This window comes from Ambystoma mexicanum, chromosome 1p (genome assembly GCF_040938575.1).
Source record: "Ambystoma mexicanum isolate Mex_15411 chromosome 1p, UKY_AmexF1_1, whole genome shotgun sequence".
Taxonomy (NCBI): Eukaryota; Metazoa; Chordata; class Amphibia; order Caudata; family Ambystomatidae; genus Ambystoma; species Ambystoma mexicanum.
In genome coordinates, this window is record NC_090921.1 from 1,448,140,795 (window position 1) to 1,448,284,973 (window position 144,179).

The following is a 144,179-nucleotide window of genomic DNA, read 5'->3' on the forward strand; positions in this document are numbered from 1 at the left end:
CACCGGTGTCCCGATGAAAACGGTACCTCACATGTGTGGGTGCACCTACCTGGCCACCAAGGGGAAAGCCTAAAACACAAGTAACCCCAAGTCTGTTTTCAGAGCGAAATCTCAGACATTCTGCCGACCGGCACAACGTACAGATATGGCCCTCGGGTGTCCAAGCCACCGAGGAAAACAGGGAACCCCATGCATTTCCAAAAAGAGGACACCCGTGGGAATCCGCAGAGGTATGTTTTGCGCACATCGCCCCAGAATTCTTTACCCAGACAGCCCCGCAAAGTCCGAAATGTCGGGAAAAAAACGCGTTTTCCGCACATTTCATTCGACGCACCCATCGAAACACGCCCCCAACAACACATGGCCTACCGTCACACGTTCCCACAGGTGTCCCAATGAAAACAGTACCTCACATGTGTGGGTGCACCTACCTGGCCGCCAAGGGGAAAGCCTAAAACACAAGTAACCCCAAGTCTGTTTTCAGAGCGAAATCTCAGACATTCTGCCGACCGGCACAACGTACAGATATGGGCCTCGGGTGTCCAAGCCACCGAGGAAAACAGGGAACCCCATGCATTTCCGAAAAGAGGACACCCGTAGGAATCTGCAGAGGTATGATTTGCGCACATTGCCCCAGATTTTATTACCCAGACAGCCCCGCAAAGTCCGAAATGTCAGGAAAAAAATTCTTTTTCCGCACATTTCGCTCGACGCAACCATCGAAACACGCCCCCAACAACACATGGCCTACCGTCACACGTTAACACAGGTGTCCCGATGAAAACAGTACCTCACATGTGTGGGTGCACCTACATGGCTGCCAAGGGGAAAGCCTAAAACACAAGTAACCCCAAGTCTGTTTTCAGAGCGAAATCTCAGACATTCTGCCGACCGGCACAACCTACAGATATGGGCCTCGGGTGTCCAAGCCACCAAGGAAAACGGGGAACCCCATACATTTCCGAAAAGAGGACACCTGTGGGAATACGCAGAGGTATGATTTGCGCACATCGCCCCAGAATTTATTACCCAGACAGCCCTGCAAAGTCCGAAATGTGGGGAAAAAAATGCTTTTTCCGCACATTTCGCTAGACGCACCCATTGAAACACGCCCCCAACAACACATGGCCTACCGTCACGCGTTCCCACAGGTGTCCCGATGAAAACGGTACCTCACATGTGTGGGTGCACCTACCTGGCGGCCAAGGGGAAAGCCTAAAACACAAGTAACCCCAATCTCTGTTTTCATGGCGAAATCTCAGACATTCTGCCGACCGGCACAACGTACAGATATGGGCCTCGGCTGTCCAAGCCACCGAGGAAAACAGGGAAACCCATGCATTTCCGAAAAGAGGACACCCGTGGGAATCCGCAGAGGTATGATTTGCACACATCGCCCCAGAATTTTTTACCCAGACAGCCCCGCAAAGTCCGAAATGTCGGGAAAAAAACACTTTTTCCGCACATTTCGCTCGACGCACCCATCAAAACACGCCCCCAACAACACATGGCCTACTGTCACGCGTTCCCACAGGTGTCCTGATGAAAATGGTACCTCACATGTGTGGGTGCACCTACCTGGCCGCCAAGGGGAAAGCCTAAAACACAAATAACCGCAAGTCTGTTTTCAGAGCGAAATCTCAGACATTCTGCCGACCGGCACAACGTACAGATATGGGCCTTGGGTGTCCAAGCCACCAAGGAAAACGGGGAACCCCATGCATTTCCGAAAAGAGGACACCCGTGGGAATCCGCAGAGGTATGATTTGCGCACATCGCTCCAGAATTTATTACCCAGACAGCCCTGCAAATTCCGAAATGTGGGGAAAAAAACGCTTTTTCCGCACATTTTGCTCGACGCACCCATCGAAACACGCCCCCAACAACACATGGCCTACCGTCACGCGTTCCCACAGGTGTCCCGATGAAAACGGTACCTCACATGTGTGGGTGCACCTACCTGGTGGCCAAGGGGAAAGCCTAAAACACAAGTAACCCCAATCTCTGTTTTCATGGCGAAATCTCAGACATTCTGCCGACCGGCACAAAGTACAGATATGGGCCTCGGGTGTCCAAGCCACCAAAGAAAACAGAGAACCCCATGCATTTCCGAAAAGAGGACACCCGTGGGAATCCACAGAGGTATGATTTGCGCACATCGCCCCAGAATTTATTACCCAGACAGCCCTGCAAAGTCCGAAATGTGGGGAAAAAAACGCTTTTTCCGCACATTTCGCTTGACGCACCCATGGAAACACGCCCCAACAAGACATGGCCTACCGTCACGCATTCCCACAGGTGTCCCGATGAAAATGGTACCTCACATGTGTGGGTGGACCTACCTGGCCGCCAAGGGGAAAGCCTAAAACACAAGTAACCCCAAGTCTGTTTTCAGAGCGAAATCTCAGACATTCTGCCGACCGGCACAACGTACAGATATGGGCCTCGGCTGTCCAAGCCACCGAGGAAAACAGGGAACCCCATGCATTTCCGAAAAGAGGACACCCATGGGAATCCGCAGAGGTATGATTTGCGCACATCGCCCCAGAATTTATTACCCAGACAGCCCTGCAAAGTCCGAAATGTGGGGAAAAAAATGCTTTTTCCGCACATTTCGCTAGACGCACCCATTGAAACATGCCCCCAACAACACATGGCCTACCGTCACGCGTTCCCACAGGTGTCCCGATGAAAACGGTACCTCACATGTGTGGGTGCACCTACCTGGCCACCAAGGGGAAAGCCTAAAACACAAGTAACCCCAAGTCTGTTTTCAGAGCAAAATCTCAGACATTCTGCCGACCGGCACAACGTACAGATATGGCCCTCGGGTGTCCAAGCCACCGAGGAAAACAGGGAACCCCATGCATTTCCGAAAAGAGGACACCCGTGGGAATCCGCAGAGGTATGATTTGCGCACATCGCCCAAGAATTTTTTACCCAGACAGTCCCGCAAAGTCCAAAATGTCGGGAAAAAAACGCGTTTTCCGCACATTTCAATCGACGCACCCATCGAAACACGCCCCCAACAACACATGGCCTATCGTCACACATTCCCACAGGTGTCCCGATGAAAACGGTACCTCACATGTGTGGGTGCACCTACCTGACCGCCAAGGGGAAAGCCTAAAACACAAGTAACCCCAAGTCTGTTTTCAGAGCGAAATCTCAAACATTCTGCCGACCGGCACAACGTACAGATATGGGCCTCGGGTGTCCAAGCCACCGAGGAAAACAGGGAACCCCATGCATTTCCGAAAAGAGGACACCCGTAGGAATCTGCAGAGGTATGATTTGCGCACATCGCCCCAGATTTTATTACCCAGACAGCCCTGCAAAGACCGAAAAGTCGGGAGAAAAACGCTTTTTCCGCACATTTCGCTAGACGCACCCATCGAAACACGCCCCCAACAACACATGGCCTACCGTCACGTGTTTCCACAGGTGTCCCGATGAAAACGGTACCTCACATGTGTGGGTGCACCTACCTGGCCACCAAGGGGAAAGCCTAAAACACAAGTAACCCCAAGTCTGTTTTCATGGCGAAATCTCAGACATTCTGCCGACCGGCACAACGTATAGATATGGGCCTCGGGTGTCCAAGCCACCGAGGAAAACAGGGAAACCCATGCATTTCCGAAAAAAGGACACCCGTGGGAATCCGCAGAGGTATGATTTGCGCACATTGCCCCAGAATTTTTTCCCCAGACAGCCCCGCAAAGTCCGAAATGTCGGGAAAAAAACACTTTTTCCGCACATTTTCTCGACGCACCCATCGAAACATGCCCCCAACAACAAATGGCCTACCGTCACGCGTTCCCACAGGTGTTCCGATGAAAACTGGCCACCAAGGGGAAAGCCTAAAACACAAGTAACCCCAGGTCTGTTTTCAGAGCGAAATCTCAGACATTCTGCCGACTGGCACAGCGTACAGATATGGGCCTCGGGTGTCCAAGCCACCAAGGAAAACGGTGAACCCCATGCATTTCCGAAAAGAGGACACCCGTCGGAATCCGAAGAGGTATGATTTGCGCACATCGCCCCAGAATTTATTACCCAGACAGCCCTGCAAAGTCCGAAATGTGGGGAAAAAATGCTTTTTCCACACATTTTGCTCGACACACCCATCGAAACACGCCCACAACAACACATGGCCTACCTTCACACGTTCCCACAGGTGTCCCGATGAAAACGGTACCTCACATGTGTGGGTGCACCTACCTGGCCGCCAAGGGGAAAGCTTAAAACACAAGTAACCCCAAGTCTGTTTTCAGAGCGAAATCTCAGACATTCTGCCGACCGGCACAACGTACAGATATGGCCCTCGGGTGTCCAAGCCACCGAGGAAAACAGGGAACCCCATGCATTTCCGAAAAGAGGACACCCGTGGGAATCCGCAGAGGTATGATTTGCGCACATCGCCCAAGAATTTTTTACCCAGACAGCCCCGCAAAGTCCAAAATGTCGGGAAAAAAATGCGTTTTCCGCACATTTCAATCGACGCACCCATCGAAACACGCCCCCAACAACACATGGCCTATCGTCACACATTCCCACAGGTGTCCAGATGAAAACGGTACCTCACATGTGTGGGTGCACCTACCTGACCGCCAAGGGGAAAGCCTAAAACACAAGTAACCCCAAGTCTGTTTTCAGAGCGAAATCTCAGACATTCTGCCGACCGGCACAACGTACAGATATGGGCCTCGGGTGTCCAAGCCACCGAGGAAAACAGGGAACCCCATGCATTTCCGAAAAGAGGACACCCGTAGGAATCTGCAGAGGTATGATTTGCGCACATCGCCCCAGATTTTATTACCCAGACAGCCCTGCAAAAACCGAAAAGTCGGGAGAAAAACGCTTTTTCCGCACATTTCACTTGACGCACCCATCGAAACATGCCCCCAACAACACATGGCCTACCGTCCCGCGTTCCCACAGGTGTCCCGATGAAAACGGTACCTCACATGCGTGGGTGCACCAACCTGGCGCCCAAGGGGAAAGCCTAAAACACAAGTAACCCCAAGTCTGTTTTCAGAGCGAAATCTCAGACATTCTGCCGACCGGCACAACGTACAGATATGGCCCTCGGGTGTCCAAGCCACCGAGGAAAACAGGGAACCCCATGCATTTCCGAACAGAGGACACCCGTGGGAATCCGCAGAGGTATGATTTGCGCACATCGCCCAAGAATTTTTTACCCAGACAGCCCCGCAAAGTCCAAAATGTCGGGAAAAAAATGCGTTTTCCGCACATTTCAATCGACGCACCCATCGAAACACGCCCCCAACAACACATGGCCTATCGTCACACATTCCCACAGGTGTCCAGATGAAAACGGTACCTCACATGTGTGGGTGCACCTACCTGACCGCCAAGGGGAAAGCCTAAAACACAAGTAACCCCAAGTCTGTTTTCAGAGCGAAATCTCAGACATTCTGCCGACCGGCACAACGTACAGATATGGGCCTCGGGTGTCCAAGCCACCGAGGAAAACAGGGAACCCCATGCATTTCCGAAAAGAGGACACCCGTAGGAATCTGCAGAGGTATGATTTGCGCACATCGCCCCAGATTTTATTACCCAGACAGCCCTGCAAAAACCGAAAAGTCGGGAGAAAAACGCTTTTTCCGCACATTTCACTTGACGCACCCATCGAAACATGCCCCCAACAACACATGGCCTACCGTACCGCGTTCCCACAGGTGTCCCGATGAAAACGGTACCTCACATGCGTGGGTGCACCAACCTGGCGCCCAAGGGGAAAGCCTAAAACACAAGTAACCCCAAGTCTGTTTTCAGAGCGAAATCTCAGACATTCTGCCGACCGGCACAACCTACAGATATGGGCCTCGGGTGTCCAAGCCACCAAGGAAAACGGGGAACCCCATGCATTTCAGAAAAGAGGACACCCGTGGGAATCCGCAGAGGTATGATTTGCGCACATCGCCCCAGAATTTATTACCCAGACAGCCCTGCAAAGTCCGAAATGTGGGGAAAAAAATGCTTTTTCCGCACATTTCGCTAGACGCACCCATCGAAACACGCCCCCAACAACACATGGCCTACCGTCACGTGTTTCCACTGGTGTCCCGATGAAAACGGTACCTCACATGTGTGGGTGCACCTACCTGGCCACCAAGGGGAAAGCCTAAAACACAAGTAACCCCAAGTCTGTTTTCCGAGCGAAATCTCAGACATTCTGCCGACCGGCACAACGTACAGATATGGCCCTCGGGTGTCCAAGCCAACGAGGAAAACAGGGAACCCGATGCATTTCCGGAAAGAGGACACCCGTGGGAATCCGCAGAGGTATGATTTGCGCACATCGCCCCAGAATTTATTACCCAGACAGCCCTGCAAAGTCCGAAATGTCGGGAAAAAAACACTTTTTCCGCACATTTCGCTAGACGCACCCATCGAAACACGCCACCAACAACACATGGCCTACCATCACGTGTTTCCACAGGTGTCCCGATGAAAACGGTACCTCACATGTGTGGGTGCACCTACCTGGCCACCAAGGGGAAAGCCTAAAACACAAGTAACCCCAAGTCTGTTTTCATGGCGAAATCTCAGACATTCTGCCGACCGGCACAACGTATAGATATGGGCCTCGGGTGTCCAAGCCACCGAAGAAAACAGGGAAACCCATGCATTTCCGAAAAAAGGACACCCGTGGGAATCCGCATAGGTATGATTTGCGCACATCGCCCCAGAATTTTTTCCCCAGACAGCCCCGCAAAGTCCGAAATGTCAGGAAAAAAACACTTTTTCCGCACATTTTCTCGACGCACCCATCGAAACATGCCCCCAACAACAAATGGCCTACCGTCACGCATTCCCACAGGTGTTCCGATGAAAACTGGCCGCCAAGGGGAAAGTCTAAAACACAAGTAACCCCAGGTCTGTTTTCAGAGCGAAATCTCAGACATTCTGCCGACTGGCACAGCGTACAGATATGGGCCTCGGGTGTCCAAGACACCAAGGAAAACGGTGAACCCCATGCATTTCCGAAAAGAGGACACCCGTCGGAATCCGAAGAGGTATGATTTGCGCACATCGCCCCAGAATTTATTACCCAGACAGCCCTGCAAAGTCCGAAATGTGGGGAAAAAATGCTTTTTCCACACATTTTGCTCGACACACCCATCGAAACACGCCCACAACAACACATGGCCTACCTTCACACGTTCCCACAGGTGTCCCGATGAAAACGGTACCTCACATGTGTGGGTGCACCTACCTGGCCGCCAAGGGGAAAGCCTAAAACACAAGTAACCCCAAGTCTGTTTTCAGAGGGAAATCTCAGACATTCTGCCGACCGGCACAGCGTACAGATATGGGCCTCGGGTGTTCAAGCCACTAAGGAAAACGGTGAACCCCATGCATTTCCGAAAAGAGGACACCCGTGGGAATCCGCAGAGGTATGATTTGCGCACATCGCCCCAGAATTTATTACCCAGACAGCCCTGCAAAGTCCAAAATGTGGGGAAAAAATGCTTTTTCCACATATTTCGCTCGACGCACCCATGGAAACACGCCCACAACAACACATGGCCTACCTTCCCACGTTCCCACAGGTGTCCCGATGAAAACGGTACCTCACATGTGTGGGTGCACCTACCTGGCCGCTAAGAGGAAAGCCTAAAACACAAGTAACCCCAAGTCTGTTTTCAGAGGGAAATCTCAGACATTCTGCTGACCGGCACAACGTACAGATATGGCCCTCGGGTGTCCAAGCCACCAAGGAAAACAGGGAACCCCATGCATTTCGAAAAGAAGACACCCGTGGGAATCCGCAGAGGTATGATTAGCACACATCGCCCCAGAATTTACTACCCAGACACCCCCGCAAAGTCCAAAATGTGGGGAAAAAAACACATTTTCCGCACATTTCGCTCGATGCCCCCATCGGAACAAGCCCCCAACAACACATGGCCTACTGTCACGCATTCCCACAGGTGTCCCGATGAAAACGGTACCTCACATGTGTGGGTGCACCTACCTGGTGCCAAGGGGAAAGCCTAAAACACTGCTATCCCCCCAAAGGGTTTGGGGAGGCAACCGACAGATTTAGGCCTGGGGTGCTTCAGCCACCAAGGAAAACAGGAACCCCCATGCATTTCCGAAAAGAGGACACCCGTGGGAATCCGCAGAGGTACGATTTGCGCACATCGCCCCAGAATTTATTACCCAGACACCCACGCAAAGTCCGAAATGTGGGGAAAAAAACGCATTTTCCGCACATTTCGCTCGGCGCACCCATGGAAACACGCCCCCAACAACACATGGCCTACCGTCCCGCGTTCCCACAGGTGTCCTGATGAAAACGGTACCTCACATGCGTGGGTGCACCTACCTGGCTGGCAAGGGGCAAGCCGAAAACGCAAGCAACCCCCAGCCTGTTTGCAGAGGGGAATCTCAGCCATTCTGCCGACCGGCACAACATACAGATATGGGCCTCGGGTGTCCAAGCCAACGAGGAAAACAGGGAACCCTATGCATTTCCGAAAAGAGGACACCCGTGGGAAACCACAGAGGTATGATTTACGCACATCGCCCCAGAATTTATTACCCAGACACCCACGCAAACGACTTTGCGCGGGTGTCTGGGTAATAAATTCTGTGGTGGGGGGGAGAGGGCCACCACAAAAGGTGGGGCAGGACCCCCAATAGATGGGGCAGTAGGGTTTGGGCACCCTGGGGGCAGATTGCCACACTAATGTGGCCATCTGCACCAAGCGAAGTTGGGTAAACAAAAAAAATAATACAAATTCATAGGCTACTTTTTAGGGGGGCTGAGGGGCACCCTAAATTGGCAGCGAATGATGTACTGCAACGGGGGGTGGCCCTCAGTCCCCCCACCCCAAATGGAGAGCCCCACCTCATGCAACCCTCCCTGGGGGCTGATATTTGCTCCTAGGAAGGGGCATCTGACCCCAGGGAGGGATCCAAGAGGTGGGGCCCCCCCTATCTGCCGCCACCCCACCTCCATTTTTTTTTACATTTCCTTGGAGCAGATGGTCAGCCATCTGCCCCGGGGTTCACATGCATGTGCCCCCATGCTTTGGGGGCCTGGAGGGGGAGAGAACTGCTTACTTGAAGCAGCCCCCTCCCCCCCACCTCACAAACGGATCCATGGTGGTCTAGTGGGTTGCTGGTCACGGAACGAGCGCCCTGCGCCCGATCCGTGACCAGCAATGCCTCATATGTGGTGTCCTTGGAAAGGGGAAAAAGTCCCCTTTCCAGGGACACCACTTTTTGATCAATCCCTGGTGGTCCAGTGGGCCGCAGGGCCCCAAACCCCCTCCCCTTGATTTTTTTTTTATTTTTTATTTTTTTATTTTCACCCCTGGGGGCAGTGATTATCTGCCCCCAGGGGTATCTGGCGCTGTGGCCCCATGCCTTGGGGCCACTGGGGGAGGGAGGCCGCTTACCTAGTAAGCACTCCCCCCTCCCCCTGCGTCTCAAATGGATCTGCGTTGATCCACTGGCATTGCTGCCTGCGGATCGCGCGCCCTGCGCCCGATCCGCGGGCAGCAATGCCTCATATGTGGTGTCCTTGGAAAATCAGAAAGTCCCCTTTCCAGGGACACCACTTTTGTTCCATCCCTGGTGGTCCAGTGGGCCCCAGGGCCCCAAACCCCCTCCCACCTCCCTCCATCCCTCAAATTTTTTTTATTTTTTTATTTTTTTATTTCACCCCTGGGGGCAGTGATCATCTGCCCCCAGGGGTCCCTGGCGCTGTGGCCCCATGCTTTGGGGCCACGGGGGAAGGGGGCCGCTTACCTAGTAAGCAGCCCCCCACGTCACAAACGGATCTTCATTTGATCCCTGACGTTGCTGCCCGCGGATCGAGGCACCCTGCGCCCGATCCGCGGGCAGCAATGCCACACAATCGGTATCGTTGGAAAGGGGAGAATCTCCCCTTTCCAACGATACCCGCCTCGATCACCGGCTTGAAATACAGCCGGAGATCGAGGCTGACAAAGAAGGGAACTCGCCTTCTTTATCCACCGCAGCAGCCGAAAATGGCTGCTTCAGTGGATTTACTTTCAGTTTCACGCCGACGTGCTTTGCTGGGATCGCTCAAAACAAGGTGCCGAAAAGGACAAGCTATCTCGTCCTTGGCACTGCGTGTGCACTGTCAAGGACGAGATACCTCGCCCTTGGCAATTAAAGGGTTAAAATATAGAGCACAAAGGTGGCTTTAGAATTGTGCAGGAAAGATGAAAATTGGACATACATAAATAGTTATAGTTTTGAAATAATTTGTTGAATTAGAAAAACAAATAGAGATTTGAATTCAGCAGAAAATATCGATTGTATGCACAGAAACATGATACTTTAAAATGTATGACTTTTGCATAATATGGATATTACAGTAACTCAATCACATGTGAATTGGCAGAAACATACATCATATATTTGGATTCATAATATTCTTAAGAATCTGAATACATATATATATATATATAGTGGCTGTGGCCGTGTAGTTATGGTTAAGTTGCTGTTTCCATAGGAAGAGCACTTTTTGGGCGACTTATAACTCCAAAAAAAATATATGGCCCACTCTGAATTTTCTTGCAAAGTTTGCTGAGGTTTGGTCCAGGGGGGGTAAAGTTATAGCGGGGTCCAAAAACTCATTTTTTCCCATAGACTGAGAAAAACTTTGCGCATGGCTACAGATGAAACCGTTGGACGAATTTTCACCAAATTTGCGACAGGAGCAGCAGTTTTGGTCCGAAAGTGTGCTTTTGCAAATTTGATGAAAATCCGTCCAGTAGTTTTTTTTTAAACCATCAAAAAGTAGGTCTAAAAAAATTAGTAATATCTATGTCCGCTCCGCGGACACACTTCCCTGTTCGCTCCACGGGCAGGACACCGATTGGGTAATCGGGTGCATCATGTCCGCGGACATGTGAAGCGTTTGGTCATTGGATGGTGAAGGACATCAAGTGCGTCAGATTGTTCCAATGCGTCCGCCATCTTTGATCCGTGTTTTGGTGTCTGCAGACATCGCTGCGAAAACATATAAAAAAAACACAACATTGCACTTGTTAAACTTATCAAATACTGTCTGGGGAGGTGAGGGTTGATGAGGATGGGATGGGATGTGGCAGCAAGAAGCAAAAAAGTGGTGTTTTTTTGTCACAAAAGTCATACGGTATATTTGGAGGTAGGGTGGGCAACTGTCCCGTAATTTGCAGGATGGTCCCGCAATGGGCACGTGTGTTGCGCAGTTTGCCGAGTGGCTCTGCGGGACGCGGGTTGTCCCGACTTGCTCTGTTCGAGAACAATTTGTGATCTAACAGAGTAAGTTAGGAGTCACAATTAGTGATGATGGGGGTTGGGGCCGAGCGGGGAGGGGATCATATACTTACATTTTCCGCGAATGGGAATAACAGTGGCTGGCAAGTGACAGCTAATCTGTAAATAGGAGTCCTATTGTATTGCATTGCAACCGCAGCAACTAACGTGACATGCTTGCAGGCCGGTCATATCAGTAGTTTCAGGTGCAATGCATTGATTCTGCCAGGTGAATGACTTCGTGACGTCATCACCACCTTTTGTCCCGCAAAGGGATGTGACAAAGTTGCCCACCCTATTTGGAGGTATTCCTCAATATATTGTGCATAAAATACCGGTGAAGGAGTAATGTGTCTGTGTTAAAATGTATGTAAAATAATATTGGAGTCAGATTGGTGCCCTGTAGACTTTGGCATCTGAGGCAGCCACCTGCAGTGTTTGATGGAAACAGCGGCCGTGCACGTGTATGACATTACGAGTTCTGATGGGTGCGTTGAGCCGTGTTGTTGCAAAGTGAGAATGTATTTAGATTCTGAGTGAAGGTCAGCAACTTAGATTTTTTTGGTTGCAAGCTAAGGGAGCCCACGCATGGGACAGAAAGTAGAGGGGTCAATTGTTTTTTGACCTTGAGAGAAAGGGATTTTTTCATGAAGAGTCAGTGAGAGGAGGTTTGTAATAAAGAACATTTGATAAGGTTATGCATTCCAAAAGTGTGTACGGAACATGTGAATTCAGTTCATGAAGATTCATTGATGCTAGCGGATTGAGCATTACGGACTGATTTTCGCAAATACAATGGAGACGGTGAATATTATGTAAGTTTGCTTTTGATGACTGTATACCGGAACGAGGTTTTACCTATTATTATCTGAAGATTAATTTTGGCAATGTAACTCAAGTACTATTTTTCTGTGTGGTTGTCTTTTTTATGTGGTTATGGGAAGTGCAAAATGTAGTCGTATGTCCACTATAACTAGATTCACCCAGGTTCAACGCTAATATTTCTTTCAAATGTCATGTATGGAATTGTGTATCAGTTTCTAGGTTCTTTTTGAATTTTTGAGATTGTTTGATGTGTGTGCTAATCGTTAGTTTAAACTCTATGCCGAATTAAGAAAATTATACATATATTGCAATAAAGTGTAATAAAGGTCGGGTATTGATACATATTTTCTGTTATGTTTTCCAAATAGCTACATGCTGCCTTACTGCAATTGCCATGGATTCCAGATGCCAACTGGTGGGATCTTCATTCGTCAGGTGCACATAGTCATGAATGGGTGGATTACTGTAACTGTTTTGTGGGACGATCGGCCAGGGCCCATGTGTCCGTACGCTGCACTAGCGATTAGGAGTAACATAACATCTTTTATGGTGGTCTAGGCGTGAGTTGATTCCGGCCCCCCTCGAATTCACTATGGGACCCAAGCGGTTCCTTCATCAAAAACGAACACTTTGTGTATGGAAAAAGAAAAATGTGTGTCTCACAATTAACATTTTCGATCATGAGCAAAGAAATAAATTTGCAATTTGATTGAATATGGGAACAGTCGGATGTTCTCGGAGAGTTTATTGTGAAATAAAAGTACTTTACAAATTGTATACTGTTATTGTTTTCTTTTAAAGAGCGGTTTAGCAATTTGAATTGTGATGTGGTATGTTGTTAGTGGCTGTATGTTGATTTTTGTGTTCTGCGTCATGTCATGTAGGTGGTTATGGGTGCATTTGGCTAAACTGAAGAGGAATGTCACCGAAAAAGGTGTTCATTATCACTAGGGTTGGTTATGTGAGGGTCAGGGGCAGGGCATATGATTTAGTGACGTCCGCCCAGTTTACCTTAGGCCGATGCAGCAATGGTTAATAATAGCACAAGATGGACGTGCCCTGTTGCTGGTTTCGTACGTTTCTCAAAGAGGAGAAATGCTGTAAGCTGAGTGCAAATGTTTGCGATAAATCAACGTATGTACAAAAATACATGGTAAAACCCTCGGGACAATAATATTTTGTGAGCATTCCACTTGTGAAACATATGCAATAATGTTTGGGGAGGTGAGTGGTGATGATCATGGTTGTAATATTTCAGACGTAATTTCGAATGACTTTACAAAGTTTGTCGGAATTTTGTACACAGCTTATATGACAAATGATTTGTGTATTTTTTTGACAGTTTTGAAAAAATAAAGCGTGGGTGGATTTACAGCAAATTTGCGTAAGTCTCATTGGCAAGGATCAAGAAGCATGTTTTTTTTTCATGCCTGAGGGGTAGGCTGTAGTCATGGGCAGTGGCCCGAATGTCGGGGTCATGGTATAAGGTCATGATCTGGACAATGTGGCTACTGGCCATTACCAGAAGGGACAAAACATAGTATTAAAGTGGTCATGTGCACCTGGGACTGGCTTTGTCATAAAGTTATTCGCAATTAGGATAGATTTGAAAGGGAAGAAAAAATGTGCTTATGTTAATATGGTTAGAGGATTTTTTTTTACTTTTTTGGAGGCTGCCATGGAAAGGGAAGATGGGCCCTGTATGGAACTGGTTCTTTCCCTTTCCATGGTGGCCATCTTGGAAAAGGATTTTATTTCTAAACCGGGACACCGCGTCCCGATATAGGACGGGAAATCCTATTTTTTAGTAGCACGGGTTACCGCTTTGGAAACCTAGGCTGGTAATGGCGTTCATTCCCCATTTTAGGGGCTGAAATGGGGGGTAATGGTCCAGAGACCTTGTTATCCACCCTCGCACAAACGCTACAATATTCACATTACTATAACAAAAAATGCTAAGGGAAATGTTGGAAAATCTTATTGCGTCTATGTATTTTACAGAGAAATACAAAGTAGATGGAGTCTATGCGTTTTTTTTTTACTTCTATTTTTTAACTGTGAAAGGTGGTTCCTAAAGGAACATTTATTTTGTTTTTGGATGGATTTTCTTTGGCATGAGAGCTAAGAACGAAAGGTGGGGACAGAAATGAGGGAAGAGGCACCAAACACTAATATGGAGGGGCAAATGGAAAAGGGGGAAATGTTGTGTGTGTGTTATTTCTAAGGTACGGGGTAGTAGGGTGGCCAAGTGTCCCCGATGTCGCGGGATTGTCCTGCAATTAGGAACTCCGTCCTGTGGTTTGCAGAGTGGCTGTGCGGGAGATAGGTTGTCCCGACTTGCATCGGACAACCTGCCTCCAGCACAGCCACTCTGCAAACTCAAGTGGCCATCTGCTCAGCACGGGGCTGCCGCCTGCTGCTTTCTTTCTCTGGGCACCTCTGCAGCCCTGGCTCCTATAGAGCCGACAGGTCGAGCTGTAATGCTCGGACACCTGCCTTAATTTACATGCTAATGCTTTGTTCCTGGGGTTGTGATGGTCATGTTTTCAGTTAAAAAACGTGACCATCACCTCCCCAGGACAAAGCATTTGTATTTAAATTAAGCCAGGAATTGAGAGCCATTAAAAAAAAAAATCAAAAAGAGCCGGCCCAAACGTGAATGAAGTGACGTCATCACCGCCTTGTGGCCAAGTGTCCCGCAACAAACTATCAAAGAGTTGGCCAGCCTAGGGGGCAGTGTTTCTCATGGTGCTTGATTACAGAAGTGGTGGTGTCTCTTGGGGAGGAGGGATGGTGTTAGCTGATGTCATTTTAACGTAAATAGCCATTTTCCCAAAAGTATGTACTATGTACTAGATTGTTAATGGAAGAGTACCAATAGGTGTTGGAGCTGTGCATGGGAAATGTTGAAGTCGGAAGTTCCTACATCAGTAGAAAATGTAGTTCCAAACTGTCCATGAAGTGCAGATGTTATTGTGAAGTGCGTATGGGTTCTCGGGACACGTCATCATGCTGTGCACAAGCATATGGTCATGTGCCATTCTCCGGAAGGTGTGCAATGAAGTCAGATGTTCGTAGACATTATGGTTAAGTTGCGCTACTAAAAATCTATGAAATTCAGTAAAAAAACGTTGTTAAAGGGATGTCATGGTTAAGTTGTGCTACTAAAAACCTATGAAATTCAGTAAAAAAACTTTGTTAAAGGGACGTTATAGTTCAAAGTAAAACCGAAAACCCCCTGAAATTCACTAGTTATGGTAAGCTAAGGAACCATAACTCGCGCCACCACCGTACATTGCTAAGACTAACACCCAGGACATCAAAGATGACATCACAAATGTCATTGATGCCATCACTGATGACATCACATGTTCATTTACTTTTCATGAAAGTCTGTACAAGGGATTCATATTATAATATTGACAAAAAAGGGTCAAGGATCATTGGAATAAATATTATGAGCTATGTAGTGCATTGTGCAATGCATTGATATAAATAGCATTCTATTATCAAGTTCTTTATAGTACAGTAAGCTACTCATGTATAATCATAAGCATTGTGTGCAGTATACATGATGGAAGTGCAATATTCATAATCTTCCCTTGTTGAATAGTGAAATGATAAATGGTTTCTTATTAGAGTTTTGCGTACTGTGGTACATGTAATAAGTTTCTAATAAAACCGACCTACTACATAATTTCATTATTACATATAAAACGCAAAGACAGAACAATACATACAAATATGAGTATATAAAGGGAAAGTGAAGTATGCAAAAAAGCAGCAGTAGAAACAGAAAGCGTTCATAACCTAACTGATTATCTTTATGCACAGAAATGCTTGTGCTGCTTCAAATCTAATACTTCCCTATGTATAACTATCACATGATCTGACTGCACTCTAAAGAAAGTAATGCAAATACAAATATGACCATATCCCGAGAAAGTACAGCAATAAAAAAACAGCAACACAATAAGAAGGTGTTGATAACCTTACTGATTGTCTTCATACACAGAAAGTATTGCTGTCTTTCAAGTGTGTATTTTCCTTATGTATATGTTTCATATGCTGTAAGTGAATTATTGTAAGAACATATTAGAAGTATAAGTGTACAAATATAGTACTTTTTGAATTTTTTGTTCCTAACTATTACTGGCCAAGCTATATCACTAAAGGAAAAAAGAGCGAGTCAGACATGTGATGTCATCAGTGATGTCATCAATGACATTTGTGATGTCATCTTTGATGTCTGGGTGTTAGTCTTAGCAATGCAAGGTGGTGGCGAGAGTTATGGTTGCTTAGCATACCATAACTAGCGAATTTCATGGGTTTTACGGTTTTACTTTGAACCATAACGTCCCTTTAACAAAGTTTTTTTTACTAAATATATATATATATATTACACAGCCACAGTAGTGGCTGTGTATTTATGGTTAAATTGCTAATCCCATAGGAAGAGGACTTTTTGGACGGCTTATAACTCCACTCCCTCTGGACGAATCCTCACCAAACTTTGGTGAGGTTTGGTCCAGGGGGGGGCAAAGTTATAGGGGACGTCCCAAAACTTCTTTGTTTCCCATAGACTGAATGGGGAAAAAATTTCCTCACACCTACAGCCCAAACCGCTGGACAGATTTTCACCAAATTTGCGGCAAGTGCAGCGGCTTGGTCCCAAAAGCGTGCTTCTGTAAATTTGGTGAAAATATATCCAGTAGTTTTTTCAAAAACGACCAAAAAGTAAGTCACAAAAAATGTGTGATATCTATGTCCGCTCCGCTGACACATTTCCCTGTTCGCTCTGCGGACATTGTCCTGATTGGCTAATCAGCTCGCGTCATGCCTGCGGGCATGCAACATGTTTGTTGATTGGATGGCAAAGAGCGTGACATGTGTCAGATTTTTGGAAGCGCCCGTCATCTTCGATCTGTGGACATCCACGGACAGTGTGGTGACAAATGGTGGCGAAATACAACTTTGGCAAGTGTGTTGGTATGTAAGAGCATTTGGGGAGGGTGGGGGAGTAAGAGATGGGTCAATATTGTATTTATTTATGTGGCAGGCACCCCTGTTTTGTTCGTTTTATCCACGGACAGCTGCGCTGTCCGGGATGTTCGTACTTAGTCAAAATCAGGATGTCCTAAGGACACTATTCCTGTCCGTAGTGTCCGCAGGAAATTTGAAACTGTTCTAAGAACAGGCGCAGTGTCCGGAATGTCCGCAATTATCCAAAATGGAGGCTTCCTAAGAACACTGTTCCTGTCCGTAGTGTCTGCGGGCAAGTTGAAACTGTTCTAAGAAAATGCACGGTGACCGGGATGTCCGTAAGCAATCAAAATGGAGGTGTCCTAAGGACAGTATAACTGTCCGTGCTGTACGCAAGCAAAATAAAACTGTTCTTAGGACATGTTAGGTGTCCGCAGACATAAAAAATGCCCATACTGCATAGTTAAAATGTTTGATTCTATATCTATGGGTGTGATATGCTGCGGTGGTTGTGGCCAGGGCCTAGAGTCTTGGGTGCATGGCCGAAGGTCATGCTGTGGTGGTTGTGGCCAGGGCCTAGAGTCTTGGGTGCCAAAGGCTATGCACCCAAGACCGAAGTTATACGCACCGAAGTTATAAGATACCATGGGTGTGATATGCAGCGGTGGTTGTGGCCAGGACCTACAGTGTTGGGTGCATGGCCAAAGGCCATGACCAAAGTTATATGCACCGAAGTTATAAGCCACCCTGGGTGGCTTATAACTTTGCTCTCTCTGGATGAATTCTCACCAAACTTTGCAAAAAGTGTGATATGGGTGTTCCCATATAGACAGTTAAAATGTTTGATTCTGTGGGTGTGATCTATGGGAATGATATGCTGCGGTGGTTGTGGGCAGGGCCTAGAGTCTTGGGTGCATGGCCGAAGCACCCAAGACTCTAGGCCCTGGCCACTACCACTGCAGCATATTATACCCATAGATCACATCCATAGAATTGAATATCTATCAAATATTTGCAAATCTACAGTTTATATACTGTTTGATTTGTATAGTTTGAATGTGTAGTTTTGGCTACGTCATGTCATTAAGATTGTACAGTTTGGTAACAAGCACTGCAGTATAACATATTATGGAAGTAAACATTATGCATTGTGGTGTACGGTTACATGTTTGCTTCAATGGTTGTGTTATGGAGCAGTATTTATGCGCTGTACTTATTATAATATACTTACTGTTTGGTTTGGTAACTGGTGCACATATATGCTTTGTCAATTCCTGCTATAAAAGAAAAGATCATGTTAGTGTTGGTAGTTTATAAGGACTTATTACATTGCAAAATAGACATTTCAGCTTTTTTTCTACCCTCATATTTAGTAGTTTACAAACCAGTGTACTGTGCAATTTGCTCAGTTTCTGTGTTTGTTGTTAAATCAATGGGTCTCTGGAAAAGAAAAAATCCATGTTGGATTTAAAAAAACCTTATTTTTTGTTTTGGTACAGTACATTTATTTTTGTTTTTTCAGTGTTTACTTGTTGTTTCTGGCTAATGTTGACTTGTTGAAGATAGTTAGATACTTGTTGAATTGTAACTGATTATAATTTTTATTTATATTCTCAAGCTGTTAATCTATCCGTTTGGTTGTTGCAAAATCTTGGGGTAGTTAGATACCTGTTGGCATATTCTAACTGTTTATTTCTTCTTATAATTAAGTGTTATTGTTTTATCTGTTTGGTTGTTGCAGATTATTGGGATAGTTAGATACCTGTTGGTGTATTCTAACTGTTTGTTTCTTGTTATAATTTAGTGGTATTGCTTTATATGTTTGGTTGTTGTAGAATCTTGGGGCAGTTAGATACCTGTTGGCATATTCTAACTGTTTGTTTCTTCTTATAATTAAGTGGTATTGATGTATCTGTTTGGTTGTTGCAGAATACATGCCGTGTAGTGACCTGCATTGGTTGTGGTTCCTGCATGGTAGATTATACATATGGTTGTGAAGGTTTTCTTACCAAGTGATACTTGACCATGTGTATATCCAGTCAGCTTGCAGTTGTTTTTAGTACCATTTGCATTGTAACGTAGAAGCATTAGTATTATGTATTTACTATATGTGTTTGTATTAGTAAGATGGAGCGATTATCTGAATTGCAGGTAGTACATAATCTGCCATGGTTTGCATTTTGTACAAGTTGCTGAAATGGAACTGATTCACAGTTAGGTATGGATACATACACAAAACGTTAATTAGGGATTAGGGATTTGTTCATATTGCATGTTATTGCACAGAGTGCATGTATGTTTCCACATATATGAAATCTGGAAGATTTCATTCATAGGTATGTTTTTGTTTTCCAGTACTTGTAGCAAGTACATTATAAATTCTTGTGGATCTTCTTGTGAGTTTATAGTGAATTTCACCGTTCCAGCACAGTAGTGCAATTCTTGTTTTATTCCATGAACACTATAAGTGTTGTCAGGATTGTTTGTTGCGTTTCTATGAAGGACTAACATTTGCAAACACAATTGGTCTGTACTGTATAAGTAAATGTTGTCAACAATTGGTGGCAATTGAAATAGCATATTGATTGCTACATTTGCATAGCAACTTACACCAGTTATATTTGAAAATTTGAATGGACCAGATAGTTATGTGTCCAAGTCATTTTTTCGGAGTGTGTGTTGCTTCTTTAAGAATTATCTGAGTTACTTTGAGTAATAGGTTCTTATTTGGTAGTGGTAATTGATGAAGTATTAGCTTCTTTTATTCTCTTTGGAGGATTTGCACTGAGATCCTGTCGCATTTCTGTTTGAATTAGTTTTCATTTAGAATGTTTTCCTTTTTGTGGAACAGGATATGTTTTTAGATAGGGGGTGTATAGTGAACGTAGTCTATGTTATTCTAAAATGCAAGGAATATCAGCGTTTACTTTACTTGCCTCAAAGTTGATTAGAAATAGACCATCAAGTGAATTTAAGCTTGATAGTGCTACGTAGCTCATGCCTTCTTTAAGGACTGTGTTTCCAATATCTATCAATGCTTTATCTAGGGTAAGACCTTGTGATTTGTGAAAGGTAACTGCGTATGCTAGAGTTAGAAAAAATTGTTCTCTACGTACATACATGTCTTTGAAGAGAAGGAATCGAGCTGTTGAGTGCCCTACCCTTTTAACTTCTGAAAGTTTGTCAAAGAAAATATTGATAAACTGAATGTTGTTGTCACATGGGTATGTTTGAAAGCCAACAACTGTACCCAGTGCTCCATTAACTAGTCTTTGCTCCACGTCAAGGTTACGTTTAAGCATTACTCTACAGTTTAAAGATAATTTCAATATTTTCTCCAAACCAGCTGTGTTGGAGATAGACTTTTCTAAGGCATTTAGTCTTGTTGTGGCTTGTTGACACATGGGTAGTGTCATACCATGTACGTCCAGTTTGTCTGTGGAGGAAATTTCAATTATTGGTTGCATTTCTTTTTTCAACATTGTTTCATTGAATTTGGAACAGTTTGCAAGAGTTGGCATCAAGGACATACAATTAACATTTTTATGTGCTAATTTTTCCATGACATCAGTAGCACATGAGTTATGGCCATAAAGTGCATGGATGTGCCAGGTTTTTAATATTGCTTGTGCTTCTTGAGATAGTACACCAACACTAATACTTTTTAAAATGTTGGTGGCGTAGGTGAAGTCTGCACACTGGCGCATGTTTTCTGTTAATTCTCTGTATTGGAAATGTTGCCAAAGGTTGACATTTCCTATGCTGCCAACAGTTTTATGGCAGAGTTTGTGTCTTAAGGTTTTCAAAAATAAGTTCACCTTTCACTGGTGTCAATTGAAGAAGATCTCCGAAAACAATAATGTGTTTTCTTTCAAAGAGGTCTTTGTAGTTTGTTTTGAGTACTTCTTGTAATCTGAGGTGAATCAAATCCAACATTAGGTTGGAGACCATGCTCACTTCATCTATTAGTAGCATATTCATTGTTTTTAACACTCTGTGTAGTTCCATTGCAGCTTCTGTAGAAAGTGTGTAATATTCTAATTTGTTTTGGTGTTCTACTGTAAGGAGTAGTAATCGGTGTAAAGTGGCACTGCTTATGTTGTAGGCAGCTAAACCTGTGGGGGCAGTTACAACAGCTGACAGTTTGTTGTTTGTCAATTGTTGAAGGAACTTGCTGATGATTTTGATGAAGAATGTTTTGCCTGACCCAGCTCATGTTGTACACCATGTGCAATCTCTTTTGTTACTTCTTGAAAAATGCTACCCTGCTCATTGTTCAGTTTTGATTGTAGTACAGTTAAGTCTTCTGTATCTTCACAGTGGCACATGGTGTTTTCTACTTCTGTCATAGCTAATTCTGCCTCATTTGCTATTAGTGGCTGTCACAGAAGGTTGACTACTGTCGTGAGTGTCCTTATCTAGTTGGGCCTGGAGATCTTCTTCATGTTGCTGTTCATTGTGCAACATGTTTTGTACTGTGTAAAGTTTACATCGGTTATAGTGCTTTCATTTGCTTTGAAAGGTCTTCATAGGAGTCATAGTTATCTAGTGTCTGTTCTTCTTTTCTCCATGGTTTAAAGAGTTTTAGCAGGGACATGTAATATAGTTCTTTATGTTGAGGAGTTTTTAATGACAATTTGATATGATTAATTAAACTTGGTTTGGTAAGTTTTACTAAGCTGCCTTCACAATTTGACCTTTTTTTTCATCAGGTTTTATATTATTTTTGTTTGTGAAGTTTTGGGCTATGTGGTATAGACACATGGTTTCCAAAGTGGTACTTCTGTTTGGGTAGTATGTGTCTAGTAGATTGTTTTTCCAAATGTCTTGGTTGTTGGGATCATTTTTGGCTATTGTTTCTATGTCGTTCTATGATTTGAGAACTCTTTCTAGATTTAGCAGGACCAAGAATTAGCCATACTATATTTTCAAATATTCCATACAAAGCAGTACCGTTTAAATGATCTGTAGCTTCATAGCAGCCACATTCTCTATGGGAGAACATTTTTATGCCCAAGCTGTATAATATCTGAGACAGTGTTTTGTCTGATGATAGGTCATTTCAGAGGTCTAGAAGCTCTGTTTTTTCTGCTTTGGTTAAGTAGGCTGTAACATATCGTGCAACTGCAGTGGAAATGTCTGCAATGTTCTGCAGATCTATGTTTGCATTCCATAATAGAGCATTGATTGCATTGTAATCATCGATATATTTTGCTTCTTCCGTTCTTTTTATGTAATATGTGTTTTTAGATGTTTTACCTTTAACACTATGGTCCTCATTCCGAGTTTGGAGGTAATCATAGTGCTATTTGCGCCATGACTACCTCCAAAACCGGTACCGAGTCCGCCCTGGTTCAATGGGGACTTACCGGTCTATTCCGACCTTTGCGGGACGGGTAAGTCCCCATTGAAAAAGCCATTGCCCATTCACATTTCAGCCCCCATAGGGCTCAATGGGAAGGTGCTAATAATGGTACCGCAAATTGCGGTACCGTTATTAGCTCTCAAGTCCCTTAATGGGCCCCGTCCATAACGCCTGATAAAACAGGAAGGGACCCGCTAAGGGACCTCAGAATAGGGCACAAAGGGATTACTGGCACCGATGTCCTTAACTGTGCCCGGTATCCCTTTGCGCCCAACTCGGAATGAGGGCCTATGTCTAACTGAAGACATGAAGTTGTTTACTTCACCTGTTTCATTTGGTGTAGTATTTCCCTTTGTTTTTGTATTTGCTACGACAATATTTGCCACATTTGTATCTTTGAAATTGTACAATGTGTGCATGAAGATCACTATTTGTGGCTTATGATGGAATTTCACAAGTGACATATTTTTCGATAAACTGTAAAACAGTGGCATCACTGCCTTGACCAAATTTAAGAGCATTTTTAATCCATAAAAGCATGTGGATATGTGGTGCTCCTCTGGCTTGGTATTCTTTTCTCCAAAAGAAGTGTTGCACTTCTCCGAGGGAAGGAACAGTTTTATTACAAATAAAGTGTAGCATAGCAATGAAGCGATGATGGAAATATCTTAAAACCTTAACAGGATCTAGAGGGCAAAGTTCTCCAGGTGTTAGTATATATATGTTTGTTTTGTTTTTGTTTGATTGTTTGATATGTGTAGGAAATCAAGTAAATCTTCCCATGCATATTCTGCACAACTTAATGTAACAAACTAAGTGGGTGGGCCAAGGTTTCTTATCATACAACGTACATCTCTGTGATGTCGGAACCAGTACTCTTTAGTAAAACGCATGTTTGCTAACTGATTTGTAATGCTTGATTGTAAAACCTCATCTTTTTCTTGCACTTTTTGTAGTAATTGCGTAGCGGGCATATTTTGAAAGTGGGTTCCTGATTTTAATGTGTGTGCAACTCTGTAACATAGAGTTGCTAGTTAACTTTCAAAGAGTAGGTGGAATATGTATTCCACATTTTGTCTAAATCTGGGATCTTCAGAATACATTCGTAACGAGTAGTATTCTGATGCTGTTATCTGAATAGATCTATCCTCCTACCTTCCTCCTTTGCCAGTAGGAAAGAGTAGAGGAAAAGCACGTGCTTCTATACTTTTTTCCCATATGCTGATTAGTGATCCTTTGGTTTGTCGCATTTGGTACGTTTCTAGTGCATCATCTATGGTGTCATTAGAGTGTAATGGATGAATTGTATAATGTTCTAAAATATTCAATAGTGTAGCAGGATCTAGAAGTTCAAATTGACCAGTTTCTGGTGACTCTTGAATTATTTCAGTTGTTTCCCTTAAGTTATCTTCAATATTTATTTCTTTGTAGTATTCATTATTGTCTTTTAGATATTGCAAGGCTTGTCTAACTTTATGTAAGTCTACGAGTTGTTGCCACATTTTTTCGTTTTTTGTAGTTACACCATTTACTAAGACAATTAAAGATTGCTCTACTGGACATTGCACTACCAGAGTGTGCACATTTTCTTTTAGATCTAATGGTAAATACACTACTTTGCCACAAAAGCCTTTCACCAATTCAGAGGGAGGTAATTTTGCTGTTTTTGGTTGAAGGCGTATTATTACTTGAAATGGTGCACTGTTTCAATTATGATGCTCTCATATAAATTGAGTTGTTGTAGGGGTTTTGGTAGTGGGAATAATACGAAATTATTTGTGATAGCATGTGAAGGAGTTTGATTGTTGTCAAGTTTTGTAGTGCAATAGCTGCAAAGTATTAAGGGGTCAGTTATTTCGTATTTGTTTTCCGCTATACGGTAGAGAGATAATTCAAAGCATTTAGAATCTTCATTGTTTTCTATTTTGTATGTTACGTCTATAGTTTTTGTGGTACTTTTATAAAAAGTTCTGCGGCAACACACACACACATGGTTTGGTAATTCAGCGGATGTACTTTTAAATTTGAGTATTTCTTTTTTGTATGTGTGTAGTAGAAGATTGCCATCTGTACAATTGTTGCTACTCTGTTGTACAGCTACTGTATTTTGTAAGTGGCTTTCAGTTCCAAAATATTTTTTCTGGATATGCTCTATTTCTTCCAGTAGGTCTTTGGCTGTACCATGTAGAAGATTGTTATTTAAATTGGCTAGTGCTAAAGCAGGACTTTTAACATAGTAGAGTTTATAGACTAGATTTCTTATAGTTGAATGATATGTTGATATCATTTTGATATGATGGAAGGTGCTTTTAAAAATAGGTCCTGAAATGCAGGCCAATGAATGTCCTTGTAGTCCTGTGTATTTGCGCACTGGACAGGTATCCATATTTTGCAGCAGTTTCATTTTGATTTTGTCTTTGCCTTTCACATATTGATTGAAGAACTGGCGCAAAGATTTGAAAGGTTTTTTGGCAATGTTACACATTGACGTGCATGGCCATTTGTATACTGGACGTTCTCGTTCAGTCGAATGGAGAGTTGATACTGAGTTTTCTGGGGATATTTTTGTAAGCAGTATTTCTTGTTGCATTATGGTATTATTAAGTTTTTCATAACCTCGTCCACTGGTATGTATGGCAATTGTGTTTGTTTGATTTTGTTTGTATGCTTCTTCATTAAAATATGGTTCTTTGCTCGTGGTGTGACTCCATTCACTTCGACAGATATTTAAAAAGTTATTTTTGTTGACATTCCGTTTATTGAGAAGTCTTTTTTTAATTTAGTAGTTAGTTTTGTTAGTGGTTTCATTCTGTTTAACACTAAAATAAATAACTTTCTTTGAGAAGGATTGCACTGTCTATCAAACTTCTAAGATTTATTTTCTACGGTAGGTTTTAAGGGTTGTGCATGATTTGTCTCCTGTTTTTATAAGATTCTGAAGGACTCTGTGGTGGAACATTTTTTCTAAAATTCTTTTTTTGGTATGGTTACTTGTCACTATATCAAGACTTGTAGGAGCAGTTTTAGCAGTAGTGGTAGCTGCATTCTTGTTAATCATTTTCTGTTTTCTTTTATATTTTGATAGAGGAGGCAACGTTTCTGTATTGGAAGATTGTTTTGTTTTGCTAAATGAATGCATTAGCTATTTTGTTTGAACTTTTTGTATAAACTGTGCTAGAGATGGATGTTTATTTTGCACACTTTTATTTTCATTTGCTCTATTTCTGCGTTGCTTTCTACGGACTTGCTTTCTAGTAGGCATTTTGTGGGGTCTGTTGAAACAAAAAAAGAAGGTATGTGTTGGGCTGTTGTGCAATGTATGTGTGCTGTATGCATGAGTGTCTGAGTATGATGGTAAATATGTATGTGGTGGTGTGTAATTGTGCATTGGGAAGCTACAATTAGTTGGGAAGGCTATTCTTCTATTTGTGCGTTACTATACTGCGGTTCAGATGACAGTAGAAAGTGAGCTAGTGGTGAGGAGAAGCACTAATAGTAAATCTAATGGTATAGAATTAAAACAGTTCTTTGTTTTGTAATACTAACATTCTAGGGGCTAAGTTATGTTCTTTGTGTTCTGAAAAACGGGGATTTGTGTGTCATTCTGCCTGCTAATCCCTGTTTAATAAATGGTAATTTGTGGGCAGAATGGTGCACAAATCTTTGTTTTTTTGGTGCACAAATTACATGAATCAACCGCACAACATAAAGGTAAGTATAGCAATTAAACTGAAAGGGAGAAGGAGAGTAGTACAGTAGAACTGAGATAGAGAGGGAGGGGTGGGGAAGAGGAGGAGGAGGGAAACGGATGGGGTGAAGGGTGAGAATGGGGGAGAGGGGAAAGGGGAGGGAGATGATCAAGGAGATAATGCAAGGGGGAAGGGGGAAAAAGGGGGTGAGGGGTTTCATGGCAGGGAATGGAGAAGGAGAGATTTGAGGGAACTCTGGAATGAGGAAAAGGAAGAAATAGAGGAGAGTGAGAGAGGTAAAGAGTTCCAGTGCAGGGGGGGCTAGGAGATGGAAGGAGCAGAAAGGGATGTGGCACAAGGGGAAGGAGAACAGTGAAAAGGAAGTGGTCAGCAGAGCGAGGGAGTGGGAGGGAGTGTAGAAAGAGAGGAGGGAGGAGAGATAAGGGGAGCAAGACCGTGGAGAGATTTAAAGACTGAGCAGAGACATTAAGGTTGTATTATACTTACTCTTTTTTTGTGGAATTAGCAGGTTTCTTTGGAGTTGTTGTTTGTAGTTCAGATGCTGCTGTTTTCCATGAGAGTGGTCTTCGTCTTCATTGCAATTGTAAAAGAGATAAGTTAGTAATTTTGTGTGTTTGTAGCACTGATGTTAATTGAGACATTGATTTTTACGTTTTGTAGTAGTTTTCTTGTTTGATATCTGAACATAGTGTATGCATGAAGTTTCATTTGACTATGTGCAGCACTTATATTTTATTCACAATATTTTTAGTTCAACATGCTATGCAAATGAGTAGAATGTTAACTGTATGAAACTCACTTCGTTTTTTAAAGCTGTGTCATAGGATGTTAGGAGAAAGAAGAAATAATGATGTATTTTGCATTTTTTATAAGGTAAATGGCAGAAACTGTATAGAAAAGCATGGAATGTATGCATTTGTATGCATTTGTGAAGGTGTGGGTAATAACGCACAAGGATGTGATTTACAGGTAGTAGTGTTATTGCAGCAGGGAGCTTTTCAATGATAGTATCTATGTGTGTGAGTGTATGAGGATGCATGACCTTTTACTGGCTGTGTTTAATTTTATAATACACTACTGTTTTTCCACAATTATATTGTTATTTCTCCTATCTTCTAATATTATCATTTTTTAGATAGGTGTGTGTGTAAAAAAAATAGATAGCAGACAGGTTTGGAAGTGACAGCTGATTATAGTAGATGGGAAAAATGACGGTAAATTCATTTTAAAGGCTATACAGGTTAAGTGGTAGTTAATCTGTTTATATGCATTTATAACAGTTCTACATGTTATGTGCAGAAAATATGCATACCTGTAGTTTGTATTCATGCATGTGCATATGCATGCAGCTCCAAGTAGAAATCTTGGAGACTTGTAGAGTAGTTTTTGTAGTATGTGCTTTCCAATGATATGAGACTTGTACTCAGAGTGATCAACAGTACATTTGAAGTGCTGAACTCTGATGATGGAGTTAGATGTAGAGGTCTTGGATGTGATTGGTGGATGGTTGTGTGACTGCTTAGCTGTATCCAATGAGGGAATGGCACAGAGAGTGAAGTGGAAAGGGTAGAAGGGCTGTCTAAGAGTTATGCGGTCCATGGACACCACGGCTGTCCGCGGACAGGGCCTGCCACATCCGGGGTTTTCCAGCAAATCCAGCATGGAAAGGGGACTGTAGGGATCAGCCAATCAGATGTTGTGGATTTGTGTTGAAAAAGGCTGTGTGTAGTGAACATGGCAGAGGTGGAGAAAGTTAGGGTGTTGGTGCTTGGAGATATGTTTGTGCATGGTTTACAGTAGTATGCTCAATGAAGGCATGTGGCAAACAATGGTGATGTTAAAGGAGTGGTATGGAGCACTGTGCCTGATTGCAATGTGCAGGGAATTGTACAAGTTTGTGAAGATATGGGTAGGATGAACAGTCCCCATGTGGTAGTTTTGCACTATGGTGCTTTCCATTTAGGCTATGTCAGTGCCCCTACTTTGTTGGCAGATTTGGAACACTTGGTTCAAACAGTAATGAACATCCTTCCAAATTCCAAAGTCATTTTTTCTGGATTACTACCTAAGGCAATATGGGACAATAGTTCTGTTTTTTTGTCCTCAGCAAAACATTGCTAGGTGTGCAATCAACTGAGGCATGTGTGCTTTCATGTTTAGAGCTGGTATTTTTCTGTAATAATGAGAATATTGATTCCAGTAATGGTGTTTATTTTAAAGAAGATGGCATTTCCTTATCTTTTTTGGGAAATGCTATGCTGTTTTGGAATGTAAGGGTTGCTTTGGAGAAGGTTATGTGAAGATTTTAGTAGTAAAGTAAGAAGAAAAAAAAAAATACAAAATAACAGGTGTTTGTCAATCATCTGCAAAAAAACAAAAAATACGGCTCCTTTCAGAGTCAACCTCAAAGGGGAAATTGGTACACTATTTCAATTTACATTCACCATGCTCAGTTTTTGTTACGCTCACCTGGACCCCACAGGGGTGTCGATCGGACCCGGACAGCTGTGGTCTCCTTTAACGTGATGCGTAGTGCAGAGATGATTGTCTGGACTGGCCCGCCTAGTCTTGTCTCCTGGATCCGAAGAAGTATTTTCCTGCAAGTGGAGACAGGGATTAACCACCTGTGGGTTTTAGTGATGGCCTCCCAACTGTTCTCGCTCTCCCCCACTAATCACCTCCGATATCCCCTTAGTAAGCTCACCTTATGTTCGTAATAGAGGAGCTCTCCATCCTTCGTGTCCAGTTACTTCACTGGTTTGAAGGGGTTGGGAGAGTTCCGGTAAGTATTGACTCTGAAGTCCCTGGCGGGATTGGTAAGTATCAAGTTCAAAGAGTTCAATGTGCCTGATGTTCACTCTTGTCCCCTTCCTTCCTTAATTTGCAACTGAGTTTGTGGGAAGAAGGTCTTGTAGTATGCTGCTGGCGTTCAGGTAAGAGTCTGTGTTACCCAATGCTATCCAGTAACCATTGCATGCGTTAACGTGTTGTTTTTCTCCCTCTTTACAGATGTGGCATATGAAAATGTGGAGAGTTATGGAATAATACCGCCGGTGGTAAATCAGGTAAGTCTATGGTGGTAAGAGGTTGTATTTGTTGATTCCCTTGGCTCACCTTTTTTTTTCTTATGTCCCCTAGGTGCCGGATTACGGCGAAGAAATGATGGAGACAGTGCCGGATCGAAAGATGCTGTGAGAACTAGTGATTATGGCGCAGTGCTGGAGCTGGCGAAGCGACGTGTGCAGGACTGATGTACTTTCCAGGTCCGGAGATGAAATGGTTCCGGAATTAGGTGAGGAATTTGAAATAAGTTTGTTTTCTAACCTTGTCCTTTTCTTCTTCTTTATTCTAGGAGCTTCAGATTCGAGGCGGGCGTGGCAGAAGACTGGATGCTGGCTGCAGGCACGCGGGCGTGGCAGAAGACTGGATGCTGGCTGCAGGCATGGTGAGCGTCACGCTGCTGGATGCAGAATAACGCAAAGCATGTGCTGCTGTTCGGGTGTGGTTTAAATAGCCTCCAAAGTAGTTCCAGGTAAGAATTTCCCTAGAGCCACGCCCGAGTAAAAAATAGTCCCTGTAACAAAATAGTCCCATCCAGGACTCATATAGGCTTGGACTCTTTTGCAGCATGGTCTGCATCAGGTAAGTAAAGTCTATGAGCCTGGCGCCTATGGTGCCAGGACTGATTTCTATGATGGGCCTGGCGCCTAAGGCGCCAGGACTGAACCCAGACAGCCCCTAGCCGGGGCTGCTGAGGTTTAAACAAATGTCTGGAAACCTGCTCCCGGAGCTGAGGGCCTTGGTCCTGATGCCCGGGGGTGGGCAGCATTACAGCTTTTCAATATGTCCGCAGACATGGCGGTAGTCCGCAGACAGCGCGTATTACATACAGGGATTTTGGGGTGGAGAAGCACGCAAATGAGAATGAGTAGAGCAAGAGATTGGTCAGGAAAATTTACTGGGTGTGTTGTGTAAGGAGAGAGTTTGTCAGAAAGTCTTTTTCCTGAGAGAAGAACAGTTAGCTATAGCTGTGTGTTTCAGAAAACAGATTATCTGGATGTTGGGAGACTCATGGATACATTGGTTGGAGGTGCATGCAGAACGCTGTGGAGTAGCTGCAGATCTTGGATTCCCTCGTGTGGAAATGCACTGGCATGGAGTGCGTGAAATGAAGTCGTTGGACTTGGTACCTCTCTGTGCTAGTTTGGAGACAGAGCTTCATCCAGACATAATTGTAATTCATTAAGCTCGGCAAGCGGACCTCTACGCTTGTCGGGCGTGGTCGTTTCCCGAATCAGGCTCTATGTGGCTTTTATCAGCAACTCCTACCACCTTCTTGGGTGGTTTTGTAGGGCACTCCCGTAGAAAGTGTCCTGAGATTCCACAGTACAGACACAACTGCATCTGTCGTCTTCTTTCTCTTTCCTTTTGAGTTAAGAGTCCTTTAACCCCCCGATCTGCATAGGTTCAGATGCATCTGTTCCTTTGGGGGCAACGTTGGGTTTAACCAATACCCGGTTCTCAAACTTAGCTCGATCAGTCTTTCGGTTCTGAAGTCGGTGGTCTAGCTGGACCACTAAGACCATAAATTCTGTGCAATCCTGAGGTGGGTTCACAACTTGAGCCAAGACAATTTTGAGTTCTCCCCGAAGTCCACGATGAAACAATGTAATTTGTTTTTCCTCCGGCCACCCGGTTTCCACCACCAACCTATTGAAGGTTGCAATATAGGTTAGCAGATCCTGGTTACCTTGTCGTAAGGATAAAAGTTTGTTGTCCAGGGCTTGACCCTGTGAGTGTCTGGTGAATAGTTTTTCCATGCTACTCTTGAAAACCCTGAAAATCCCGGAGACGAGGATCATCCTGGTTGACTAATGGAATAGACCAATCCGCTGCGCTGCCACTAAGATATGACAATACAAAGGCTACTTTGGCTTGGTCATTTGGAAAGGCTCCCGGTCTGCATAAAAAGTGCAAGCGGCATTGGTTCATAAGCACGGCGAACCTTTTGGGGTCCCCAGCAAAGCGTTCGGGTGGAGCTAACAGAATATTTCCTGGTAAAACCACTTGCACAGGATTGCTTGATGAAACAGGGGTTGGGTTTCCCCCATATCCAAGTAGGGGCATTTGCCCAGCTTGGTTTTGCAGTAGTTGCCTAGCCAGATCATCTGTGTGCTCCTTTGAAACAATCAGTTATCTCCTGAGGGCATTAGTCTCTTGGCGAGCGGCATGTACTTCCGCCCTAAGTTCCCCCAATAATTGGGCCAGTTGGTCAGTTTCCAAGGTATCCATAACACCCGGGTGGGTATTTGTAGAGAGGCTTTGCGTTCTGTTACGCTCACCTGGATCCCACAGGGATGTCGATCAGACCCAGGCAGCTGTGGTCTCCTTCAACGTGATGCGTAGTGCAGAGATGACTGTCTGGACTGTCTGCTGAACCCGAAGAAATATTTTCCTGCAAGTGGAGACAGGGATTAACCACCTGTGGGTTTTAGTGATGGCCTCCCAACTGTTCTCGCTCTCCCCCACTAATCACCTCCGATATCCCCTTAGTAACCTCACCTTATGTTCATAAAAGATAAGCTCTCCATCCTTCGTGTCCAGTTACTTCACTGGTTTGAAGGCATTGGGAGAGTTCCGGTAAGTATTGACTCTGAAGTCCCTGGCGGGATTGGTAAGTATCAAGTTCAAAGAGTTCAATGTGCCGGATGTTCACTCTTGTCCCCTTCCTTCCTAAATTTGCAACTGAGTTCGTGAGAAGAAGGTCTTGTAGTATGCTGCTGGCGTTCAGGTAAGAGTCTGTGTTACCCAATGCTGTCCAGTAACCATTGCATGCGTTAACGTGTTGTTTTTCTCCCTCTTTACAGATGTGGCATATGAAAATGTGGAGAGTTATGGAATAATACCGCCGGTGGTAAATCAGGTAAGTCTATGGTGGTAAGAGGTTGTATTTGTTGATTCCCTTGGCTCACCTTGTTTTTTCTTATGTCCCCTAGGTGCCGGATTACGGCGAAGAAATGATGGAGACAGTGCTGGACCGAAAGATGCTGTGAGAACTGGTGATTATGGCGCAGTGCTGGAGCTGGCGAAGCGACGTGTGCAGGACTGATGTACTTTCCAGGTCCGGAGATGAAATGGTTCCGGAATTAGGTGAGGAATTTGAAATAAGTTTGTTTTCTAACCTTGTCCTTTTCTTCTTCTTTATTCTAGGAGCTTCAGATTCGAGGCGGGCGTGGCAGAAGACTGGATGCTGGCTGCAGGCACGCGGGCGTGGCAGAAGACTGGATGCTGGCTGCAGGCATGGTGAGCGTCACGCTGCTGGATGCAGAATAACGCAAAGCACGTGCTGCTGTTCGGGTGTGGTTTAAATAGCCTCCAAAGTAGTTCCAGGTAAGAAGTTCCCTAGAGCCACGCCCGAGTAAAAAATAGTCCCTGTAACAAAATAGTCCCATCCAGGCCTCATATAGGCTTGGACTCTTTTGCAGCATGGTCTGCATCAGGTAAGTAAAGTCTATGAGCCTGGCGCCTATGGTGCCAGGACTGATTTCTATGATGGGCCTGGCGCCTAAGGCGCCAGGACTGAACCCAGACAGCCCCTAGCCGGGGCTGCTGAGGTTTAAACAAATGTCTGGAAACCTGCTCCCGGAGCTGAGGGCCTTGGTCCTGATGCCCGGGGGTGGGCAGCATTACAGCTTTTCAATATGTCCGCGGACATGGCGGTAGTCCGCAGACAGCGCGTATTACATACAGGGATTTTGGGGTGGAGAAGCACACAAATGAGAATGAGTAGAGCAAGAGATTGGTCAGGAAAATTTACTGGGTGTGTTGTGTAAGGAGAGAGTTTGTCAGAAAGTCTTTATCCTGAGAGAAGAACAGTTAGCTATGGCTGTGTGTTTCAGAAAACAGATTATCTGGATGTTGGGAGACTCATGGATACATTGGTTGGAGGTGCATGCAGAACGCTGTGGAGTAGCTGCAGATCTTGGATTCCCTCATGTGGAAATGCACTGGCATGGAGTGCGTGAAATGAAGTCGTTGGACTTGGTACCTCTCTGTGCTAGTTTGGAGACAGAGCTTCATCCAGACATAATTGTAATTCATTGTGGAGGGAATAGTTTAGGACATGTGTCAGGAATTTCTTTGCAATTTGCGATGAAAGAAGGACTTGGGAAGGTCATGGACATGTTTCCAAATTCCCAAGTACTTTTTTCTCATATTGCACAGAGACAAATGTGGCTGTGTTCTTCTTCATTTGGGCCACAAATGGAGAAAGCGAGGCAGAATGTTAATAAGGCTGTTTGTGCCTTTGTGAGAGATGGTGGCATGTCCTCTTTCCACAATGAAAATATTCTGTTTCATAGCACATACATTTTTCGCAGAGATGGAGTTCATCTTACTTATGCTGGTAATCAGATTTTTCTGAGAAATGTACAAAATGCATTGCGACCTTTTGTGGAATTACAGCCATCCATTTTGTAGTAGGTGTTGACTATTTAAATTTTTCAAACACAAAAAAACACTGCCAAAAGGCTTTTTTTCAGAGCCACCACTTCCTCCCACAGAAAAGTGCAATGGTTTTGATAGGGCAGCACCCCAATATTTTAGATGTCCACGGACTCCTAAAAAAATGTAAAGGGCCCTGCTCCATTTATTTGTCACTTCTATTTTTAGACTGTGAAAGGTGTCTCTGTAAAGAGCCTATTTTTTTGTATTTTTGTTGTTTTATATATTTTGTAATGTTTTTTTACACACTAGGAGAGGGGGGAAAGGAGGGTAAGAGGGGGACACCAACCACGGGCATAAGAAAAGACAGGTGGAGAGAGGAAGATGTAAGGTGGGTCTTACTTAGGTAGAGGGTAGGTCTTCTCGTGCTCCTTGACCGCAGTCTCGAAAGCACTTCAAAGTCTCTCCCCCCTGCAGAGTACTGCGTCGCAGTACATACACAAAACTGTGACCTTCGAAAGGTAAAGGTCATCAGCATCATGGATGGCCTGTGAAGCAGCTGGAGGGATGCGATGTCCCACAGGAGTGTCTCGTGTGGTGACAGGAGCAGAAACGGAGGATGTGGTAGAGGAACTCAACCTACTACGTTCATCACAAGGTACAACCTTGCGAACTGCCACACCATGGAACAACCTTCAGGTGTCGCTTCATCAATGTCGTACCAAAGCTGTATGAACCAGGCCTCCCACGACTCAGCACCATATTGCACCGGTTGCAGATGACCTTGTTCGCACATGCTTTTGGTACGTCACCTTGAATGGTAAATAACCACCACACCCAAGACTCACAGCGAGTGCTGGTAGTAGGGACTTCGACTACCTCATCTTCGTCATCCTCTTCATCCTCCTCCTCTACATCCTCATGCCTGTCCCCCTCTTCAGGCCCTTGGGGAGGTGGTGGTGGTGGATGGGGTGGGGATCGTGCTCAGACAGATGTTACACCAGCTGCAAGTATCGATGCCATCAGGTAGGATGGAAAGCAGCAGCAAGAGCAGCAAAATCTGGAAGATTACCAGCAAAGTAGACAATACTCTGTCAGATAGCCAGAAGCACAATGGGGATGAGCTCTGGGGTGTGGCCTTTTATAGGGGTGCAGATGCGCGCTCTGCGGACAGCCGCGCTGTTCGTGGACAGACCGAACATCCAAAAAAGGCTCAAAAAGTCCCAAAAAGTATGTACAAAGTCAGGGTCATTGTCTGGGACATGTGCTATGGTGAACTTTTACTATAAACTACTTTGGATTACCTGAAAAAGTACTTTTAAAACGTTCAGGGACCCAGACAGGAACCGCAATTCAGGACACACGCTCAGCGTGGGTGTGGTCACATGATGACGTCGTGAACACGTCCGCAAAGGGAACAGTGTCCGCAGGACACCAAATGTACAGGAACGGCTGTGCGCATGCGCGGGTGTTCTACAGACAGTGTTTGGGTCTTGAAACTATTTAAAAGTGCGACACAAGTGAGATGGACAGTTACAGACAGGCGCAATGTTCGTAGGACTTATGGGTGTGGTGCGCATGTGCGTAGATGTTTTACAGGCAGTACGGACAGGCATAGTGTCCTTAGGACACATCAATTTTGGTTAATTGCAGACATTCAGGACAATGATTGTGTTCTGAGAACAGTTCCATCTTGCTTGTGGACAGTACGGACCGGTATAGTGTCCTAAGGACACCTCCATTTTGGTTAATTACGGACAACCCGGACACCGCATATGTTCTTAGAACAGTTTCAATCTGCATGCGGACATTACGGACAGGCATAGTGTCCTTAGGACACCTCCATTTTGGTTTATTGCAGACATTCAGGACACTGAATGTGTTCTGAGAACAGTTCCATCTTGCTTGCGGACAGTACGGACCGGTATAGTGTCCTAAGGACACCTCCATTTTGGTTAATTACGGACATTCAGGGCACCAAATGTGTTCTGAGAACAGTTCCATCTTGCTTGCGGACAGTACGGACCGGTATAGTGTCCTTAGGACACCTCCATTTTGTTTAATTACGGACAACCCGGACACCGTGCATGTTCTTAGAACAGTTTCCACCTGCCTGTGGACATTACGGACAGGCATATTGTCCTTAGGACACCCCCATTTTGGTTAATTATGGTCATTCCGGAAACCCGAGCTGTCCGCGGACATCTTAACTGCCTTTTTAAAAAAATAGACACAAAGAAATGAATTAAAACACATCTAATATTCTATTATATATATATGTAAAGGGGGTAATTCATAGCAATTCGCGCACAAGTGGCGCAGGCGGCTGGCGCACAGTGTGTGCGTGCGAATCTCTGCGTCAGCCGCGTGCGCTAAAATCAATTTCCGCACACAGCGTATTCATGGATTTTAGCTACCAAAACCAGCCGTGGCGCACAGTGGCGCAACGACCCTGCAGCAGCACTAGTTACACCCCCAAGAACGCCCCTCGGGCAGGGAAAAGCCATCAAAATCCCCAATCCAGTGCAAAGGGCTGTGCTAACCCTGTACCAGCACAGCAAGCGGGGAACGTGTATTACTGGGGTTCGCGGGAAGTTTCACACGCGATATGCCCTGTGCGAGTGGGGTACGTGTTTTACTGGGGTTCGCGGGAAGTTTCACACACAATTGGAGCAGGGTACGTGTATTTCGGGGGTGCGCAGGAAGTTTCACACGCGATTGGCCCTGTGCGAGTGGGGTACGTGTATTACTGGGGTTTGTGGGAAGTTTCACACGAGATTGGAGCAGGGTACGTGTATTTCAGAGGTGCGCTGGAAGTTTCACACGCGATTGGCCCTGTGTGAGTGGGGTACGTGTATTACTGGGGTTCGCAGGAAGTTTCACATGCAATTGGAGCAGGGTAAGTGTATTTTGGGGGTGCGCGGGAAGTTTCACACGCGATTGGCCGTGTGCGAGTGGGGTACGTGTATTACTGGGGTTCGCGGGAAGTTTCACACGCGATTGGAGCAGGGTACGTGTATTTCGGGGGTGCGCAGGAAGTTTCACACGTGATTGGCCCTGTGCGAGTGGGGTATGTGTATTACTGTGGTTCGCGGGAAGTTTCACACGCGATTGGAGCAGGGTACGTGTATTTCGGGGTGTGCGGGAAGGTTCACATGCGATTGGCACTGTGTGAGTGGGGTACATGTATTTCGGGGGTTCGCGGGAAGTCACATACGCGATTGGAGCCGGGTACGTGTATTCCTGAGGTGCGCTGGAAGTTTCACACGCGATTTTGCTGTCAGAGTGGGGTACGTGTATTTCGGGGGTGCGCTGGAAGTTTCACACGCGATTGGCCCTGTGCGAGTGGGGTACGGTATTACTGGGGTTTGCGGGAAGTTTCACACGCGAAAGGGCCTGCGTGAGTGGGGTATGTGTATTATTGGGGTTCGAGGGAAGTCTCACTCGCGATTGGAGCAGAGTATGTGTATTTCGGAGGTGCGCAGGAAGTTTCACACGCGATTGGCCCTGTGCGAGTGGGGTACGTGTATAACTGGGATTCGCGGGAAGTCTCACACGTGATTGGAGCCGGGTACGTGTATTCCTGGGGTGCGCGCGAAGTTTCACACGCGATTTTGCTGTCGGAGCGGGGTACGTGAATTTCAGGGGTACGCGGGGAGTCCTACACGTGAATTAGCAGTGTGGGTCCTCCCAGGTGTTCCCTCTACACCCTCCACGGCCCCTGCAGGCAGCCCACACCACAGGGGACTACCCTGCACCCCTGGTCATGTCCCGCAGGCAGCCCATCCACCATGGGCATGCCCCCCAGCCAAGCCGCATGTCACCTTGCACTACTGATCACCAACTCATGTCCCCTTGCACCCCCACCCCCCAGCACTGAGGGGCACCTGCCAGCAGGCCCCCACTCATGTCCCACTCATGTCCCCCTGCACCCCGATCCCCCAGCACTGAGGGGCACCTGCCAGCAGGCCCCCACTCATGTCCCACTCATGTCCCCCCTGCACCCCCACCCCCCAGCACTGAGGGGCACCTGCCAGCAGGCCCCCACTCATGTCCCCCTGCACCCCCACCCCCCAGCACTGTGGGGCACCTGCCAGCAGGCCCCCACTCATGTCCCACTCATGTCCCCCAGCACCCCCCAGCACTGAGGGGCACCTGCCAGCAGGCCCACACTCATGTCCCCTTGCACCCCACCCCAGCACTGAGGGGCACCTGCAAGCAGGCCCACACTCATGTGCCACTCATGTCCCCCTGCACCCCCACCCCCCAGCACTGAGGGGCACCTGCCAGCCGGCCCCCACTCATGTCCCCTTGCACCCCCACGCACTGAGAGGCACCTGCCAGCAAGCCCCTACTCATGTCCCCCTGCACTCCCAACCCCCAGCACGGAGGGGCACCAGCCAGCAGGCCCCCACTCATGTACCCTTGCACCCCCACCCCCCAGCACTGAGGGGAATCTGCCAGCAGGCCCACACTCATGTCCCACTCATGTCCCCCTGCACCCCCACCCCCCAGCACTCTGGGGCACCTGCCAGCAGTCCCCCACTCATGGCCCACTCATGTTCCCCTGCACCTCCACCCCCCAGCACTGAGGGGCACCTGCCAGCAGGCCCCCACTCATGTCCCCCTGCACCCCCTCCCCCCAGCAGTAAAATGCTGATCTCATGACACAAACCAAAAGTCAACTATGTACATCAACACATGTCCGTCACACACATACACTGGTTGGCATTGCTTGTGTAAACCCACATTTTCACATGCATCAACCCAATGAGCGAATCCCACACATGGAACTAAAAAATGAAAATGTATTATGTACAAAAAATGTAAATGTAAATGTTCAAAAATGAATTGAAAGCATACCAAAATATGAAACATGAAATGAAAAGCATGTGAAAAAGATGATTGAATGAAAATGATAACCAATCCAAAAAAATTAGAAAGAAAAACAGTCCAAAGTCACCCTCCAACAACGCAAATCCAAAGGAAATGTAAAAAAAAAATCCCCATTGCTTCATGTTCATAATAAAAAAAAAAGAGAAATCAATCCATAGTCCAACTATTTACAATCCATTGTCCGGAAAAAATAAATCCATTGCTCCATGTCCATAATGCAAAAAAAATAAAATAAATTAATACATGATGAAACTATATACAATCCATTGTCCAAGGATGTAAAGGGTCCATGATCCCAACCAAACAAATGAAACCTACCTAACAAACTACCTAAAAATATAACTATATACAAATTTGTGTGGCATTGTCCATTGACCACAAATAAAAGGAAAACGAAAAGGAAACCTAACTCTAAAAACTATTTACAAGGGCAGCGGGCTAGTCCGACAGCTCACTTTTGGATGTCCCGGGCCAGGGCATCATCAAACTCCTGCTCAATGTCCTGGAGGCGGTCCTCTTCCATGGCCCCGAGGGTTCGCAGGGACGACGACATGTTCTCCTCCAACTCCCTGCGAATTGCCTCGAAGCACTCGGCCCGCCTCAGTGCCCTCCGCATGGAGTTCTCCGCCTTGACCATCGTGAGCCGTGCCCCCACGGAAGACACTTCCAGTCCTGGGTCCTCCTGCCCTCTGTCCGGTGCCTGCCCCTCCGATGTCGAAGGCCCCGAGCCATGATGGCTCCCACCTTGTTGCTGCTGCTGCTGTGCCTCTGCCTGTGCCCTGGCTCTTGCTGCCTGCACATCCTCCTCCGGCTGGGGTGCAGTTGTTAAGGTGGTCACCCCTGCCAGACGTCCGACTCCCGACTGTGGCAGGGATGTGTCCTCCACCAGCCTGGCCGCAGGGTCAGAGGCAGCTCCACAGGGTACCCAGGTGATACATGGGTGGGAAGATGGCATGGAGAACGACTGGCGCATAGGGGGTTCAGGTGAGGAGGGGGTCGCAAGGAGGTCCAGCACACGGAGGAATCCAGCACTGGTGACCCGTCCCAGCAGGTCAACACGGTCAAAGAGGCACACAAGATGACGTGCAGTCTCTTCACAAAAAAACTGCACGTCACCTCGCATGCCCCGTTGACGCAACGCTATCCCGGCCAGGACAGGCTCAACACGGTCCCGGATAGCCACGTCCACAGGGAGAGGAAGGCCAGTTGGTGTGTGCTCATCCCCTCCCTGAAAACGGGTCTGGACGTAGGCATCCCTGCTGGTGCCAGATGGTGCAGTGACAGGATCAGGGACAGGATTGCACACAGGCAACTCCGCAGCAGCCTGTGCTGCCTCCTGTCCCTGGTCCTGCACTGCACCACTAGCACCCGTGGAATCCCTACCTCCAGACCCCGTGTGTGTCCCTTCCATGGCCTCCTCCTCCTCCAAACCCCCCACCAACCTGGTCGTCCTTCTTCGGACCCTGTGAGGTCTCAGCTGCCCCTTCTGCTGCCGAGGAGTCCACCTCTTGGACCTACCCTCGGAAGCTGCTGCCTGGGATGTGGCACCAGACTCCTCACTCCCCGACGATATGACAATCTGGGAGGGGAGCCGGGCCTTGCGTCTCCGGCTGGCGGGACGATCCCTGCCGCTGTGCTCCACACCACCCTCTCCTCCCTCTTCTTCAGTTGATGCTGCAGACAGGGAGAGATAAAACACAGGCATCAAGTCACTGTACAATGGACTGATACACACATGACAGTTGCACATGAGTGGCAATGTTTAACTTCAGACACGGCATCACACTCCATGAGACACATGTCATTTTAACTCACACACATGAACATTTCAACAGCAATATTGCATCAGGCAGCACCATCCATACACATACAACAGCATGAACAGCCAATGGTGAGCCTGACATCACATGAAACACAAGTAGTGCACTAGACATGCACACACGCCACCACACTTACCTGCATGTCTACATCTCCTCCAACTGTTGGAGTGATGAGATCGCCATACATGTCACATCTGCCATTCATCCTTCTACATATCAGTGTCACGTGCATCCATGTTGCATCACAGTTGCACACTTGTCAGATACACATACATGCACATGTACACAGTGCAGATACATGCATTATGAACCACCATCCATGCCACAACCATGCCAATGTACATACACAGAAATTCAAACATGTGGGCTCCCACACCTGCATTTGCCCAGCATGCTTACCAACACATACACCATCAATGTGTCTCACAACTGAGAGGACTCACATCTGGCAGCCTCATGCCCATGTTCATACACATCCCTACATGGCCCTACATAAACACATGTGCAACCTGCACATTACTGGCACACCACGACACGCACAGCGTACTATCAACATGCATGTACACTTACCGCTCGACTCCAGACGGGTCTGCCCCTCAAGGATCTGGATGTAGAGCGCTGGGCATATGCGTTCCAGGACCCGCATTTGATGGTTCAACAGCTGGCCCGGCACCCCTTGGCATTCGCTGCCTTAGCGACGCGCCGGGCCTTGTTGAGGGTCCTGGACCTGAAGTCCTCCCAGCACTTCTTGACATTATGTAAGTCGCGGACTGCCACCCCCTCCGCGTTGATGGCAGTCACGATGTACATCCAGATCCTGGTCTGTCCTTCATTGTCGGCACGCAAACTTCCAAAGAGGGCATCATACTGCCCCAGGACTTGCTCCACCAGGACACCAACTTCGGTGGCAGTGAAGCTGGTGGCCCTCTCCCTCTCTGGCTGGGGGTTGCCAGTGCTGCCAGATGGTGTTGTGCTGGACATGGCAACCCCAGAGGCAGGAGTGGGTGGGCAACTGGGTCCTGGGGCTGGGCTGTGGAGCAATGGAATCCCAATCGGGAGTCTTCGGTTCCAGCAGGGGTGGTCACAGCAACTACACCCCTGGCTGACGTACAGGCAGTAAATGGCAGGGCACGTGGGCAGTAGGCAGTCAGGCAGCAGCAGATGGCAGGTGGGAGCGTGCTCGGGCTCTGGGGGGCAGTAATTCGGCCTTCTGGGCAGGAGCGTGGTCTTCCGTGTGTTTTCGCGTGGACAGCTTGATACGGAGTGATTTGGCATGTGAAATAATTGCACGTCAGCGTGTAATTCGAGGAAAGGGCCTTAGCGCGTAAGTGAGTCAGCACACGCACGTGATTTCATTGGACCAAAGGCCCTTAGCGCGTAAGCATGTAAGTTATATTACGCGCGCGGGCGTTTCCCTCATAGCACGTGATGACAGAGCACACATGGAAAAACTGCACGTCCGAGAGTCATTGCGTGTAATTGGAGGAAAGCAGCCACGTACACGCGTAAATGACGTGTACGTGTGGGCCGGTTTAAAAGCTACGTGTAGGACGCCATTTCCTTGTACGTGCTTTTCGTGGAGAGCGAGTGGGTGAAATCTGTACTTCTTGTCGGTTCACACTCGATTACTTCACAGCGTTTCTAGTTCGTACTCCCTGTTACCTCTGACTGGTGATTCTGCCCCTACTGACCAGAGCGGCGTAAGCCACTCTGGCTCTGCTCCACCTTTAAAGAAGAGGAAGAAGGGTGCTCTGGCACGACAGGCTGAGACCCCAGACATGGCTACACACTCCGGTAACTCAAGGAAGCCTAGCTTTAATGATCCAGAACTTGATGCACTTGTGGCCTATGTGTCAGCACATAGCCGCGAAATGGTGGTGACTGCAGGGTGCAAGACCACACCTGGTCAACGTAGGGCACACTGGCAGACCATCCCGGACCGCATAAGTGCCGTTGGATTTGTGAGGCGCACAGCTGATGATTGCTACAAGCGGTGGAATGACCTGAAACGCAGAGCAAAGAACAAGCTGGCCTCAAATCATGCCGCTACTCTGCTGACTGGCGGTGGGTCTCCACAAGAGGACAATGAACTCACTGAACATGAGTCTGTTGCCTGGGCCTTTGTCACAGAGGAACAGATCCAAGGTGTGGGAGAACTACCTGATTATGATGCATTGTCCGGTGAGTGCCCATGCATGTGTGTGTAATGCATAGGTATGTTGTTTGGGTGACGGGTTCTGATTGAGTGCCAGCTGAGGGTGTGTGTATCTGAGTGGTATGGGTCACCCATGTGCTTCATCCAAAACATTCAGCGGCTTTGGATTTGGGTCTGACAGTATCCCTTCTGCCCACAGTAGTAATGTAGCGCAACATTACGGCAGTTGCCCTTGAAGTGGCATCTTGCAACAACATTGTTTGTATTTTACAGTGTTCGTTCAGGCTGATTGTTTCAATTCTCCCACTTTTGCTATGCATTCCTCAGCCCTATTGTAACATTTGTGACATGCTTCTGTCATTGATGAACCCCACATTGGCCCACATGTGTTACCTTGTTAGGTGAATGATTTGACCATTCAGGCTGATTGAGTATTGGCCTGATCTCATAAATTATTGGGGCCTGTTTGAATGTGGAACATGATAGTTTTTTCGTGTCATGTTGAAGCGCACAACCATTGATGTGTACATCGGCCTGCAATCACTGTATATTTGTATACTGGATGTGTTGCAGTGTGTGGCACATGCCTATTTTGTCACACTATGTAGCATTTTTCATCTCATCATGTCCATCTCACATGGATGGCTGACAGTATTCATTCACTTACATATGGATGTACTTGTGGAATGTACCATGGCTATTGTACATGCCATCTGTGTGATGGCATGAGTCATGTATGTGTATTGGACATGCCACTCACAGGCCAATGTGTGATGGCAGTGCTACCCAGCATGCAGCAAATGTGTTGCTCTTCCATCTTGGTGTCATCAGTGTCTGCCTTTTGCCTCCCCTTCCAACACAGTGACAGTGCATGCATGGGAGGGTTATAGTCATATGGGACATGTGTAAATCATGTACTGGTTCTGTAGCTTGTCAGGCCTATTTGTGTGCTATGGTGCTAATGCCTGTTTCCATTTTTTGTCTTTCATGTTTTTGCAGGGGATGACACACTTGATGCTGTTGAGGTTGAGGAGATGGTGCAGACCCAGGAGGGATCTCAGGCACGACCGGGCACCAGTGGGGGATGTGTTGTGGTGGTGGGTGAAAACCCAATCTTGCTGCAGACCATTCTGTCCAGGGGTGTCTCTAGGTGCACCTCCCCAGACCTCTATTCAGGTGCTGTTTCGGATGAGGAGACCTATGTGCCGTCGCAGGTAAGTGTTTCTGGCAGGGATTCTGTTCTGTCCAACCCACCTGCACCAGGGGTAGAACCCTCTATGGGGATGTCAGTGTTGGTAAGTCTGCCTTTGGCGGTTCCGGATGCAGGGTCACACTCCACAACATCTGATCCTGTTCCTGGGCCAGCTGATCAGAGGGGGAATGCAGTCCTGCAGCCTCAGGCAGTGCCGGCACAGCAAGGCGCAGATCGCCTTGCCCCAAACAGGTGTGGTGCCCGCCGACGCGGTGACCATACACCACCAGACAATATCGTATGGGAACAATCCATGTGCAGTATGGCAACCCAACAGGCAGCATCAGTTGAGATGATGGCTCAAGCAATGGAGAGGGTGGCCACTTCCATTGTCCCCCCTGAAAGGCAGATGGAGCAACTACAGCAGGCAACAGACTCCATTTGCCAATCACACAGGGAGGACATGTTGGCATCCAACAGGGACAGACCGGCGGCACTGGAGACTCTACGCCAATCGATATCAATAGAGTCCCAGCGCTACAGGGAAGCCCTGAGGGTAGAACTCCATCACCCCAGGGAGACTCTTGTTGACCTTGAGGCTTCCACTAACTTGAGGACAGAACAGCAGTTGGAGCAGCTCACACATTCACTCTCAGCTGAGATGCAGGCAACTCGGGAGGAGATCCGGGCATCACGTCAGGTGGTGCGTGGGGATCTCCGCACTATGACCTTCCACACCCGCATGCTTGCTGCCATGGAAGACCATACCAGGGCTTTACGTGGGCTGCCTCCCATAGCACCACCACCTCCTCTGGCAGCAGCAGAGGGTGATGAGAGCGACAGCAGCAGTACTCCCACATTGGCATAGCCGTGCAGGCCATGAGCCCATGGAGGTGTTTTTTTTTTCCCAACATTCACACATGTGGCTGTTGGTGCGCACCCTGTCCTCGGACCTCCTGGGTGGCCTCGCCCCAACCCCGGCCCCCACATGGCCATTTTTGATTTTTGATTTTCGATTTTTTTTTTACAGTGTGTTGCCTTGTGTGGCTCCTGTGGGCATCCACTGTATTCCGGCTGGGCACATGCAGGCTTGTCCTGAGTTTGGGTTAGATGCTTGGGTTCATGAGACACACACCCCTCCTGCTTCCCATTTCCATGGGCATGCAAAGGGTGTGCCCAAGTGACAGTGACTTACACAGTGACGTTGTACTCCCATGAGCTGTGTGGGCAGTATGTAGTTAATACTGTGTATACATTCCTAGTGGATATTGTTGTTGTATTGTACACTGCATGGTGTATTGATATGTGCTTGTGCATCCATGTCTTCCTCCTAATTTACAGGTTCATTCCTCATGTCTTCACAAGGCCGTCTACTTTGGAGATGGAGTTCATGTTGTAAGCAGTGCACTTACACATTTGCGTGGCAGCAGCACTGTACAGTTGGAAGTGGTTGATGTGCTGGCATAATCAGGTTGTAAGACTACCACTACTTTAACTTAGTACTGTCATGTTTATGCTATGTTTGAGGTTGTGTAGCTGCATTGTATTGTTGGTAAGTATTTGGGCATGTGTGTTGTTAGTTCTACATTACTGGGAGCATATTGTGTGTGGCCAGTTTCCATTAGGGACACTGTACTTTGTGACACTTGTGTCATGTTTTGGGGATTGCGTTGTTTGCTCTCACATAGCATGACATGCCATGTTGTGTTGGGTGGCGGTGCTGGGGAGGGGTTGGGTGACATGGCACTGTTGTCATGTTGTATTTTGCAAGGGGGTAATGAATTTAGCAGCATAGAAGTGTGTCTTTTGATGACACAGCATTGGTGTTTTTTTTTTTTTAGTTAGGGATGCACACAATGTAACACTTCCAGGTGACCAATCTCAGGCTGATATGGTTGTGACAGTTGACTGACCCTTATGTCATCATCATTGATTGTCAGTTGGTATGTGCCAGGGCTGTGTGCACTCCACAGGGGTGTGATTTTAGGTGAAGTAATTAGTCACCAGCTGTGTACGTGCTGCCTCACCCCGTGCCCTTTCCCCTCCCATGCATATCAGCCGTGCATGTGGTTGGGGATGTGGGGGCACCACCATGTCCACGGGCAGGCCCTGGCGTGTTGCAACGTTGTGCAGGACACATGCTGCCACTATGATCCTGCACACTACTGGGGGAGCGTATAACAGCTGCCCGCCAGAACGGTCAAGGGAGCGAAAAGTACTTGCACCATCCTCCAGAATGTTCTCATTTTGGAACAAAGACATCCCAACACTGCAAAAAAGAATATATGCCTTTGTTGACAAGACATCCTGCCTGCATCTTGTTGAGGACAGAAGACATTGGAGCAGGTCCATAGTGCCCTAGCTGGTACATGCGGAAAACATCAACTTTGGAAATGGAAAGAGCTGAATTAGTGCCTTCAGCAATTCCTTCACTGCACTCTGCAAATGTATTGCACTAACATACCCCAAATACAGTCCTCCACAATGCACCACAATGACATCTGGTTCGTTAAAAACAGCCATATGTTTACAATGTGCAAATACACCTTTCATATTTTGCCCAGGCACACCACAACACAAATCCTCCACTTCCTCCAATCCAAGGTTGGCAGAAATGCCACATATTTCTGTTACCTCTGCAAATTAATCATAAAACAATCTCCCACCAACCACCCACTAAGTCTCTTCATCCCTGCAATCACAGCCATCTTCACTACACACAGCAATGAAAAAACTATTACCCTCTCTTCCTATAAAGCTGTCAACAATATCAGGCCTCACGAGTTGGAACTCTTAAACTGGAGCACCTAAAAAAAAAAGGAGGAAAGGCAGAATAAAGTCAGAATAAGGGCACAGAAAGGAAAAAGGGGCAGTGCCGAGACCGACAGGGGGGAATACTGGGCAAAATGCTGGAAAGTAGCGGAAAAGGCAAGCGTACTAACGAGTAACGTTATCAAAAGCCACCTTAGCAAAGCACTGAAGGGGCAGGGCCACAGTGCTGATAAGGACAGCAGAACAAAAAGACTAGACATGGCCCGGAGAATGTGAAGGAGCGCTAATGGCTGCTCCGCCATCAGTTCCAAACCTTCTAGGAACCTCTGTTCATGCAAAAGCGTAATCAGAACACCTGATCGCCTAGTCCCCACAGTCCCTTTTCCATGCCAGACATCCTGAAAAGACCTGGATGTTACACGTCCTGTTTGTGGACATCGTAACAGCCCTTTTCCCTTTTCCACTTCACTCTTTGCAGTACTTCCTCATTGGCTAATGTTAAGAAGTCACACACCCATCCACCAATCACATCCAAGTACTCTACATCTAACTCTGTCCTCTTAGTTCAACACTTCAGAGTTACTGTTCAACACTCAGATTACAGGTCTCCTGTTATTCCCAAGCACCTGCATCAAAAACTACCGTAAATCTCTCCAAGATTTCTACTTGCAGATTCATCCACATCTGCATCTATCAACACAAAGTACAAGTATGCAATATTTTTGAAATTACATTTCCAACTCTTTTACAAATACATATCAACCGGGTTCTTACCACTTACCCTCCATTAACCTACTCAATAATCATACTCTTGTTTGTCCCACTTCCTGACATCAAATGGCACTAACAATGATGTGTAGTTGCAAACTTTTCTTTTATTGAAGATTTTCATAACACTTTCAAAACACATATTTGCAATGTCAGCAGCACTCTCTGTGTCTTTTTTTTATTAAATAAAAGAAAACCACATGAGAAACATTTCCAGAGCATGTTTAAGTGCCAGATCCTGAGTGAAACTTCAATCTATTACCAAGACATGCATGGTTGCCCATATCACCCATTCTAATGTACAAACTGTTATTTTCTTCTATCATTCTGTCACTTTTAAAACCACTTCTCCCACTAACAAAGCTGCACTAAAACTCCCAGAAAGGCATGTACATGGAATAAAAAATGGCAAAATCCAATGTGCTTAAGACTATTAATTTCAGCACCATTTCAGGTAAAACAAATAAATACATGTGTACATTTACAACAGTGCTGTGTTTAATTTTTAATAAATAAATTAAACGAAATGGAAATGGTTTCTCCAACATATTGCAATAGCACTCATGGTGCGCAATTTCATTAACTTTCCCACACATGCATACTTGCTACCTAACATTCTCCTTTCTAATCTGTACATGCTTATTGGCTTCTCGGTTTTCTCTGCATACTGGGACTTGCAGTGCATCATTTCTAATACAAATAGTGCAACAGCACCTCCCACACTTTCAAAACTCCAGCCCCGTAGGGCATAGTTATCAAAGTACCACTGTCCCCATTACCAGTGCTGCCAGAGCTCCCATGGCCACATTCCCATACAGTGCTATGAAACTCCACAGAAATAGAGACTAACATTTTCCACCACCTGACTTTCCAGGCCAACATGACTTGTAATGTCCTAGTGACAGTGGGAAGCTAGCTGCAAAACAATTTTTAGGAATCTGGTGGAAACCCATCCGCAGCAATGGCAGTGGTACAACCATACTCATAATCACATCCAATGTTGCTAACTCTTCTCCCCAACAACTCCTCCTACATTACAAAATTATGACTCCTTGTACTACAATTACTTTGCCATTACCATACATACCCGCTCATTTTCTTTTTTCCCAATTGCAGTGAAGAACAACCTCCTGAAAGACAACAGCCTCTCTCCTCGAAGACAACAACCTAAAGAAAACTACTCTTCACATCCTACAAAGTGCCCTAGTGTAGTAGTATTGTTTCTGTTACTCATACAGTACAGTGTAGCCATATACTAGCCTTCCTTCAAAATTCTTTCCAAACCAACAACATTTACTTCACTCTTATTCATTGCACCTCAACAGGTACACTCTTTGTATTCTAATCTGAACACCAATATCATAACACCCACTATTATCATCAAAACACCGTAATATCCTTACTTATTCATTCCCACTACACTATCTCATGCAATAACCCAAGCCCTTCACACATTTACAAGCCTTTCACACATTTACACACACAGCTCCTCTTACAACCTTCCCAACCAAAACTAACAGCCCATTGCACCATCACACAGCCCACTATTTATTTCTGCCCTCATATTCACACACTCATTTACAATGCATGCAAATACATTCCACAACTTTCAAATCCACACTTTCTTTTTTTCTCCAACAGACAGAACAAAATGCCTAGTAAAAACCAACTCTGTTGGAAGAAATAGAGCAGATAAAACTAAAAGCATGCAAAATACTTATTCACCTCTAGCAGAATGTATAGCAACTATTAAAACAAAATTGCTAATACTGTCAATCAACAAAAACTGAAGCAGCTAGCAGTAAAAAAACGAGTGCCCCTCTTCTAAAAAGGTAAAATAAAAACAAATGTATAAAAAAGAATAAAACTACTAATAGCGCTAGCACTACATCTACCATGTTAACGCAGCCACAGTTAAGTATTCAAAAAAAGTATTATATAAGAAATGTCCACCGTAATGTACTTCAAAATCTTGTAAAAACAGCCAAAAATTCACACTCAACCCTAACAAAATTACTGCGCAAGACTAATCCTGGAAGCTCTCATTGACAGCGCAATGCTCCTCAAAAGAAAATTGTTTATATTCATTTTAACCAGAATGAAACCACTAACAAAATGAATCAGTAAACTACAAAAAGTACTTCTAAACATGCGCAGTGTCAACACAGATACCTTTGCGAACATCTGTGCAGGTGAATGGATCCACTCCTTAATTGACAGCACAATGTTCCTCAAAAGAAAATTGTTTATATTCATTTTAACCAGAATGAAAGCACTATCAAAATGAATCAGTAAACTACAAAATGTACTTCTAAACATGTGCAGTGTCAGCATAGATATCTTTGCGAACATCTGTGCAGGTGAATAATAATAATTAATTAATTATTTTTATTTTTATATAGCACTATGAACCCTCCGGCATCTGAGGGCTGCTTATTTCCCACAGTGTACGGTGCTCATTTATCGACCTCGGAAGGATAAAAGGCTGAGTTTGGCAAAGCTGGGATTCGAACCTGCATGGGCAGGCTCTGCACGGATGTCAGAGCGAATGGATTCACACAAGCAGCACAGAACCATATTTCAATGAAGAGGCATATAAACAAGAGCAGAAAACCCAATTGCCATACATAGTAGTGGCTAAGGGTATGAAATGGTAGACAACTCCATTATGGTGCTAGAAACACTCATTGAAAACATTTCCCCAACAAACACAATCAACTGTTCATCCCACCGAACCGATCCGTGCAGTCTACAAATGGCCCTGCACCTCAATGTGCAACATAAGGAAGCAGTCCTTCATATGTTTATGCAATTCGTCAATCACTATATGAAAGTAAAAGAGAAAATTAACATTTTCCTACATGGCACAGCCAAAGAACTAGACCACACCCAAAGTAAATATGTTGGAAGTGAAGATCACTTAGAAAATGTAGTAACTTTAGAGAAGAGTAGCGAAAACCTTACAAATGCCAATCTTCTAATAAACTTGTACAAAAGAAATAGCAAAGTTCAAAAGCACAGCTGATGAAGTACCCAACCAAGTATGTGTGTGTTGTGTGTTGTCACAGAAGTATTTATAAAAAGACCAACAAAACTGTAGGTATACATTACCAAAATAGAAGACAATGAGGAATCCCAATGGTTAGAATTAGCTATATATCTTATAAAAGAAAACAAATACAAAATAACTAACCAATAAATTCTTTTCATGTACTGCAATACAAAGCTTTATAATTACCAAATGCCTTCACCGGCTGTCACTAATAACTTGGAAATATTCCCACTTTCAAAACATCTCCAACAGAGTAATTTGTATGAGAGCTTTATAATCCAAACAGTACACCCATTTCAAGCTATAATACACCTTCAACTCAAAACAGCCAAGTTGCCTCCTTCTCAATTACTTAGAAAATGTAGAAACTCTGGGAGTGCAACAGCCAACAGATCCATCTTTGATTATCCTAGTGAATAGTAAACCAACAAAAGACAAAAGATTTGGCAACAACTAGTAGACTTATAATATCGTAAAGAGAACAATGAGAATTACAAAGATATAAACATTGAACAAAACTTAAGGCAAACTACCAAAATAATTCAGGATTCCTCACCAGCTGGCCAATTTGAACTTGTAGAACCTATTACTGCATCCCATATTTTAGACCAGTATACAATTCACCCACTACACTCCAAAGACACCATAGACGAGGCACTAGAAACATAACAAATGCATCAAGACAAAGGATTTCCAATCAGCATATGGGAAATAAAGTGTAGAAGCACAAGTCTGTTCCCTACTCTTTACTACAGGAAAAGGGCAAAGATATGATGAAAGATGCACACAAATAACAGCATCAGAATACCACGCTTTATGAATGTATTATGAAGACCCCAGATTCAGACAAAATGTTGAATACATATTCCACCTCCTGTTCGAAAGCGAACTAGCAACTCTATGTTACGGAGTTGCACACACCTTGTAAACAGGTTCCAGTTTTGTAAACATGTGTGCTACCCAACTACTTCAAAAGATAAAAGACAAAGATAAAGTTTACAGTCAAGCATCACAAATCTCTTGTCAAACATGCGTGGTACAAAGGAATACTGGTTGCAACATCACGCTGATGTACAGTGTATGCTAAGGAAACCTGGCCCACCCACATGGTTTGTCACTTTAAGTTATATATTATATGCATCGCAGGACTTGCACGACTTTCTACGCATAGCAAACCAAAACAAAGAAGGGCTAGACATAAAAACACTATGAGAACTCTGCGCTCTTGACTCTGTGAATGTATCAAGATACTTTCAACACCGCTTTATTGACATGCTGCACTTCATCCGTGATAATAAATATTCCTGCCCTTGGAGAAGTATAACACTTCTTTTGGAGAAAAAAATATCAATCCAGAGCAGCACCACACATCCAAATGTTGTTGTGGATAAAATATGCTCCTAAATTTGGTCATGACAGTGATACCACTGTTTTGCAGTTATTCACAAATATATAACCTGTGACATCCCTTCGGAAACCACACATAGTGAACTACAAACACAAATTTTACACTTCCAAAACCTTAAGTGTAGCAAATACTGCCAACGCAGATATAGAAACAAAGGTAAATACTTTACCAAACACCGCTTCGGTTTCCGTAGACCAGTTTCAGTAAAATTACAAGTAAACAGCTTCATGTCTTCTGTTAGACACAGTGTGAAAGGCGAATCACCTAAAAACATATACTGCATTAAAAGAAATGAAGCTTCAAAGTACATCAATGATTACAAATCAATAATTGCCCTCTTGTAGAATGCAAGCATAGATATGCAATGGGGGTCATTACGACCCAGGCGTTAACCATGGCGCTATTAGCGCCATGGTTGATGCTGGTATTTTACTGATTGCGCCATGGTGGATGGCGGAATTACCGCCCCATTCCAAGGTTGGCGGGGCTGTAATTCCCCATTCACCATTGGCCCTTCCCCATTCCCATTTTTGCCCCCATAGGGTAAAACCAGCTGTTAATGAAGGGAACCTGCAAAGGGACCTCGTAATAAGGCGGTAAGGGGTTAACGCCGCCGCCACCTTTTACGGCACCGTTAACCCCTTACCGACTGTTTCATAATTAGGCCCAATATATTGCAGACATTTCCACTGCTGCTGCAAGATATGTCACAGCCTACCTAACCAAAGCTGAGAAAACAGACCAAAAGGATCTCTGGGATGACATATCATCTGACAGAAAACTGTCACAAAAATGGTACAGCTTTGGCATAAAAATGCTCTCCCATTAAGAATGTGGATGCTATGAAGCTGCAGACGTTTGAACAGGCACAGCCTTATATGGCAAACCTGAACACATAATGTGGCTAAACCTTGTCCTACTGCATCAAGAAAAATAGTGCTGAAATCATACCAAGACATAGGGGGGTCATTATGAGTTTGGAGGCAGCCATGGTGCTGTTAGCATCCGGATTCTCATAATGGGGACTTACCGGGTCATTCCAACCTTGGAGGACCCGGTAAATCCCCATTCTGAAAACCATTCCCCATTCCCATTCGAGCCCCCATTTTCCAACACAACTGGTGTAAATTGCTATGCAAATGTGGCAAACAATCTTCTGTTCCAATTGCCACCAATTGCTCAAAACATGTACTTGAACGGGTAAGACCAGTTGTGTTTCCAAATGGTTATACTTAATAGAAATGCCACAAATAATCCTGACAACACTTATGTCTCAGGAATAAGGCAAGAATTGGACTACTGTGCAGGAATGGTAACATTCACCCTAAACACACAAGAAGATCCACAGGCATTTCTAATGTACTTACTGCAAGTACCAAAAAGCAAAAATATACCTATAAATGAAATCTTCCAGATTTCATACACGTGGAAACATACATGCACTCTCTGCAACCATGTTGCACAAGATCAGGTCCCTAATGAACGATTTGTGTATGTATCTATACCTAATTGTGAATCTGTTCCATTTTATCAGCTGATGCAAAATGCAAATCATGACATATTATGGGCTGTTTGCAATTCAGACAATCGTTCCACCTTACACATTCAACTCACGTAGCCAATATGTAATAGTAATGCTTTTAAGATGCAACGCAGATACTATAAAAAAAACTACAAGCTTACTAGCTTCACACATGGACAAGTATCTCTTGGCAAGAAAACCTTGACAACAGTAGGCATAATATACCACATTGGTGCCACAACCACTACAGGTCACTATACTGTTTGCATTAATAAAATATGTGGTCTGAATGCAATGACACTTCCATTACTCTAAAACATAGATTACCAGAAAATCTAACAAATGCCTACTTAATATTCCTAAAACCTAAATTTAGTCACTGACCTGTAACTATAGTAGGTTAGTGTACTTTAGACACCAACAGGTATCTAACAGCTTCAAAATATGCCCTTCAGAACTGTAAAACTATAAACAGTTACAGTACACCAACTGGTATCTAACTACATTCATGGTGCTACAACATTGTTTTTGAAATGGAAAACAGTTTCAATATGCCAACAGATGTAAATTTAGTACTTTTTTGATAATGCTATATAGATTTTTCCCCAATGACTCAATGATTATGCAAACCGAAGCAACATCTGTGCAAAACACACACTAATGTTGTTTCACCCTTAGGACTTAGAATGCACTGATTATGAGGGTCTATAAAGTTTAGTCACTAACCTGTAAAACTATCAACAGTTAGAAAACGCCATCTGGTATCTAACTGCTGCCATACTACACCAATGCTAATTTTGAATGGCAAAATATCTAGAATACACCAACAGGAATAAGTGCTTCAAAACATACCCTTCAATACTGTAAGACTATCAACAGTTATAATATGCCAACTAGTATCAACTGCAGCATATTACTCCAATACTACTTTTCAATACCAAAATAGCTAGAATACACCAACACGACTCAAAGTGCTGAAAAACATACCCTTCAAAACTATGAAACTATCAACAGTTAGAATATGACAACTGGTATCTAACTGCACCCATCATACTGCAATATTAGTTTTCAATAGTAAAATAGTTATAATCCACCAACAGAAATCAAACTGCTTCAAAGAAATTCCCTACAGAACTATAAAAGTATCAATGGTTAGAATGCACCAACTAGTATCTAACTACATCTGCAGTAATGCAATGCTCCTTTTCAAACAGTTTAAATATGCCAACAGATATCCAAATACTTCAAAATTCCTTCAAATAAAAGAGAACACCAGCACTGTCAAAAAGCAAATCACTTACACCATTACAATTATTCCTGCTGCAACACTGCTTCTAACAACAAAAACACTTATTTGTGCACCTTAAACATTCCTTTAAGTACTGCATACTTCAAGCAAACATAGTGTGACATGTAACGTCAAATAAATGTACCAGGGTTTTTATTATTCCTACATGGACTTTCTTCTCCCAAACACCCAATCATTATGCAAACAAAAACAACAACTGTACAAAACACACAGTAATGTTGTTTGAAGCATAGTACTTGGAATGTACTAATTATGAAGGTCTAAAATGTACATTAATGTGTGAGATTGTATGCAATGCGACATTGTGAACTATCCTACCTAACATATTATGTTATGTTTTTTTCACAGAGAAAGAAGCAAAGATTGCTCCTGCATTACCATGTACAACACTGTCAACCTGTACCCCCAATGGTATAGCAATCATAAGTAGCTATGCAAAAAGGTGGGTACCACATGACTTAATCTGCTTGTTTCAGGTAATTAGAAAATATATACCACAACCATGGTTCTTTAAGCAATTCTTTGTGGAGCTGACTGAAGAGGGGTCCAGAGACACCTGGACCAAAATAACAGCAATGCAAAAAGCAAGATATGCATCATCTAGCTAAGCAGTCGCTCACAAACTGTACCCCGAATGGGGTTACTGCAGACTTTAATAAATAATAACAGAGTTATTAAATCCAAAAAGCAAAAAGTAGTGATTCTTAGAGGTAATGGGTTCATTCAAAATTAAACACCACAATCCTTAGCATGATTAATTCACAATGTATCAAAAAAACTGTGATTGTTTATTCTTAAATCGGAGGCCAGCATTCACACACGTTTATATATAGGGGCTTCATTGCCAATGCATTTCAGAGTAGACATACTCCTTCTTCAGGGCAAAGCCCTATAGTAACTACTGTTTTACAACACAACAATTGCATCATCAAAGTCAGAAATGTTTGAAGGAAACACAAATAAGAGTGTATTAAAAAAGCAAAAAACAAAACATGTAATAGAAAATGTAACCACAATTTGCAAGTTAATAAAAGGGTTAGAATGTTCAAAATGTTACCTCAATCACAATTTCGTGGTATGTGACTGGCCATACTGTGTTAATACTCACATGTACGCTGTAAAAAATTGATTAAAGGCATGTAAGTAATGTGTCCCCCTCACTGGTATACTGTGTCTATTTTTACTTCTACCTGCCTGTGCAGCATTCCGCCCTTTCCTCTGTGCTTCATACAATCCATACTGCTGTGAAAGACATGCTGTAATGTGTGTTTGGTTAGTGGCGTTACCAACAGTTAAAGGGACAGCGTCCGGAATGCTACAAGTAAAAGCATATGGCTAGTGTAAATTGGATGTTGTCAACTGATACATACATCTATGTTGTGTACTAAAATCCTCTTACCCGCTGTCGTCGCCAAGCGTGTTGAAGTCAAGTGAACATGCGTACGTGCACGTTGGAGTAATAAAAGCTTGGTAAATATGGAGACCAGATGCCATTGCTGGGCACGCCCATAGGCGTTTCCAAGCAAAATGGTGTCTATCTGGCGGAATCCAATGTGAGAGCTGCCTGTTGTGAAGCTCGTGTTGCAGAGATGTAAATATCTGTAATCTGTACTATGATGCTCATCTAGAGAGCAAATGTATTCAAACCAGGAAACTCTAGGTGGTGATGTTGCAAAGCTTATGTAAAAAGATGAAAACAAAGAGTGTGTCACTAGGCAACTGAAATAGATGCCACGGCACACAGCTCTCAGCGTCTCATGTCCCAACCTGCTTATGTAAGCAAATTGGGACGTGTCAATGTGCCAAGTGGTAAACTTGCTTGTGCTGGAAAAAATGAAATCTCTAAGCAAACTGCATTCTAGGAAAACTTTTAAAGTCAATGGGCCTCATTATAATTATGGCGATACTACGAGCTGTGCTCGCGGGTGCCAGTCAGCCGCGAGCACAGCATGTCAGGTGCACCAGCAATGTTGCAAATGGTGCCAGTGCATCCGACGTCCCCATTCCCATTGATCCCTATGGGGCTCAAATGGGAATGGGGATGTACTGGGCCTGGCACCTGCAAAAGGGCAATTACTGGGTCCGGCCGGGCTGGAATAGCCCGGTAATTGCCCATTTGCGGTTGCCGGACCAAGATGGGAGTTTGGAGGTAGCCTTGCCGGTTTCACCGGCAAGGCTACCTCCATCCTCGTAATGAGACCCAATGCCACATTAGAACAGGCACGACTGCCACCAGTATTCATTTGTTTCCAGCGCCTAGAAAAGGGAAATTACCAGTCATTATGACCTTGCGGGACCCGGTAATTGCCCTTTTCTGGACGCCGGAAAAAATTCTTCCCCATTCCCATTCGAGCCCAGTAGGGTTCAATGGGAATGGGGAAGGTGGTACTGTCATGTACTGCTCTTGGGTGCCAGTACGGCCACCAGCTCAGACCTGGTGGCTGCAAAGGCACCCGTGAGCAGAACTCTTAGTTTGCTGGTACGGTAACAATGGTACCAGCAAGCTTACCGGTACCGTTGTTACTGTACCGGCAAACTCGTAGTGAGGCCCAATGTGTGCTAATAAGCTGGCATCATAATCTTGTCTAAATATATCCAGAGATGAATATGTGTACGGAGGCATGAGTTCCTAAAAAAACTGTACTAATCCTCACTAGTGGTATTATTCTCTCAAATGCACTATAAACAATTTGTATAGAATGGATATTACTGAAACAACCCTCTTTGGCTGTGCTAATAGATGACAACTCCATTGCGGACTCTACAAAAATGAAGCAATAAATGTCACAGTTCGTATACACATAAATACATGGGTGTCCATGCTGTTAAATCATCTGGTATTAAAAACGCATAGGCATGATGCATAGAGCATTACATGCACATGTCAAACCGTCTGTAAGGCTGCTCCATGACTTCTGGTTTGCTTAGAGGCCCAATTGATGGTCTCCAGGAACAAGAGGATTCCTTTGTTCCTAGACTCTCACTCAGGTTGCTTGGTTGGCACCTAAAGGTGATCCTTCACCTGCAGTGAACAGGGTCGTTGTTTCAGTACAGCCAGCAGTGAGGCATTGGCCCATCAGAAGGCAACCTCACTGTTCCCTGGGGATGGTTAGTGGACAGAGCTATCATTCTGCCTCATGTCTTCACATTTATGGCAGAGGACTTTGGAATGATATGCGCTCATAACAGATGTCCGGAATCTTACCCTTCTTCGCTTTATTGTCCAAAAATGTATTAAAATGCCACTGGGGATTGGTCCAAAGCAAGTCTAATGTAAGAGTTCCAATTCCGGTTGCTGTATTAAGTGTTCTTTTCTTTATGATATAACATCCATAGTACCTTGCCTGCAGGAAATGGGGGAGACAGGAAAAAGGAACAGAGCTCTAAAAGATACCAAGAAGATAGGAGCCCTTGCTACGCCTATTCACACACTCTGGCTAATCTAACTCTACTCTTTTCTCATTCCTGCTGACTTCAAAGGGACTCCAGTGGTGAGAAGCCGTGTGTTAGGGTGGATTTGTCATAACAGTGTCGGCCCTTGAAGCACGGTTCCCAGAAGAAGCAAGCAAGCCTCTCTCAGTACACATCATTCTCAATGTTTCAGATTTTGAAGCATTCAAGGTTATATTGGTAATTGTTTCCATACTTATAAATAGTTCTATGGCCTTTACAGTTACTTACTACTAAGGTCACTTATGTGTCCTGGGCAGGGGTAATCTGAAATGCCTTCACCAGTGTGCAACACTGGGTACCTTCAGTTCAATCCGACCACTGTGCACCATTTTCTTAAGATGGATTTCTGAACTCTGACCTGGTGGGCAGAGGTTCAGAAGGCCAGCCTAGTTGCTTGGAACAGGGTAAACTTCTGGACAAGCCAGACCAATCAAGGTAGCATTGACAGCAGCCAAGACTAAGGGCCTCATTACACGGACGGCGGTAAGGATTAACGGTCACCGTTAATGGTACCGGTGACCGTTAGCACTTACCGACTTACTACGAGGTCCCTTTGTGGGTTGGAGACTTTAACGCCTGCTTTTTGCAGGCATTAAAAACCAACCCGCAAAGAGACCAGGGAGCTAATTACGGTACCGCAATTTGCGGTGCCGTAATTAGCACCTTCCCCATTCCCATTATGCCCTATGGGGCAAAAATGGGAATGGGGAAGGGCAATGGGGGAAGGGGGAATTACTGCCCCACCAACCTTGGAATAGGGCGGTAATTCCCCTTTCCTCCAAGGCGGTGCCGGTATTTTACCAGCATGGACCAAGGTGCTAATAGCACCTTGGTCCACCGCCGTCCGTGTAATGAGGCCCTAGGTCTCAGGAGGGGTGAGGGTGACTGAAAGCCCACAATGAGCACACACAGTAAAGTACACCACAAATCACTCTCAGTCTAAAGTACACCACAAATCACTCTCAGTCAGGTGTGTATATATTAAAAATACATGTACATTTATTCAAGGCCATTGAGCTCCAACACAAAGCAATTATCAACTGTAATACTTTGAACCAATACAACACTACTATAACACATATGTATAATACCAACTGGCCTAAAGGATTAGTACACAGAATGGATCCACAACCCAAATGGAAAGGGAGCAAGCAGTGCAAATAGACTTCAGGCAGTTCTTCATCAAACAATCCCTAACTGAGAAGCAGTCCAGTTCCTGCAAAGAGTGGAGCTTAATGTTCAAAAGTACGTTCAAGTGCTGGTGCAAGCGATAGTGCAGAAGGGTGAAAACTTGCAGGGGCTGTAGCAGCTCAGGAAGGTGGGTGAGGTGATGAAGAACAGGTTTACACTATTCGTGGACGGTCTCCCCAAGAGTGCCGAAGGGGTTCCGGGAGTTGGGAATGGGACCGTAGCACAGGCTACCTGAGGAAAGGCGAGTGGCCCTCAGGGGACACTTTTGTGTAAAAATGGATGGATGTGCTTTGGGCCACTGGTAAGGGTTGTAAGTATTTACTGACTGCCGGCGCACTCCGGGCCAAACTTTGGCAGTCGAGTCCACTTCGGTTACAGGTTCAAATGCGGCAGTTGTGCAGCTTTCCGGCTTTCAGCGCCAAAGTCACAGAGATAATTCTGTGGCAGGACAATGATGGTTTCTCTGCTCTTAGCGATGGGATCAGGCCAGTTTGACTGCAGCAGGTTTCAGGGCACAGATGGGCAAAACAGCAAAGCACCTGCGAAGTTCGTCACCACGGCTGGGTGACATGGTGACCGTGTGTACTCCGGTTCGGGCGCTCTCTTTATTCCAGACCTGGGAATGCCAAGTGTACAAGAATCGGGGTGAGAATGCCGTGAATACAGAGCTTGCGATCTACCAAGTTTCAAGTGTTAACTCGAAACAGCTGTGGTTTCAGAGAAAAGGTACTGTGCAAGCTGATAAGTCCACTGGATGGCCCAAGAACACTTCTGAGGATTACTTGCAGATTAAAATGAAGGTGCCATGATAAATTAATCCCACTAATCATATGGGTCAAAGCGCCTTTGCAGACCTTCTGGTTTGATCAGATGCAGAGGGGTCCAGTGGGACAACAGCGGCTTCAGGGTGCCAAACCTTCCAGTGGGTCACCAGCGGTTCCTCAACTAGGCTTTTTAGTTTCAGGTTACTTGGGTCCTATCCTTGGATCAGTGAGAACTCAAGAGATCAACCTGGTTTGGGTGATTGAGCCTTCTCTTATCCAGAATCTCCTTTGTGCCAAAATGAAGAGGACCCAATGGGAGATCTGCTCACAAACAGGCACAGCAGACGTGGACCAATCATGGAACCCGGTGGTCCCCGTCATTCACAGCACACCAGATTCTCTGGCACCCAGGATGTGTATTGGAACTAGACAGTCCAGCCCACATCTTGCAGGCACACACACAAGGTATGCAGAAGCCCGCAAAAGCTTTACGTTTCACGGGATAATGCATGACCAAATAAGGACTGACCCGGTCTGCTTGACCTGGGGAAGGCAAAGGAGCAAGATGGCCAAAGAACATGACAAAGAACCTCGTGGCATGGCCATTTTGGAGCCAGGCCATCTTCCTGTGCCAATCGCGGTAAACGCAGTTTGCATGGCAAGAAATGATTAAAAGTAAACAAAAAGATAAGCTGCCACAAGCCCTTTCCAATGTACATCTGCACTTTTCCTAAAAAGTCCTTTTAGGGCCTTTGGAAATGAAAAGAAAGACCCAAGTGCACTGTATGGTACATTGTGCACATGTAACATGTTGCAGAAAAGTTGCAACATTGGAAAAGAGAATTGGGAAACAAAGTCACCCAGTACTGACTGTCTTCAAGGGCATGCCAGTTTCCCCAAAGGAAGTGAGCGAAAGGCCAGTGGAGACTATGGTGTTTAAACATCAGCAAAACGTTGGCAAGTACAGAACTGGAGGGAAAATTGCACATAAATGGAAATCTTTCCTAACAATGGCCTCCTCATTATTGTACAGCTGGAATTCAAAGTGTTTGACTCTAGAACTGAGGTGTGTCAAGAACTTGTCCATGCTTTCGCCCACATCTTGTGCCATGGTGTGAAACACATGTCTTTCATAATCAACGTTTCTGTTGTTGCAAAATGTTCTTTTTGATATTTTCTTGAGGTCTTCATATTTATATTCCACATCCTCTGGTAGTTTGAAGATGATGTCCCATATCTCAGAGCCAGCCGTGACAGTCAGCAGACAAATGATGTATTTGATTGCTTGCAAACCCACTGTGTCTAAGTAGGCATCAAATTCTTTCATCCACGTGGTCCACCTCAGACCTAGACTGGTGGTGTCTATGGTGTCAAATGGCATGATCGACAGTACCGGGAATACATCTCTCCCTTTTTAAACAAGACGGGGAGCCAGTACGGCCTGGTTGTGGCTTTGCACTGGGTCCGACACGGTGCTGCGTCATGTTGAGGCACTTGACCCTTGTTGACTACCTCAACATGTGGTTCTGTGTCTTGATTACTTTCAGGGATGGTGTGGTCGGGGATGTGGTGGGCTGGTGTGGTTTAACATGATGCCATGTGATCTCTCACTCTCCCCCATGTATCCCTGGGCCTTTGTAGTCCTCACATACTGCTTGTGCTACAGGGCAGTGGTAATGATGCTTTCTTGTCCCTCTGGGCCCACACTCACCACCTTTTCTTAACACTGAGTGGGCCTCGTGGGTGCTGGATGCACTTCCTCTTCCCTTCGGGAGGCTGCTCGCAGATAGGGACTCAATTCAGCCCCTCCCTGTTCTCCTGAGCCGGTGGGGAGTGGGGTTGCTCAGTTGAGAAGTGACACGCTGCTACGTGCATGTGCCGTGGGCTTGCCTCATCGCCACCAATGTAATGTCCCATCCTCAGATGGAGTGCGCGGACAGTTTGCAGCGCGGACAGCACAAAAGCGCAACGACACACCATGGAGATTCATCTACTGCTTTATACGTGCACCGAGCGCGCTGACATTAACGTGGCTCAGCTGACCCTTACATGCGCACCGCCGTGTCCCTTGTCAGGTGACCAAGGTCGATGCAGCAGGTAAAATGTTCTGTTTAAAACAGAAAGATACAAAGGGGAAATAAAGGAATGTTGGGAAACAAGACTTACAACAGCCCTCATTATCCTCTATCACTATGTGTGTAGTCTTTTGTTTGCCACCTGGGAGTGTTACTATATTAGTGCGATGCTGTACTGGCTCCGTACACTGGGTGCAGAGATACATGCCATCGGATAATTTCAATCAGATATGACTTTTAAGGCGATATGATGGGCCCTAATGGTTCTGGCACACTGTGTGTGCGTGTGCGTGGATTGTTTGAATGGTTCTGCAGTGTCCAGGACTGGCTGTGCTTGCGTCTTGGGGAGGAGCTTTTAATTGTGTCCTGACAAACCGACGATTTGCAATGCTTGTGGTCTGCGAAAGAACAGAGCTCAAGGGACAAGGGGGAGGGCGGTTAATTACTTCAAAAGAACAAACAAACTCTCAAGTGCCAGGGGTGGAACGTGTGTCGTTACTTCGCCCAAAATGTTGACTTGCTTGCAGAGTTTTTAGAGGAAATGCTCTGACATACACCGGTGCTATGAGTAACATTGCTAGATATGTTTGCCTCATTCTGTCCTGTCGGGTATCTGCAGAATATGGGGTGTTAACTCAAACGCAGGGGCGTGTTTTGTTTCACTACAGGGGAACATAAGAAACCGGTAATGCCGGCGGTCAATTCATATATACATAGCTCTCAACTCACCCGCTTTTGGCGGGTGTCACCCGCCAAAGCATCTACACACCTGCCCACCCGCCAGCTCATCTGTTTCACCCGCCTTGGCAAAGGTGGGAGCTACGATTCATATTTTTGCCGGGACCCGATTTCGAGATCCCGAAATCTGGTCCCGGCGCGACTCTTCCTGCGCGAATGGAGGCGTGAAAAGCAAGTGTCCAATGAGAGGATTGTGCCTTGGAGCATTCCTCCCCAACCACCTCCCGTAAAAGGTCAGCGACATAGAAGTAGGACTGCCGTTTCATGTTTTTACGGCAGTTCTACTTTTAAGTTTATGGCCTTTCTGGGTTTTCACCCGCCTTGGTATCAAAAAAGGTTGAGAGGTATGTGTATATATCCAACTCACCAATCATTGTTTTTTCTGAACAGTGGGACAAAACGTATCTTGAATGTCCCATTAATGGAGTGTAGCATTACCCAGGCAGAACATTCTCAATATTGTAGAATAACGCAATAAACGATACTCGAAGTTTATCCGTTGCTCTGCAAAGGGAAAAAAGGCGCGCACAATTTGAAAAAGTATCTATGAAATGAGCATCATTTGCATATGGGGACCCAGACATTTATGACGGGCAGCGCAGCCAGCATCTGCCTCACATCAGCCGTAATTTAGATGGTTTGTGACCGATCTTGAAACCTGAAGCACGTGGAAGACGGAGTGCTCTGCCTCGATGTTATTGTCACGGGTCTAAGGCTAACCGGAGATTTATTAGCAGTCTTATCGCAAACATGCCTCAAGTTTTTCCTTTTAATATGTGCCAAGCTCCTCTGAGGAATGTCTCTGACTGCAATTAGATTTCTCAATGCATGCATTCGGAGGCCTAGCCGACGTCTTTCCCAAAATAAAGTGACCCATCATTACACTTGAGTGGCTCGGCTCCATTTTTCCTCTACTGCTTAATAATCAATGTATTCATCATTAAAATCTGAGGCCCCGAAGCAATGGTTTTTTAGCATATTCTAATGACTAGCGACTTGCAAATTACATTGACCTTTCATGTACATTCTGTAAGCACCTTGTTCTAATGTGCGCTGTATTTATAGTGTGCCAATACAAACTAGCCCAAGATTGGATAATTACTGTAATCTATTAGCTCGATTGCTCTGCCTGCTCGTTTGTAGCATGTGCCACGGAGGCCACTCTCAGAAGTGGGCCTATCTTTCATATCTCTCGGCCCAGAAAGTAAGGCATGCTTCATTTTCGCAGTGTAGTATACACACTGCTAATGCAGGAGGAGCGGGCCATCTCTGCTAATGGGTGTTTCACAAATAAAGAACCGCCTTTGCTATTAGTGTCACACTGCTTGCTATCTGTGACTGGCAAAGCGCAGCCCGAGGGTGTACGCTTTAGATGAGGGATGCCAGGCCCACTTCCCCTCCCTGTCCGGTTTTCACTGACCTCTGATTGACTTTCAGAGGAGAGCCATGCAGACTCCTCTGTGGGACACTTCAACATGCTTAAAAAGCAAATGTTTTGTTCAATTGCTTCCCGTCCTGGGAGGATAGCTCAGCTGCAACGTGTTCGCCTTGGAAGCAAGACGACATGAAACAACACATACAACATGAAACAACACAGGTTCGATTCCAGGGTCTGCGCCACCTCTGGGTGTTTAAGCGCGTTAGAAATACGCAACTAAGACAAAAAAAACAATTATGCAACTGAAAAACAAAATAATTCTTGTAACAGCGTCTCGATGCCCGCGGGTTGTGTAAGCTTTTTAAAAATGCAAATAAATAAATGTGTATTTGTTTTGAATGAAGTGTTTGCATTTTGTCCAAGCACAATGTTGGACGTGGGAACGGTAAGACTTGCCACTCATAGGTTTTAGCAAGGTTTTCCCGATGCTCTACACAGCCACGCTCAATTTCAACATAATTAACATTAAAGGCCCGAGAGACGTCTTTATGGGAGGGCAAAAGGGGCACTTGCCCAGGGCCCCCACCTTGGAGGGGGCCCCACTTGGCTGCTTAATCTGAAGAAGTAAGATTCCATTGTTCACCAGTCTTAAATAGCACACGTCAGGATATTTTATGGGGTGCTGCTGAGGCTCTAAACCCATTGCCTTTCTGTTTTGGCAAGTGCATTCTGCCTTGATCAATTCATCATGTATTTCTTTCTGTGTTCACTGTGATATACATCGTTTGTGGGTTCTTTTTGGCACAACTCTGTAGCATTCTTTCCTTCCTGTGGGAATTATGTTGGTCATGTGCAATAGGCAATGGCGAAATGCATATTGATAGAGTTCCACAATGGTTCAGAAGTTAGCTCAGTGTGTGAATCACCCATTGCAGATATTTGTGTTCATATGCAAAATTAGAATATCACATTCCAGCAAGGCTTGCTGAACCTTTCCTATGTCTGAAGTTTATAAACCTGCCTGCATCTGTACTTGGTTTTGCAGAACCACATCTGCTATTATTAGCAATGTACCTGCACCAGATAGGGGTTGCTATAAAAACTAACATATCATCCGTATGGTGAAGGTCTAGAAATTGGTTTGTTCAGATGGGGTGTTGTCAAAGCTAGGCAATTGCCTCCAACAATGGCATAAACTGTTAATCCAAGAGGTGAATAAGTATCCAAATTCAAGACTATGGAACAAAAGCGTTCATGCTTGTATTCTGGATTTGTCAGCAGACGATACAGTGATCCCTGGTCAAATCATCTAATAAATCTTACATTCCTGTGCTGTCTTCTGTGAAGTTTGCCTTCTTGCATGCTGCTGGTATTGTTTAGCCCATTACTTGATCTTTCCTCTTATGTAGGCCATTTGGGTGGAAAGGTTGGTAGACAGAAGAGAGTGCCCCAGATGTTGCAGGCCTCTGGCAAGCATATTTTAAGGTCTGCTAGTTTGACACAAAAAACGGTTTGCTTTTTGGTAAAAATCAAAGGTTTTATGCACTTTTATAAATGAAAATGTCACAAGCCATTGTTTTGGAAGTATTTAAGGCTTGAAAATACAAAAGACAAACCAATATTAAATTTGTTAAATCACACCGATTGGTACGCTAGTACTTATATACTTCCCTTGATGATGGCTGTGTTGCTGCCTGAAATTGCCCTGCCTCCTGATCCTGTTCCCCAACCTCATTGGTCGAGGCTCACTCACATGAGCCAATCACTCACCGGGAGGCGAACGCCGGACCAGCCCACCAAGGACCACACACTAAGGAGCAGGTCCTGTCCCGAGCCTGCACACACCAGCTGATCCTCCATCTCGTAGGAGCAGGAGCTCCTTCCACTGCTGGAGCAGTGGCCCCGCTCCGGAATCGAGCCGGGGATATCACCTGTAGTGTAAGGTACGCTCCGCTGCATTTATGCTACACTCGGTGCAAGAATCAGCGACACCGACGAGCACATCAGGGCTCCGCCTGATAATTCCCCTTATGTGCAATTGATGCACACAAATTTCGTTTTGGGCCACAATTACACCGTATTCCTGTGAAGATAAGCACCCTTTCTGTGCCACTATTGCAACACACGAGGCTGCCCCAGGCCAAGATGGCTGCCGGCTTCACCTGTGTTGCTGCCTGAAATTGCCCTGCCCCCTGATCCTGTTCCCCAAACTCATTGGTCGAGGCTCACTCATATGAGCCAATCACTTGCCGGGAGGCGAATGCCGGACCAGCCCACAAAGGACCACACACTAAGGAGCAGGTCCTGTCCCGAGCCTGTCCAGAGCTGACAGAGCCAGGGCCAGAAACTCTGCCCTTCCTGCTCCAGGTAAGCTGCTACTGCTACCGTGCTGCACGATCGACTCTTTCAAGTTGGAACTCTATACCTCTGTGTACCCACACATAGTCACTCCCCTAGTAAAGTATGATCCTCAGATCATAATATAATGCTATTTCTCACTATGCTAACTAAAATCGAATTTAGGTGACCCATTGCCTGTGCATCCTGCTAGTGACCTATGCCTTTGCGCCTTGATTGCTAAAATCGAATTTTGGTGACCCATTGCCTGTGCATCCTGCTAGTGACCTATGCTTTTGTGCCCTGCTTGAAAAAATCGAATTTAGGTGACCCATTGCCCGTGCACCCTGCTAGTGACCTATGCCTTTGCGCCTTGATTGCTAAAATCGAATTTTGGTGACCCATTGCCTGTGCATCCTGCTAGTGACCTATGCTTTTGTGCCCTGCTTGAAAAAATCGAATTTAGGTGACCCATTGCCCGTGCACCCTGCTAGTGACCTATGCCTTTGCGCCTTGATTGCTAAAATCGAATTTTGGTGACCCATTGCCTGTGCATCCTGCTAGTGACCTATGCTTTTGTGCCCTGCTTGAAAAAATCGAATTTAGGTGACCCATTGCCTGTGCACCCTGCTAGTGACCTATGCCTTTGCGCCTTGATTGCTAAAATCGAATTTTGGTGACCCATTGCCTGTGCATCCTGTTAGTGACCTATGCTTTTCTGCCTTGATTGCTGAAATCGAATCTAGGTGACCCATTGCCCGTGCACCCGACTAGCTACCCAGGCTGATGCTGTGACTGCATTAGTGCATTGCCTGCCTGCGCTGGATTATTTCACCCAGCCCATGTGCCTAAATAGCTCATTGAACTCTATCTCTGCCCACTCAGCCCCCACCAATATAATGCTGGCGCTCCTCACCACTATCATGTTCCCTTTTTGTAAAGTCCCTAATGCTACACCATGCACCAGAGGACATTTCATCAAGGTTGGCGTAGGATTAGCTAGACTAGGCTGTCCACGCCACTTTCCCATCCCCTGCCCCACCCCTTTCCTCCCCACACACCCCCCTTTCCCCATACCATTTCCTCAATCCCACATTACACCTACTACCATCAAGAATGTAGCAACCTCAAACATCCCGAGCCTTAGTCCCAACCCGTCTATATACAAACACACCACACCTATTAGCTTTAATGATAGGACCACACCCATCCTGGGTATTGAAAGACTCAACAGACTCATGTCTAGAACTAAAATGTCCCTACGAGCCACCCCACTCACCACCACACCCAATGCACCGTCCAAATTAAACACCACGCCCACTAATTTCCAACAAAAAAGCCTCCACAACGCACCACTCAAACACCAAACCAATAACAAAACCACTGATTCCTCCCCCAGTTCAGGTAACACACCACCCCCTGCCCCCACCTCCACCCTCAAAAGTGCACTCATCAATGCCCGCTCACTAGGCGCCCATGCTATAGATATCCAACACCTTGATATGTTGGTGGTCACTGAAACCTGGCTTCACCCAGCAGCAGGACCATTTCTAGCCCTTGCCATTCCCCCAGGATTCAGCATCCTTTGAACAGACAGGACAAATACCCAAGGAGGTGGAGTTGCCATAATAGCCAAAACCACTCTGGAAATCAGAGCTTGCCCAATAGAACAGATACAAGGTTATGACCTCCTACTAGTTAAGTATACTTCCAACCCCAAAACCACTACTAATTTACTAGTGGTGTACAGATCACCCAATAAAAATACCCACCCCGACTTGGACATCCCACTACTCCTAACGCCCCTCATCAAGCCTAAAACTAAATGCATAGTCCTCAGTGACTTTAACCTAGGATACAATGACCCCCTGGACTTAGAAGCATCTACATTCTATACAACCATGCCAGAAATGAACTTCGTACAACTGATAGATAAACCCACCCACTCAAAAGGAAGAACCTTGGCTTCTCACTCTTAACTCTCTAGTAACCATTGACTCCATCCTCCCAGTCAATTGGTCAGATCACTTTGTAATTAACTTCACTATAGACAATGCCAGTACAGAGCACATCACCCCTAAAAAACCAGAAACATTCGAAACTAGAAATATCAAAAAGCTCTCCTCCGACAAACTCACTCCAGCCCTGAGTGCTGCCCTTGCCCATACGGTTCTAGGCATCAACAACCCCTCCTATCTAGCAGAACAATACCAACAATGCCTTACCCAAACTATTGACCTACTTGCTCCCATCACCACTAAAACCCATAGACCTGACAAACGCTCCTGTTTTTGGTTCATTGAGGAACTTGTAGCCTTAAGACGCACAAAAAGATCACTTGAACACCTCCATAAGAAAAACAATACCCCAGAATCGGCATTAGCCTTCGCTGAAGCCAACCAAACTTATAAATCAGCAATAATCACCCATAAAGCCAATGCCTTCAACCTCTGCATTACTAATGCGTTCTCAGACAGCAAAGAACTGTTTACCATCATTAGAGAGCTCGAAAACCCTTGTCAAACCTCAGCGCCTTCTAACGTTAGCAAAGACTGGTGCACCACCATTCAAAACGCACTCTCATCTAAAATCCTCCTACTGCAAAATAAAATCGATAGTAAAAAAACGCTCCTAGCTGACAAAACTCCACCCACCATATCAATGACCACATCAAATGCCACTACTGGCCCCCCATTTCAATTCACACCAGTGACTAACAAAGAAGTATTTGACACCATAATGAAACTCAAGGCTTCCAACTGTAAAGAAGACCAATTCCCCTCCCACCTAGTGAAACTATGTGCCCCACCCTCACACCCATCATCTCCGAATTCATCAATGCCTCTTTCCTCACAAACACAGTCCCCACCAGTATCAAAAAAGCTTGGGTGACACCACTTCTAAAAAAAACATCCCTGGACCCAACAATACCCACTAATTACCGACCTATTACAACGGTCCCATTTCTCCTAAAAATAATTGACAAAATAGCCTACTGCCAAATTCAGAACCATTTGGAACAACATCAATTACTAGGAGACCGCCAGTCAGGATTCCGTCCCAACCATAGCACAGAGACAGTCCTCCTTGATCTGAAGATCCAAATGGATGCCACTAGAGAAGCAGGCAAACTCTGTCTACTGATGCTCCTGGACCTCTCAGCGGCCTTCGATCTGGTTGACCACGATAAACTCTGTAACACTCTAGCAAACAATTTCAACCTAGCTCAGAACGCTACCAACTGGATCAAATCATTCTTGGCTGATAGGACTTCCAGAGTATCCATCGGTAAAGAATCAGCAGACCCAGTGCCTGTCCCTGCAGGTGTGCCGCAAGGTTCCTGCCTATCCCCCACTCTGTATAATGTCTACACCAAGCTATTATTTGCAGCGTTGGATGCCATGGGTGTCATCTATACCAACTTCGCAGATGACACCCAAATCCTCATTCCTCTCTCAGGCAATCATGAACAAGACTCCCTCCTGGTTAACCAAATCTACTCACTCATCCAAAACTGGATGGCTAATAACAGCCTTTGTCTCAACGAGGACAAAACCGAGCTCCTCATACTAGGCTCCGCCAGCAAAATCAACACCCTTGAGCCCGCTTTCAAATCATTCACCATCGATGGAACCATAATCCCTGTTCTTAAACAAGTCAAGACCCTTGGCGTCTACTTAGATGCAACACTATCCATGTCTAAACAAGTAAACACATTAGCCTTGTCCACTTCCTACACCTCCAAACTCATCTCCCTCAGCCGTAAATTCCTCTCAGCCAACAACTGTGTTACTCTAGCCAGAACACTCATAATGTCTAAGCTAGACTATTGTAATATCCTATTCCTTGGCACTTCCAAAGCCAACCTAGCCAAACTTCAACTCATGCTGAACAAAGCCCTCAGAGCAGCTCTAGGCATCAAAATATCCGAACATATCTCTAACACCAGAAGAGACCACCACTGGCTCCCCATCCAAGCCAGAATTCTATTTAAAACCCTGAGCATCACCCACAAATGCAGGGCTAACAAAGCACCCAAATACCTCAACAACACAGTCAGGATGAAGCCCCAGACCAGGCTCCTCAGATCCAACAAAAACGCATACCTTGAAACCCCCAGATACAAAAGAGAGAAAGCAGGGGGTAGTAGCTTTAAAACACTGGCCCCCAGACATTGAAATGCGCTACCTTCCCACATTATGAATGAAACCTCCTTCCCTAAATTCAAAAGCTTCTTGAAGACTTGGCTCTTCAAAAAGTTCTAACTGAACCAGAGCACTAATCCCCTCCAATTAACTGTTTATACCTGACTGCTTTGTATATTATTGTATATTATTGATCCCTGACTGTTTTGTATATTATTGTATATTATTGATTGCTATTCCTGTGGAGCTCTGTGTTCTTTCTAAGATTGCATTCTCCCATTGTCTGTAACTACGCTGTGATACCCCCGGGTCTGGGCGTATAACAAATGTAATAAAATAAAATAAAATAAATGGAGATAATGAAGCTAGACTCATATTCATTTTTTGCATAACACCCTTCTATAATATTTGGTTTAATAATGGTCATGTTTGGTAATGTCATTTGTGTACTTTCTAAGTCTGTTTCTATAAAATGAGATTGTTTTAGTTCATTGTAAGAACTGGAAAAGAAAGTGCTCAAATGCAGAAATTGCAGAGTTGGCACAAATTCCAGTTTCACCCCTTCGCCCCTTAACCAATGTGTGATTCTGGGCATCTTATTTAATCTTGTATTGCCTAACCTCTCACTATTGCCAGTCCCTAAACCTTTCAAAATGGTCAGCCCTTCAGAGTGATTTCCTTCTCATGATATGATCTTCATAAAAGCCTTATTCTTGGTTTCACTGGCTATAGTGTTGCTTCCACTTTAATAGTGAGTATTTGTACATCGCACACCACAGACATTTGTTCTTTTGATATCTAATGGCAAGAATATTTGAAAACCATATCTCACTTCTAAACTCTGTCTGGATGAAGACACCTTCCTGTTAGCTTCAAATCTGCATCCACTATCCATGCTACAGTATGTGTAGCTTTTTTCTTCCTTCCAATTGGTGGTCTCTATCCATGCATGAGAACATTTGCATTCTGTGAGGCAGCTAATGTGAGTTCTCTGTCTATTATGTGTTACATGTACCTTTTACATACGGTCCTGCATTAATACTACAGGCTGCATACCTTCCTGGATGCTATTGATAAAAAGTATCCTGTATGTACTAGAACAGTAACCTCTTTGTAGACTGCTAATGTTGGTCTTCAAATGCTACTTGTTTATGATTCTGATTAGAGCAAGAATGAAGAGGGTAAGTGAGACAGCATATCAACCTATAGGTTGTGAGCACGACGGGTGGGGGTGTTCCCTTAATTCCTTTGGTTTGTTGGAGGGGAGGCCCCAAAGATGTTCATGCCCAGGGCCCCAAAAGTGCTTAAGATGGCCCTGAAAGGCCTTGGTAAGTAAAACAACACAAACTGTCTATTGCTTGCTTCCCTTTGTTGTCTGAAATTCCCCAGCTCCTCCTTCATACATCACACAATAGAATAGTTTTCTGTTGTTCAATTCTGCTTTAGTTAACATTGTTACTAATACATCGGCCTACGTTCCTGCTACTGCAGTTTTAAAGTAGCACATTTATTTATGAAATGGTTCTGTAGTTAGGGAAAAATGTTGTGTTAGACATGATTGTGAGATCCCCCATCTCCTCGCCCACATAAGGCTCTATTCATAGAAAATTGTGCATGGATCCCGCAATGTCCCCGTGCTGAGAATGACATTGCAGATCTCTGGGTGCAAAAGATTCGGTGCACGATCCGGGTATTCATGGAATTTTGACCAAAAACTAACCCTATGTGCAATTAACAGCCTGAAAGCCCACCACACACGCCCACGGAAAGCAAATCCAGCCATTTCTAGCAACCTATGCGCCCTCCTCATCCAAGAAAGTAATGCACCTTGGCAATATTGCATGCAAACCCCCCCGTCCAAGGTAGTACCCAGGCGACACTGCGTGGGGTTCCCTGTAACTATTCACAGCACCCCGTCAATATGCATACCATTTATCATGACAGTAGTCAGTCCCCCGTAAATCTGCATGCAGACCCCCATAAAACGTGGCTGCACCCCGCAACTCGGCATACACGCACCTCTAACTGTGATGGACACCCTAACTGCCTGCATGCACCCCTAAATTCCTAATTGGACCTTACCTTTGCACAGTGACTCCTAAGCGATTGGGGCCTTGCGCCTGCTTTCACATGACGGTGTGATCGGGAGATTTGTGTGCTGATTCCCCTGAGGTGATGGTGCATGGTCAGATCTATGAATACGCTTGAATGTTGTGTGGTGCTGGGAGTGAAATATCTTTGTGCAGGCTGTCCCTCGACATGGCCACGTATTGCCATGTTCTTCCTCATTCTGCGTGGACAAAGAGGAGTATGCATGTTCCGCCCTGTATTTAAATCTCTCCACAGGCCCGGGCCACTCTCTGCATGGGGTCTTGTGCAAGGTGTTCGGCTTTCCGCAGAGCATGCCAGACCTGCGCAGAGTCCCTGCAAGGTCTGAAAATGTCCTGCAAAGTTGATTTCTTGAATTGACAGAGGGGGGTTTGCATGCAGAATGGCGCGCCTAGTCCATATTTTCTGTGCAACGAAATCCATTAATTAGGCCCATTGTAATTCAAGGGCCTGATTCATAGAAAAGTGCGCATTGATCCCTCAAAGTCCCTGCATCGAAAATGACTTTGCGCATCCCTGCATGCTAATGTTTTTGTGCGCGCTCAGCGTATTTATGGATTTGTGACCACAAACTAACCCTATGCACAAGAAGCAAACTCCCCCAACCAAGGCAGCACCCTGGCAACACTGTATGGGGTCCCCTGTAACTATTCACAGCACCCCATCAATATGTGTACCATTTATCGTAACTGTAGTAATACCCTGGTAAATCTACATGCAGACCCCCGTAAACCATGGGTGCACCCCGCTACTCTGCATATGAACACCACTAACTGCGATCAACACCCCAGCTGCATGCACGCACCCCTAAATTCCCGATCTGACCTTACCTTTGCACAGTGATTCCTATGCAATTGGGGCCCTGTGCATGCTTTCACGTGGCGGTGTGATCTGGAGCTTGAATGGTCAGATCCATGAATATGCTTGAATTTTGTGTGGTGCTGTGAGTGAAATTTCTTTGCACAGGCCATCCCTCGACACACCCACATAATTATTATTATTTTTTTTTTATACTTTGTTTAACCCAGAGGGTTTTTAAAAGTTTTTGTGTTTGCGTTTCATTCCTTTCCGTTTGAATATGGTTTACCTAGGTCGTTTTTCTATAGTTGACAGAATTGTGTCTAAAAAATTTTTCTGTGGCAGTGTCCCAAGTAGTTTGTCCGCCTCCAATTAACCTCGCCCACCAAATCTCTACATCAAAAGTGTGGGCTGCAGATAATGGGCCTCATTACGACCCTGGCGGTAATCGCCCGTCATTACCGCCATGGCGTAATGAGCGTTTACGCCGTGGGACGATGGCGTAAAGAGCGCCACATCACGACCCATCGCGCACGAGCATTACGCCATGGCGGTAATGCAATTAACGCCATGGCGGAAAAGGCCCCTACGGTCATCGCTAAGCGAGCAAGGTGCCCTTCCGCCAGCGTAAGTAGCGGCCACCGTAATTTACGGCCACCGTAATTTACGGCGGCCGTAAAAGGCCAAACCGGAAATAGCGTCATCGCGCCGGAACGGGAAGCAGCCCGTCGGCCATCTTTAAAAACACAATCCATCGCCATCCTACCTAACAACACCAGACCCAACCCTGACACCTGTCCCAACCAAACACCCACCCATCCAAGTACCCGAAAATGCCAAAATCTGTGAAAAAGGCATGTGACCGCCAGCGCCAGGAGCGATTCAGCCGGGAGGAACTCTGCATGCTAGCGGAGACCCTGCAGGACAACGCAGGTGTTGTATTCTCCCCTGAAATGACCAGGACAGCAATCGGTAAGAAGAAGGCCATCTGGGCCCTGGTGGCTGAGCGCGTCAGCGCGGTGGGGACCGTACCCCGCACCCCACAGCAGTGCCGGAAGCGCTGGGATGACCTGCGCATACGGGTCAGAGCCGTCATCTCGGCAAACCGCAACCTTGCCCAGGGAACCGGTGGAGGGTCGGAATCCCCCCTGAAACTCCAACCGTGGGAGGAGATCTGTGCTACCACCATCGGCATGGAATCCATCGAAGGCGTTGGAGGGATGGAAAGGGGAGCCCCGACATCAGGCGATGAAGGTAGGTGCCTCATACAAGGCATGCCATAGTCACAGCAGTCCAATCATGTGTAGCACAAGGTTGCCCTAGAGTGTAAATGCAACACAAATCAATACTTCCCATAGCCACATGCGAGCACCACCCTGCATACACTGCTGGCACCCGCATACCTGCATCCACATACCACACCAAAAGGAGACAACCTGCATGGCACTGCCTGAAATCTGCCTCATCCACTGGCCAAAATAATGTCAAGCATTGTCATTCAGAAGTCCGTAGACCCATCAATAACGCCCTCCCACCTTTGCTCCACCACAGGCACAGAATCACACCCAGAGGACCAGGACACCCCTGCGCCGAAGAGAGCGAAGTCCAACGACAACCTCCCTGCACCCTCAACCTCAGCTGCAGTGAGGCAGACCCCACGACAAGCAGGTCCCACTGCAGGCATACCGGAGGTCCCACCGGCAAGCACCCCTGTTGGCAGCAGGCCAGCAGCAGCTGCTCCACCTCCACCGACATTGCCTGCCACAGAAGGCAGGGGGTCAGCGGCCAGCAGCAACATCGGGGAGACAGCTGCAACAGCTGCATGTTCTGACTCGGACATGGAGCAGGAGGTCAGAAGCCCCACTGACCAACTACATTCCCCCTGTTTCTCAGCCGCCAGCCCCCATGAGGGCGACACACAGGGGCACACTGAGGCAGAGGAGTGGCCTTCCACCCCATGCCCTGTCCACACTCCACAGGAGGGGACCAGCCCCTCCATCACTCCACCTGCACTGGCCATGGGCCAGCACGGCCAGCCGTCCCTCGAGGACATCACTCAGCGGCAGCATCAACTGTCCGCAATGCTGGATGAGCATGCCGCGGAATGTGTGGGGGCTAGGTTCAGCATTGAACAGGCCACGGAGACACTAAGGGCGGAAGTGGCGCAGAGCACTGCCACCCTGAGGGATGCCATGCAGGCCATGTCCAGGGACATCTGTGCCGAACTTGCGGGCTTGCGTCGTGCGGTCACTGACCTCACCCACACACGACAGGAGCTGCATGCACATGGGCAGCCAGGGACATCCTCCACTGCCAGTTCTGCGCAGAGCAGCCCCGTGCGCCGTTCTGGACGCAACCTGCGCTCCACAGCCAGGGGTGCCCCGGGTGCCGGGAGAGGGGGCTTGTGACGGCCTGTGGACACGGCCACAGGCATCTGTTGACAGCTACATGGGGTGTGTTGGGGTGTGCAGGGGGGAGGTGGGAGGTGGGAGGGGGTGTGTTGGGGTGTGCAGGGGGGAGGTGGGAGGTGGGAGGGGGTGTGTTGGGGTGTGCAGGGGGGAGGTGGGAGGGGGTGTGTTGGGGTGTGCAGGGGGAGGTGGGAGGTGGGAGGGAGTGTGTTGGGGTGTGCAGGGGGGAGGTGGGAGGTGGGAGGGGGTGTGTTGGGGTGTGCAGGGGGGAGGTGGGAGGGGGTGTGTTGGGGTGTGCAGGGGGGAGGTGGGAGGTGGGAGGGGGTGTGTTGGGGTGTGCAGGGGGGAGGTGGGAGGGGGTGTGTTGGGGTGTGCAGGGGGGAGGTGGAAGGGGGTGTGACACGACAGTTCATAGTTTCAATACACTTTTTTCTTTCAAAAAAAGAAATGTGTGGACATTTTCATTGCGTATGTGTGCTTTATTGGTGTACAGTCCACAGTGTGCATGTCCCAGAGACACACAGTGCCCCAAGTGCAGTCTCCATGCGATAAACACCAGCCGTGTGTGCTAGAAGCAGTGGTCGATGATACTTTGGCGCATGGCACGCCCCTCCTGTGCATCGCCTCCTCCATGTGGTGGCGCCCCATCTGCACCCTCCTCATCCTCATCGTCAGGTGGTTGCAGTTCTGCGTCAGGGGGCAGGGGCACATTCCGTCTGACGCACATATTGTGCAGCATGACACATGCCATGACGATCTTTGCCACCTTCTCATGGCCATACAGGAGTGCCCCACCAGACCTGCTGAGGCTTCGGAACCGTGCCTTCAGGAGGCCGAATGTCTGCTCTATGACCACACAAGTACGTGTATGTGCACGGTTGAAGTCCTCCTCGTGCTGGTTCTGCGGGTTCCGGACTGGCGTGAGGAGCCACCTCTTCAGGGGATAGGCTGCATCACCTGTATGTAGGCGAGAATGTATGTGTCAGTCATGTTGTCTGATCAGGAACATGATGTTCCACCATGGCTGGCATGGAACTGTTACCTTGGCTCACTTCTACATGCACTAATTGATTCACACTATGCAACCAGTATATGCTCATTGCTGCCATGGCCTGTTTTGCATGCCATCACCCTATGCATGCAGAGGGGTTTTGTGCATTGTGAGTGCCCTTCCTCTGTATCCGTTCTCTGTGTTACTCACAGCCAGGTGGAGTATGCATCTTCCCCCCCCTTTCTGCCAGGTGGAGTATGCATCTCCCCCCCCCCTTTCTGCCAGGTGGAGTATGCATCTTCCCCCCCCCTTTCTGCCAGGTGGAGTATGCATCTTCCCCCCCCCTTTCTGCCAGGTGGAGTATGCATCTCCCCCCCCCCCTTTCTGCCAGGTGGAGTATGCATCTATCCCCCCCCCTTTCTGCCAGGTGGAGTATGCACTGGTAGGTCATTCCCATGCCCACTTCCATGACATTGCACTCACCGAGTAGCCAGGATCTTGGGCCTGCATGTCGCTCCATGTAGCGTGGTATTGTGGAGTTCCTCAGGACCATTGAATCATGGGTTGATCCGGGGAATTGGGCACAACAATGTGTGATGATCTTGTTGGAGTCACAGACCATTTGCACGTTGATAGAGTGGAACTGTTTCCGGTTGCGGTACGGTACCTCCATGGCACGTGGAACCACCAATTCCACATGGGTGCAGTCGATGGCACCAATGCAACCGGGTATGCTGGCTAGTGCATGGAAACCCACTTTGGTGTTTGCAATCTCCTGGGCAGTCCGTGGTAATGAGATGTGGTCGTCTGTGTGCTTGAGGAGGGCATCGAGCACTTGGATGAGTGTTCGTGAGAATAATGGTTGTGAAATGCCATGCAGGTGCCCCACTGTGTGCTGGTAGGTGCCTGTGGCAAGGAAGTGGAGTACAGCCACTACCTTCAGTAGGGGGGGGATGGCGGTTGGACTTTCTATCATGCTGACGATGTCGTCGTGTGTCATGTCTACGATGGCGGTGATGGTGTCCCGGTCCAAACGGTACAGGGTGTGGATCTGCTCAGCAGTGAGGTTGTTTGGATTGGCTCTGATGCGTGGGATTGGGGGCTGCCTGCGTGGTGGCACTGGCTGTGCTGGTGGGGCTTGCTGGGCCTGCCTTGCCCTCCTTCTCCTCCTGCGTCTCCTCTGTGCTGTCTGTTGTTGTTGTTGTTGCTGTTGTAGTAGCACATGCATTGCTATCAGGTCCTCCAGCCCCAACATTGCTAGTCGTATTGCCATCATTGTGGAGTGTGACTGGGTGTGGGTAGGGGTGGGGTGTGCTCTTTTTGTACTCCCCTGAGTCTGTATTGCCTTCACCTGTGCTGTTTCTGTGCACCTGTGGCAGCTGCATTCACTTGAATTGGCCCTTTACGGTTGGTTCGCGATGGCGTTATTTGCACCATGGCGGTAAGGTACTTAGCGGCCTCGGTGATGGCGTTAGGTGCATGTCCGCTTGGGTCGGCATTTGCGTACCTTTCCGCCATGGCGCTAAGTACGGTGTGGACGGTCGCGTGCGCGCACCCTTAGCGCAGTTAGCGGCAGCGTTAACTACGATGCCGCTATTGGCATCGTAGTTTACGGTCAGAAGTCATGATCGGACCTGGCGGAAAACGATGGCGGTAACCATTTACCGCCATCGTTTTTCACTTACCGCCAGGGTCGTAATGAGGCCCAATATCTCCTTCAAGTAAGGACCTCTTATAGCCTCTACTTCTGGGCACCTTAAAAATAGATGTTTGGTCGTTTCCACCATAGCCGGATCATTGCAGAATCTGCAAACGTTTGTGCTCGCCAGGCCTCGTATCATCAAAATTTCGTTCGTATGGAGTCAGTTGAGGCGGGCTCTTATAAAGATATTCCTCAGCTTGCGGTTTGGATATCTTTTCACATATGCTTGTAATTCGTGTAATTTATGGAACGTCTGTGGCAGGTGCGAGGTTAACTTGTACGAAGCGGCCTGTTCAAAGTAAGTATCCAATCAAACTCGTTTAGTTTATTTTGGATTTTCATCGGATTGTCCGTCAACTCCTTTTTGGAACATTGAATAGAGTCTAATTTTTCTTCTTGGTCTCTGTACCATCTGTTCAGGACAGCCAGGCGCCCTCCTTCTGCCTCTGTATTTATTGCTTCCAAAAGCTCAGGGTGATTTTCCAGCAATACTTTTCTAAACAACACCAAACTGTTTCTTTCCACTATCGGGGCAAGCGAGAGTTAGCTCATTTCACGTCTGATCAAAACCAATGGAGTTGAGTTTGGTAGATTTAGGACCTCTCTCCAGTATTGGCTTTCAAGTTTCACCCAGATGGTGTGTGGTAACCCCGGCATTGCTTCAGCTCCGTAGATCCGTGTAGGAACTACCTTGGCCTTGTAGAAGTCCACAATTGGTATGAGGGAGAAGCGATCATATTTTCTATCTATTGCTTTAGCCTACGATATTAAGTTCTTTATTTTTAGCAGCAGATGTTTTTGCATTGCAATCTCCATTGGCGAGTTATCCACCACAATGCCCAGATATTTGAATTCTGTGACTGTGTCGATGTGTTCACCTTCCAAAGACCATGCATATGAGTCGCTTTTGCTTCTGCCTTTTCTAAAGAACATGATTTTGGTCTTGGGCTTGTTTATTTCAAGACCATTTGCCTTGATGTAATCAGCGAAGTTGTTAAGTTGTATCTGCAGGCCTATTGCTGTTTGATCTGTTATGATGATGTCATCCGCATACATAATTCTCGAGATTTTCATTTGGCCAATATGCGGAGGGAATGATCTGACCTTTGCTTCTGATTCTTTGTAGTCGCCGATGAAGCTCAGAAATAATGCCAGGGCTAACGGGCAGCCTTGCTTGACTCCCTGATTGGTTGCTATCTCCTCCGAAAGTACTCCTTGGTTATCAAGCCTCACTTGTATCCTTGTGGCCGTGTGTAGTGCTATAATTGGATGTAGAATAGACGCCGGGCACTTCCAAAACCTTAACTTTGCCCAGAGCCTCACTCTGTTAACTTGGTCAAAGGCTTGTCTTAGGCCGATAAAAGCCATGTAGGTACTGGTGCCGCCTGCAAGGCTTTTGTATTTTAAGATGTTGACCGTTAGAATGTTAATTGTTGTTCCCACATTCTTTTTGAAGCCAAATTGAAGGAGGTCTTCGCAGGGTGCGTCTTTAGCCCACCTTTGGAAGGGTTGTAGAAGTAAGGAACCGTACACCTTGCCAATCACATTCAACAGGGCAATAGGCAGAAAATGTTTAGGATCATCTCTCGCCCCTCTCTTGTAAATAGGTACCACAACTGCGGTGGTCCAAGATTCCGGTAGAGCCCTTGCAGCTGTCAATCTTTGGAAGACTGCACATATGAAGTTAGCCCATGCCTCAGGATGTTCTTTCAGGTGCCTATTCGTCAGACCGTCGGGCCCAGGGGCCCTGGAATTTTTCAATTTTTTCAAAATGTACGTTATGTCTTCAAGGTCGTGAAGCTCCACCCAGGGTTCTGTACTTTGGACCTGTGCAGTTTCGGTGCCAACCTTTGTTTCAAAGAAAAGGTTTGCGAATAACTCTGTCCATTTAGCCTCTGCTATGCCATTGATTAAGGCATCTGAATTGATCCGTTCCGTTGCGTTTATCAGGGCCCAGAATACTCTCGGGTTTTTGGTTGACACACTTCGCAACATGTCTTCCGAATCTTTTTGATACATGGCGAGACGGTGGTCTCGCAGCCATGACTTGTAAGCTTTTAGCTCATTGATCCAAAGTTGTTTGTTAGAGTCAGATCTGATTTTCACAAATCTTCTCTTGGCCTTCCTGAGTTGACGTCTTTTCTCGACCAAGATTTGGTCGTAAGTATGGATTGATTTGTTCGTAGATATTCTATTCTTCAAACTCGGTTTCTTGAAGGCGTTCAGGAGATCACTGTAGTCGGGAAGGATAGAGACATGCTCTTGAAGCTCTAACTGGGAGTAGTTATTTGTCAAAGAGATGACATTGTTTAGGCTCAATGCAAGTCGAGTTCCATTTGCATTTGTTACAAGCTTTGGGGCCGAGGCTATTTTTTCAGTTGAAATGGTTGGCCAGGACAGGCATAGAAGATTATGGTCGCTCGCCTTGGTTTTAACCACGTCGAAAGATGAAATGATAGACAGTAGGGCCGATGAGGCGCAGATGTAATCTATTGTTGCCTCAGAACCACGACCTTCCCATGTTGGATACTGAGCTGAATTCCCAAAAGTGGCGGCCACATTCAACAGGTCTTTAGATTTCATCAGTAATGACCAAGCTGCACCCCTTGCTTCAGCTTTGGTTCTCATCGGTTTCTTTTCGCATACAGCATTCAAGTCGCCGCAAACATATAAATGGACTTCGGAGTGTACAATGTATGCTTTATCGATTTCTTTTTCAACCATCTCTAGAAAGTCCTTGTTTGAGATGGCTTCTGGGTTCCAGTACAAGTTTATGATTATTGCTGTTGTCGAGACAGATCTGTTATGTAATGCATCCCAGTACTTCCATTTTACTTGTACTGAAATCATCAAGAAGGAAAGTGTCAGGATTCTAATCATTTTCATTCCCTTGCCCATTCTAACTGCAGTTATCAAGCCCGAGGAGGGTCGGCCTTTCGGTCCCTTTTGAGCTGTTGCAAAAGCTATTTCGAAACCATCTAAGATGGGTTTTGTAGTAAGCCATGTCTCTTGAAAACACATGATGTCAAACGAGGCAAAGTTCACGTCACCCGTACTGTAAGGTGCATAAACCCCCGAGTATTCCATGAGCAGAGTTTGACTAGATTTGTAGTTGGGCCCCTTTTCGAGTCATCGTCGCCAGGGTTCTTAATGGCAATGGATTGCTATTTTTTTGGGGGCCTAGAGCTTTTGGGAGCAATGCCCACATCTTTTGCAAAGGATTTGATTTTTCCTTGTCTTCGTTGCCTTTTTGTGCCGATTGCACCTTCTGTGTACACGTTCTTTTGGTTGGCAATAATGGCCCAGCTGGTTTTCTGTCATATTTTGTCACTTCCACCTCATCACTTTCCTTATTATTCATTGAAGGTTTGCCCTGTGGGTCTAGTTTTCTGGTATTTTCTTTATGAAGTCTTCGCTTTGGCGAGTTTCTCGTTGATTCGTTCGCCCATGCTTCTCGATATTCCGTATTACTGTTCGCTTGGAAATGTTTTTGTCTCCTAGCCTCAGGAGATCTGTCGTTTGAGGAGTTATACCCTTTCCTCGTTGAACGGTTATTTGGACTGGGGTAAGTTGGATCTTCCCATTTAGCTCTTCTCTCGTCACCAAATTCACTTATGTCATAGCCCATTTTTAGGAAGTCTTTCAAGGAGTCGCGCAGACTCTGTTTGACAGATTTTGAGGAGATAAATAGATAGGCAGTTGCTCAGCGGCCTTCATGAATCGGCTCCACTATTTGCAAATCTCTCGATTCGACTGGTCTTAGTTTCGGTATGCTGTGTAGCAACTCCATCACAGTTCTTCTATTCAGGATTACATAATCATGGCAGATGCCGATTTGTTCAATTTTGAAAGCAGGCGGATCTCTAGATCGCATTTTAAGTGGTACCCATCGTCCTTTATATTCTCTTTCTTGTCTTTTTCCATTTCTATTTGCTTCGCAATCTTCTCGCCGTAGATGGTTCTTGTGTCTGTCTTGGTGCTGAGCCTCAATTCCGGATGTAGATGGAGGATATTTCTCCCCCCTCCAATTTTCTAGATCACCAGCTTTTGTAGAGTGTGGTTTTTGCAGACCTTGACTCGGGGTCTTACACCCCTTCTCGTCCTGTTTAGCAGGACTCCGGTTAACAGAGCAAGTAATCTTCTTACAACGATCCTTCAATGGTAGAGATGGGTGTTTAGCTCCTACTTCTTTTGATCCTTGCTCCGATCGGGATTCCGCTTTGTGGTCACCTTTTGTCCCTTTTTCCATTGATGTCTCGATAAGTTCTAAGGAAGGAGGTTCACAAGATTGATTCAAGTTTTCGAGGACTTCTTCCATCAGAAGATCTTATGTAGATTTTGAAGTATTAGAGACTTTGGAAGTCTCCATTTGATTCGTGCCAGTTGGGGTCAAAGCAGCCTCTGGGATTATTGGAGTTGAGCAATTTGAATTTGCATTTGGGCATGCTCCATCACCATAATTCTTCCTCCTATCTTTGAAGCTCTTTTCCTGAACTGGTAGACAGAATACCAGTTGCTTTCCCTTAGTTTCAGCTGGTGTCATTGGCAACTTGCGTTCTGCAAAAATGGAGAAGTCTTTGTTGGTAACTGCTTCCGTATTCTTCGTTTGTGAGTTCTTTGAATTATTCACTAGTTTGGGGACTTTTTTTCAGATGCGATGTTTTGAGCCTTCTTTGGTCCGTGTCCACTGGTGGGATCATCTTTCTTTTGTAGATTGTGTCGCAGGTGTATACTTGTAGGCTTTGACCTTTTGATTGACAGTTGGACTGGTGAAGTTTGCTCGATTATGAGCAAGTCCGCCTCCTCCGTCGACTTTGGGGGGGATTGAATTTTTTTTGGGACGTTAAGCACGGTTTGAGACCCCTTTTCGATGCTTGCCGATATAGAGGTCTTTTTCATTCCTTCTGGCGCTATAGGCCAAGGTCGCAGTGTACCAGCCTTATTTTTTTTGTGGTCCACCGCAGTGACATACCGTTCCAAATATGCAAGCTTTGCATGCATTGTTGCCAGTAGAGAGCTATTGTCCTTTAATGAATCATTTATGGCCTCATAAAGCTTGGTAAAGGGGGCCATTGCGACTGCCACCGCTGCCATAAGCGTCACCATATCCAGTCTTTTTTCTGGTGATTTCTCGGGCGAATGGTCATGTCCGAAAGTTTTTCCTTTGTCCCTGCTTGGCGCTGTGCTTGGCGTTGTTGTTGCAGATACATTTAAGTCATTTGCCATTTGGTTTGCATCTTCGACTGAAGGGAACCAATCCTCTGGTTCCCCACTCTCCATAAGATATTTGGGTCTTGCTTCATCATTATAATCAATGTTTTGTATTTTGTCAGCGACAGGTTTTGCTGTTTCCAGGCTGGCCATACCAGACTTAATCTCCACTGTAGTTGATGGCGTCTCCACCCACTGCCATTCGTCTGTGGGCGAAGCACTAGGTTCAGCTTCTTCTTTCTCTTCCATAACACTGTGAAGTAGATTTTTATGATTTCCTATATTGAGATCACCCAGGTCTGGTACCGAAGCTAGAGTCGCAGATTGTGAGTCTTCTGAGCTGTGCACCACTTCCAGCTTCTCACTGTCAAGATTTGCAGTTTCCAGGCTAGCCATCGCAGTCTCAGTCTCCACTGTAATTGATGGAGTCTCCGCCCTCTGCCGTTCATCTGTGGGCGAAACATTGGGTTCAACTTCTTCTTTCTCTTCCATAGCACTGGAAGGTAGATTTATGTGATTTTCTATACTGGGTCCGCCCAGGTCTGGCACCAAAGCTGGAGTCACCGGTTGTAAATCATCTGAGCTGTGCACCATTTCCAACATCTCGCTGTCACTTATTTCACATATGTTTTTGAACTTTCTTTTTCTGTGATTCACAAAAAAGTCTGCCACACTTTGAGGCGAAAAGATGTTTGTTGCTTGTTGGCTTTTTGTTTTTGTGCTGTCTATAGCTCGCCTTATTGTCCTTTTTGGTCTCTGTTTTCCCTCATTGTCGGAATCAAGTTCTTTAGACCCAGGCAACTTGCCTGGGAATGTTAGTGCACTTGTCGATGATGTATTTGTCAAAGTTTGTTTTTTCGTTTTCAGTGTGGTTTTCAGTTTTTTATAGCACGGTCCTTCATCAGGTTGTATGTCCGGTGATTTTGTTGACTGACAGCCGTTTGGGTGGCTCATTTTGCCCATGGTCTCGTTGGCTTTTGATGTAGCTGTGTCTGCCGACCCTGCTGTGGTGGGCATACTAGGTGGGAGTGGATGGATTTCCGCCGGCACCCTTGCCGGTTTGCCTGCCAGTTGGTCATGTAAGTGGGGATCTTTCTGCAAAAGTTCACCCTGTGCGTTTTCCGTCGTTGTCTCGCACCGATCATCCACCAGGGGGCCCTCCAGGACGGCCGCTGCCGGAGAGACTACACCGTGGTCCGTGACCTTCTCCGTGGGTTCCTGTTCTGGGAGCCCCACCCTCGGGAACTCCACTAGGTCCGCCGGCGCCTTAACCAGCGGCTTTTCCCGATCACCGGCTTGCTCCCCCGGACTGGCTCCCCCCATCACTGCCGAGCTCGACGCTGTACGTCTTCCGACAGGTGGCGGGGCGTTCGCGGCTGACAGGACAGGGCCTAGCCCATAAGAGATGCCGCCCAGGATCTCCAGCAGAGCCGCGGGTCGCCCAGGTGAGTTTGAGGTTGTTTGGACCAGATATTGGCGTACGGGGAAGATGTTCACTCCCCGCAACTCTTCATCGTTGGTGCACAGATCAGTGTGCTGGGTTCCCAGTACTGGGAGTGTATTTTTTGCCATTGCCTCCTCTTTTGACCAAGTTGTTTTCGGACAGAAGCTTCTGCTACTCCCAGGCGTCGATATTGTTGATACTCGACTCAGAACAGGATTCTCTGTCGTTGCTGTAGCAGTCGGTTTGGTCTGCTTTGAATATAACAGACTTTTCTCTGAGCTTGAAGGCAGTTTTCGGCCCACTTCGGCTCGTGTGCGGGACCGTGAACTCCTTTGCTGAGAGTCTTTATCACATAAAGTCGTAGTTAGCGAAGAAGGCAGAGTAGCGTCCCCGGCGTCCATGGCTGCCATAGACTGCCTGAGACTGCTACTCTGCCGCTACTCCGCGGCCGCTCCGCGGTGTCAGGGAGCTTTTGAATGGTGGTCAGGAACAAACACAGTAAACAGACTGAAGAAAAGAGTAGCCTACAGTCACTGCCTGAGACTGCTACTCTGCCTCTACTCTGCGGTGTCAGGAAGCTTTTGAATGGTGGTCAGGAACAAACACAGTAAACAGACTGAAGAAAAGAGTAGCCTGCAGTCACTGCCTGAGACTGCTACTCTGCCGCTACTCCGCGGCCGCTCCGTGGTTTCAGGGAGCTTTTGAATGGTGGTCAGGAACAAACACAGTAAACAGACTGAAGAAAAGAGTAGCCTGCAGTCACTGCCTGAGACTGCTACTCTGCCGCTACTCCGCGGCCGCTCTGCAGTGTCAGGGAGCTTTTGAATGGTGGTCAGGAACAAACACAGTAAACAGACTGAAGAAAAGAGTAGCCTGCAGTCACTGCCTGAGACTGCTACTCTGCCGCTACTCCATCCACGTAATGCCATGTTCTTCCTCATTCTGCATGAAGAATGGGGAATATGCTTGTTCCGCCCCCTGTTTAAATTTCTGCGCAGACCCGGGCCACACTCTGCGGGGAGTCTCGTGCAAGGTGTTCGGCTTTCCGCAGAGCCATGCCGGAACTGCACAGAGTCTCTGCCAGGTCTGAAAAAGTCCTGCAAAGTTGATTTCATGAATCGATGGAGGGGTGTTTGCATGCAGAATGGCCAACAAAGTCCCTATTTTCTGTGCAAAGAAATCCATGAATTAGGCCCATACTATATTAAGGGCCTGATTCATAGGAAAGTGCGCATTGATCCCGCAAAGTCCCTGTGCCGAAAACGACTTTGCGCGTCCCTGCGTGCTAACTTTTTTGTGCTCACTCCGCATATTCATGGAATTTTGACCACAAACTAACCTTATGAGCAAGAAGCAGACGGAACACCCACAAGATGCCCCCACTCAAAGCAAATCCAACCACGTTTAGCATCCTATGCGTACCACTCTCATGCAAAGTAATGCACCCCCGCAATACTGCATGCCAACTCCCCAATCAAAGTTGCATCCTGGAAACGCTACATGGAGTCCACCATAACTATTAGTACCCTGTCAATATACGTACCATTTATCATAACTGTAGTCAGTCCCTTGTAAACCTGCATGCAAACCCACATAAACCATGGCTGTACCCGCCACCCTGCATACACACACTTCTAACTGCAATTGACACCCGAACTGCATGCACACACACCTAAATACCCGATCAGACCATACCTTTGCGCAGTAATTTCGATGCGATTGGGGCCTTGCGCCTGCTTTCACGTGGCAGTGTGATCGAGAGCTTTGCATGCTGATTCACCCAATGTGATGATGGGTGGTCAAATCCATGAATACGCTTGGTTTTGCGTGGTGCTCAGAGTGCAATTGCCTGGCTCCCAGGACCACCCTTGTTTTTTGCATAATTTAAATAACTTTGGGTCTCACCCTAAGTTACTAGGGGAATCCAGACATGGACCCCTTTCTCACTATTATTAGAGAAGCACAGCTCCACCCTACTGATGAGGTCCAACCAGACCAAAACACTTGTCTGGGGTTGCTGTTGGTACTCTTGTTCAAAGGAGAATTGCCTAGTATTTTGGTGCTGGACTGCCCAGGGCAGGACAAAGAGTGATATGTTTGGGATATTTCCCCTCTGTGAAAGATAGTGAGCTAAGGAATCTGGGCAAGGCTCTCATAACCAGAACTAATGTCCGGCAGATGGACTCCCTGTACCCCCCCTTGTTTTCTGCATAACATCACAACATGCCATGGTGTGCCAGTGGAGGTGCAGGAGGGATTGTACCCCAATCCACAGGCCCCACAAATATCCATAGTGGGACAAAGGGCACTAGAACAGGCCACCCACAACCATGTTGTGCAAGCCTTTTTTTCATAAACCACAACCTGTGTTGTGGACACTCTACAGACCCACATTCCTGAAGGACTTTGATGATGAAAGAGAGAAAGTCCTGCCTGTCCAAATATAATACCCGTAGTATGCCTGTCTCGGACTGGCTATGAGGGTGTGCGCTGTAACAGAAATGACACACTGCAAGCCCATCTCCATTCATATGTTGCAAACAGACACCAACAAACACATGACACCAATAACATGTGCCAAACAAAATCACTGCCTAAAAAAATAAAATATGGACTACATGCATTGCCATCATTACTACTGTGCCGATCCTACACACACGTAATTGCCTGACGATCTTCCTCTGACATCATACCAACAAGTGTAAAGGCATCCTTTCTTCTTCTTCCTATGTTTTGTTTAGCAACTAAATGATAATGGCTGAGGTGGTACCATCCTCCTTCAGGAGACCCCCTGTGGGGAGGACCTCACACCTTGTGCATATGACAATCCTACACAGCCCTTCCCTCCATAGGGAAGGACAGCCTTACTATATGGCTAGATAAAGTATGCCTGTCTTTGCCCTGGCTTCATCCCTTGCTTGTGGCACAAAACCTTCCAGGGAAATTGGTCAGAGTTCCTTACCTGTCAACGAGCCTGAGAGACAGAAGATTTGAGATGTCATTGTCTTTGGAGTGTCCACCCTGTCCTTCAAACCTGCTTTAACCCACTTCCTTTCACTGCCAGCATGCTCCTCATTTCCTTCCTGCAGCCACACCTTCCCCCTTAGGGCAAGGTGCAGCACTTTTGAGGACTGCACACTCCACCTTCTATCTCCACTGCTCCTTGTTTCATTAAGAAGGACCCCATGCAGGTTTGCAGCATCACTCTGATACAGGGGTCCTGGAGTCTCCACTAAGCCTGGAGCATAATGGCTGTTGGTGGCAGAGGAAAGGTAGTTTTTGCCAGGGTCACAAGAGACTTGGAGCTTCTGGGAGACAGCAGGGTAAACCCCTAGGAGGAATCAGCAGGGATTCAGGGTCCTGCGTTGACTGCCTGATGAATGCCTGACACATGCCTACTTGCCCTTCTCAAGATGGGCCCTGCAGAGGGGCAGTATTCACAGCATATTACTGAGTTCAGCACCAGAGCATGCTAGAGTGAGGTTTGATGTGTCCATTAGCGTGCCAACCTGCTTACTAAGAACAGCAAAATGGTTGACTGTAGGTTCTAATTTCAAGTTACAATTTATCTGACCCTAATGAACCTGTCTCCAATAACCCTTAACATGCAGCCTTTTTTATTGAGTGTAGCTTCCAGAGTGGCCACTTCCCCTCATCTGCCAACTTGCATATGTCCATTTAGTTGAACACTGGATACAATATATTCATTGCAGAAAGAGAAAAAGCGAGAGAGGTATAGACATTTTCAATTTGCCCTACAGAAAGAATAAGGGTGGGGTTGGAGTGCAGGTTTTCTGTTGGGTTTTTGCTTTGTAAGCCCTACTCCCCCATTCTCCTGACTAGCCGGTTCCCCGCTAAGATGTCCTATCTTTCTTGACTACACACACATACGCCCTATCATTATCTCCTATATAAGCAGCTAACCGAGCCACACTGCTTTACTCGATCAGATCTTGGCTCTTTCGTTTTGCGACTATACTCACATTTTTTCTTTTCGGATACATATTTCAACATAATTTGCATGCAAGAACCAGGTACCTTTGACCTGAACCTATCCACACCACAGGTATTACAACTGCCTAGCCCCTACACATTTTCCCACACAGCCAAGTGCAGCAAGACAATCAAGAGTGGCAAAATGGGACTATACAGGACTGTAAACACAGGCTTATGTGCCATGCTGTGAGGGCAAAGTTGACATATCACTATAGTGGTGTGCAGCACCAGCACTGCTTAGTCGAGGAAAGACAGTAGCTCAATTCCTAATGCATTTAAGGCCATATGTATCACTGTGCATGTATGGTACATGTAGGGTCTGATCCATAGCATAAAACTGAGTGTCACCAAAAATCAATCGAGCCGTCACTTAGTTGCTATCTTCTTTAATATACTGGGCCTCATTACGACCCTGGCGGAGTGGGTTTACGCCAGCGTTATTCGCGGCAGACCCGTCCGCCCTACTACGAGTTCCCGTAGCGCCATGGAACGTTTTCCGCCTGGTTTTTCCGGGCGGAAAAATCCATGGCGCTACGGGACCTTGTTGTTAATTACGCCAACGTATTTTACGGTGGCGCAATTAACGCCTTCCCCACTCCCATTATACCCTATGGGGCAAAAATGGGAATGGGGAAGGGTAAAATGGGGAATGGGGATTTACCGCCCCGCCAAGGTCGGCATGGGGCGGAAAATCCGCCAACCTCCATGGCGCTATCGGCAGCTTTCCGCCGTGCTCCGCGGTGCATTTAGCACCGCGATTTCCGCCAGGGTCGTAATGAGGCCCACTGTCTCTTCTGCAGCCTCACTTTGGCTTCACACGTCACCACACAACACTTTCCAGCATTATGGATAGTGCCTAAACGATACTTTCAGCTGTATACAATGGGCTGCTCCTCTCGCATGACTTCCCAGACTATGGCCAGCTGAAGTGCCATGCATTCTACAGTGCCTGGATGTCATTATATATCACAGGCGGTTCCATTCAATGAAAACATTGCAGAAGTAAACATAACATAGCAGTCTCCAAATCACCTACCAAAAATCCAGCATTCAGAAACCCCGGAAACACACATATATTAGGACATGTGAAGGACTCACCCACAAAAACACAAGGACACAGACCATGAACATGGACATTATTAGACATAACCACACTTAACACTAGCAGAAAACGTTATTCTTCAGTGTTAGTGTCTAACACCCAAATAGATGCAGCATAACAAGTACACCCACACCCCTATGAGTGTGACTACAGTCCTCTCTCGGTAACTTGATGTCAGCACCAAGGCTTATGCAGGAACAGCAATATGTGCACAGTCACCGCGATCCACCATCCAGTGGTGCCTCTTTAACTGGGGAACCTCCCAATCCATGCATGGCCAACGTGTCGTTCTCTGTAGCCACTAGGAATTGTGAAAAGGGAAACATATGTTAAGCTCCCAATGGCAACCATGTCCTGGTGCATGTTTTTCTTTGATTCTACCACGTCTTGGTGCATGGTGTCTCTTCAAGCCAACATCTGCTGGATAATGGCTTTCAACAATGCTGACATCTCTTGGAGAATTGATTTCCTTGATGTCATCATCTCCTCATGAATGGTTTGCCTCAATGCCAACATCGCCTGGTGAATGTTTAGCCATACTGCCAACATCTTCTGGTCAATGGTTTGCCTTAATGACACCATGTCCTGGTGCATTTCCTGTCTCATTGTACAGAAATCCTGCCTAAGATCATTACTGGCTACAACCACAGCATTGTCAATCTGATGGAAATGGTGGGATAACTCCTGCAGGACTTCTCCCTGACTGCCACTTGCATGCAGCAACTCCTTCTCCCACTCAGAGTGGCTGCCAGATAAGGGTCCCCCAAGTTTGCTTGGCTGAGCCATGAGTGAAGTCAATTCCATGCACTGTCCCAATTAGCCAAAAGTGGCTGGCATCCTGTACCAGAGGTGCTGGCCCAATCCATCACTGTGGACTCCACAGAAGTAAAGGTTAATGGTGCAGGCACATATGCAAGCAGTGCAGCTCTGCTAACACTAGAGCAAGGGACATCTGAGTTGTGGGCCATGTTCTGCACCCCTCCTACTCCACTACCAGATAAGGGCAATTGTGGCATGTTTGCATCAGACAAGGCCATGGTGTAATGGCTTTCCTCCTCGGATTTAGCCTCTGACATGATGTGGAGGAACTCAACCTCATCCTGGCTTGTGAGCTCCAGCTCATGCACAAGATCTTCAGAGAAGTCGTCCATGTCTGTAGGCACGTCATATCAGGTGGAAGAGGCGCCAGGCCTGCTCACATTTGCCTGGAAGTAAAGTACATTTTCTCCCGATAGAGCTGGCAGCCCTGTGCTGGTGGATGGTCCAGCTTCTTTTTCCTCTTGTGAATCCTCAGCTGCAAAAAAACTGGAAACAACTCCAATAGCTCACACTTAAGCTTCTAGGCTATGATGATGGAATAATGCCCCGAAATATACCAGTGTCACATGCATTCCAACAGCCTACTGCCCCATGCAACTCTCCCATATGACATACTTACAGAGCACATCACATGCTGAATAAACATACAAACATTCTTCATGCAATGTTTATTCAATGGCAATGTCCTGAACACCGTGACATCTTTGTTTTGGAATCAAACATGGCAATCAAGCAAAAGCACAGACTGAATTTTGCAATGACCACAGTCTACTGCCTTTTACCTTACAGTGCCTGATTGGCCCTTTGGAAGATAATACCAGGAGTAGCATCCTATGATCATTGCCCTATAAGGCCCATTTCTGCAAGACCCAGGTCATAGGTTATGCGTCATTAGTCCAGCCCCTTCTTCAAGGTCGGTTTCTTTTAAGGTCATGCCATGCCCTTGTTATCAAGGTTGTCCTACGCCCCTTTTATCAAGGTCATGCAACACCCCGTTATCAAGACTGCGCCCATCTGCCCCCTCCCCAATGCTTTGGTAGGCAATAAAAAGATGCGCGCAGCCATGGTGGGAAACCAGCACGGGCAAAGTTGAGGAATCTGTATATAAAGTATCTTTGTCCAGCTCAGTTTTGACACCAACCTACGTCTTTAAAACAGATCAAGATGCAAATTTCACAAAGATTAAAGAAATCCCAGAAGAAAATAAGTCGCGCCAGTGGACTTTCTACCACCAAGCCCGGAAGAAACCAGCCAATCAGCAGCCATAGTGGGTGGGAGACAAACCCGGGCCAGCAACGTTGAGGAATCTGATAAGCAGGAAGAGGGGATGGATTTGCTGAATGGACCTATCAGCGGCTAGGACATGCCTGGGCATGCTGTGGAAAAAACGAGGAAAAGCATTGCGATTTTTTATGGAAGTATTACACATCAAACCCGTACAAATATGTTTGTGGCAACTCACAAAATGTATGTTAAGAAAAAGAAAGCTGTAGCCCAAACAGTTTTTATTTGCTTTTCCAAAAGATTGAAAATAGCTAATAAAAAACAAGCCCCTTTATGTTCAAGGGTGGATGCATAATGAAAATATAGCACAGTTTTAAACCATAATCCACCATCAATGTTCATCATATTTTATCACGAGGACAGTCAGTTTTACATTGAAAAAGTTATTAAAAAGGTTTTATATAAACACTGTATAAGATATGTTCAAGGGGCACACATTTTTAAAATCGTTTTTATTATCTATGTATTTATTCTATATATTTAAAGCAGAAAATCAGTTTTTTCCAAATACAATTTTACATCATTCCACCAATCTGCACCAAATTTGGCAAAGTTACCTGGTAGGACCCTATGGATTCTCTGACGTCTGTCAACAGGATCGATGTTGGGGTATGCAGAGTTAGTGGCACCAGTTTAAAATTGTCCAGGTGTTTGCTGTTTGTGACATTAGCCACCACTGTTGAGGGCCCATTGAATTCAGCAGCAGCCTTCATAAATAAGTTACAACCGCTAGGATTTTTCTATCTTGGTAAAGTACAGCTCTGCCTCAAGCTCTGCACTAAATCAAAGAGGTTGGATCTGTGTACAGTCTATCCTCAGTGCACAAACTTCCCTTCATGCTCACCTTGACATATGTAGGAGAGTTACTTCTGTAGGATAATGTTATAAAGTGTCAACTTCTCACATTCAGGAACATCCTGGTGATTGAGATCAGTTGTCATCTTAGCATCTAAACCGTGGAGTTCTACGATATTGCACTAAAGGTGCAGATTCAACGCTGTCAAGGGGAGCATACCTACCAATTACGTGACTGATGAGAAAGGGAGCACAGCGGAGCAGGTGAGGGGGCGCTCCTGGAAGGGGGGATATAATCGACAGCTGTACAGGGTAACTTATGCACTGTGTGCACAGCTGCAGTCCAAGAAGTACATGAAAAAGAGTGGGGAGTGGGAGCACCAAGTGGGGTCGGGGTCAGATGGGCAGACTGGAGATACCAATAAGGGGCAGGGTTAGTGTGTAGACTAGGGAATGTAGTATATTGTGCATAACATATCAGTCATTGTGGAGTATAGGCCGCAGTTAAGTAAAGCATTTGTCTCCTCATAGCCACAGGCCTTGGGCAAACGCACATTTCTTGAGCGCTCAGCTACAGCAGTGTGCTGGAGAAATGTTGCAAGTGGGCCATTCCCAGGAGAACGTAGCTGCTAGGGAATGGGACCAACAAATACTTTGAGGCCATCAAGCCAGTCCCATTGTTGGTCACTGGGAAATGTAGAGAATTAATAAATAATTGTAGGCAAATAAACCTAACACCATGGAGGGGTAAGCAGTTGGGCCTGGGAAGAGGGCAGTGGGGAAGGGAGTAAGCTGGGGGGGACCAATCACTGAGAAGGTTTTGCTGTCCTTTGGGTGCAAAAGTGTTTTGTGTTCTTGCTCATGCATGCGGGATATCTCATTCGTCGGATGCCATGTGAATGCCCCCCCCCCCACCAATTTCAGGTTGTCTTGTGTGTGTAAGGATGCCAAGAAATGCGAAGAGACATGACCAGTAAATCAGGTTATTTGTATGTAAACCAATCTCTCATTAAGAGTTTGTGTTGGAAAAAGGCATGCAGGGCCAAGGGGAATGCTGTGTGTGTTGGGAAAATGAACACATTGGGAGGGTTGTTAACTTATAAACAATACTTTCCCCTTTTGATTCCTTTGACATGCCTATACGTTACTCTCCTTAGCGTTTATTATTCTTCTTTTTAATTATAGCAGACTTTGGTCAAAGGATGTCCCATGTATGGCTGAGAACTGAGCATGCGCTGTGGGAGGTGCTGAGTTCAGCGGTTCTGGGGTGCTTTACGTTACTGGATCAAGGCCACCCAGTCACCATGTTTGGGATATACCAGTTTTATCTGGCCAAGACAATAGGAGTTTCATGTAAACCAGAAGCTCATCAAGGCACATAGGATCAATACACCTCACCTGGGGAGGATGGGACCAGAAGTCAATGTGACTGCCAAGCAAACTGGATGTGCTCATCACATAACATCCAACGGGCATGGAGGAACAGGATGAACTACTGCAAGAATACAAGTGTATGCTTCATCGGGATGGCCAAGAATGTGCCAGATGGTCTGCCTATGACATTTTGAAGATACAGGGTTGAGCTTCTTAAGGGGTATAAGGGCAGCCAAACTGGAGGACAGAGCATGTGAGTGGGTTCTGTAAGCCTTCAGATGGGATGCTGTTTGTTTCCATTTGAGATCTCAAATATAATAGACCTTTGCTTTAAAACATAACTTGCCTGGCTTTCTGTATGTTGAAAGATCAATGGTAGTGCCCGCGTCTCAGACCTGCCGTGCAATGTGGTATGGCATTGAACATTGGGTTGCCTCCTCCCAAAGACGCCCCGTACACATTGAAGATAATGTAGGAGTCTGTTTTAAAAACTCCTGGGCGATCTGTCGGAAGGAAGACACCAGGGATTGTGAGAGTGAATGCAAGGCCACAAAGGGAAGCTGAGGGTCTTTTTGTAGACACAGATAGGAACAGGCAAAGCAGGGATTTGTTTATTGGCTAGAGCTAGATGGTGTGGAGGTTCTCGGCTGGATCTTGGTTTTGCCTGTTTTATTGCAGTGCTTTTAGCATATCTGTATTACTTATGTGCTGGAATAGATCAACAAAATATTAAGATTGAAAAAAACTAGGTAGGCTGGTTTTAATATAAGTTCATATTTTGACCAAGTGCATTCAGGTCCGGGTAAGAGTTGGTCTCTTTATTTCTGCATTTATGTGGCTGGCTTGAAATAAGGGAACAATAATAGGGGACACCGGGAATTTGAAACTCTGAAGCCCGATCAAATAGGGGCAGATGAATGACTGCAGGCTGAGTGTCCTTTATCCCTCTTAAGAACACTATGCAGTGCCTCTGGTTATCATCTCCTCCCTTCTCAGGACCGCAAAGGAGTGGAGGCAAAGAGTCAATGGTACAGGGACACCTGCGGAATGATGTACTTGTTAACTGGTTTAGTGAAAATAATTAGGGAATTACATGGACAAGGTAGCCTCACAGCAGGAGGAAACCCTGAAGGGGTCATCTGCCCACTAAATGTGTATCAATTTTAGCAATTCTATTTGTTAATTATTTTGGCTCTTGGCATTATTTGCCACAACAGAATAAATATAGTCTGTTTCTGATTGAAAGGACTTTTAAATTCAACACATTGGGAACTCTTAGATGGGCATTGATGGAACAAGGCGACTGCGCGTCAAAACAACTGTAAGATTAGAGGGCTGATGGAAGTGAATGACACATTGTGAGGAACAGATATAGTATTGGCTTTCGAGGGGGCATTGCATAGGAATGTACATGTATGCCCCAGATAGTGGAGGAAAAGGAGAAGGAGAAAAACAAGGGTGAGGAAAACAGAAGGAGCAGCAATGTGAATCAGCAGAGGACATTGTTGAGTGGGAACAAGACCGGGACAGCCACAGCAGGGGCTTCTGCCATTGGAAGGTGCCCAATTGCAAGCATCCCAATGAGTCAAACCCTCCACACCTGTACTACCAACTCTGAGAGAACAGGGGACTGTGGTAGGGAATATGTTCATTGATGCACCTCCCTCTTATAACTCCTTCGATAATGGGATAAAGAATGATGTATGGGAGAGACCCTAGCTTCCTCCAAATGCCTATTAGGCAAGTACCAGCAGGTAACAAAGAGGAAGGAAAGCAACAGCCGGACCTTGTTACCACACATGTCCCATGGACACCAAGTAATCTACAAAACTTGCCAAATACATTGCCAAACATTAGAGGGGAAGGACAGTGCTTGTTGGAAGAGCTGCAGACAGCCATACAATGCTACAATCCCTGATATTAATCAGCTCAGGAGGATAATCATGTAACCTGAAGTGAGACAGACACTGATAGAATGAGCTGCTTGGCCGGCACAGGATCCAGGAATAGAGGACCCATTAGTTCAGGCCAGCGAGAGAATATGTACCACAATCGTTAAAATGTGCCCATTGAAGACAGATGGACCAAAATAGGGAATTCCAAATATAATTAAGGCAAATCTCCGGCTGACTATTTCGATAGGTCAAAGGTGGTATTACCAAACTGGAAGAGACTGCCCAGGAAGCTATAGCCAACTCCTTTGTCACTCGGCTGTCACCAAAGTTCCAAATGCACCTTAAGAATGTATCAGATGGCAGACCAAACCATTTAGCCAAGCCAGTGATGGTTATGAATCATTTCATCACGTGCTGGAAAAGAGGAAAAAGCATCTGAAAATATATTCATGATTATACAAATGCAGAGCTTGCAGGTTCAGGAGCAGTGACAGATGCATAATGCACTGGCACTCACGCAAAGGGTGGGCCGACCCCAGAAAAGGGATAAATGTGGTCCCCAAATTGCACAAGGGGACTGATGGGTGATTTCCCCAGACAACTGACCAAGTAGGGACACTGTGAACAACTGAACCAGCAGTGACAGTGGACACTATCGATCCAGCAAAGACTGTGTGGCCAACAGGTACAGGAAAGACAGTGGGGCTCATCAGACGCAGCGAGACGGTGGGATCAGCAGATCAGTAGTGACAGGAGAATTGGCCAAACCCCCATGGACCACATGACAGAGCCACTTGGTTTGCAACTATTGCAAGCAGACAGGACACTGGAAAAATGAATGCCTTTGCAGACTGCAAAGACAGTATCCAAAAGGAAATACAGGACAGGGTGATATACAGAACCCCCCCCCCATCATGGGGCACAGTCCACATTTCAGAAGCCCCACAAGGATCCCAAGTTCCTTCTTCTAACCCTAGTGGTAATCCTTTATATCCTAGGTCACCAAACACTGCCCTAACTGTTCAGAACCCTTCCTGACTACCTGGGAAGGAAGAGATTTTGGAAAGGCATGTGATCCCTGTAGACCAGGAGGGGATACCTGTATTATGCTTAGTGGACAAGGGAGCCAATAGGTCTGCCCTACACATGGAGCCCTATCTGGGTGTGCCTATAACTAAGGAGACAGTCAGAGCTGTTGGTATATCCAACACACCTACCAAATATCCAGTCACTGAGCTCCTTCCCCAAGACTCATTAATGACCAGCATACATTTCTTTTGAGTCCCACAGCACCAGTGCATTTGAGGGAAGAGACCTTCTGTCTAAGTTCAGATACAATATTTAGTGTAATCTAGATGGGGTGTTTTTGAGTTTGCCCTCCGCTAACACAGAAGCATTTCTTGCTACTCTTAAAGTAGAAATGACAGCGGATGCAGCTAAAGGGTAGGGGTATGTCCTCCAGATCTGAAGGCATTGATCAATACCATACCTGATTCCTGTTTTAAAGTCTATTCATGATAACGAGTTGAGATACAGTCACCCAGATTTGGAGTTTTCCCTCCGCTAACAAAGAAGCAGTTCTTTCTACTCTTCAGGTAGAAATGACTGTGGATACAGTGCATTTGAGTGTGCCCTCTGCTAACACAGAAACAGTTCTTGCTACTCTTTTGGTACAAATGACTGTGGATACAGCTAAAGGGTAGCAGGGATGGTGTTTGGATCTGAAGGCATACCTGTTTCCTGTTTTCCTGTCTACTCATGATAACAAGTTGGGATACATTTACACAGCTGAACCTGTTAAGATTAAAGTACACCCATTTACCACGTATTCCCCAATAACCCTTGAAGCATGAAGCTGAATCAGGTATTAGCCCAGTCATTGAATTTCTCCTGAACCAGGGACAACTTGTCCCTCCTAGTGACCTGTCTAACACTATGATTTATCCTGTGAACAAACCAGGGAAGTCTACTTATCATTGTGTTCAAGATATGAGAGCTGTTAATGCATTTGCAGTCCCCTCATTCCCCGTTGTTCCAAACCCTGCTACCATTCTTTTTTTGTATTCCTCTAGAAATCAGAAAGTAACCAAGCCGGATGCTCTCGAGGCACTCCATATATAAGCTTCAACTTTTGTTGTGTATTTCAAAACAACTTTCATAATATTTTGAATTCATCAAATTATGAAGTAATTCATGAATTGACCATTTGTAATATGCCCAAATGTCCTTTTAATTATCATTTTGTGAAAGGCAATGACAATCTTGTCAGTGTTCAACGGTGTGCCAATGCATTTTCGGAATATCATTACATCATCAGGGCTGAACACTGTTAATATCACAGCATCATACAAGTACATCCTTCTGTATGTCTATTTGTAAAACTGTCAGCCTGATACTGTTGCCTCAACTGTAACCTCCGGCGATTCATCCTTTGGCATACTTATATTCGTTCCCGTATTGTATCAATCTTTTGACCAACCTGTAACCACTGGTCGACCTGCACTTACTGTTTGTTGTAAATCCTTTTTATGCCTGTAATACTTGTTTAAGTTATGGCACCGATTTACCGCAGGGTTTAGTGCATGTTACAAATAAATAAACAAAACTAAACTACAACAAATGATATGATATGGCATTTATAACGTGCCTATAGACAAGTGTTTCAAGGCACAAATAAGTTCAAATAATATACATACCCGCAAGGCGGTTTAATCAGATACATCAATAATGAAAAATAAAAATGAAAAAAGACATTTTATCCCCATGAAAACTATGCATATCATTTTGACAGTCCAGTATAGTTTAATTAATATGTCAGAAGTGTACCTGTTACGCAATGCCTATACATGCACCTCTGAAGGAAATTAGAAATAGGAAATACCAGATTGCTATCTTACATTGTGCTGACTCATAATTTAGATAAACTAGAATGCACATGGTGGCTCGCAGCCCTTAACTTGTCTTTATCTCTTCTTTTTTTGATTTGTCGATTCTTGTGCCATAGGATTTTGTTTGCAGAGTAGCTCCACTAAAACAGAGTAGACTAACAGAATGAGGACTTTTTTTTTTTGCTAACAGAGTAGACTTTATATAATGAAGAAATGTTATTTTTACAAATTGTTTGTGCCCAGTTCTCTCCACACTGTAACTTCCTCTAGAAACCACCCATTCCACAAAAGTAGATCTTTGTTCAGCCTTTTCTCAGTCCATATACATATGGATAGTGTTACGCTCACCTGGTATCCACGGGGACGCCACACAATACTGGATGGAGGTCTAAGCGCTATCCCGGACCCCCCTCTGCTTGTTTATGTGCCAGCCATTGGTTAGCGCCTATAACAGGAAAATGGAGGGTTAAAATACTGGTTCTGTGATGGGTGGACTCCCACCTCCCTCTGGTCCAAATCCCCTACCTTTGGGTTATTGCTCACCTTAGGTTTTTGTGTGTTGAACTATCCATCCTGCGTCTCTGTGCAGGGGTGTCTGTTTGGTGCGGGCGTTCCGTGAACCTAGTTGCTTCACTGGTCCGTGTGCCCTTATGCCGGATACAGACCGGCTGTGACTCTGACTCTGCTTGCTGTGTTCCAGGTGAGTTATAATGTCTTTTCCGTCTTTATTCTGTCTCTTTCTTTCCCTCCGTTTTCTCTGTCTTCTCGGCGACTTGCTCCACTATGCTGTTCCCTAACAATGTCTCTTTTTGTTTTCACAGGGATGGTTGCAATCTCAGAGTTGCCGCTCCGATGGCGAAGACCACAGTGAGTTATTGATGCACGGAGCGCTGCGCTGTTTATTGGTGTTAATTGCTAACCTGTGTTGTCTTCTCTTTGTACAGGTTGTAGTGATGTTCCGGAGTGATGAGCAATCGAAGCACTGCTTGCCCAGGTAAGTGCTTTGTTAATGCTGACCTTGTTCCTTCTCCCTTGCAGGTTGCAGTGTAACTCCGGATATGGGCAAGGTAAGCGAAGCGCAGGATGGATTCAAGACCGGTTACTTCACAAGTAAGTGTTCTTGCTCGCTAATGCTGTTCTTGTTCTTCCCGGTTATTAATGGAATCCGGATCTAGGGCTTCAGGATCGGGCCGCCGGTGAAGCAGATGAGCAGGAGCTGGACACAGTGAGCATTACGCTGCAGGAGTGCAGAATAACGCAAAGCATTTTCTGTTGTTTGAGTGTGGTTTAAAAAGCCCAGGTAAAGTAGTTCCAGGCCAAGTAGTTCCAGGCCCAGCCACACCCAAAACACTAGACCGCATGGCTTGGTTCTAAAGAACTGAGCTGTGTAATAGGTCTCCATGTTGGATTAAGGTCCAAAACTGGTATTGCTTTATTTCTGATACTCCATGTATGTTTCCGATGGAGTTTTAAGGCCCTTGGGGCCAGTGTGAAGAGCTTTAGCCCCACTGTTGCCAGGGGGATGTTATACCTGAGGAGGCCAGGGGCATGTACCGTGACAATAGCATGCATATGTTTACATTGTCACATTAAGGAGTACAATATAACTGGACTAGTCTGCTCCAGGGGTATGCTGAGTCCCCCACCTGTTTTTCACAGCAACTAAATCAAGATCTTGATGACATAAGATTACCTAGAAAATCTGTGTGGTAAAACATATCAATGATTTATTAATTGTGTCACCTTCATGTAAAGCCATAAGCAGAGCACTCAGGTGTTGTTGACTGTCCTGGCTGAGTAAGGGCACACAGCTTCCAACTATCTACGACATGTCATCACAGAAGTTTATTGACTGATATCTTCCTGTTGAAAAGAGACTTTGCATAAAACTCCTAAGCCTCGGACTGTCACACAAATGAGGGTATTTTTTATGCATAGTTGGTTATTGCCAGCATTGGATTTGGGGTTTTGCAAATATAAATAAACCCATATAGCAATATACTAGAATTAATACAGTGGAGCCATTACAGTGTCTGAAGAAGCATTCAGGGAGGTACAATGTTGTCTAGCCAAAGCACCTGGGTTAGGATTGCCAGATTATAAAAAGGGGATTTTCTCTGTACTGTCATGAAAATGGATGGGTTTGCCTCGGCGATGCTCACTCAGAAACTTGGTATCTATTACAGACCTATTGCTTATTACAGCAAGGAGCAAGACAGTGAGGTGTCAGGAATGCTGTCTTGCTTGCGATCTGTTGCTACAACAGCATTGGCTGTTGAGCAGAGCAAGAGCACTCTGCTAGGGTCCCCGATAAAAGCGGTAGTTCCCCATGCTGGGCTCTCACTATTATTTGAAAACCAAGAGGTAGCATATGTCTGTCTCTAAAACAAGTAAATAGGAGATTCTTCTTGTGAACTCCTCTAATATAACTCTGACTAGATGTTCTGTGCTGAATCCTACTTCCCTGCTCCCTATCCCCCAAGAAGGGGAACCACATGATAATACCCCCATGACTATTTAGCCATCACTGATAGTTTGTTGATGCTCCATATCTATCTCATTGATTTACCCTTATCTGAACCATATCCAGTGTATTTTGTTGATGGATCGTGTTACAGGGATCTTAATGGGAGATTGGTTTTGGGGTACGCAGTGTGTGTTCCTGAGGAAGAATTGGAGCGAGGATGACTCCCTCACGTTACTTCTGCCTAAGTGGCAGAATTGGTAGCCCTTAATTGGACTTGTTGTCTAGCCATACAAAAATTGGTTAACATTTATACTGGTTTGCGGTATGCTTTGGGGTAGAACATGACATTGACAAACTATGGAAACAGAGAGGGTTTTGTAACATTGGCAGGAATCAAAGATTAGTATGTAAAGGCTTTATTGGATGTGATCATGCTGCCTGTAGAGATAGTAATCATTATGTGTGCCTCTAATCAATCTCTAGATGATCCGATTAGTTTTGGTAATTACTTCACAGAACAAAAACCTACATTTGCAGCCTCATTGATACTCAGGATACATACATCCTCCCTCTACAAACTTTCTTGATCCCCTCCCTATGAAATTTTAGAAGATCGGGCACAGATACCAGTGAATGCCACCTCTAGTGAAAAAGATAGTTAGTTAAATAAGAGGTTTCTTTTACATGATGACTCCCTGCTGAGAGATGGCAATGGGTGGTTGGTGGCTCCAAGATATATGTGTTCTGTCTTGTCAGATTATGTCATGGTCAAGAACAAGGAGGTGGGGACAGAATGATTATGTTTCTGAATCGATTTCTGGTCAGCCTGTAATTGGCCAGAATGGCACAAGAGTATTGTCAGCAATGTATTATCTACCTCCAAAATAAAGTGGGCAAAGACTGTACCCTCCCCCCAAGGAGCACATCCGCCTCACTATTGCCCCATTTGTAGGTCTTCAAATATATTTTATACAGCTTCCACGCTGTAATAATTGGCAGTATATCCTTGTTATTTTGAATGTGTTCTCTAGCTGGGTGGAGGCTTGTCTCTTTTGGAGAGCAGATGCAATAACAGTTGTGAAAGGTTTGGTGAAGGATTTTGTGCCATGGTTTGGAGTACCCATAAGCCGGGCTTGGCGTAATTGTTAGATTCGGTTCTGCCAGCCACAAAAGTAAAATCTGTCTGATTTTAATTTGCTTCATCCCAATCCACCATTCTGCCTCCCCCATGTATCGAAAAGAGTGGCATAAAGTTTCTCATCCCACTTTGTGAACAAAGCATGAATAGAGAAGAGCTGCATGAAGTTTCTTGTACCGCTGAGTGAACCTAGCACAACTCAAAATGAGGGGCGCAGATTTGATCGTGCCGCTGTGCAAATCTAGTAAGAATTAAAAAAAAAGCTGCACAGAGTTTCTCTTGTCACTCCGTGAACCTAGCTCGGATTGAAAAAAATGCAACATTTCTCGTGCCACAGCCTGAAACTAGTACATATCGGAATAAAAGGTACACGCAATGTTGCTCGTGTTACTGCGTGAACTAACAAGCCTTGGAAAAGAACAGCACAGAGTTTCTCTTGTCATTGCACAAAACTAGTATAGATTAGAAAGACCTGCACAGAGTTTCTCATGTCGCTGCATGAAACTAGCATGGATCAATAAAATACCCATGCAAAGTTCACTACACTAAATCAAGATGGAAACAAAACTTTACACTCTGTGATTTGTCCTTTTGAATTCAGTTGTGAGAGTAGAATTTGTCAGATTTCCGAGCATGACCCTTTGTGTGTGAGGCAGTTGCTTGTTGACTTATCCCGACAGTATGCTAATGATGCACTTAGGCAGAGTACACATGCATTGGAACTCATGATTTATCCCTTTGTTCTTTGTTCCCTTTTCTACAGTTGCAGTGGCTGGACAAGCTGTGCTGTGTAGCTGCACCCCAGTGGCCAAGCCTTCAGATGCAGGGCCGCATATCCCAGTTATGCTGAATTGCATCCACCTAGTCCTAGGGCGATGTGCCTGGGGGAGCGTCCCATTCCAATGGCAAGGCAGCTGAGGAGGAGGCCCAGGATTCCATGTTTTTACAGGCACCTCATCAGCAGAGAGACAGGTTGGTGGCAATGACGTTACCAAACCGGGGCCCCACGGCATAGAGACCTCATTGGAGGTGTCTGGGTTGATGGAGGAGGAGAAGGAGGAGGCCATTGCCAGCCTGCCCACTGTGTCAGGGGGTACCATGGGGAATGTGCAGACTGGACACCTGACCCTGAGGCAGGAGACTTTCCAGTCCACCATGGAGCGGTCAGCACAACCTCCTGCTGCAGCAATATCCAACTTCACCAATGCCTTCAACCAGACAGAGACAGCACCTCTGGCTGATATGCCCATCTGGGATGCAGTGCTGCCAGTGCTGAGGGGTGGCTTGAGGTGGCAGGCATCTATGCGTGATGCTGTGTGAGCAACACATGAGCTGCTTGTAGAGCATCATGGGCAGATGGGCCACCTCCTGTCCCATCTGGCAGTAGCACTGCTTTCTGGTGGCCACTTTGAACAGGCCACTCCAATGGACCCCTCCTCCTCCTCATCATCTGTGCAAAAGTCAACCTCAACTGAGGCCTCCATGCCAGCTACCACAATGGCCTCCTGTGCCCCTGTCCTGCCATCGGCCAGTGTGGATGTGCCTATGCCCCTGCTGGAGGTGGAAGTCTGTACCGTGGCAGATAAGATGGTCACTGAGCCTGTGCATGAGCATACAGGGGAACAGGCTGTGGAGGAAGAGCAGGTTCTTGACGGCAGTGCAGGTGCTGTTCTCCCCTGACGCAGTTCCTGCGCTGCATACACATTGCCAGACAACAGGAGATGTTGATGTTGGAAAGGTAAATCATGGATGGCATTGCAACCAGGAAGAGGCAAGCAGGTGCAAACATGGTGTAAGTTAGGCAGGGGGCATGACGGTGCCTGCATGCACTGGTGTCATTGCAAGTGACATTTGAGAGGCAGCAGGATGAGGAGAGGCAGTGGGCACATGATGTGGCAATTGCCAGGGCCAGGGCCGAGGTGGCAGACAAGTCATCCCGGAGGATTCTTGCAGGGAAGTAGAGGAGATTGAGTCTCAGATGCAAGCCCTGCAGGAAACAACAGTGGCCCTCCTGATTTCCACAGACTAGCATGCTGACTCATGTATGGTTCACTAGTTATAGGTTTAATTTATTTATTCATTTTTTTATGGACAATTGTTCTCTTTCCATGTTTGTACATAGTTGGTCTTTAATACATTTTTCATTCATGATTGAACCACGCTGTTTGTCGTCTCTTTGTCCGTTTGCAGCTTTTGTTTCAGCATGGCATGCATGTAAATATGTCCTCTGGCTGTCATATGGGTTTACAGCAAACACTGTGGGTCATGTTGGTACTGGGCTGTTTACTGGGGGCCATGTGTGCATGCTTCATGTGTGCATGTGATGTTTAGAAAGATGCATTCATTGTCATTGTACTTTTGTGGACGATTGAAAATGTGGGTAGCTGACATGTTTTGAGAATCACAGGTTTCACATCTTTGTCATGTGCATCTGATGCTTGCCTACTTCCATGCTTTTCTGCACAGAAATGTTGGTCAATAATGCACATTGTGTGCGTGGGTGTGTGATCCATGTAAACTGTAGTTGGCATGGCACTTCATTTGTGAATATGTTCATGGGGGTTCAGTAATGTTGGGGGTTACTTGAGGTAGGCTTGATGGCATTACTTTGATTGACTTGCCCATATGGCAATATGGGCATGTGTTTCACGTGCAGGGTAGGGACCACTGCAAGGCTGGGGTGGCAAGGAATGGTTGTCTGATGCCTATCCTTATGCAGGGGCACTGCATGTTTGGTGTGAGTAACCCAGTGTTGGTTGAGTGTGTTTTTGAGTGTGTGCCTAATGGTGCCAATGTGGGGGTACATTTGGTGAGGTGTGGGATATTTCATGATGATGTTTTGGGTCCTTTATTGGGGATGGGTACTCATTTCTTCATGTGTCTTGCCATATGTTCCGCAGAGTAGGAATCTGGTGACAGCTCATTCCCTCTGCCCATTCACTTCTCGAGGATCAGTTTACTGTTTGTGGAGTTCATTTCAGGTACCACTGATACTTAGGTGTCCCTTTGGCACATGCTTGTCCATTTCCAAAACTGGCATGGCTTCTTGGCATCGGGGCTGGCGGGAAGGGATTTGGCCTCATTCTGGATCACTGTGCTACACACATCATATGTGGACAATGCCACTTGTACATCATGGTACCAAAGTGTAGCTGCAGTAAGAGTATGGTTGACTGTTGTTGTTCATCTGAGTTTGATCCAACAGAGAGCCATGGAAGCACTGCTTCCAAATGATCATGTTGGAGAAGGATGTCTGGCAGGTGTACTTCATGGTAGACAAAGGCCAGATGGGTTGAGGTAGGTAAGTGCTCTGCATTGAACTGGGACATGGGTGTCTTTGGTGGGCTGCCTTACATTAGGGGGTTAGGGCGCAGATTAGTGGGTGAACTGGAACAAGGGTGATGCGTGGGTGCTGCCTTTAGTTAGGGGGTTGGTGAACAGATAAGTGGGGGTATTGGGATGAGGGCACACTTGTGGGTGCTGTCTTAAATTAGGGGTTGGGGAGCAGATTAGTGTGGGTACTGGGAAAAGGGCGGACTTGTGGATGCGGCCTTAACTAAGAGGATTGGAGTGCAGATTTGTGGGCGTACTGGGACAAGGGAAGACTTGTGGGTACTGCCTTAAGTTAGGGGGCTAGCTTGCACGTTAGTGGGGTTTCTGGGACAATGAGAGGAGAGGAGTAGAAGTAATGGTGATTTCTGGTAAGTAATCCATGATTACCTTTTTTCAATAGGTCTGTGGGGGTTCTGGGCGCTACTTGTTTTTCTTTTCACTGCAGGTTTCTGCATGCATTTAATTCCATGAATCAGCTCCCATCGCTATACATTTCGTCCACACAATGTTCTTGCTCACGCTAAATACTTCGCACAGACTTAGCGCTTTTTTGTGAATGAGGCCCACCAACTCATTTAATTTCTTTAACTTCTTTAATGTTATCAAACTTGATTGCATTATATCCAATAAATAGGTTGCTGACATGGTTTTAAAAACCCACTAGGTAGCCAATAGCTCCATTAACTTAGCCTTCTTGTACACTAACATTTCTTTTAACAATAGCTTTAGCATTCATAAAAACATTTATAGAACTATCAAGGCCAGCACATTTGGCAAAGGTAACATATGGGCCCCCCTTAATTGAAAAATGTAAGTCAAATTTGTTGGATGATTTAGAAGTTATATTGATAGCAAAATGAAATAGCAAAAAAGGTGTTTTGACCCTATGCCGTTCATTTTCCCATGCAGAAAAAGGTGCTTCCTTTGAACACGCATAAATCAAATACCTCTGGACGAAATTGCACCACAAAAGAAAGAAATTAGGCACAGATCGTGCAAGACATTGATTTTTTGGTTTGGTGGGAATCACTTGAGTAATGTTTTTTAAATAATTCTGACGGACAAGGGTAATGCCCTCCGGTCCAACAGGAAACCTTTATGTATCTGCTAGGAAGCATGGCAGAGGTTTTTTTAGGAATAAAAAGCTGCAATTTTCTTGTTTGCTTGATGCAAACCTTTCCTGAGGTAATCTTACAAGGATATGAAAAAGAAAAGCACTCGGAATGATAATTGAATGAGGGGAATAGGTGGCTTTACATCATGGTACGGTTATGGAAATTAGAAGAGGGAAAATGGTTAAATTGACACTTTGGGGAGGGCTGGAGAGCCCCTTGTGAGTCAGATCATTTTTGTCTTATCATTGTAATCCCGCTAGATACCCCTGCGCTTCTCATGTGAAAATTGAAAGACCAAATCCGACAAATAAAATATTAAGTTGGATATTGTCTAAAACATGAATTTCTAGATTACAAAAACGATATAGTATAATGTAATCTTGTATTTTTAATATAGCCGAAAAACACAGTTTGATTCTCTCTAAAATTAAGTAGTACCTGCAACTGCTATTTCATAGACCAAATATATAGCTTACAACATTTTAAGAAAGGTGACATAATCACAATTCATTTTTATGTTAAAGATGAGCATATTTCAGCTGTTGCAAGACTGTGGTTTGGGGCAAAGCTATGTGTGAAACATTTCTATGTACAACTTGTTTAAAAATAAAAATGCACCCTATTCTTAGAAAATCCATTTCTTTTACAAACATTAAGCATTTTTCTGAGAATTTGGTTTCAAAATGTTGGCTCACACTGGTTACACTTCAGCAATGTATATCCTAAGAGATTCCAATCAATGTATTTCAAATGAAAAGGGAACTATATTTACCAAATAACCTGATACTGTAATTACAGAGAAATAAGTCTGAACTTTATATTTACAAAATATACTAACATACTTTCCATATTCAACACATCTTTTGTACTACAAGAAACATTGCCATTGCTTTATTGAAAACCATGTATCACCAAATAAATAGTGCACCATTAAACAACATTTTCATATACATTTTGAAAAAGAATTGCTCCAAACGTAAATTAATTATTGACAAATCAAAGAAATGTACACTATTAAAACAGAATTATTTAATGTTCATTCATTAAACTAAATACTATACTATAAACCACGGTGCATGGCAATAGTAGACCAATTATATTAGTTGTACATTGTCTTCAAATACTGTTAACAATGTCATTTTTCACCACTGTACTTGTTAAATATCTTCTAAACTCAAGTATGATATATGATATGATATGATGTGGCATTTATAAAGCGCCTGTACACAAGTGTTTCTAGGCGCAACAAGACAAGGAGGGGGAAACAAAGGGAGAACAAAATAACGATCTTACTCGGCCTTGTGTCAATCAGATTGCACAAGTACAGGGAAGAGGGAAGGGGAGAAGTGCCAGAGGGAACGGGGGAGGAGAATGGGGAAGTGCAGGCAACTCACAAGTGCAGCCAGCGGGTGGCTCATAAGTGCAGAGAGAAGGGACTGCAGGGTTGCAGATACAGCCCCTTATGTGCTGTGGAGCCCGGAGGTAGTGGGAGGGCCATAGGACATGCAGGAGCCTGGGCCCGAGTTCAGAGGGTGACCAGATGACCATTGTGCAGAGCAGCCAGATGCATGGGCAGCAGAGAGGAAGAGAGAAAGCGGAAGTAAAAAGGAAGGTCTTCAGTTGCTTCCAGAACCAGAGGTGGTTCTGCTCAAGTTTCGGAGGGGCATCCAGGTTGTTCCAGAGGGAGAACCTAGCCGAGGAGATAGATATGCCCCCAACTCGCTGCTTGGAGAAGAATCTGACCCTCAGAGACTTGGAGGTGGATGAGCAGAGAGCTTGCGAAGGAATATGTTTTGGAAGAGAAAGTTAGAGGTAGGTAAGTCCCAGGCCCCCAGAAAGCCTTGTGGACAATGCAGAGGGTCTTGAACTTGATTCTTGCAGCCACCAGGAGCCAGTGAAGAGATTTCAGAGCAAGGTGTATTCTTACATCCGGAATCTCAGAATTCCTATGGATGGGCTCTTATGCCAACTATAGTCCTACCTGCCTCAAACTTCCGCTTCCCACACAGAAGGACAGCTCCACTACTCCTCCAGCCTAGAGGATCAGTGCGCATGTGCAGACCTAGAAATACAAGATTGTGGTTACTACTTTAGGAAGCTCTACCATCAATATTTTGCAACACAGGCAAACACGTAAGATTTGGCAAGCTAACAAAATCAGAGATGATCAGATCTTGATCATACATACATACATTTCCCTTACATCCACATATGCAACCAGTTAGAGGATTCAATTCTAACCAATGAAAGATATTGTTGGTGCATATTAGTGGTGGATATACAAATATTTAATTAATTTTGAACCTCTTTGCATTGTTTTCATCACAAAGAAATGTTCCTGTGATTTTCTCAATGCTGTTTCATTTAACTATGTTTTTATATTTCATTAATCTCTCTCTAATATCTATTTGAATTTATTTGTATACTTATTTAACGTTTGCAACAATTTCTATGTTGGTAATAAATTTATACAATTTTGAAGACACAACTGTATATTTCTCCTTTTCCTTTTTTGATGACTCTTTTTGAGCATCTTTACTGGTCTTTTCCAGTCAATGACTAACACCTTCAAATAATTAGGTGTTTACATGTGGATTTCTTTTCTTTGGTTTGAATATTGAAAACATTACACTAGCAGGAGCAGCTCAATATCACACACTAATAAAGCACAAATACACAACCAATAAGTAAATGAACAAGTTTAGCTCCCCTGAAGTGGGAGCAAAATGCCACTTCAGATACTTTAAAAAGGGGTAAAAAGACAAGGTTATAAGAATAGACAGCAAAAATACTTGCATAGGCAGGGCAAAGGGTTTCAGTAAACTACAACCAGCAATTCAGTTCATAGGCCTGGGCCAAAGTCAATGGTTCAGAGTCTTTATATAGGATAGCACAGTTCTGGTAGTAAACGGTTAAGTCTTTGCCACAGAGTTTAGAAGAATTGGCTAGGCGAAAATGTTGACGAATGTTTAGGGAAGGACAAGCCTTCGAAGTTGAGAAAGTTTCCACGAACTTTGGCAATGGCCGAAAAGATTTCCAGACCGCATTTGCATAGTACCTTTGTATTCCATAAGAGCTGTAGCTGAGGCAGTTGTTCCTGGCAGTTCGAACAGATCTCACTGTTCCTGAGTTTCAGTCGTGGGGACAAGAAGAAGGACATTGGGAGGTTCCTGCACTGCCCAGGCATGAGGCCAAAAGCTTTAGCAAGATGTCGGTTAAAGGTGTGAGTGCATTAAAATCCACAAGCTGGTTTCCTTCCCTCTGACTATCCAGTTTCCAACAGCACTTTGTAGAAAATTTGACCAGATGGGAACAGTGTCCAGGTGGTTGTGAGTTGGTTGTTCCCACCAAACTCAAGGGAAGAAGTTAACCTTGAAGGGCTTCTCTGTCGATGGAGTTTTAGGCAATTCGGACCTGCAGCAGGGCTTCACCGGTCATCCAGGAGTTGCAGCAGTCCTCTTCCTTCAGCCCGTCTTCAGTTCTTTCGTTTCAGTGGTTGACTCAGCTTTCCAAGTCCCAGAGACCTGCTTATAAACAGTTTTCCCCCATTCATTCCAGCCTGGCTGTCACTCACACAGTAGGGTGGCTGTCCTTGCCGGACAGCCAGCCAGCCAATAATGCCAGAGTGCATTCAGGTCTCCTAGATGACTAAGCACAGGGAGTTTACGGCACCTCCATCCTGTCCACCCCAGACACCCTGGCGCCAGAGGAGGGCTTCAGCACAGAAGCCCGCCAAAGGCCATCGAACAAAGAGACCCAACCTGGATTGGCGCAGAGAGACAGATACAAGAAGGACCTTTCCTAAAAAAAATGGCAAAAAAAGTCAACCAGAGTCTGTTTTTACAGATAGGTCTTGGGCGCCATATTGAAAAACATGGCTGACCCGATTTTTAGCTACCGTTGTTTGTGGTCGGGAAAAATCATGGTTGTTTGATCTAAACCACTGCCACCAGCCATTGAAAGTAGGAAAGGGTAACATGTTACTGGTACAAGAGTGTTTTGACTCAGGGGATGCTAGACAACCCCTCCAGCACTCTATAGGAAGATTAACTTTACATGGTCTGGGAGACAGTCCCAGAGAAGGTATTTAAACCTTGGGAAGTCTGAAAGACATCCCTATGCCACTGCATTGAAGGTGCCGTGTGACACACATAAAAAGATGATGCCTATGGAGTTGTTTTAAAACTCCATAAACAAAGAACACAAAAGTAAAACACATTGAAAATGAAAAGGCCAAAGCCCCAAAATATAGCAAAAGAGCTGGAGGGCTCTAAGGTACAGGGAATTTAGCACTTGTGTGAGAATTCTTCCTAACACCTTGTTGTTGTTGGTTCAATATTATCCATTGAACAAAGAAGATTCTCTGGGGGTCTCCTTCATGAACTTTTGAATAGTGACATTGGTCAATTAGTCACTCGGTTGAAGTATGTAAGAGATGAGCTGGGAAAAATTAGTCTCTCAAGCTGTTACTCAACCTCATGACCTTGCAGCAAATCCAAACAAATGTTCTAACAAAGTATTTTTATGGACATTAAGATTCTAGTCACCAAGAAAATGAACGATTTTAACCTGTGAATTTACTTTATCTTCTACTTAAATTTCAGAATATTCAGAAGATTTATTTAGTGTGGGTAATTGATTTACATCCTTTGTGACTTCTGACCAGACTATATTTTAAATTGGCTCAGTTGCAGTACCCCATTTCATGTATTTTTCCTAAAGTACAATGTCAAAATAAAATAACACTCAGCATGATGTTAAGAGAAAAAAATTATTTCAATGTAGACATATCCTAATGTTGTTTCCTTTATTATCCTAAAAGTTATTGTGTTTTGCAGTGCAGACCTTTCTGTCCACCACTTTTAGATTACGAAATGAAGGGAAATGTCATTGGAAATATATGTGACAGGAATATTTATGCATGCAATAAGGATGTTTTATGTTTTATTGCCTTCAATTAAAATGTCTATAATATATATATGCCAGATTCCTTTATGTTGTTTTGAATTATAACTATATGTAAATCTTTATCATGTGATCCTTTCTGTGGGATATAGTGACCCACTCAGCGGCATTGCCCCACATCACCAAGCTGTATTTGCGCAGAAACCACCTGGCTGCTCTGGCTTCTGTGCTCAACAGGACCTCAAAATGCATGTTGGCAGCAACAAAAGATGTCTGCACCATCCTGCCTAGCACACCTGCGGCGAGGTGGAACAAGGGGACACACTGAAAACATATGCCACTGTGTTCTGAGACAGATAAAAGGAAGAAAGGGGAAAAAGCAGTGTTGCTTTGCTGCAAAAGCCAAAATATCCCCTTCAAAATGAAACATTTTCACCCTTTAAAAAATGCTGCTTTGACGCGCATTCCATCGGTTCATTATGAAACCACTGTGATTAAAATGGCTCAGTCATGCCCAGGATATTTCACTGTGCTTCACCAAAACCAGGTAAAATTCCTAAGTGACAGGCCCAGTGAAACCAACTCTGAGAGAAATCAATAAGCAAGTTCATTTCACTCGCACGGGAACACGTGTTTATTTTTTTCCAAATGTATCCAGGCTCAGCAGTTCAAAGAGACTTTACTCTCTGTGCCAGTTCAAGTGTAAATGTATCTATACTTTAGATAAAACCCCTGCATTCAAGGAAATGACTACAGCTGCAAAGACAGTGTGGGAATCTGAGGGACCTGCAAAACCGAATTCAAAGAAAGAAATGCTAGCAGTTTTAACACATGTTGAAAAATGGGCTTTGCTGACTGAAGAAAAAATTGGCCTGTTTAAAAATAAATTGTTAATGAAAGCATGCTTACTTAGCAATGTAAAGGGTTTACGTTAGTGATGATTATACACACATAGGCTATCCTCCTTCACAGGTTGTTTTAATTCAGGACCAAAAATAAGAAATTAAAGAGTTTGAAACACATGAGCTGGATTTGCAAGCTCTCAGAAAAACCAGTCATTCCAGTTGCCAGCCATGGAACTCCCCCAAGGATGGGCGATACACCATAAATCCAGGACACGTAAATGTTAATTGCCAGCTTGAAAAACTTTGAATGGGCCAGGACAAAGTCAGTTCACACGCTCGTCAGACATTCCTCTGTGCTCCAGGCTGAGACAATAGAAGTCCTGGGACACTAACCTGTGCAGTGCGAAGGGGCAGTACAACCTTCAATTAAACTGGGAACCTCCAGCCCACAAAGTGATGAAATGACAGTTGGTTGCAGTTGGAGGAAGAAAAAAATGATCTAGTGACAATGGACTGCCTTTTGGTTCCAAAGACTATGGGCCTCATCACGAGTTGGGTGGTAACGCCGGCGCTAGTAGCGCCGGCGCTAATAGCCCTACCGCCAAACCCCCCGGCGCTATTAGCGCCGGATTACGGGTTTAGCAGAAGGGTTATTGCCCATTCCCCATTGGCCCATTCGGAAATTCCTCATTCCCCATTGGGCCCAATTGGGATTTCCCACCGGAGGCAATTGTACCAAAAATTGGCAAATTTGCAGCGGATTTCCCCCGAGCTCAGAGCTCGGGGGAAATCCGCCAAAGCCATGATCTGGCGGACCCTTAAATGCAGCGGTAATAGCACTACCACCACATTTCAGGGTTACCGCTATACTCGTAATGAAGCCCTATGTTATAAAGACACTTTAAAAACATTTTATCTCTGCAGCAAGAATGAGTTAAAATGTAAAACGTTTGCAGTTTCAAATATAATTTTATGTGCTTTCTTTTAAAACGGGGTAGAACTCATTGCCGCATGGGAAACAGAAGGTACAAAATATGACAGACTCCAAGGAAAGTATAAATGTTGCAAACATAAAATCTTGTACATACATCACTGGGGATAATTCACATTGGTGTACAAAGTTATGGAATTTTAGGCCAAATCTTTCATGTGTAAAATTACCAAAATGTATCAGAAGGACGAAACAAGGTCGCACAGATTGGAGGATTGGACTGATATGTGCTGCACATAATATGTAACCTGTGTGTATAACTTGCCAAGAGATTGCAATTGTAAGAATGTATGTTTTTGGCAAAATCAGATTTTCAGTAAAGTCAATGTGGGAGTTTCTGGACATTGTAAAACTCACCTCATAAACCTGACATCATTCCCTTAGAAATCCAACCAGTTGAGAGCGAGGCGGAGAATAGCACCCTTGTCCAATCCCTTTGTTAGGGGTGTGTTTAGTTAAGCCTTCCCCAGTCATATACCTGGATGATGCCACTAGGCATTATAAATAAGGGTCCCTAACAAGACTAGAGAGAGACTCTTCCTGATTCCTGCGCTGTGTTCCTGTACCCGTTATCTTCCAGATCCAGAACCCAACTACAAGGCCAAGCATTGCTGATCCTACTCCAGGGCCCATTGCAACACCCAATCAGTGCTGATCCCATCCCCAGCAAGGCCTCAAATTCTGAAAACCACTACATTTCCCATTAACAAGGGGAACACTGTGGTACCTTTGGCATCATGATCCAGCTTTGCTTGCCGCCACTCACTGCATGCTACTGCCATCCTGCTACCCTGATGAGCTATATTATTCAGTGACCAGAATTGCCCCACCAGAAGTGCTACCCGGTAACCAGTCCCTGCCCAGCGGATCCTGTCCTGCTGATCTTGTCTGGCTGTCCTTTGTCAGACCAGATTCGTGTGGTGACCAGAACCGCTGACTGTCCAAAATCCAAATCTTAAAAGTGGACTGTGAGTATCAAGAGGAACCATAGAAAACCAAAGTATACCTTGCCTTGCCTTGTCCTTAGTTCCCCTCTCTAAGTCATCATATCCTTATCCTGATAACTTGTAATATTGTCAGAATTATTCTTGAAACCCTGCCATTGATTTCTAGTGCTAGCACCTGCTCTTTTAGTAATTTTGCCTTGTGTAAATCCTAAACTATTAATCCTATTTTGAGTGATCGGACTGGTTCCACTAGGGTGGGCACTGGGGAGCTAGGGTTGAATTCACGAATCAACTCTGGAGCTTACTGTGACACTCTTTGGTTGTCTAGCTTGAATGCTGTAGTGTACAGTAAACTGTTCTTGTCAAAACTGATTTCCTTTCCTTTTTCACCATTCCATTTTTCTCAAAACATACCTCACTCTGTCTTGCATAACTCACTCAATTTATCAGATAGAGACCTAATTTAACTTCCATATTTTACCCATGACCTGTAGCCACACCCCAACACAAAAACCGCATACAATATTTCACCTGTTTTTATTAAAAACCGTTTGGGTAATTTCAGGCGGTAATTGCAAAGTTTGCTAAATTTCCAACGTGTCATTTGCTGCAACATGTTTTAAAACCTGCCACTCCTTTTCAAACTGTATGCTCTTGGTTATACATTGCTTGTGATTGTTTGTACTTTTACATTGTTGCTTTAGTGAGAAATTATATTTGCTTCAAGGTTTTTACACACATTCCTTAATTTATTCATCCATTTCAGTGTGTCATTTTTAGCATTGCCAGGGTTTAAAATCCGTTTTTCTCCTTTGTTTGGGGAGGGAAGGTCGGATTTCAATTCTGTTTTCCATTTGTTATTCCTGATTACCTGCTGCCTCTGCTTATCCACGTACAATTGATTATTTGTGGGTTGAGGGAACATTGCAGGGGGAAAGTCTAACTCAAGTGCTATCTTACATAAAATCAAAAAGTGCTCCTATTCATGTAGATGTGTCAATAGAAGGTTAAACTAAGTGCATTGCTTACATTCCTATTGTTACTATCACCCCATTAGTGATTGCTGCCTCATATGAAAAATTCTATGATTTTTTTGCATTTTAAAATAAATAGAAAATATTACATTTTATCAACCAGCCTGGTTCATGGTCCATTGTGACCCAGGTTATTTGAAAAGGGGGTGTGGTATGAGTGGTCTACCATCTCAATATTGAATCTAATATACAAACATAGGCATTTCAGTCGCGTGTTGCACACTGGGCTGAGACTAAGGTGTGCATCGCCTGATTGAAATCCTTAACATTTCAAGGAATAATCTTTAATCTGAAATAAAAATGATTGTGATTTTCATTATGATTCCTTAATAATGAGGACAGTTAGGTCAGATAATTCCAGCAGCCGTAGTTCAACGATTTACATAATGAATGCATTGAAATTAGAAATCCGTACTGCAATAACTTTGATACAAATTATTAATCCTCGACCAAAACTGTACAGGTTAACTCTCCTTAGTTTAGGTGGATATAATGTGTGATGTCATGAAACAGATTCTTTACTAACTGTTACTGCAAGCATTGGTCAAAAGTGTGTTTTAATTTTGAGTATTAAGGACTACTAAGTGTTCCAAGCATGTATTGTTTGGGATGTTGTGTCTCCACTGTTTTACAAATGAAAAAACAGGATGATACTTGACTTAAGACCTCTTACTTTTATTGAATTTAAAATAACTGTACAATATGGAATATCCCGATTTATACCAAGATCCAAGTCCCTTCAAAATGTAATGAACTCAAATGTCAATAGAGTCTTGACAGAAAATATACTTTAACATTTGTTCTTTAGTTAATCATTACTGTTGCTTTTTGAAAATTGTACAGTATGCTCATAATGAAATAGCTCTAGGATAGATGTGCTTCCTTGCCAGACAGAATGCTATAAAGATTGATAAATATGAACACAACACTAAATGCTTCTTTCAACCTTGACATTTTTTCAACTGGTAAATTTGTTGTACTACTATTTTCTTTCGACCAATTTGTCAACCTATATACATCTCTTGGTGTCATTTTTCAGCAGTTCTTTACCTAACGATAATACAAGCATCTATAACAATATCATATAGTTCACCAAATGTTTACAACATGTCGTTTTTTAAGATCTACACCACTTTTCAGTGAATCCTACCCCAGCACAATGTAATCTGTGTATATTGATTATAGTATGCAGAGGTGAACAGTACGATCCAATAATTTGTTTTTTTACATGCTGGTTTATCAACTCACAGCTAATTCATAATTGTATGCTAGATATTTTGAATCAGTGGAAAATGGAAAACTATGTGTTATTAGGAATTATGGCAGTTGTTGCTTGTGTGTCAACATACACATGTATCTTTTGTAAGATGGCCCTTTACCGCTCTTTCCCATTTTGAGGATCTAACATATTCCAAATGGCACAACGTCTGCTGATTATTAGAGCTCATTGACACATCTGTTTTATCTGTGAGTGAAAGGTATTATCTCTGTATTAAGTGCAAACTGAATATTTATTTTAATTGGTTTGTAAACATGAAATGGTTGTGCAACTTCATTATAGATATCTGTAAGCCGGTGTGTGTGTTGGATAAAGGCACGCTTCGGTAGCTGTTCTTGACCAGTTTAAAATATGTCTTTGCTAATGAATTTGACCAATGAATTTGAACATCTGATGAACAGTGATTATTTGTGAGTCACTGGTGGGAGCCAAACTGAACAATATCCAGCAGCCAAAGAAACCCTGTTTTGCCCCCAAAATCCCCCAGAAAAAAGGATGCTATTGCTACTTTTCCATTACTTTATGTCACACTTCTGCCTCCACATCAACCCTATGGATGGCTTCTCCCCAGCACTTGTGTGGCTCACTGCTACCCCCAAATGAGCTCTATTGCTTACTTCCTGCTGAACCTCGTAAAGCACAGCCTAGCTCTTTTCTCTTCTACTGCCACACTCACTTGATTTACCATGTGTGGGAAATGTATCATTCTGCTCTGAGTCCCGCTTGCTTTGTTTTACATTTTAGTGTAAGTAGGATCACTTCTCTCAAACTATAAAACAAAACTGTTTGAGATGTTTAGCATTCCTTTTTAATTTTCAGTAGGAGTGGACCCATTGACACTAAAATAGAAATTGAAAAAAAACATATTTTTTCTATTTCCATTAAGAGTAAGTTTAAAATGTCCCACTGCCCTGTACTGGCCTACAAGGCACCACTACGAGTGTGGAGTACATAATAGGACGACGTGAGATATGGAAGATACATACGTGCTATTTGAGTCTCCCTCAAACTAGTTCATTCAACCCTAATTCTAAAGTAATCAAATATTGGCAAGAAATGCTTAGGCACATATTTGATGATTTACAAGTAGTGTATGAATCAGATGAGCCTTAAAGCAATATTCAAATTTGTCTTAAATTGAGCCCACAGTTTACCCTGACTGTATTTTTAGGAGTTGATGTTGTCAAAAGCACAGATTGTGCGTAGACTCTTCAGTACAATAATCAGAGGGCAATGACTAGTTAATGGATCATCTGCACTGAACATGTATTGATTAATTTGGTGCGCTGTAGCCGAGCTAAACATTATTTTGTTACGTGACTGTCGCATTGTTCAGTCAATATTGTGTTCTTTATATTTCATATTGCTGCTTCTGCACCAAATCAACGAACCGGCTCTAATCACAACTAGTCTGCAAAGAGAGGACCCCCAAACAATCTATCTCTTGTCACACACCCACCCTCTGGGAAGGGATCCAATGAATCAACTCAGAATGTCGCCACAATTTTCCAATCTCGCAAATCTCTCAAAACGTGACTTTTTCAAGCACCTGACCATGGACTAATCCCAGTGGATGCACAGAAAGCAACTCCCAGTACGACGCTACTAAAAGATGAAAGCCCAAACGCTGGCTATGCTCTACTGCTATCGGGCTACTATCACACTTTAAACAGTAGAATAAAAAACTGAAATCTGCATTGAAAAGGAAATAGACAAATAAGACTATGATTCTACCATATATGAACTTATTGTTAAGGATTTCAATCAGGCAATCACCTTAGTCTCGGCCCAGTATGCAGCGCACGACTGAAATGCTTATGTTGTAGATTAGATTAGATTCAATATTGAGATGATACACCACTCATATCACACCCTCTTTTCAAATACCCCAGGTCACAATGGACCATGAACCAGGCTGGTTGATAAAATATAATATTAATTTATTTATTTTAAAATTCAAAATAACTCTTTTTTAATATGGGGCAGAGATCACCAATGGGGTGATAATAACCATAGGAATCTAAGCAATGCACTTAGTTTAACCTTCTATTGACACATCTACAAAACACCAGGGAATAGGAGCACTTTTTGATTTTAGGTACAATAGCACTTGAGTTAGAATTTCCCCCTGCAATATTCCCTCAACACACAACTAATCCATTTTAAAGGGATAAACAGAATCAGCAGATAATCAGGAATGACAAACAAGAAACAGAACTGAAATCCGACCTTCCCTCCCCAAACAAGAGAGAAAAACAGATTTTAACCCTGGCAATGCTAAAAATGACACTCGGAAATGGATGAATAAATGGATGAATGTGTGCAAAAACCTTGAAACAAATATTATTCCTCATAACAGCAACAATGTAGAAGTACAAACAATCATAAGCAATGTATAACCAAGAGCATACAGTTCGAAAATGAGTGGCAAGTTTTAAAACATGTTTGCAACAAATGACACGTTGGAAAATGAGCAAACTTTTGCAATTTCCACCTGAAATTACCAAAACGTTTTTTTAATAAAAACGGGTGAAATATTGTAAATTTGACGTAAACTGGATTTAGGGGCAGATTCATGGAACAAACATGCGCCGAAAAAAGTGGCGCAAGTTGGCGCAAGCAGGCGCAAACGTGAAAAAGGAAGCGCACGTCCACGCGTGCGGTTCATGGAAGTCCCTGCGCGTGTTTTTCTCGGGATGTGCGCCAAACCCGTGCGTGGCGCACACGGGCGCACACGTCATTGCAACATCCCGAACGCCGTGCACGACGCGCACAGGGAAAGCGCACAATGTCTGCGCACACACCAAAAAGGGGGCGGGACACAAGGCGCAACACACGGAATGGAGAACAACGCGTGAAAAAGAAGGTGTAACTGGGGAAGTACTGCAGGGAAATATACGGAACGCCTACACGCACGCGAACAACCCGTATTCATGGATTTGAATACGGGAAACCCGCACACGGAAAAAGACGCACATAGGCGTCAACGCGTCCACCGCACGAAGGCAGGCAGAAGCATCCCCGCGCACAGTATAAAAGTGCGCGCAAACAACAAACACGTATATACAGCTACGATGAATACCCCATTTGTCGCAGCACTGATCGTGGGACACCGCAGGAGGAGGAGAATAGCCAGGGCCTGCATTTTTTTTTCCCCGGACCAGCCTTTTTGGGATGGCTGACGACCACGTCTATGGGAGGTATAGGTTTCCACCTTGTATCATCCTAGACCTCGTCAGGGAGTGGGAAGATGACCTTACATTCCCCACCCTGTGCTCCCAAGCATTGAGCCCCTTGGAGAAGGTGCTCAATGTCCTGCATTTTTTGGCCACTGGGTCATTTCAGCGGACTACTGCCATAGTGGGTGGGGTCTCCAGACCACGCAGTCACGCTGCCTACACCAGGTGTTGGCAATCATCACTGCACGCCCCTCAGACCGCAGGCACATATACATGCCCAGAACACCCGCAGAAAGGCGGGCCGTGGTCCAGGACTTTTACATGGTGGCACACTTCACCCAAAGTGCTCGGTGCCATAGATTGCACCCATGTGGCCCTAAGTCCACCTAGGGCCACTGAGCACATCTATCGAAACCGCAAGCACTGGCATTCCATCAACGTGCAGGTTGTATGCGATGCTAAAGGAATCATCACCTCTGTCTATGCAAACACCCTGGCTCCACCCATGACAGTTTCATATGCAGAATGTCCTTCCTGAGCCAGGCCCTGGAAGCTGGGCAGCATGGCGACACATGGCTCCTAGGTGAGTACAAATGCCTGTGCACATGCATGCAAGTCACACACAAACAAATACAAAAACCCTAATAATCTCAACTATTATCACCTCCCATGGGGACAGTGCCTACCCTCTGAGCAACCACATGATGACTCCAATCCGGAACCCCACCACACCACCCCAGGTAAGATACAGCAATGCCCATATTGCAACCAGGGGCATAGTGGAGCACACATTCTGAGTGCTCAAGTCACGCTTCCGCTCCCTTGACCGCTCTGGTGGGCAGCTACTATAGGCACCCCCAGTAGTGTGCAGGATCATTGTGGCAGCATGTGTCCTGCACAATGTTGCAACACGGCGGGAGGTATCGGTGGACATGGTGGTGCCCCCACATCCACAACCACAGGCACAGGTGCTGCCCATGGGAGGAGACAGGGCACGTGGCGAGACAGCCCGGACCCAGCTTGTGGCCACATTCTTCACCTAAACTCTCACCCCTGCGGAGTGCGCACAGTCCTGGCACATACCAGGTGACAATCGATGATGACAAAGAGACAGTCAACTGTCACAACCTTACCACCCTGAGAATGTTGCCACGGAAGTGCTACATTGTGTGCATCCCTAGCTACTTAAACATAACCAAACCTGTGTGACCAAAAGGAACACATGTAAGGTGTGTATCACACACCCCTGCAAAACAGTCCATCACAATCCCTGGTATGTCACCCAAACCCTCCCAAACCACATCACCCTTGTCTGCTACACCATGACATTGCATGCAATAGCAAAAGGCCAAACCATGACCAATAACATCCAAAGTGACATGTCATACATGAAAAATGGCATGAGACAATGATGTCGGACATGGAATCAGATGAAATGACTGACCAACAACCTCCCACACATACAAAGTCAGACACGGTTACCAGACATTTGGTCGACCAGACAAATGGTCGAACCAATTTGGTCGAAAACCAAATAGTCGAATTTTTTTTATTTTTTTATTTTCACCCCTTTTTTTTCCGGGGGGGGACCCCCCCAACCCCCTTTTTTTTCTAAAAACCCATTTTTGTAAAAAACGAAAACCCGAAAAATAAATATATAATTAAAAAAAAAAATTCGACCGTTTGGTTTTCGACCGAATTGCGTCGACCAAATGTCATTCGACCAGTTTTAGGTCGACCAAATGTCTGGACACAGTCAGACACAAATGCTTTCCAACAGTCGTAGCATGAACACAACACTGAATGCCCATTCACCTGCTCATTGGGCATGGCAAAATCCTGACTCCGGAACTTGTGTGCTGTGTGTGTCTCCTGCAACAGACTGCTCAGCACACAGCACTTTGATCAGCCATAGTGTTGCAGATACACCTTGAGCATCACATGAAAAAGACCAATGAAATCTACCAGCAAATGACGCATGCACAGGGTACCCAAGTGGAAATAGATCATGTGCTGCATGGACACCGCGGGCCTGAGAATCCAATCTGTGTGCACCTGTGGCCATGGAAGGGTGGATGTACGTGTGGTGGATTATCGTGCAACTGTGTGTGTCATTAGGGACATGCACTCAATATATGCATGTGAAATCAAGTGACCCTCAGTGCCCTGTACACATCACATGAACATTGCCCATGTGAACACCCCAGCATGTCAAACCACACCAATCCCCTGACACCTGAAAAGTAAAGACAAAACAGGAACAGGCATTGAGCAGCACAACACATCATGTACATAGTACCCCACAATTCCAATGTCAGAGTGCCCAAAACACTGTAGGCCAAGCAAACTGTCCAACAACAAAAGGCCCTCCCTCACACATCACCGTGACCTTCTGAACAACTGTGTCTGGGGTATGTAGCCTTCTTTCTTCAAGTGTACCTGGCTACAGGATCACCGTACCCCTTGGTCTCCATGTTACAGCTTGCGTGTAATTAGGGTCCTGCCCCCTCAGAGCCCACCATGACTGGTAAAAATACCAAATCGCAGAGAATTCCAAGTAGGCAAACCCACAAAGCAGGGAAAAAGGCTCTAAGCACCAAAAAACCCTGTAAGAGTCTCCAGTAGATGACTTGAAGTAGCAGGAAATGTCAAAGCACATGTACAAGCACAATGATAGAACAACCAAGGTAGCACAGTTGAACAATGGTCCAACAGGATGGGTACCATTTACGGAACATTACATACAATGATGATGCAAAAACTGATGGGTAGTGTCACAGCTCCAGTGTCCAGGTGCAGGAGTAGCACGAACCAACCACACCCCCGTGGTCTGGGCGCCTGCAAGGTCAAACTAACACAGGCCTCTGAGACCCCGGCGGGGAAGGAGGGTCAGGGATATGTTGCATGGAGAGGCATTGGTATTCAGGATAACCGGAAAGAGGGGCAGGAGAGTGGATGTGGATTTGCAAGGGAAAGGAGGCAAAATACAACTATTCAGTAAAACAGATACTCAATTACAGCAAATATGTTCATCATGCACATTGTACCAAATCAGTCAAATGCAAGCCAAAGAGACACTTATCTCTGGGGTGAGTGCCGGCCTCCTGCCTGCACACTCTCAGGTCCGGTAACAGGAGCACTTCAATGCTGCAAAAAGAGCGTGAGTTACTAATCTAAATGTGTGTTTACAACACACACATACAACCCCATCCATGCCCCAAAGTAAGTGACTTCTCCACAAACAAACACCCCTGTCTGCTGCCATGTACACATACGTTAGCTTGGCCCACCGATGGCACATACACTGTCAATGCAGTAAGGCCAGCGCATGAGGCCGCACGGGAAATGGAAGACCAATGAGTAAATAATCAGACATGATACAATGGTCCCTGGGTGATCTGCTAGATGCGTATAGCAAGGTGCAACTTCAGTACAAGTTGTGTTCTGGCCACCGCTGATTCAAATAGGTAGTGCACGTGGCAATTTGCACATGCAAATGAAATGCACTCACCACGAGTCTGAGCCTCGCTGGTCGTCCTGTGCACTGTTTCAGTTCCTGGCTAGGAACGCTACTACCCTAATTACTTTGCTTCAATGGAGCACGGGGTACTTGAGGATATGTTTATTGGTCCCTGTGTGTGCCCCTGACAACTTGCAAACGCACTTGCCATGTGGCCCTCCACGCATGTCACCTGTACTGTGTGATTCTCCAACAATGCCTGGCAAAGTTCCCCAGAACAGGTGCTACTTAACATCCATGTGCAAGTGGCCTGGTGGAAGGTAGTCTGCGGCATGGGCCCTTGTGTTGCTCACCTTGCCAGGAGCTCCTGGAAACACGTCGGATTCTGTCGGACGTATGAGCACAAGCCCTGTGCATCTGCTTGCGCACACATCCACACGTCTGCACCAACGAACGTGGCCGGTTTCCTGGATTACTGGTCCCTGTGTCTGCTGCCAAAGGTAGTCTGGAGGCTCATTTTCCTGCAGAAAGGGCATTAAATTAGGCAATAAGGTTGGAAACTTCCCTGTGTGTGTGTCTACATGCTGGTTGTCACAGGGCTACGTTACAGAGGTACATCCAAACTCCTCCCACCATCAGTGTCACTTTGACAGGCCAAGGGTGCAGGCTACTGTCTACAGCATGAAGTGCATCAAGCACATATACAGGCAAGAAAATGATATACATCACAATCCACATCAATTAATGGATACAACAATCACATACTGACCCAAATTCATTACAGACATCGGGTGGATGAAATGTAACCAATCCCCACTAGCGGTGTTAACACAAGTAGTACAGCAGCAGACAGGCCACAGTTATGAGGCAAGTCCAAAGCCCTTGTGTAATATTTTGTTACACCGAACCATCCTAGTGAGCCCACGGATAAGGGAAGCAGGAGTGGCCTATGTGAGTCTGGACCCCAATCTGCAAACACATATACAAGACAAGCTTGAAGGGCCCAGCTGGAACAGACAGTGGATGCTTTCAAAAGCCACAAAGCACCACAGCGTCACATGAGAGCACAATAGACAAACAATATTAAACTATATTAACTAATTAAACTAACAATGAACAACCTACATAACCTAATTAAAATTACTATCAAATAGTTGATATTAACTAACTAAACTAAAATCAAAAATCAAAAATTTCCACATACGACCCGGGGGGGAGGCACCCAGTAGGGGAGAGGTACAGGGTGCACCTCAACACCCACATGCGATGATGTTGAGGCAAAAACAAAAAAAAACTCCATGGGCTCAACGCCTGCACAGCGTGACCTGTGTGGGAGATATTTCGTCGCCTGAGTCTGCTGCATCCAGAATAGGAGGACGTGGGCCAGGAGCCCGACCACGCCTAGGCGCAGCTTGCCCCTCGTCGGCAGCAAGTCTGCCGGACGGGTGAGCCTGGTTCTGTGCCGCAATGACACGCAGGTCTGCATGCAGAACCTCCCGTGATACACGTGCTTCCTCTTGCAAGGTAACACGTGTAACACAGAGTTCTTCCTGCGTGGTCTGGCTGGACAACTGATGCACCTCCCGGCAAGCACGTAGCTCAGCCGAGATGGTACGCTCAAGCTGTTCAAACCTCTCCTCCGACCGGACCCTCTGCGACGTCAAGAGGGCACCCAGAGTTGATCTGAGGGACTGATACTCAGCCCTCAGGGCCTCCATGTGTGCCTCTGCATGAGCAGTAATTGCTTGACGCAGAGACAACATTTCAGCTTGGTGTTCCCTGTCAGAGGCCGCCATGCCCAGCCTGAGCGAGCGGGCTATGGACTGCGCCGCCTGCCGCTGGAGAAGCACATGCCTAGCAGGGGAAAGCACAGATTGGGCTACACGTTCCATGCTCACAGCGATGTTATCAAGTGCTGCCCCTGACATTCTGAATCGGCAGTCATGTCTTGCTCCCACTCAGTATACCTCGGTGGCGCACGGCCACCGCGTTGCTGGGCTTGACACCTGCGGAACCCAAGGACTGGGCGTCCTCGCTTAGTTGGCACCGCCTGCGGCTGCACGACTACATGCCCCTGTCTACGTGATGCCCCAGGCACATCAGCGACTGGTGTGGAGGGTGACCCTGCGTCCCGATCCACCACAGGCAGAGGTCCCACCACTGTCTGGCCCCTCAGTGCAGGTGTTGCGGTAAAAGGAGTTCCACATCTGAATCACTCACCCCTGACGTATGGACCTGATGCACATCCAACTTGACATGGTCGTCAGAGTGGTCATCTGGGCTGGACACATTGCCAGCCAAAGACAACATGGACTGTAGCACACGTGGGTGCTCGTGGTCTACCAACCCATGACCCCCACTTGTGCCGGGTTGCGGTTGTGATAACAACCCTGTGCCTGGCATGACAACACCATCCTCTGCCTCCATTGCATCATCATCTGAAGAGTGGAGAGAAAAAAACATTAGTACACATGTTAGAAGCACATAACACAATCACACATGGACATCACACAGACAGCCAACACATGAAGCAGAAGTGTCACACACAAAAGAGAACCTGCCATGCATGCTTGGTCAATTTGATATTCCATCAGCGAGTACGCATGTAGAACGGTGTTACATGGCTCAGAAGTAGGTTCATGCAGTGCAGAACATGTGTACGTTACTCACTAGCTACATGAACAAGTACTTCATGATGTGTATCAAAACATGTGAAGGCAGTGCATGGGCAAGTTCAGGCATCACGTGCAATGTGCATGCAATGGGTTGCATGGCTACAAGCAAACCCCCCCCCGAGTGAAAATCCAGGGATGCCTTGCATGGTAGCAAAAGGGTGACCAGAGACCTGTGTATTGGCAGCCAGTGTTGACTAGCATCAATTTTTTTATTTTTTATTTATTTAATATTTATATTGCGCCGGTAGCTCGCGAGCCTCGGGGCGCAGAAACAAGGACACGAGAACGGACGGAACAGATAGTGATTAGACAGAGCAGACGGGACAGTCACATAGAATTAAGCTAACTGAGGCATATGCCGTGATGGCCATTTATTTGAAGATATGGGTTTTTACCTGTTTGCGAAAACGCGAGTAGTTGGTTTCCAGTCTAAGGTGGTCTGGTAGGTTGTTCCAAAGGTTGGCTGCAAGGGTTGGAAAGGCTCTACCTAAGCCACTTTTGAGTTTGTGAGGTGACGTAGCAATTTTAACAAGTTGGGATGATCTCAGTGTTCTATTAGGAACGTATGGTTTGATCCTAGTTTTTAAGTAGATTGGTGCCTTTCCGTAGATGCATCTGTGAACGATGGTTAAGGTTTTGAAATGCACCCTATCTTCGATTTTCAGCCAATGAAGCTCTCTTCTGGAGTTGCTGATATGTTCTGTTTTAGTTTTGAGCTTGACAATTCTTACCGCGTTGTTCTGTACAATTTGGTAGCTTTGTAGGCATTGCTTGGAGGCACCCAGGACTAGAGCGTTGCCATAGTCAAGGCGCGATAAGATGGTGGCTCTTGCTATGGTCGCACAATTTTCCTCGGATATGAAAGGTCTGATGGCTTTTATTAGACGGAGGTGGTAGGCACAGTTTTTTTGATGAACTGTACTTGGGCGTCCGCACCCAACGATGCTTCTAGCAGCATACCTAGGGTTTTAACCTTGCTTAGGACCGGAATGGGGGGTATCTTTAATGTGGAAGGATGTGTAGGATGAGGGTAGCTTAGCACGAGCAGAGGATGAGCCGAAAATCATGAGTTCCGTTTTTTTTCCGTTTAGGCACATCCAATTGGAGTCCATCCATTGCTCCACGTGGTTGTATATCGTGGTAAGTTGCTCGCTATCTTTCTGATAATTGCCACTTAGTTCGAATACAAGCTGTGTGTCGTCAGCATAGTTAGTGAAATAGGTGTTTATGTGGTCTAGAACAAGGCATAGGTATTTTAAGTAAAGATTGAACAGTAGGGGTGACATACTGGCCCCTTGGGGAACTCCACAGAGGATTTCTTTTTCAAGGGAGAACTTGTCCCCCCAGTGCACTCTGGATATTCTGTTTTTTAGAAAGGACATTATCCATCTGATGGCTTCATCAGAGCAGTTGGTGGTCTTTTTTAGCGCATTCTGGAGTAGGTTATGGTCGAGGAGATCAAATGCGGCGCTGAGGTCGAGTAGAACGAGGAGGCCTGTCTTACCCTTGTCAATAATACCGAGCATTTTGGTCTGCAGATCTAACATGGCCGTCTCGGTACTGTGTGCGGGGCGAAAACCAGACTGCTGTGGGTGGAGGGAATTAGATTCCTCTACGTGTGCCTGGAGCTGCATGGTGGCGATCTTATCCATGATTTTGAGGATGAAGTTGCAGTTTGTTATGGGTCTGAGATTATTCGGATCGCGTTGGTCGAGATTGGGTTTTTTTACCAGAGGGGTTACTGTGACTTTTTTGATGGCATTAGGGACTTCCTGATCTCTAAAAGAGGCATTAATGATCTTTGTCAGGATGGGGGCGAAAATGTCTATGTTGTCCAATATTATCTTAGGTGGAATGATATTCTCTGCACAGGTAGTGGGTTTCATGGTCGCCAGTACTTTGATCATTTCGCTGTTGTTGATCTCTGTGAACTTGAAAGTTCCAATACCTGCTGTTGCAGTCTCAGCTGGCAGAGTAACTGTCGTTTTTTTGTTGGTCAGGGAATTTATGATGGCGTCCCTGGCTTTTGAAATTTTGTTGAAGAAGGCGATCTGGGTGGCATCGCATTCTTCTTGAGATCAATGGCATGATCTGAGTCAACTGCCAACACAGCAGATGTTGATGGGACAGTAAGCAGGACACATGACAAACCCTCAGTTGTACACCCATGTGTGCAAAACCCACTACACCAGTTGGACAGAGTCAGTGGGCCTGAAACTGGGGGAGGACTGTGCCCCACACAGACTGTGACAGCGTAAACATGTGTGTGATGCAGGACTGGGCCAAAGTGACCATGGGATGGATGGTGGAATGCCATGAAATGTAGGTCACGATGGACACGTACTACAATGATCATCCAGTCAAGGGCACATAGGGGGACGCATGGAATGTACATGGAGCATGAATGGGCAATAAGGTCCCTGCGGAGCATCTGCCATCTGCACAGTCCAAATGAGACACCCTGCATGAAGGACAGAGGATGTACCCCACTGCATGTGTCTGGCAGGTTGGCTGGTGGAAGTTAGCATGTACACAGGAGACTTGAACAGGCCTTTGCAGTACCGCAAAATGATGCACAACAGTGCAATGGTGAAATTGGGGTACAGGGGGGGTGGAGGGGCAAGGGGACATGCCTATGTGGAGTACCCGCATGCAGGCAGGGGACACATGCACGTCACTCATGCAATGACATAGTCCCAGTGCGGAGAGGAAGGACAACACAGGCTACATGCAGAAAGGCCAGTGAGCTGGAACATGGACCGGAGGGGCATCTGGGTGACTAGCATGTGAGTATGGTGCAAGTGTGGTGATGCGGACAGTCCCTGTCTGCTCAACATGTCCACCATCCTGCACAGCAGGCACACATCAGTGAAGCATTGCATGACTTGCACATGAAAACGGTTCTAGGGCACATGTTCGAATGCAAAGGATCGAATGACCAAAGGGTCGTTTTTTTTGCCCAATAGTTTGTGGTTTCCCCCCACAACTCCATTTACTGTAGCAAAATCCACTTTTATTTTTAACTATATGAAAAGCATTAACCATATATATATGATGTATGACATATATGACCCTTTTGTCTTAGGTCCAATTACCCCGACCGTTGCATCATTCAATCCTTTTGGTGTTGAATCTTCCACAGGACACCGATGAGAACCATGTACACATGAAATGTAGTGGCAGTCATGCCCAACACATGACACAAGTAAAACAACCATGGCCTCTACAAACACGCAGCAACACTCACTGGACTGGGCATCAAAGTCCTGCATCTCTCCCACTCCTTCGACCAATTGTGGTGGTATGAACTCTGCTACAAGTGACTCGTGCGGAGTGAGGTCTACCTCCTCAGGTGCCGGCCCACTTCCAGTCACCAGAGTCATGTTGTAATTTGAGGCACGTTTCGCCTTAGCGCTGCGTTTGCACTCTTGGGCTGTGCGCACCTCATGGCCGAATGCACTCACATCTTCCGCAATTTGCTTCCAGTGGGTATCACGATGGGCAGCCGTAGTCTGACAATTCGGCCCCACTAGCATGTCACAGTTGTGGTCCCGCATGTAGTCCACGAGGCAGTCCAGTTCCTGATTGCAGAAAGGTTTCTTCCTCGACGTGCAGGAGGCCGTAGCTGTGTCTGGGGTCCCAGCCTGTACTGCAGGTGCAACTTTCCTCCTCTTGGACGCTGGTCCGGACCCTGGCTGGCAAATGCCACCCTGATCAGTATGGGCAGTGGTACTGTTGGAATGAGCTGAGGGAGTGGCAGGTGGAACATGGAATGAGGCCCTGACTTGCATCAGTGGCTGCTGGGTGCCCTGGAATGGACCGTGCACAGCAACATCCGCTGGGCCAGGGTCATTGACCGGGACTGTCCTGGTTGGTAGACTCACAACCGGGGTCGTGTCGGCTGCATCTGCCCCTGCAGTTGCCGACACCCAGCTGGCCGGGCCAACAGATGGAATTACTGCCCCAGGGACACATGCCTCGGTCTGGGCAGCCCTGCGTGCACCTACGGTGTGCCTCCTGAACACCTAGAAATCTTCCATGGACTCCTCAAGTGCCAACGCAGCCTGCGCTGGCAAACCTAGAGCCTGGTTGGTGGTGTCCACAGCTGCACTTGCAGCTACCACTACCCTTGGGCCAGTGGCAGTTGATGAAACGGGCTGCTGGGTCACACGGGTGCCAGTGCCAGATGCGAGAACTGCATCTTGTGGAGCCGCAGGGGGTGGTGGCATGACTGCACCAACATGTGGCACAACATCGTCCTGAGCTGGCGCACCCCTGCCTCTTCCCCGTCTGCAGCTACCCTGGACACCCTGGAGTCCCCCTACTCCCTGGTCACCCCGGCCACATCCCTGACCACGTCCGCCATGAGAAGTATGCCCAGCTGAGGGGCCCCTCACCTTTGGTGGCCTCCTAACCATGGCACAGATGGAGTAGTGCCGGCACAGATGGAAAAGTGCCAATGGGAGGTGTACACACAATTGTCCTGGGCAATTGGGGTGAAGGGGGTGGGACACAAGATGTTATAAGCACCCCTGCACCTGCAAGGCTGTATGTGACCCCGGTGATGAAGTCACAGGTCACGTAATGCTCAGGCACCCCAAAACTGCAGTGAAACCGTGCACGCACCCCGGTAGCCCACGTGTGTGGAATTGACCTCCCGCAGTACGCGGTGGCACCCAGGGACATGAAAAACACGTACGCGTGGGACATGCAGACCTACTATGACCTCGAAAATGGGTACGCGATACACAGGGGCACCCGCAGTGGGAAAAATAGTGTGCGCAACTCACTCTCAGACTAGCGTGATAATCAAAAACACGCATAGCCAATACCCCCGCCAAAAGAAGAGATACGTCCTTGATAGGTGTGAAGTAGTGATGGTGCGCGAAACAACAAGAAGTAGCAACACACACGTCGGTCTCCATGAAAGGCACGTACAGCAAACTGCTGGGACCCGCTCACCTTTAACCCGTGCTGAGGAAAACGCCTGCGCGTCACGTCACTTACGCGCTTAGGCCCTTTCCTCGGATTACATGCATTAACACGCGGACGTGCTGTTTTTTCACGTGCTGATCCACTATGCACTCGTGTTGGGGGAAACACCTGTGCGTGATACGTCACAGACGCGCTTACATGCTAAGGGCCTTTCCTCGAATTACGCGCTGACGTGCACTTTTTTCAGGTGCCAAATCACTCCGTATCAAGCTGGCCATGCGAATACACACGGAAGACCATGCTCCTGCCCAAAAGGCCATTTTCCTGCCCCCAAGAACCCCGAGCACGCTCCCACCTGCCATCTGCTGCTGCCTGCCTGCTGCCCACGTGCCCTGCTATTTGGTGCCTGCACGTCAGCCATCTGCAGGGGTTCAGTTGCTGTGTCCACCCCGCTGGAACAGAAGACTCCTGACTGGGATACCATCACTCTACAGCCCAGCCCCAGGACCCAGTTGCTCACCCACACCTGCCTCGGGGGTCGCCATTTCGGGGCAAACACCATCCGAGACCACTGGCACCCCCCAGCGAGACAGGCAGAGGGCCACCAGCTTCAGTGAGAAGGAAGTTGGTGTCCTTGTGGGTCATGTCCTGGGGCATTATGATGCCCTCTTAACACCTCTTAACACCATTGCGCGCCGACAAGGAAGGACGGGAGAGGATCTGGGAGGACGTCCTGGTTGCCATCTACACGGAGGGGGTGGCAACCCGCGACATCGAGCACGTCCGGAAGCACTGGGAGGACTTCAGGTCCAGGACCCTCAACAAGGCCCGGCGCCTCGTGAAGGCAGAGGATGCAGAGGGGTGCCGGGTCAGCCTGAGCAACATCCAGATGAGGGTCCTGGAATGCGTAATCCCAGCGCTCCACGCCCAGATCCTTCGGAGGAAGACCCGTCTGGAGTTAAGCGGTAAGTGGCCATGCATTGCTGTGTGAAACAGGGCATGTTGCAGGGTGCTGGTAGTCAGCTACTGGTAATGCATGTGAGACCAGTAATGTGTGAATGTGTTGCAATGCTACATGGGGAGCAGCATGTGGAATGCACACATGAATGCATGCTTGTCCCTGTTCTTGGACATGGATGGGGGGTGAGAGCTGGGTGCTGCTCTCATGTACATGTCTGGTGTACATGTCTGTGTGTCTGAGAAGCGTGTGTGTGACTTTGAAATGCCATGGATGCATGACACATGTCCGTGACGGTGTGTACATTCACTTATGCAGTCTGGTCACACTTGTATCCACTGTGTCTGTGGTGTATGAGCCATGATGCATGACCCTCCGGTGATGTGTGTGCATGGGATCAGTATGAGCCATGATGCATGTGAGTTTAAAGGCAACATTTATGTCCATGGAGGGACTTGTACATGGATGCTGATATTGATTGCATGCGCCGTGCCTGTTTCTGCATGTGTGTTGCGTGCATTGACCCATGTATTGTGGAGGGACAGGATGGAAATGATGTTTGACAATGCCACTCATGTGTTATTGCTTCCTGTCTAGGGGACTATTGTACAGTTTCCTGATGCTTGTGTTGTATGTCTCCTTCTACGCAGCGTCGAGTGAAGAAGAGGGCGGAGATGGCGCTGTGGAGCTAAGCGGCGGGGATGCCTCCACCGGGCAGCAACGCAAGGCCCAGCCACCCTCCCAGGAATTGCTATCATCCGGGAGCGAGGGGACAGGTGCCGCGTCTGCCACTATGGCTGTAGCGGAAGGGCCGGGTGAGCCCCTACAGGGGCTTGTAACGGCCGTAGACGGTGCAGAGTCATCCAGGTTGGTGGTCTCCACAGAGGAGGAGGAGCCCGCTACTGAGCCGCACATGGGGCCTGGTGGGGTTAGTTCCACTGGTGCGAGTGGTGCAGTCCAGGGCCAGGGTCAGGAGGCAGCACAGGTCACCACGGAGGGGCCTGTGCATGTCGCTGTCCCTGACCCTGTGACTACACCACCATGCACCAGCAGGGATGCCCCATCCCAGGCCGTCTGCAGGTAGGGGGGAGGCCCACATCATCTGGCTCTCACTACCTGCGGACGAGGAGTCCCATGACCGTATGGGCTCCGTCCTGATTGGTGTCGCGTTGAGCACATGTGACATTCGTGATGACGTGCGTGCTTCCTGGGGGGAGCACGCACGCCATCACGAAGAGCTGCGTGGCAACATGGTACTGTTGGGAGGGGCCATGGTCGGTGGGTTCTCACATGTGTCGTGCACTCTGGCGGACCTCTCCTCCTCTGTGGAGACTATGCGCCAGTCGTTCTCCCTGCCATCTTCCGGCCCAGATTCCACCAGGGCCCCCTGTCGACCTGGCCTGACCAACACAGCCAGCTTGGTGGAGATCCCATCCCTGCCACAGTCGGGAGTTGGTGGTTCAGCAGGGGTGGACACCCCAACAACTGGAGACCAGCAGGTGGAGGATGTGCAGGCATCATCGGACAGGGCACATGGACAGCAGCAGCAGCAGGCTCTAGGTGGGAGCGATGATGGCTTGGGGCCATCAACATCAGAGGGGCAGGCATCGGCCAGAGGGCAGGAGAACCCTGGAATGGGAGTGTCTTCCGTGTGGCTGCAGTTGGGCCAGCGGATAGATACGGAGCGGCGACCGGTGGAAGAGGCGCGGCTCACCATGGTCAGGGCGGAGTTCTCCATGTGTCGGGCATTGAGGCGGGCTGAGGGCCTAGAGGCAACTCACAGGGAGTTGGAACAGGCCATGAGTGCATTATTATTATTTTTTTGGTTTTGGACATGCTTTTTTTTCTTGTTTATGATTATTTACATGCTTTGAATCATTTTTATTATTTGTGTGCACAATACATTTTGATTTCTTACTTCCATGTGTGGTATTTGCTCTTTGGTTCACTGCATGTCACAATGTGGGTTTACACAATCACTCGCACCCAGTGTATGTGTGTGTGATGGACATGTGTTGATGTGCATAGTTCACTTTTGGTTTGTGACAAGTAATAGGCCTTTCAGTGTGGGGTGGATGGGAAACTTGATTGTGTCTAAAGACTGGGGTGGCGTGCAGTGGGATTTTGGTGGACATGAGGTCCATGAATGTGCATCTTTATGACATGTTGGGTGGGGACCTGAGTCGGGGCCTGCTGGCAGGTGCCCATCAATGCTGGGTGGGTGGGGCTGCTGGGGGACATGAGTCAGGCCCTGACCCTCAATGCTGGGAGGGTGGGGGTGCTTGAGGATATGAGTCGGGGCCTGCTGGCTGGTGCCCGTCAATGCTGGGGGGGTGGGGGTGCTGGGGGACATGAGTCGGGGCCTGCTGGCAGGTGCCCGTCAATACTGGGTGGATGGGGTTTTGGGGGACATGTGTCAGTGCTCACTTGTGCGTGGTGACATGTGGGCTGGCTGGGGGGCTTCGCCAGGGTGGATGGGCTGCCTGTGGGGCATGGCCAGGGGTGCAGTGTGTTCCGCTGTGTTTTGGTCTGCCTGCAGGCCCTGGGGAGGGGAGAGAGGGCACACCTGGGAGGACTCACACTGCCAATTCGTTGGGGCACCTCCGAAATACACATAACCCGCTCGCACAGAGCCAATCGCGTGTAAAACTTCCCACGCACCCCCAAAATACACGTACCTCGCTCGCACAAGGCCAATCGCATGTAAGACTTCCCGCGCACCCCGAAATACACATACCCTGCTCGCACAGGACCAATCACGTGTAAAACTTCCCGTGCACCCCTGAAATACACGTACCCTGCTCACACAAGGCCAATCGCGTGTAAAACTTCCCGCGCACCCCCGAAATACACATACCCCGCTCGCACAAGGCCAATCGTGTGTAAGACTTCCCGCGCACCCCCGAAATACATGTACCCCGCTTGCACAAGGTCAATCGCATGTGAAACTTCCCACGCACCCCCGTAATACACATAGCCCGCTCGCAAAAGGCCAATCGCGTGTAAGACTTCCCGCGCGCCCCCGAAATACACGTACCCCGCTCACACAAGGCCAATCACGTGTAAAACTTCCCGCGCACCCCCGAAATACATGTACCCCGCTCGCACAAGGCCAATCGCGTGTAAGACTTCCTGCGCACCCCTGAATTACACGTACCCCGCTCACACAGGCCCAATCGCATGTAAAACTTCCTGTGCACCCCCGAAATGCATGTACCCCGCTCGCACAAGGCCAATCACATGTAAGACTTCCCGTGCACCCCCGAAATACACGTACCCCGCTCACACAAGGCCAATCGCATTTAAAACTTCCTGTGCACCCCCGAAATACACGTATCCCTCTCGCACAGGCCCTATCGCGTGTGATTCTCCCCAAGCAGCGGGGTACGTATATTCGGAGGGGTGCGCAGGGAGTTTTACAGACGTTTTTGTGGTTGGGGGCTGTATGCTGGTCCACTGGCCTGTGTGCCATGTATGGGATTTGTGCACTGTTCATGGCGCACGGGGAGGGGTTGGGGGCATAACTGGCACTGCTGCAGGGTCGCTGCGCCACTCTGCGCCAAGGCTGGTTATGGATGTTAAAATCCATGAATACGCTGTGTGCGGAAATGGATTTTGGTGCACGCAGCTGGCGCAGACTGCTGCACGCGCACACTGTTCGCCAGCTGCATGCGCCACTTGTGCGCTGAATTCTATGAATTACCCCCATAATGACTAAGAAAAAGAGAATGCCACCCGTGAATCTCCATAGTTACACGTCCATTGTAACCCTTAATGTGGTGTACCCCGTTTCCTTTATGGAAAATTAATTTATTTAATCAAAATCGCTACTGGCTTATGTTCTAGCAAAACAAACATCAAGAAAAAATCAGCACTAAAACTAGGAATCAAAGGCAGGGTTTCACATATAATGCTGATGATTTTAACACAATATCGGGGTCAGAATAGGATAGCTTAGAGATTCGGTTAGGACAAAGCAAGGCAAGGTATACTATGAATTTCTATGGTTCCTATTGATACTCACAGTCCACTTTTTAGTTTTTGGATTTTGGACAGTCAGTGCTCTGGACACCACATGGTCTAACAAAGGACAGCCGGACAAAATCAGCAGGACCGGATCAGCTGGGCATGGACTGGTTACCGGGTAGCACTTCTGGACTGGCAATTCTGGTTACTGGATAATATAGGTCATCAAGGTTGCAGGTTGGCAGCAGCATGCAGTGAGTGACAGGAAGCCTAGCTGGATTAAGATGCCAACAGTACCATAGTTTTCTCTTGGTTAATGGGAGATTAGTGGGTTTTTAATATTGTAGGCCTTGCTGGGAAAGGGATAAGCAATGCTTGGCCTTGTAGTTGGAATGGGAGTCTGTATGGATGAAACAGGAACAAGACCCTGGCGCAGGAAATTCAGGAATAGTGTGAGTCTGGGTGTGTGTCATGGACCCTTATTTATAGTGCAAAATGACATCATAAAGGTTGAGGCTGGGCAGGGTTACTACGCACACCCCTAAACTACTTGGATTGGACAGGGGTGCTAGTCTCATCCTTGCTCTCAACTGGTTGGATTTCCAAGGGAATGATGTCAGGTTTATGAGGTGAGTTTTACAATGCCCAACAACTCCCACATTTACTTTACTTAAAATACGATTTTGCCAAAAACCTACATTTATACAATTGCAATCTCTTGGCAAATTATACACACAGGTTACATATGATGTGCAGCATATATCAGTCCAATCCTCAAGTCTGTGGGACCTTGTTTCGCCCTTCTGATACATTTAGGTAATTTTACACATGACAGATTTGGCCTAAAATTCCATAACTTTGTACATATGTGGGGTTGATCATAAGGTGTGCAAGTATAACAAGTATAACAATGTACATTTGGGACATATATACTTTTCTAGTAATGTGTCTTATTTTGTAACTTCTGTTCCCCATGCGGCAATGAGTTGTACCAAGTCTTAAAAGAAAGGTCATACAATTACTTCCAAACAGTGAAATATTTACATTTTACCAAAGTCCTGCTGCTGAGATAAATGTCTTTAAAGTGTATTTATAAAAAAGTCTTTATGAACAAATGGCAGTTCCTTTGTTCCTGGGTATTTTTTTTTCTTTAACTTCAACTGCTGCCAACTGACATTTCCTTCAGCAGGGTGGAGGTTTCTTAGCTTAATTGAAGTTTGTATTGCCCCTTCACACTTCACAGGTTAGTGTCCCAGGGCTTCTATTGGCAGGGTCCCAGCAGAGACATAAGTCTGTTCAACCCGTAATTATCAGGGGGTTGTCAGTATCTGCTGGGAGTTTTTATGATAGTCCCCTTCCCCTTGGGGGAAGTTTCAGGGCTGGCACTTGAATAACAGTTTTTTTGGGGGGGGCTTGCAAACTCAGCCCATGTGTTTTAAACTCTTTAATTTCTTATTTTGGGTCCTGAATTAAAACAAACCTGTGAAAGAAGATACCCCATGTGTGTATTATCACCACTAACATAATCCCTTTACATTGCTAAGTAAACAGGCTTTCATTCAACAATTTAATTTTAAATAGGCCATTTTTATTCAGTCAGCAAAGCCCATTTTTACATGTGTTGAAACTGCTAGCATTTCTTCCTTAAAATTCGGTTTAGCATATGTCTTTCCATCATGGTTTACACAACAATCTGGGCAAGGCAAAGGTCTCCTTAAAATTGACATGTGTACATACAGCTCTGATTCCTTTTCAAAACAGTGATTTTGACGCTTTTTAGCCAAAGTTAAGCACTTTTCGGTGTTTGATGCAGTACAGCTTTTGTTGGTTTTCAGGTTTTGGCTGGCACAGCCTGCCATTCTGGAATAAGGCTTGGTTTCACGGAGAGACAGTGGGGATATGCATGGGCATGGCAGGGCCTTATTAATCACAGTGGTTGGAGGAAAAACAGATGGACAGTGTCAGAGCAGCATTTTTAAAGGTGAAAAAGGGTTTCTTTTCAATGGATATTTTGGCTTTTGCAGCAAAGCAACGCTGCTTTTTCATTTGATTCCATTTCTATGTTTCAGAACACACTGGCATACTTTTTCTGTTTGTCCCCTTGTTCCATCGTGCCTGAAGTGTGCTGGCAGGATGGCACAGCCATATTTTTTGTTTGCTGCCAAAACGCAGTTTTGAGGTCCTGGTGCAAACAGGAGCCAGTGCAGCCAGGTTGCTGTTTCTTGCACAAATGCAGCGTAGTGATGTGAGGCAATGCCGTTGAGTGATTCAATATATCCCACACATCACAACCACGTAAGTCCTTTCTTCCCTTAGTCTAAATCATACTTATTTGTCAGAGTACCCAATTACCTTCTGGAACATTTGTTGAAAGGTATGAAAACAGTCTTATCAATTTCCAAAAATGACTACCACTGCAGGGGGAGTACAGAGATGAGCCTAGAAGCCCGGGGATAGGAATATTAAAGCCACAGTCCCTTCATACTAGATTAAAGCAGTATCTGGAGCCCACTATTGGAGGATATTATGGGATGGGCTAACACGGGCCTACTAGAAATCACAAAGAGAAGTTTCTCTAAATATGCATTGGACTTTCCATTTGATTCCACGCAAACAACAAGGGCATAGGGTGTTCTAGGAGCATCAGGGCCCCGTCGCGACATAAGCATTCTGGCTCCATCCAGATTTGGACTAAGGAGTGCCCACAGATTGCTAAACTCGCCTAAGTCAAATCCGGGGCCTTGCAGGTGCAGCTATACTCCCTTGGTTGAGATATGTAAGAAATCAAGCACTCTGACGGGAGAAACGTGATATATGGGATCTCCTTGAAATGTGAGAGTACATTAAAGGCACCCGCCAGATGACATAACTACTGCTTATGCTCATTACAATCCAAGGAGAGATGTACAGCACAGTTATTCGGTCAAAGTAGAAGAGGAGATCCTGCAGAAAACTAGCTCCAATTCCAGACAGTCCCTCTTCTCCTCTCACAAAGAGAAAACAATGAGGCTGTATTCGAGCATAGTGAGTTCCCTGCTGTGAGGCCCTTATATGTTAAGCTTGAGAGTAAATTCTTCCCCTGCAATTTCTTGGGGAGTGGCGGCAAAATCTGGAAGTGACTGACTGCCTCGGTACATAAGACTGTAGATCAGCGGAAACCCTGATCCACTCTTTATACTTAAATTTGCACTGTAGAATACTCAAGAATAAGGGGGAGCCCCCTTACTGTCACCAGAGGGGACTCATGGTATGTAAACAATATTGCGTTGAGCCCTCGGAATAGAATTCCATAGCCGTTGACGCCATTGTCAAATGTGTGTGGCAAGCACAGCATCAAGGGAAAAGGCGTTGAAATTAGACACTGCAAAATAGTAAGATCAGGGGACAGTACATTCATGAACCTCTTCCCCCTTAACCTTCATTTCTTAGCAGAAGTCGTGAAGCAATATGATTTTTTTTTATTATGTGCCTACTAGTTGAACAGAATATGTATGGATGCTATACAGAACATTGTATAGTCAAAGGGAAGTAGGCTTTCAGTGATGTATTTATTCTGTAATGCAACAAGTAGTATTTACATTATGAAATCCTGCGGATGTTCCAAAATGATTGGTTCTATACTATGTGTTGATTTTACAACTGTGATTTTGCTCTGAATTAAAATGTTGATTGATAGAAGAGCTACCCCTTGTCTATTTGTTTAAACCACATAATGGGCATGTCATTTACCACCTCATTATAGCTCTATGCATGTATGTAGGGCTTTAATCCTTGACTATATTTTGTATTGGGCATAACGCCAATGCTAATACTACCAATATTACATACATGATATCACCATTTCAAGTGGAGGCGTTTATATTTAGGAAAGTGCATACTTCAGTGTGTAACACTATAGTTCATTGAACATACACGAATATCTAATTACCTTTTCCAATCTTCCTGCTACTACACAAAAGGATACACTGTTCCCAGCCATTTCTGCTATATTGCCAGCTGTGTAACGGGTGGGGGGAGGGGATGAGTAATTCCCAGAACACGTGAGTATGCATGCAATAGGACAAGTGTTCGCAAAAGCTTCTCAATAACTATGTTTTCTCTTTCAATATTACAGTTAAATATTACAGTTTAGCTCACTAGAGTCCTCATCAGTTTCGTATTCTAAGCCCCTTTTAGTATGTTTACGTAGATTCAAATGGCACATTTGCATGTTGTGGTTTGATATCCGTCAACGGCGCAGCCAAAAGGAAATCTCTCTGAAATTGCATTATTTCAATCTCTCCCTTTCTGCAGCCGTGCAGGGGTACTGTTCTTGCTGCACTACAATTGCGAAATGTACCGACAGCGTTGCGGTTGTTCCTTTGAAAACTCCAATCGCCCGAATGTGCACTCATTTTCGAATGAGCGCGGATATGCAATGTTGAGCTAAAATGGCGTTCAGTGCAATGTTTATAATCGCCTTAATTCATGCTGGTGGCAACGCGCCATAATGCTACTCTTTCATTTCAGTTTTCGACGTTATAGATGCAGTTAAAATAGAAGCTGATTTCTATTGCTCTCCTAATTGCCGTCTCTGGGAAGGCATAAACAAGGCAGCTGTATGGCTGACACAGATGTGGCTTATAAACAGAAGGAAATGTGAGAGTACATTAAAGGCACCCGCCAGATGACACAACAACTGCTTGTGCTCATTACAATCCAGAAAGCAAATGCCACATGGCCTGCACTAGACCCGTCTTCAAAATCGCACAGAGAGTGGATAGAAAACGTTAATTTGCTCGGTTCCATTTTCGCAAGATGTATTAAATGCTGGGCAAAAACATTTTTTTTCTGCAATCTTGATCTATGTCTATAACTGCCCTTATATTGATTTATGCAATAGTTTCAACTGGGTGATGGGTGATGGAATAAGTTCTGCTGGTCGATAGCACAATGAGTAGAACGCTCGCTTTGACATCTATACAGAGCCTGCTGATGCCGGTTCGAATCCCGGCAGGGACACCTTCTGAAATCGATAATTGAGCACCACACACCGCGAGTCGTAATAAGCAGCGATCAGATATCATTGCGCTACTTAAATGGTAAATTATCATTATTACTGCTATTTTAACAGGTGCGTTACTTTCTTCGGCTAGTGTCATCATTCCTCAATTTACAATAAGTGAGTGGCGTTTCACCGTTCTTCTGTTACTGTTCCATTGAAGTGCCTTTTTTGAAATATCTCTTTGGCAATAGCATCTTGTCAATGTGGCAGTTTTGTGGTTGTTTTTGTTCCTTCTTTGCTCTTTCCTGTGGGGTACACCTGTCCCCCTTTCTACGTGAAATCTTTCATATTTTTTAAACACATCTTTGAGAAGGACATCAATTGTGGAAGTCAGCCATTACAATATCATCACATGCTACAATGGTGAGCCCAAGCCCATGTTTGTTGTTATCAAACTGTAACTTTAACCCCTTCCCCTTTGCTCAGTGGCAGCAGGTGAATGTCTTAACTGGAGGTGCGTAAATTATTTCTAGTAATAAGCAGGTGTCCGAGCGTAGTGAGCGAGCCCACATTAAACAAGGAAGATTTACAGAGGCGGTTCTCCCCATGAGAATAATTTTCAAATACTTGGCACTGTAAGAAGAAGTGTTTATGCTGGCCGTCCCAACGTATGCAGTATTGTGACTTTAAAACACTAACATGCTGTCTGCACCTAGTAATGTCAATATTGCCACCGTGAAAAGAAATCGTCATGGTGGTTTGCCACAATATGTCAGTGTTGTTACTTTAAGAGCACATCTACGTTGGCAGTGTCCAATAAAACCATATTGTCACTGCAAGAAGACACTGGCAGGCACTGCTCCTTTGGACCCAACCCCAGATCGCCATGAACATTATCACCACTCCATCAGACCCCTCTCCCCCCAACCCTAAACACTAGTGGTGTTCTGTTGACACTCATTTAGAATCTCACAAGCACACCCCAAACATCAGCCAAGCTCCATCGGCCTGGCGGTTGGTTACATTAGCTCACATGCATGTATTATTAACAATGTTTACAATATTTAGGTGATTAGCTAGGTGCCAATCGCCCTTCGTTTGTTAGTCATGCGAGAGAGGTTTACACACATCATCTTTTTGGCCATTATGCACACACACATACTAGCACCTCCTCGAATTCTTCACCTACATGGACGCCGGTCACCCAGAGGACACCGCCCCCCCTCTACGGCCACGTTCAACCTACAGAGCGTTGAGACCATACTAATGGTGAATTATGCATTACATAACAATTCACACACACACTCTTTTCACGCGTGTCTGAGGTGTGGTTGTTAAACAGGGATTTTCAGGCAGAATGGCATACAAATTCCGTTTTTTTTTTCTCTGTGCAAACAATCCATGAATCAGGGCCATTGTCTCCCTCCAGCACACACTCCCCCAAGGCGCCGGCACCATGCATGCAGCATGCAGTCTGCAGCAGCTCTTGGGTTTGGAGCTCCTCCTTCGACCTTTACTTTCTCTGCACTGGAATCAGCCGTGGCATGTGGCCAGCATTCCAATGCCACCCCAGACAGGCACCAGGCAGGCAGAGAGAGGGGAGAAGAGGCCTTCACAGTGATCCATGGGCCAGATTGTCCAGCAGTCTTTGAGGAGAATGAAGGCAGTGAAGTTAGGGAGGTCTCCCTAAGGCCTTTCATGACACTGTCAGTGAGTGAACACCAAGGCCCTAAAATCTCCCTGGCCTGGCCCATGCACAACACTGTGAATGAAGAAGAAAAACCATCAGACTTTGCATTTGCAAACATTCAAAATATGTTTAGATTCTTTGTAAATATGTTAGGCAGAATCCCGTGCAGTGCCCTTAGGGACCACTACACACAATTAAGACTACAGGTGGCAATACAAGTTTTACCTTTGGTACAAGCCTGTACTACTATGTCAGAGTGGTAGCAGTGGCGGAGCAGCCAGGCTTATCTCAAGAGTATATGAGCAGTAGCAGAGATTACACAAAGGGACTACAATTACTGTGACTCAAGCAAACACTTACTCAAGGTTTCAGGTAGAAAAATATAAGTACATTTATTTTTAAACCATTTGTTATAAACACAACACTTCTATTAAACTTAAACACAAATCACACATAAAATATACTACAACTAACCAATTCACTTTGTACAGTAAATCTCAAGGTAAGTACCCTGTGTTTGGATGGACCTGTGTTACAAACAAAACATGTTACCATGAACACGATTGCAATAACTTTTTGACAGTTCGGTCTACTAAATAAAGGCGTATCCATGACATGAAATGCAACCGGTGCAAAAACACACTTAGCACCTGAGATACCCAGAGGGAGTTGGAGGCAAAAATCACAGGCAATATTTTGGTTAGGCAGACAGAATCGAGAAACACTCAGAGACAGGAGTTCAAGAGTCAAAGAGTCAGAGCCAGGGTTAAATGACACCGGAGTCCTGTTGCCGAAGATCACACAGTTAGACAGTTCACGATTCAACATAGCCAAGAGTACTTCGATAT